The sequence below is a fragment of the Miscanthus floridulus genome, chromosome 3 (assembly GCF_019320115.1).
Source record: "Miscanthus floridulus cultivar M001 chromosome 3, ASM1932011v1, whole genome shotgun sequence".
Classification (NCBI taxonomy): Eukaryota; Viridiplantae; Streptophyta; class Magnoliopsida; order Poales; family Poaceae; genus Miscanthus; species Miscanthus floridulus.
Window position 1 is genome coordinate 138,094,212 of NC_089582.1, and position 142,405 is coordinate 138,236,616.

The 142,405-nt window shown below is 47.4% G+C and overlaps 8 protein-coding genes, 1 non-coding gene and 2 pseudogenes across 12 annotated transcripts; 7 read left to right on the forward strand and 4 right to left on the reverse strand.

Moving 5' to 3' along the window:
* Positions 1 to 17,843: 17,843 nt before the first annotated feature.
* Positions 17,844 to 21,949, forward strand: LOC136542584 (COBRA-like protein 1). The gene is made up of 6 exons (XM_066535091.1): positions 17,844 to 18,247; positions 19,276 to 19,355; positions 20,138 to 20,594; positions 20,759 to 20,918; positions 21,006 to 21,283; positions 21,385 to 21,949. Exons 1-6 carry the CDS (start codon positions 17,857 to 17,859, stop codon positions 21,678 to 21,680), a joined length of 1,662 nt encoding a protein of 553 aa, XP_066391188.1. The 5' UTR covers positions 17,844 to 17,856; the 3' UTR covers positions 21,681 to 21,949.
* Positions 21,950 to 24,792: 2,843 nt separating this feature from the next.
* Positions 24,793 to 27,315, reverse strand: LOC136542585 (COBRA-like protein 6). 2 transcript variants are annotated; one of them, XM_066535093.1, is made up of 6 exons: positions 27,020 to 27,315; positions 26,856 to 26,935; positions 26,236 to 26,692; positions 25,999 to 26,143; positions 25,568 to 25,878; positions 24,797 to 25,436 (listed from the first exon to the last, which is right to left on the reverse strand). In XM_066535093.1, the coding sequence occupies exons 1-6, from the start codon at positions 27,075 to 27,077 to the stop codon at positions 25,144 to 25,146; spliced, it is 1,344 nt and encodes a 447-aa protein (XP_066391190.1). In that variant the 5' UTR covers positions 27,078 to 27,315; the 3' UTR covers positions 24,797 to 25,143. The 2 variants fall into 2 exon arrangements, with proteins under 2 accessions (XP_066391189.1, XP_066391190.1); XM_066535092.1 differs by having other exon boundaries at positions 24,793 to 25,436; positions 25,568 to 26,143.
* A 1,221-nt stretch (positions 27,316 to 28,536) lies between these two features.
* LOC136542587 (mitochondrial import inner membrane translocase subunit TIM17-2-like) lies at positions 28,537 to 35,541 on the reverse strand. Of its 3 annotated transcripts, none has more exons than XM_066535096.1 (2): positions 34,695 to 35,541; positions 28,537 to 28,664 (listed from the first exon to the last, which is right to left on the reverse strand). In XM_066535096.1, the coding sequence occupies exon 1, from the start codon at positions 35,368 to 35,370 to the stop codon at positions 34,702 to 34,704; it is 669 nt and encodes a 222-aa protein (XP_066391193.1). In that variant the 5' UTR covers positions 35,371 to 35,541; the 3' UTR covers positions 28,537 to 28,664; positions 34,695 to 34,701. The 3 variants fall into 3 exon arrangements, with proteins under 3 accessions (XP_066391193.1, XP_066391191.1, XP_066391192.1); XM_066535094.1 differs by having other exon boundaries at positions 28,563 to 28,701; XM_066535095.1 differs by lacking the exon at positions 28,537 to 28,664 and adding an exon at positions 33,677 to 33,811.
* Positions 33,708 to 34,564, reverse strand: LOC136542588 (mitochondrial import inner membrane translocase subunit TIM17-3-like; annotated as a pseudogene).
* Positions 35,542 to 40,906: 5,365 nt separating the features above from the next.
* LOC136547149 (uncharacterized) lies at positions 40,907 to 41,648 on the forward strand. Its single transcript, XM_066539121.1, has 2 exons — positions 40,907 to 41,076; positions 41,189 to 41,648. Exons 1-2 carry the CDS (start codon positions 41,053 to 41,055, stop codon positions 41,435 to 41,437), a joined length of 273 nt encoding a protein of 90 aa, XP_066395218.1. The 5' UTR covers positions 40,907 to 41,052; the 3' UTR covers positions 41,438 to 41,648.
* A 7,197-nt stretch (positions 41,649 to 48,845) lies between these two features.
* LOC136547150 (UDP-arabinopyranose mutase 3-like) lies at positions 48,846 to 52,052 on the forward strand. Its single transcript, XM_066539122.1, has 4 exons — positions 48,846 to 49,234; positions 50,822 to 51,072; positions 51,152 to 51,320; positions 51,541 to 52,052. Exons 1-4 carry the CDS (start codon positions 48,911 to 48,913, stop codon positions 51,880 to 51,882), a joined length of 1,086 nt encoding a protein of 361 aa, XP_066395219.1. The 5' UTR covers positions 48,846 to 48,910; the 3' UTR covers positions 51,883 to 52,052.
* Positions 52,053 to 52,671: 619 nt separating this feature from the next.
* On the reverse strand, positions 52,672 to 52,743 carry TRNAD-GUC (transfer RNA aspartic acid (anticodon GUC)). The gene has a single exon. It is a non-coding gene; the product is annotated as a tRNA-Asp (tRNA).
* A 4,548-nt stretch (positions 52,744 to 57,291) lies between these two features.
* Positions 57,292 to 91,189, forward strand: LOC136542590 (MADS-box transcription factor 18-like). The gene is made up of 9 exons (XM_066535098.1): positions 57,292 to 57,693; positions 89,099 to 89,177; positions 89,265 to 89,329; positions 89,415 to 89,514; positions 89,619 to 89,660; positions 90,014 to 90,052; positions 90,146 to 90,282; positions 90,612 to 90,722; positions 90,800 to 91,189. Exons 1-9 carry the CDS (start codon positions 57,509 to 57,511, stop codon positions 90,849 to 90,851), a joined length of 810 nt encoding a protein of 269 aa, XP_066391195.1. The 5' UTR covers positions 57,292 to 57,508; the 3' UTR covers positions 90,852 to 91,189.
* On the forward strand, positions 84,183 to 85,571 carry LOC136542589 (uncharacterized; annotated as a pseudogene).
* Positions 91,190 to 113,052: 21,863 nt separating the features above from the next.
* On the forward strand, positions 113,053 to 115,789 carry LOC136544534 (uncharacterized). The gene is made up of 2 exons (XM_066536667.1): positions 113,053 to 114,199; positions 115,044 to 115,789. Exons 1-2 carry the CDS (start codon positions 113,102 to 113,104, stop codon positions 115,521 to 115,523), a joined length of 1,578 nt encoding a protein of 525 aa, XP_066392764.1. The 5' UTR covers positions 113,053 to 113,101; the 3' UTR covers positions 115,524 to 115,789.
* Positions 115,790 to 130,411: 14,622 nt separating this feature from the next.
* On the forward strand, positions 130,412 to 131,045 carry LOC136547151 (uncharacterized). The gene has a single exon (XM_066539123.1). The coding sequence runs from the start codon at positions 130,425 to 130,427 to the stop codon at positions 130,851 to 130,853; it is 429 nt and encodes a 142-aa protein (XP_066395220.1). The 5' UTR covers positions 130,412 to 130,424; the 3' UTR covers positions 130,854 to 131,045.
* The last annotated feature ends 11,360 nt before the right edge of the window (positions 131,046 to 142,405 follow it).

A 142,405-nucleotide genomic window follows, 5' to 3' on the forward strand; every position in this document is an offset into this window, starting at 1 on the left:
TCTGTGTCACTGACGCGTGGGCCCGACTAACGTAGGGGTCCCAGCTGTCAGCGGCTGTAGGATGAAAGCTAGTTCATTTATTTTAGATTCGAATGCAAACTTTGAAAAATCATAAGTGGAGTTCTAGATGTCCATTTTTGGTGAACTAAATTTTGTTGTGTTCCTCTTGAAGGTTAGTATTTTATAAAAATTTGAGATGTACGGTTTATAGTATTTTTATGGTGATTAAAAGGTATCTAAGTAAATGATTTTTTAATGTTTACAATCTTGTAAATTATATATCTTGAGCTAGAAAAGTGATAAAATTGTTATTCTAATTTTGCTAGTCTTGTATTGAAATGCTATAGCTAGGAAAAATATTAAGCTTGAAGTAAACTTGATTGAAATACGATCTTTCTATTTATCAATTAATAAATGGCATTTTCTGAGGAAAATTGTAAGGATAAAAATATGTAACATATTGATATGCAAATTCTTGTACAGTAGTATGTCACTAGTATGAAGCTAAAAAAATATATAATCTATTGTTTGACACTTTTCTATAGGGTTAACTATTTTTGCTAAAATAATCCTTGCTAGCTTGTCATTTTTGTAGAGAATGTTATACATGTGTAAATGGTATGAAATTTTTACAGTAGTCTAATGTGAGCACTAGAAAGCTACTGTAATTTTATGATAATTTATTGTGCATATTTAATGTATGTTTGTTATTTCCCCTAATTATCTAATTAAATTAATAAAGGCATTTAAGTAATTAAATTATGATTGACCATGATGTTTTCTATGGTTCTTGTGATGCATAGTAACTGTTAATGTTCATAGTAAGGCTTAGAAGCAATTGGTTGTATGCAACTAATTAATTGTTGATTTGTAATTCAAATAGATGGTTGCATGTATAGTTTCAGTTGTGTGGATGATTTCATGTTGATAATGGCATTTTCTGTAAAACTTGTTAATAACAAAGTTGTAGACAACTTACTAATATACATTGTGTTAAAGTTTCATGGTCATAGGCCTTAGGATTTAAGATTTTTGGCTGTTAGAAGTTGGCTGCCCTAATTGTTTGCTCTTAGGACAGATTTGATTGACTGAATTGTTTGAACTACGCGATATAGGTGGATACCGAAGCACGGTTGGCAATATTTGCTATCATGGAAAAAAACCATAGGGTAATGTAAACAGAGGCCGGGCGAAGCCTATGTGTAGGCCGACTCATGTGATCCTATCTATATCGATCAAGGACTGCACCATTGTTGGAACTTTTGACAAGATTGAGCGCTTGCCTATCACTTAGCTGGTCGGATAACTCATTCTGACCATGAAGCCTAGTAGCTCAACTCAAGTTGGGCCCTACTCTATTAGAATGCACATTATGTATGGTAGTAAGGATGTGTGGGGAGCCAGACATGAGCCCAAGGGCAGGCCGAGCCTGAATGTCCTGGCAGTTGGTTGTCCCTGATTGTGCGGCGCTAGGCGAACCCATGAAATATGGACTTGAGTTGTACCAAAGGTGACCTAAGGTGACCGTAGATCTGGTCTATCTGGGTTTATGTTAGGAATAAATTTCTAGCTGGCTGAAATCGATTCGAATCATCGTCTCTCCCGGATAGTGAGAAACTTGGCTAGCTCCAACTTCGTAGTAATTGTATTATGGAATATGATGGTTCAGATAAACATGGAATTACTACACCGGCTATGGTTACTATTGTATGCTCTTAAAGTGATATATCACATGTTTGGAAGAGATGAATAGCTATAATTAACTTGATGATGAAACTATAATTATATAACTGAGTTAATCGCTTTTTATGCAAAACTGTTGTTAAGCTACCTCCACTTATACAACCTTGTATATTCCTTAGAGTCATTTTATTTCTGGTTTATGACCGGTAAATCTAGCTGAGTACCTTCTCATATTCAGGGTTTTATTCCCATTATTGCAGATGGTACCGTCTATCACGGCTATTGCAAGAATTGCTTCTATCCCATCGTGGATGAGGAGTGAGCCTTGGGCAGGCATCTTTAATAATCTTTCTATATGCTTTTGTGGACTGTGATCATATGTTGGCACTGTATATGAACTATGTTGGCAAATGCTACTTTCAAACTTTAATTTGCTTCTGCTACTCTCTATCGAACTTGGTTTGTAATAACTCTATTTTGTACTCTGGTGAATAAACTGTATCTATGAACTTTATATAACATGTGTCATATATGTTGAATCATGTACGATCTTGGTTATATGTGGATCATTTATCAAGACCCGTTGTGGTACTTGACGGACTACCGGGTTTATATGGGCTCAAGTATGACAGTACGACCGCTTGTGGGCCACCATTGTACTTGTGCTCTTATAAATTTGTCGGTTCTATGACAAGATCGAGCTACAACACTTGAACCCCAATAGGATCTAGCACATCATGGCCTTCATCATGATGTGCGAGGGGTAATTGGGGATCGAGCCCCACTTTGAGTCGTGGAGATATTTCTTCTCCATCTCCTTGATCAAGAAGAAGGAGAGAGGCTGGGAGACCCTGGTGCCGATGGGATGCACGGGCATCCACCTCTGGGGGTAGCGGCGCCCGAGTACATGCCCTGCTAGCTCTCTAGATCCAACAAGGGGTGGCACTCGCATTGGTTCTACTTGAAGGACAACTCCACCGCTCCCATGCTGATCTTCTCCGGGTGCCTGGTCAAAGAGGTACTACCATCATGGCTGTGGGGGCCACCCATTAAGGAGAAGAAGAGGATGTGTGACCTCCTCGAAGTCATCATGTTCCTAAAGACCCATGGCCTTCGCAGGGCCAGCGTCATAGAGGGTATCACATGAGGAGGGTGGTAGCCCTGATGGCACATGTCCTCCCGCTGTATGGGATGACGCCCGACGCATAGCTTGTCGGGACGACGCTCACCCAGGGGCTGCTCCACGATAGCGAGGTTGCGTAGTGCATGAAGGAGGCCACAGGGAGGCTGACACCATGTTCCCAATCCCGTGGCATCTCGTGATGCGACCGAAAATGGGCTTAATTGAGCTAACAGTGGGGTTAGTCTTTCAGGACTCTATCATGCTACTGCCAGAGCACATGGTCATGAGGGCGGCGAACTATGCCATGGATGAACAAATGAAGAAGAAGAAGAAGAAGGACGACAAGGAGAAGAAACGGTGGTCAAAGCAGTGGGCGAAGCTGTAGCGAGGGAAGCGGCATCAAGGTTTGTTAGAAGAGGAGGAAGAAGAAGAGGAGGATGAGGAGGAGGATGATGATGGCTCCATGTCACCCATCCCATGGGATGATCTGGTCATTGGGGATGAGGACCCACCTTCGCTGCAAGCGGGGCCCTTCCTGTGGCATGCTATGGGGCAGGAGCGGGAGGACGCGCCTCTAAAGCCAACGAAATCAAAATGCCCCACCTTGTCCAGACCTTCGACGGTGGCCCTAGAGCAGGCGGCAATAGGTTACCCTGCTCCTTTTAAGCCCTTGGTGGTGCCTCCGGAGTCGACGGGAGGCGACCGTTCTGATTTTTCCGAGCCATTCGAGCCGAGGGAGGGCTTGAAGTGGCAATGTGCTGATGAGGAGCGTCTAGGGTTAGGCAAGCAAGCCCCAAAACATCCTTGCATGATGGCATCAAGGTGAGTCAAGGGGTTTTTCATCCTTTTGTCTTAATGAATTTTTGCCTTGAACTAACCGTCATATCCCTTGTAGCGTTGGAGGACGTGGGACTCTCCTGTGGCTCGCTCCAAAAAAGATCCTCCTCTAGCATGGGCACCAGGAACTAGTTGGCGCCGCGGTAGTGGTGAGCATAAGTGGTGTTGGGGCGGCCACGGCATCGATCGGGGAGGTGCAACCGATGGCTGTGTTCATGGGAGAGTAGGCGGAGGAGGGTGCATCTAGGGCACCCATGGCGGGCGTGGCGTGGTCAGTGCCATTGTCCATGTAGGTGGCCATGTCCATGGTGGGGCGGATGGAAGAGGGCACACCTAAGGCATCCTTCATGGATGTGGTGATAGGGTAGGCCTCTGTGTCCATGTCACCCACCCCCTCTATCGCTGGAGGAGCCGCTCTAGAGGAGCTGTCACCGCAAGAGGGGTCAGCGTCACTTGAGGTCGGTGTGGGGATGTTCTGGTCTCTGGTCCGGGTGGTTGCCCTCAATGAAGTAGTAGAGGAGAGAGAATGGGGGAGCATCCACACAGAGGTTGGGGACGTGATACACGTCCTGACCATGTTACCGAGCTCAATGCGTGACATTGTTGCCTCGGTTGGCCAGGTATGATATGACCATGCTTCCGACCCTCATGTTCTCTTTCCACGCTTCTAAGTCTTGCCTTCTTCATAGATCCTTATGGCCCATAGCCAGGAGAAGTTTTAGTCCCTAGCTAAGGAGACATGGCAGAGTGAGGGGCTGGCCGCACAGCTTGCTACCGCCCATCAGGAGGTGGTTGAGCTTGCCCCTACCACCTAGGAGGTGGCCAACCTCTGAGTTAGGGAGAAGGATGCTCGCAACATCACTCATGAGGCTAATAAGAAGCTCGCAACCCTGATCGAGAGGGCGCGCATGGATGCTATGGAGGTCGAGCTGCTATGGAAGGAGCAATATGATTTGCTTCGGGCCATAGAGGAGCTCTGCATGGGGATTGACCTTGCTCGCCAGGAGCACACCGATGCTCAGCAGCGGATTGACCACCTCAAGAATGAGCTCTGGTGGGAGAGGAACCTAAAGGTTGTAGCTAAGGGCATGTTCGTCGGGCTTGCCATGAAGGATGGGCAACGCCAAGAAGAGGTCTGGTACCTAGAAGCCATGGTGACCCAACAGCGCGATGAGGTGCACAAGCTTCGGGTGGATGTGAATGGTAAGTGTCTGATTCCCTTGTTGCCTTTCTCCTAGGAATCCATGGTAAGCCTTTTGACATGGTCGGTATGTGACTTGGGTAGGTCTCGATGACAAGCTTGGGGCGAAGGTGGTGAAGAGTCATGGCCTAGAGAAGGAGCTCAGTGAGGTGAAGGGCACCCTCTAGAAGCAGAGCGATGAACACGACAACCTGTACATCACCGTCCAGCTAGTCTACGACGAGCTTGAGCTGGCCCCAAAGTAGGAGACAAGCTCACTCATAGTTTGCGCCACCTGGATCATAGACCAGGCATGTGATATGGCAAGGGGCGTGCTTTGCTTTGGCATTCACCGATCGTTTACGATCGCCCATTCTCATTATGAGAACATCAATCTAGCAATGATGAGCCAAGGCTTTGCGTCCATCTATACTGACACCGAGCTAGACAACATCGAGGAGGAGGTGGCCCCCTAGCATATGACCTTTCTACCAAGATGGAAGATGAAATCATCCCTCTGAGGGGTTAGTTTAGTCAGATAGGTCAGGCGGTGCATTTGTAACAAACGGACAAGTTCCATCCCTTTTGTTTCATTTAAAGAAGTTTGTTCTTTTGTTTCGGTTTGAACAAATTTGTTCTTTCTCTCTTTTTATGTGTAAAAAGGGATTAATGCGTTCTGACCCTTCCTGCTGTTAAGACCATAGAGCTTGATGTGTGGGCAAGAAACTCTAATCATGCTAGTAAGCAAAAGTGTCGTAGCCACTGGGGCGTAGGTTTCTTGCAGTCCGATCAGTTTTACTCAGCGTTCATTTCCACAAACCTTGCCTCTAGGTTTTTAATGTGAGAAAGGGTCGGGCATGATGACTATTTCAGAAAGGATATATATATACCCTTATCAGCCCCTATGTGAGGCCCGACCCCTTGTCGTTGCCAGGGTTAGGTTTCACTAAAGATCGAGGAGACGATAGCGACACTGGTAAGAGGAAATGTTTTTTGTTTCAAAAATGTTATTCTTAGTTTTTGTATGTAACCCTCCCTCAGATCCATGCCATCATCCTGTGACCGCGCATTCAGTCTCCTTGCAAGTCCAACTTCCCTCGAGCCCCCACGCATTGTAGGGGTCCAGTCAAGGGTCGACTCGTCTTTGTGATCTCATCCCTCAAGCGTTTTTCTCAATAAAATGGAGGGGCTAAGCCGTGCCATGTTTTTCCTCGATGGATGAAACATGGTGCTCGAAGAGCTGTTAACGGGCTAGTCCGAGTGGGGCCTCGGCTTCCTATTTGTGGGGGTCAGGCATGGGTCAGCTGGTGACCGACTCCAGATTCTCAGTGGTCAATCCATATAGTTCTTAGGTCTGTTTGATAAGTCCTAAAGGCTCGTTGCCTTTCTTCGAGGAAAAACCATGGACTAGGAACCAACTAAGACTCGAACATGGGCTGGGATGCCCGCGGCACTCATACGCCTGGGTACGGCCGCTAGTGGGCCCATCCCTTTCCACCCCTCACTCTAGGGGTGCCCTGGAGCGGCTGTGAACCCATCGGAGGGCTAGCCTTGAAACTCCTAGGCCTTAATGGGTCGTTGGAGTGTTTTCAGCTCCATATCCCACCTTACCTATGATGGTTCTCACGTCGATGCCGAGCCGAGCCGGATGACATCGAGAAGGAGGTGGTCCCTCTAGCACAGGACTTACCTGCCAAGATAGAGGATGAGATCGCCCCCCAAGAAATTAGTTAGGTAGATAAGCCGGGCGGCGAACTTGTAATAAGTGGACAGGCTCTTAAATTTTGTTATGGCCAAACATATTTTTAGCTCTTCTCCCCTTTTTATATAAAAAGGTTAATGCGTTCTGATCCTTTCCATCGTTAAGCCTATAAAGCTTGGGGTGCAAGTGAAAAAAACTCTGATCACACTAGTGAGCAAAAACGTCATAGCTGCTCGGGCATAGGTTTCTTATAGTCCAACTAGTTTTACTCAGCGTTCATTTATGCAACCCTTGTTTCTCAGATCTTAACGTGAGAAATGGTCAGGCACAGAGAATGTTTGCCAGGTAGATATACTCTTTAATGCATTCTGACTCTTTCCATAGTTAAGGCTAAAAAGCATGGGGTGTGGGCAAAAAACTTTGATCACACTGGTGAGCAAAAACGCCGTAGCCATTGGGGTGTAGGTTTCATGCAGTCCAACTAGTTTTACTCACCGTTCGTTTCTGCAACTCTTGATTCTAGATCCTAACATGAGAAAGGGTCGGGCATAGAGAATGTCTACTAGATAGATATACTCTTATCAGCCCCTAAGTGAGGCCCGACCCCTTGCCATTGCTGGGGTCAGGTGTCACTAAACATCGAGGAGTCGATAACAAAACCGATAAGAGAAAGCGTGCATAAATTAAGGGTAAAAGCGACATAGTTGTTCGATGTTCTAGGTGTTGACGAATACTTCACCATCGATGGTCTTGGCCCCTTGCCGTAGTTGGGGTCGAGTGTCACTAAAGATCAAGGAGTTGATAGTGAAACTGATAAGAGAAAGCGTGCGTAGATTAAGGGTAAAAGTGACATAGTTGTTCGATGTTCCAGGCGTTGATGAAGACTTCATCGTCGATGGTCCTAAGCTTATAGTTGCCTAGCCGGAGCACCTCTATGATGACGTACGGTCCCTCCCATGGCAGAGAGAGCTTGTGGCGGTTCTTGTTGCTCTATATGAGGCGAAGCACCAGGTCCCCGATGTTGAAGGCCCGACCCCACACTCGGTGGCTATGGTACCGACGCAACACTTGTTGGTACTTGGCTGAGCAGAGGAGGGCAACGCCATGCGCTTCATCTAGCTAGTCCATGGCATCCTTGAGGGATGCCTTGGCTCCCTGTTCGTCATACACCCTGGCCCTCGACGCTCTAGAATCAAGGTCGGTCGGGAGGATAGCCTCGAAACCATAGACCATGAAGAATAGTGTGTAGCCAGTGGCCTGGCTAGGGGTCGTCCTTAGGCTCCAAAGCACCGTAGGAAGCTCCATGACCCATCATCTGCCAAACTTGTTCAATTGGTTGAAGATCCTAGGCTTGAGTCCTTGTAGGACCATGCCATTCACGCGCTCGACCTGCCCGTTCGTGCGGGGGTGCGCCACGGCGGCATAATTGATGCGGATGTGGTATTCACCACAGAATCAAAGGAACTTTGTCCCAGTGAACTGTGTGCCATTATCTGTGATAATGGAGTTTGGGACTCTAAAGCGATGGATGATGTCAAGGAAGAACAACATGACTTGCTTGGAGTTGATCGTGGAGATTGATCGAGCCTCTATCCACTTTGTAAACTTATCTACGGCGACAAGCAAGTGCATATAGCCCTCAGGCACCTTCTTGAGAGGTCCAACTAGATCAAGCCCCTAGATCATGAGTGGCTACATGATGGGGATCATTTAGAGTGCTTAGGCCGATAGGAGGGTCTGCCAAGGGTAGTATTGACACCTATCATAGGTGCACACAATTTGTTTAGCATCGGCTACTACGGTCGGCCAGTAGAAGCCTTGTAGGAATGCATTTCTGACTAGGGTCCTAGGTGCAGTATGGTGCCCGTAGCCCCCACCATGGATATCACTCAGCAACTGCTTCCCTTGTTCGATGGGGATGCAGCGCTGTAGGATCCTAGTGTGGCTTCACCTATAGAGCTCACCCTTAATAACGACAAAGGACTTAGCATGACACACGAGCTGCCAAGCCTCCATTTTGTTCATCGGCAGCGCCTCATGGAGGAGGTAGTCGAGGTAAGGCGTCCTCCTGTAGGCTAGAGGGTCGGGCTCTATCGCTGGATCCTCGTCAAGCTCCATGACTTCGGGGTCGGATGGAGCCGCCAGCTAGTTAGCCCCTGAGCCCGAGGTAGGTGGCCCATCACCAGCCTATTCTGGCTCCTCATAGCAGACCGAGGGCTTGTACTGATCGCTGGCAAAGATGTATGTCAGCACTAGCTCTCGACTAGATGCTGTTTTTGCCAGCGCATCGGCCGCCTCATTGAGACGCCTCGGGATATGATTAAGCTTGAGACCATCAAACTTGTCCTCCAACTGGTGGACTACGCAACCATCTTGGCATTGTGGCAGCTTGATTCCTTTATGACTTGCTCAATGATCAGCTAGGAGTCACCGCGTACGTCAAGCCATCAGATACCCAACTTGATGGTGATGCATAGGCCGTTGATGAGTGCCTCATACTCGGCCTCATTGTTGGAGAAGGGGAAAATGGATGCAAACCATGTACCTCATGCGTACCCTGAGGGGAGAAACGAAGACTAGCCCCATGGTGGCGCCTTTCTTCATTAGTGATCCATCGAAGTATATCGTCCAGTTTTCTTGGTCGATGACTATTGGTGGTATTTGGATCTCAGTCCACTCTACAACAAAATCAGCCAGCACTTGGGACTTAATGGTCGTCCGAGGGGCATATGAAATGCCTTGACCCATCTGCTCAAGTGCCCACTTCATGATTCTTCATGTGGCATCCCGATTTTGGATGACCTCACCAAGAGGAAAGGACGTCACGACCGTCATTAGATGTGACTCGAAGTAGTGACGCAATTTCCTCTTGGTGATGAAAGATGTTGTGAACTGGTCGGACTCTTTCATCATAATTTGATGGTACCCAGAGTACGTACCAAGAAAGTAAAGGGTTTCACACCCTGAGGTCGAGTCAACTACTTGGTCTATGCATGGCAAAGGAAACGGATCCTTTGCACATGCTTTGTTGAGACTCATATAGTCAACACACATTCTCTATTTCCCACTCTTTTTTATACAAGAACGGGATTGGCTAACCACTCAGGTTGGTATACTTCCTTGATGAACCTGTCCACCAAAAGCTTCGTAATCTCCTCGTTGATGGCCCTACGTTTCTCCTCGTCGAAGCTACGTAGGCGCTGCTTCATTGGCTTAGAGCCTGGCCTGATCTTCAAGGCATGCTCGATGACTTTGCTTGGAATGCCAGGCATGTCTGAGGGTCTCCACGCAAAGATGTCTCTATTGGCACGAAGGAAGTCGATGAGCGCACTTTCCTATTTGGAGGAAAGTGTGGTGCCGATGCGCACCACTTTGCCCTTGGAGCTGCTGATGTCTATGCAGACCTCCTTGGCGCCCTCTATAGGATCAAAATACCTAGCCAACCGCTTGGGGTCAGGCGCTTCTTCGATGACCTCCTCCCTAATGACCGCAAGCTCTTTGGAGGCGACAATTGTCATGGTGTGTTTGTAGCACTCGACCTCACACTCGTAGGCACCCAGGAAGGAGGTGTCGATGGTGATGACCCTGCATGAACCTGACATCTTCAACTTTAGATAGGTGTAGTTGAGGACGGCCATGAACTTTGCGTAGCATGGATGTCCTAGGATGGCGTAGTAGGTCCCATGGAACCTGACCACCTCGAAGGTAAGGGTCTCCATCCTATAATTGGTTAAATGCCTGAAGGTGATGGGCAGGTCGATCTACCCAAGTGGCATGGCCTACTTTCTAGACATGATGATGTGGAAAGGCACCCTGATCAGCTGGATGCACGATCAGTCGATGCCCATGGCATTGAGCATTTTAGCGTACATGATGTTGAGGCCGCTGTCTCCATCCATCAGCACCTTGGTGAGCCACTTCATGCTGATGATCGGGTCAACCATGAGTGGATATCTTCTTGGCTATGGGACGCTTTCTGAGTGGTTAGTCCGATTAAAGGTTATGGTGGACTCCGACCATCGGAGGAAGAAAGGCATGGCCAACTCGGCCATATAGACCTCATGGTGTGCAAGCTTTTGGTGGCACTTGGAGTCGTAGGCCACCAACCCTCCGAAGATCATGAGGCAGCCATCTAGCGTCGGAAATCCACCATCCTTCCCCTCGGCATCGTCTGCAGCTAGTTTGGGCTCCTTCCTATGCTCCCCCTTGATGGAGCCTTTAGACAAGAACCACTTCATGAGGATACAGTCCTTGTACAGGTGCTTGACGGGGAAAGCATGGTTCGGGCATGGCCCTTCAAGTAGTTTCTCGAAGTGATCCAAGGTACCCTCGGTGGGCTTCTGACCCCCCTTATGGTCGGCAGTGGCCACAAGCGAGCCCTCATGCTGCTGCTTGTTTTTCTTCTTATTGGGGCGGCTAGAGACGCCTTTGCCGGCGTCCTCATCTTGCTTTGCCTTGCCCTTGGGGTGGTCAAAAATTGCCCCGACCGCCTCCTCGCCTGAGGCATGGCTGGTGGCGATGTCGAGGAGCTCGTTGGTGGTTCACGGGCCCTTATGTCCCAGCTTGTGAACCAGTGACTCATAGGTGGTTCCGGACAGGAAAGCTCCTATGACGTCGGTGTCGGCAACGTCGGTCAGCTCATTGCACTACTGAGAGAAGCGCCGAATGTACCCACGAAGAGTTTCTCCAGACTTCTGTTGGTAGTTTTTGAGATCTCATGGGTTTCTAGGACGCGTGTATGTGCCCTAGAAGTTTTCCACAAAGATCTCTTTTGGGTCCACCCAACTTTGGATTCGGTTGGACAGAAGGTGTTCCAACCACGTTCACGTCGAATTGGCTAGGAACAATGAAAGGTTGCGGATAATGAAATTGTCACTATCCGCTCTACCGGTTTGGCAAGCAAGCTAATAATCCTTGAGCCACAGTCTGGGGTTTATTTTTCTAGAGTATTTTAGGATGTTGGTCAGCGATCGGTACCGTGGTGGGAAGACGACGTTGAGGAGGTGTCGGCCAAAGGCCTGAGGTCCTAGCAAGTTAGGACTCGGGCTTCAGGCTTTGGTCCTCACCGATGTTGTAGCATCTACCACAATGAGGGTATTAGCCGTGGCTAGACTCCTCCCTCTCATCGTCGTGGGCATGCCTACGGGCATCGAGGGTGTCGCGCGTGTCACGGTGGAGGTCGAGATGCTCATGCACTAGGACCTCAGCGCGTGGCCTGCCACCTCGCTGCACCTGGTGGACTGACACATCCTTGTCGGGTCACTCTGAGGGCGCGCGCTAGCTAGCGCTGAACTCACATCGTTGGGACAACGAGCTCTTGGCCTACTATGCCACCGCACGCTCGAGTAGCGTGCGAATCTCACGATGGGCCCGATGATCCTCGGGCATCGTGGGCCTTAGAAGCCCCCGGAGCAAGGCCACCGTGACAGCAATGTTCTGGCTTGCTAGGGTGAAGTGTGGGAGGGCTTTGTCGTCCTCGATGATCCTTCGGTTCACGTCATGGGCCACGGTGCGTGCACGCCCACCATCTCCATGGTGGTCGATCTCTCACTCGTGCTTCATGCGTTCCTGCTCGAGCTGAAGTCATGCTTCTTTGAGCTCTTGGTGTCACGCCCTCAGCTGCTCTACCCGTAGGCGAGGTGGGGCCCCTACATCCCCCTCGACCTCGTCATTGAGGTCATCTGTTGGGGTAGCCCCTGCCTCATAGATGCTTTCGATGTATCCCTTGGGGGTACCTGCCATGAAACATTCTCGCGAGGGGTGATGGCTCCCCCTACTAGAGTCAGAGTCGAAGGGCGACTCTGATTCCCCCATGAGAAGGTCATGGAAAGATTCCATGATGTATTCGGTCATCCTCACAAACTCATCATTCATAGGGGATGGGGGCATGTGTTGCGCTACAAGGTGGCCAACAGTCTCTACGACGTTGCGTAGACCAAACAGGAGCGTTGTCGGGGCTCTCCTCCGGTAAGCTATGTCATGACATTGACGAATGAGAAGGTGAGGCGGCGCAGGTCCTCCCGAGATGGTCAGGGTCCTAGGAAGGTGCTGAGCTGGCACTCTAGCCTCCCCTAATCGAAGCCGAGGAGCTAGTCACTCCCGAGGCGTCGGCCTTCGGTGCGTGCAGCTGCAACTCCTCAAGCGCCTCAACGATCACATCGAGGCCGGTGGAGTGGAGAGGCTAGACGACGGCAGGAACCTGTGTCAACTCTCCCTCCGTCGTAATGATAAAGTCCAAGTTCTCGAAGCACACGTGTGTGCCTGGGACCTAGCTGACGCCATGACTAGCCATCCGAGGCCTGATGTGGACGTCGAGACACTCAAAAAGCCCATACCTGGCGCGCCAACTGTTGGTATTTTCAGACTACCAACGAGTAAATTTATATTTGTGTGTTTGGCTCGGATGGTGTGCTCGGATGACACAAGGATTTATACTGGTTCGGACGAAACGTCTCTACGTCCAATTCGCTGCTGCTTATGTTACCGGCAATTGGTTTGTAGTAGGGGTTACAAACAGGTGAGGGAGGGAGAGGATCACAAGTCTCTGGTGGAAGGAGTGAATCGGGTGTTGAGAGCTCGTTGGCCGCTCAGCCATGTGTTCGTGTCATGCTATTGTGTTTAGTTGTCACATGTCGATTGTCCATCCTCTTGTTGGGGTGCCCTGCTTCCCCTTTTATAGGTGAATGGAAGGCGTGGGTTACAGAGGAGAAAAAAGAGAAGAATGAGAGAGAGAGAAGAAGGTTTCTAGGGTTGTTGGGTTCTTCATCTCCTTCATGCGGGTTCCGCCGATCCTATAGACGTCAATAGGGATGGCTCCATGTCGTGGGCCTGTTCATCACTGGCGCCATGCGCAGGTGTCACCTGTCGGTCATGGCGTTCCACTCCATCTCGGCAGACGTCGTGGTAAACTGACGTGCCTGCCAGCGTCCGTACGAGGATTAGCCAGAACAGTACTGGTACGCCCGACACTGTTCTTGATGTGAATCGCTAGGTATGGCCCGTCATGGCCACGGGTTACATCGAGACGTGCCAGCCTCTTCCCTAGCATCAGAGTTTTGACCCAGGCCCATACGCTTGGACCTGGAGTGGTTGGCGGTGATATGAGTTCTAGCCGGACGAGACAAAACCCGTGTCCTCAAGGTCGGGCGAGACGGAGCCTGCGACCTTGGGCGAGACAGAACCCGCGTCCCCAAGGGGTCGGACGAGGCAGACTCGCGGCCTTAAGATCACGCGAGACAGAGCCCGAGGCCTTGTGGTCGGGCAAGGTGGAGCTCGCATCCAAGGGGTCGGGCGAGGCGGAGCCCGCGGCCTTAAGATCGAGCGAGACGGAGCCCGCGACCTTGGAGTCAGGCGAGACGGAGCCCGCACCCAAGGGGTCGGACGAGGTGGACTCGCGGCCTTAAGGTCGCGCGAGATGGAGCCTGCGGCCTTGGGGTCGGGCGAGACGGGGCCCATGACCTTAGGGCCGGACGAGACCTTTTAAGACGTCTCGAGCCATCCGGGGGAGTCAGCGTGTGCGCTAACTTCCTTGCTTTTGGTATCCCTAATAACGATACCCGACAATATGCTTGCAACATGCATGTATATGCAACATCCAGATAAAACCTTTGCAACATTTGTCTGGAACAGATGAAATATTTAGAACATACACTTGAAACATATGTGTATAGCCATTACAATATGTGCAACATCCCAATCTACTTTTGCAACATCGTTATACAACATTTGCAACATACCTTTGAGCCATCTGAAATAATTTGAAATATACTATTACAACATGCGCTTTCAGCATAGCCTGCTTGAATGAATGGAGGCTCTTCGACACGGAGCTCAAAACCGCGGAGGTCGTCGGTGTGGAGCTCGCGGCGGCACGGACCTTAGCAGGGGCAGGGGCAAGGGTAGGCGGATAGAGCGCGGCCACGAGGGCCGAGAGGAGGCGCGAGTCCGAGAGCAAGCTAGCGAGTGCCTAGCGCGTTGGGCTCGCCACGTGCGGCACGGGCATGGGCAGGGTCCGGTCAGGGTCCATGAGGACGAATGGACGCCCTACGAGGAATGTTTCGGTTTATTTTTTGCTCAATAAATGTATCTTCTACAACCTCACAAAGCTGATAAAACGCACCAGCTTGTATACTAGCTTTGGCAACCCGGGGCCGGCAACGCGTGATTCGTCGGGGCGAGGGGCCGAACCTCATTTCCTCCCCGCGCAGCAAATAGCCTAGTTCTTACGCGCGCAAATGGCCCACTTGTCGCCCAACAAGCGACACGCTAGTTTGAAGCGGACCAGCCGCCTAGCCGAGCACCCCGCACCTGACATACAGCCTGTTCGTTTGGCTATAGCTTGTCGTAAACGATTGTAAATTTTTAGCCGAAATAATATTTTTCTCTCACACAAACCAACCAGCAGTACTTCTTCACGAACTAGTAACAATACGAACCAACCAATCGAACATGCTGATAGGCAGTAGCAGACGGCAGCCGTGGAATTTGACCAATGCTAGACTGACCCATTTGGTTGACCACGGTAGCAGACGCTAGCTGTGACCACTCACTGCAATGGAGACTGGGTGCGCAGGTCTTCTCGTGTGGTACGGTCGCCTCGCCGCGAAGAAATAGTGCGTGCAAATCTCTCACGTCTGTCCTGTTGCAGTTGCCGCCCTCCCGCTCGCCGCTCAGCTTGACCAAAGCCGCGCCGCGTCTGGGGTCAGGGGCAGGGGCAGGGGCAGCGGCACGCGCGCGCGCGAAACACGGCGAACGAGCGAGCTTTCGCTTGCAAGAGCAAGCCTAATAATACAACTGTAACTGACTGTAAGTTTTATTTAAATAACATTCTCTCAACCCATCTATATAATAGTTAGCACTATTAATATATGGTCCACCTACCTCTTTTCATGAATTTTCTTATTTCTCATATTTACACCGTCTGTAAGCACTTCTTCACTCTTCTCTGCCTCAGCATTTACCAAGCTTACATTCTCTCATTATACTTGCTCTGGGGGTGGCCCAATGCAGGCAAGACCGTGACGGCGTGACAGCAGGCTACCGTGAATAGGAGGAGGAGACCGAGACCGCGCGCGCGCCACCGGTTTGTTTGTTTGTTTGCACTGGCACACAGCCGAGGAACGGAGAGTTTGTGGCACACGGGACGGGCTGCTTTGCTTTGCGCGCCGCCTGGTGCCCCGGGTCACACCATCCGTTCCGTCGCGGCCACCGGCTGCAAGCTGTCGTCTCGTGTGTTCCTTCTCGAAGCCACGCTTGCCGTGCTCGTATTCTCGTCTCGCTCCGCGACCGCGACGCGGGATCTTGCCAAGGGCCGCTGCGTGGGTTGCGTTGCGTCGCCCCTCGCCTGGTCGCCGCCGGTTGAGTTGGATCTTAGCTGTCGCCTGTGTCCCGTCCTGCATTGCATTGCCTTGCCTGCGCACGCGTGAGGCGGCCGCGCCGGGTTTCGTCCGGAACGTTCCGGTCTCTTCCCGTTCGCGCCGTGAGCGATACGTGCGCCGGTCAACCCAGATCAACCTCGGCTGTTCCTGTTCCTGTTCCGGCAGTGGCACGGTCACAAAGCAAACTCGGAACATACTGTACGCCAGTTCATCCAGCAGATTTAGATGCATGACTTTATTTATATTTGCACAGAGATCGAATTCTTCAGCGCAATAAAAAAAAACAGACGGCGGCCTTGGTCTCGAATGTTCCTGGGGCTCTATCTGGTTATAGTAGTATCACGCCATAATCCCCTTTCGTCCGGCAAATAAAAAACGAGGAACAGATCATCGCGACACTTATCTGAACTTTTCTTATCGCAGTCGCAGTATTATTGTTTACTACTCCTATGTCAAAGTCTACGCAGTCGCGCTCCAGTACCACCATTCGTCCATAAGCCCTGTGCCTTCATTTGGTTTTCCATTATTTCGCAGCCACAGGCCGGCCTAGAAAATGCAGCTAGCTATAGCTAGTGCGTGCGTGGTATCCTGAGGTTCCACTTCCACACACAGGCCCGCCTAGCCTGACCGTCACGAGGAAAAGATCGATTATTACGCGCATCAGACTCGAGAGGCCGGTACTAACACCGTTTCAAGGAGCATCCAAACCTAAAATAGATATCATCTGGCTCAAAATTAGTTTTCAATAGAGTATTTATATAGAAGATCTATTTTGAGTTGTCTGAGAGACACAATCTAAATATAGACATCCTCTCTTCTGAGAACTCATTTGTAGAAATGATTTTTTTTTTAGGTTTTGTCGTTGGAGAAGATATCGAATAGTTATTGAACCTTTTGTCTGTAGCGCTACACAAAAAACGAATAGATCTTGTATTTTAAATATTGTTGTTGAAGATAGCTTAAAAGGAACTTTTGTCACATAAAAAGTGATGGGTACTTAAATTGGAGTCAGCTAGCGGAGCACTGTGATCGAGTGTGTGAGAACCTACCAACATGACAGGGATGGGTCCCTTTTGACACTCTATAAGGTCAGATGAATTACCTTAACCCGGAAGCAATCCATGGCCTGCACTGCAGGTCAAACGCAGGTTTAATTTCAGCAGTAATCTGCCTGAATTTATCGATTAGTAGTAGAGCTGCGTGCAAAAGGCAAAGAAGGAAGTAACACGAGTGAGGCTGGACGAAAAATTCGAATCTCGCTTGGTTCGTGGCTGGCTCGACTTGGCTCGGCTCGGCTCGAGCCGAGTTAAGATTTTAGCTCGTTAGCTATAACGAAAGTCGAGTCAGCTCGTGAGCCGCTTGCGAGCTAAACGAGCCCAAGTTTCCAGAAAAAAAGTATCAAAACTTATATTAGTTTTTGTATTACTTCATGTCTTGCACTTTACAATTGACTGGTAAGTGGTCTAGACCCTATAAATTGACTGGTAATTGATTTAAATGCATTTCTTTTATATTATTATTATTCTTAAATTTTAGATAAATACAAATATTATATTTTGTGTATTTTTTATACCTAGCTCGTGAGCTTAATAAGTCAGCTTGAGCTTTTAATAAGCTGAGCCAAGCTGTGGTTAGCTCATTAGGATAACGAGTCGAACCGAGCTAGCTCGTTATCTTAACGAGCGAGTCGAGCCAGCTCCTTGTCCGGCCTTAAACACGAGCACACGTTTTCGTGCGCATGTGGACGTGGTGTTTCACTCACGTCCGCTTTCTTAAAACCCAGGTCAGAAAGTACCGAAATGAACGAAAGGGTGACACAGCTGGCGCCCCGCACTTTGAGCTAGCTAGCTTTTGCGTTCCAGTTTGCACTCCCTAGAAGGAAAACAAAAAGGAAAGGAAAGCTCAAACCACGCCCACAAGAATAGCTCAAACCTCAAACCTGTCTCGCAGTCGCATGCATGTCTGCATCCCCGGCAGACACGGCGCGCCGGCCCGCCCGCCCGCCAGAAACCTCACGTCGCCATCTCCATCGCATGAACTAGGTGACCAGCCAGAAACCACAGGAGGAGAGAGAGAGAGGAAAGCTGCTTCTCTCTCTGACCCGCCCACTCATCCTCGGTCCGAGCTTTGGCTGTTGCATTCCATCCCATTCCTTTCGCGCATAGCGGACAAGACTGAAGAGAGTGATCGGGGGGCTGCGCCTGCGCGCTGGTTCCTTATCGACCTCTGCCGGCCCGATCGAGCCATGGCGACACCGCGACCGGCGGCGCCCCTGCCCGTGTGCTTCGCCTCCTCCGTCGCGCTGCTGCTCGTCGTCGCCTTCTCCTCTCTAATGCGTTCGTCAGGTCAGTGCGTACCGAACACCAGGCTCCCAGCTTTACCTCATTGAATTGATTGGTTCTGGCATGGCATGTTTTGGCATCGGGTTTCTTGGGTTTCTGAGATTCGACAGTTGTGCCCCTCGTAGTTTACCTCATTTATCATTTATATGCGTCCTATACTTTCTTTCAGAAGTAGCACTACTTTCTTTCAGATCAACGATACAACAGCACATGACATCAAACAACTTGTACATCCGTCGAACATTCCTGTTGTCGATAATGGCGCTGATTGCCTGATTCAGTTAGCCACTCTTCCACCCGCAGAAAGCATGTTAGCGGCCGAACCATCTCCTAACACCCATCGCTCAAAACTTTTCTGATTTTTTAACACGTCACTGCCTTCTCCTCATTGGATTACGATGTTCAGGCATTTCTCTCATATGATCCCAATCACACACAATACGAAGAGAATTTGGTTGTTTTTGCGCTTTTGGTAATTTCATAAATAAAACGGAGAGAATCTGGTTGTTTTTGCGCTTTTGGTAATTTATGTCAGATTTCCAGGAAAAAAAAAGGCTTATGGATAGTATCATGCTACATGTGTGATATCCTTTTTATATTGAATAAGAAACTGTGATCGTCACTTGATATGTAAATGAAACTTACTAAGTTACTAGTGTGAACTCAAAAAAAATTTCAGCACTAACGGTAACGGCTAATCTGACCACTGAAACATCTGATTGTACAGTTATTTCAGTTCAGTTTGCTACAAATATGTTACTCCTATGTTTCAAACTATCCATTTCCAACACCTCCAGTCCTGTTTTGTCTGAATCATAACCCTGACCAAGACCTCATGTTGTTTATGGCTAGTTGCAACCCTCTTGGCCGTTGGTTCCCATGCTGAAAGCTCTTCTGGATGTAAATTTTTGTGTTTTTGTTTTGTTACAGTTATGATTCTATCATGATTTCCTGTACGTGTGCTACCGTAAAATCTCCAATTTGGAGCTACTAGTACCATGTTTCATGAAACTTTCCTTGGTGATCTGCAGATGCATACGATCCACTCGATCCGAATGGGAACATAACAATCAAGTGGGATGTAATACAGTGGACTTCAGATGGATATGTGGTGAGTGAACATTAATGTGTGTTTGAAACTTCTTATATCATCATTGTAAAAATTCGAGTGCATTTCGCTGTTGTTACAAAAGTCTGTATATGCTCTCACTCTCATAGTTCTTTCAGAAGTGGACGAGGTTATTCTACAAGACTTTTCGTTTATTCCAGTTATCGCGTCTTAGTGTTGAGTCTTGTTGGCAGTATTCTACTTTCTCTGTCATTCTTTTGCGTCAGGATTATTCCTCTGCTATATTGCCATTCTGCCGGTCGTTGCCCGTTGCGCACTGCAGTACTTTCTTGATATATGCTTACAATGGGCGTAACTGAATATCAATCAAGGCTGCAGCCTGCAGGTGAAGGATATCATGACGAACATAGTGCCAGGACTTCTTTCTGCAAGCATAGAACTAGTAATTGGAAATATATGTCGTTAACAGATGTACAGTACTGAATTGTGCAGTTTGATTAGCTAATCAATACCCGATGCTTGTCCCTCTGTCGCATTCCAAATGAGACACGGCTAATCTTGTCTATTATTTACCATTTCTTTTTTTTTCTTAATGAGACACGGCTAATCTTGTCTATTATTTACCATTTCTTTTTTTTTTCTTAAGATGCATTTTATAAATTATGTTGACGATATGTATTCTGCAATTGTGACACTGACAGCTGAAAAGGTCATTTTAATTACCTAGAGTACCCTGGTATCACCATCATCATTTTGATTTCCCCAGTTCTCACTTCACAGGCGTTGCCACTATCTGACACCTTCTGAAATCCCCTTTCATCCAGGCTGTTGTTTCACTATACAATTACCAGCAGTACCGCCACATTCAGGCGCCGGGCTGGAAACTAGGTTGGGTATGGGCAAAGAAGGAGATAATATGGGCGATGACTGGTGGCCAGGCCACCGAACAAGGCGATTGCTCCAAATTCAAAGCCAACATCCCCCATTGCTGCAGAAAGGACCCTGAGGTTGTGGACTTGCTGCCTGGGACTCCCTACAACATGCAGATTGCCAACTGCTGCAAGGGAGGAGTCCTCACCTCATGGGCACAGGACCCTAACAATGCCGTGGCATCGTTCCAAGTCAGTGTTGGACAGGCTGGGACTACCAACAGAACCGTCAAAGTGCCCAAGAATTTCACTCTCAAGGCACCTGGTCCCGGGTACACCTGTGGAACTGCAAAACTAGTGAAACCTACCAAGTTCATATCTCAGGATGGGAGGAGATCAACTCAAGCGCACAGTAAGATCTTCTTCTTTTCATGGCCCAATTATATTGTGCACATATAAGAAAAAAAAACATGAATAAATCTCCAGTTAACTGTTTTCAGCAAATATATGATCCCTTTGCTGTAGCAACACTTGCTAGGTTTTAGCAGCAGTTGACGACTTGTTTTCTTTGTGCAGTGACATGGAATGTGACATGTACCTACTCACAGTTCCTTGCTCAAAGATCTCCAAGCTGCTGTGTGTCGCTCTCATCGTTTTACAACGACACCATTGTCAACTGCCCAACATGCTCCTGTGGCTGCCAGAACAACAGCACTGCACCAGGAAGCTGTGTAGAGTAAGTCACATCAAGAAAACTCTGCATTAACATACCATTTTCATTTTGTTCAGTTATGTGAAGGTTGGATGTGTTGTCCTTGGACAGGGGCAATTCACCTTACCTGGCTTCTGTCGTGAACGATCCTAATCAGAACAGCTTGGCGCCTCTAGTCCAATGCACTTCACACATGTGCCCAATAAGAGTGCATTGGCATGTCAAGGTTAACTACAAGGAGTACTGGAGGGTAAAGATCACGGTGACAAACTTCAATTACCTGATGAACTACTCGCAATGGAACCTTGTTGCGCAGCACCCCAATTTCGACAATCTGACCACCATTTTCAGCTTCAACTACAAACCTCTGAACCCCTATGGAGTGATAAGTGAGCACCTGCACTTCATTCACCCCTGAAGAAATTCAGTCTTGCATTGTCAATCCCCTCCTGTTTTTTGTCAGACATTGACGTTTACTACACTTTCGCAGACGACACGGCCATGTTATGGGGCATCAAGTACTACAACGATTTGCTGATGACGGCCGGGCCAGACGGGAATGTTCAGTCTGAGCTTCTGTTCCGGAAGGAGCCATCCACGTTCACCTTCCACAAAGGCTGGGCTTTCCCGAGACGAGTCTACTTCAACGGAGACAACTGCGTGATGCCGCCGCCGGACGCCTACCCGTGGCTGCCCAACGCCTCTCCGCGGCTGTCGGCTTCGCTTCTCCTCCCAGTCGTTGCAGCTTTGCCAGCATTTGCAATCCTCCTGATGACCCATGCGTAGCGAGGCATAGGTGGTGTGGATGTCTCGTAAGAAGTTTTGACCTGATTCGGTGTCGTTGCCTGCTGCTGATCATTGGATTGTTCCAAAGTTTTATATGGTGTCTTGAATCTTGATCGAGGAACAGATTCAGATGTGCAGTCACATACCAAGCATGTACATTCCCAATACTTGTAAATTTCGGCAAAGACTGACTGGCAAGTGACAATAGAAATAATCTGTTTCCTTCCACATCATGCAGAGTTTCATGCTCAAATACGACCGCCAGTGGCACAAATAAAAAGCCTGTGGATGCATATGAACAGTTTGAGTATGCATATATACCTTCGATAAGGACCCTTTTATGTTTAATAATTATTATTATTTATTTTACAATTACAACTGATAATACTAATAATAAAAAATGGGATATGAACTAAAGATGCATTCTACTACATATATCAGACTTCAGTTTAGGTTCTCTTTAGTGACAAATAAAATCTTGCATGACTTGAATTATCTGAGTTTAGATCCTCTTTAGTGAGAGATAAACTCTTTTATGACTTGAATTATCTGGTGTAAGCTGTATATAGATTTATCTTTCAAAATTATGCTCATTGCGCGTCGATTTAGTAATGGAAGAAAAAACAAAAACTTAGTGTGTTTTAGTAAGTTAAAAACACCCAAACCAATCCTAAAACCTAAAATGTTGTCTCCATTTAGAGCATCCCCAATAGTTCCAAAAAACAATCAGTAAAGCAATGGGTTTTCCAAGTGGCTAAAAAAATTGGGAGCATATTTGTTCCGTTCTTCCAACCGTTTTTTAAATCTCACCCCTAAATGATAGAAGACAATTTTGCATCAGAAATCCGAAATATTTCCAAATCACTTCAACCATTTTTACTTTCTTTCTCTCGTACATTTGTATTGGGAACCATGTCCTTACTCCTTAATCTTCCTCGTGTCCTTCCACCTCTAGATTGATTGATTGATATGCACACGTATATTTGCACACTATTAGATTGATTTTTCCAAGTGCAAAGAGATTGGGAGTTGAGATAAGGAGTTGTTGGGGAGTGGGTTTTTTCAATCTTACCAAAGAAGTCAAGATTGGAAACGGGTTTTGAAAACTCTTGGAGATGCTCTACACAACAAAACATCGTATTTTCCCATGGCCAACAGGAGGGGGTAAGGGTGCCTGCCCCCCCCCCCCCCCACCTCTCATCCCTATGTTTGATATAAACTAGTAGTGTCCTCGAATTTTGGCGTTATAATTGTTAAGAATTTTTCAATATGCTATATCTACCCCCACCCCTATGTTTGATATAAACTAGTAGTGTTCTCGAATTTTGGCCTTATAATTGTTAAGAATTTCTCAATATGCTACATCTATATCAAGGGACTATATGTATATCTACAATAACGAATGACGAGATAACCTCCCTCACATACTTGTCTCATTTGTGTTCATATGTGATTCAAGGTAAACGAGATCTATTTACAACTCCTACACGCTTCTTTTTCGGAACCAGGAACAGAAATACAAATCTGACAATTCGTGCATAGGTCAATTATCAACAATAATTATCCCAACAAAACTTGTAAGAACCTCAAGCTAAAACTTTGTGATTCGCTTGAAAAGATGATAGGGTTGAAAAAGACCGAAGTCTTGGTGGCTTCCTCAACAACAATGATTTTTTTTTGTGAACATCCTCAACAACAATGATGTATGAACTCTTTTGTGGATTGGCTAAACCTTGAGTTAAATCTCGTATCTCGTGTGTTCTTGAGCTAGTTCGTGTTAGCTTGTAAAAACTTCACCCGATCTATCTGTTTGTGCATACTTGAGTGAAGAAAAGTAGGGAGGATATATCCACACATCTACTAGAAGCCTTGGTACTAAGTAGAACAATATTTCGTTGGTCAAATTTTTAGATCTTGTAGGTTTTTTAACCTCCAGAGTCTAGTCAAACTAATCCCAGGTGAAACAAGATCTCTAGTCCAAACTAGGCCCCAGTACTGTATTTTTAATATTTTTGCAAATTCTATAAATTTTAGGAATGCCTATTCAGTATTCACACCCCAACCCTCTACGCAATATCGTGATCCTTACATGTACACAAGGATATTTGTGAAGATTAATGATATTTTAGTGTTCAAGTGCATAATTTGATATTGGAAGGTAATTGAACGTGGTGTTAGGTTATCTTTTATCATTGGCCATACTTTTAAGAGGGGTGTTGAAACCAGTAGCTTGATGAAAATTTGAGTTTACAGTATTTGAATGTAAGCATATGACATACTCCTACCAAGTCAGCTCACAAGTGGTTAGAGTGTAAGTCTAGGATCTCAAAAAAAAAAAGGAACGAGATCAGACTTAAAATGCATTAAGAAAACACATCGAAATGTGCATCAGAATAATAAATGATTGGGTCGCCCACGATAGATCACTTGGTAGCATTATTCAAGGGCAAATTTAACTTAGCTAGGTTATCGAGTGTCACTATGATTTGACGGTGCCTTTGTGGATCCTGGTGGATCACCGCGAACTCATTCTCAAGTTTATTGGAGACCTTTGATTGGCTCTACTTTTTGGCTTACTTGTTTTTTTTTCCGTTCCGGTGGATCATCGTGTGGCAATGTGCCCTATTGAGTTTTGAGTCTAGGTTAGTAGTGTCCACCATAGAAATATGTCATGCGTTGGCGTGCGGCTGCCTGCTGCCTCTTGTGGTCCCCGGTAAAACTGCATGCACGTGAGGTCCGTGCCAGTAACCAATCCCAGCTCGTGAAATAAGCTCCACCATCGTTGATACTGGTTTTTTCGTTCTGGTGGATCGCCGTGTGGCAACGTGTCCTACTGAGTTTTGAGTCTAGTTACTAGTGTCCACATAGAAATATGTCCAGGTGGGGGATTCTGCCTCCCCCCCGGCCAAGTAGAAATTATATGTAAAAACTAGTGTCCAGGTGGCGAAACGCTGGATCATCCGATGGTGCTATACGCAATTAAGTTTTAAATTGGCTAAATTACTGGGCTTTACAGTAGTGGTGTCTTAGTGGCAGGCGCTGATCATGCAATGAAAAATATTTTGGCATATTTTGTTGTAGCTGTTGTGAAACATGGTGTAATAGTATCTCCGTATGATTCAATAGAACCCCAGTGGTCGGTGGATCATCCATAAAAATTAAGTCGCGATTTATGGTTCGCTGACAACCTAACTTGCATCCCTAGTTGTAACAAGCATATAGAGAGGCATCGTGAAGGGTCGGCTGCACATGGTGTATGACCTGAGTTATCTGACGAGAGATGCACATATTAATTTCCCTTCCAAAATTATGCTCATGGCGTTGTCTATCTACTGGAAGAAAAGCATCCAAACCATTCCTGAAACCCAAACCGAGGTCTATCTACAAATCAAAGCAACGTCTTTCTCCATCTCTCTCTGCCGGTTCTAGCACTGTGCTGATCGATCGATCTCCCGTGTTTCTCTCAAGCCACGATCATCACCAAGAGCACCACGACGGCCGCTACCGCAGCGCCCAGCGACGACGCCGCGGCTGCCGGCAGGGCTGAGTTGGGCAAGTAGGGGTAGGCGTCCGGCGGCGGCATCTGGCACTCGTCGCCGTTGAAGTAGACCTTGCGCGGGAACGCCCAGCCCTGCCTGAAGGTGAAGGTGCTAGCGTCCTTGCGCATCAGCACCTCCGACTGCACGTTCCCGTACGGCCCCGCCTGCATCAGGTGGTCGTTGAAGTACTTGAGCCCGTAGAACATCGCCGTGTCATCTGCACGTACACGAGCGAGAACAATCGCATCAATGTCTTGTCTAGATTGAGCGCATTGCGTAGGTATCGATCGGCACATGTATGGTGAGCTGAGGAGACGATGATCGAGGACGGAGAGAGAAGAGAATTACTGATGGATCCGTAGGCGACGACAGGCTTGTAGTCGAAGCTGAAGACCTCGGTGATGTTGTCGAGGTTGGGGTGCTGCGCGACGAGCGTCCACTGCGTGTAGTTCATGTGGTAGTTGAAGTTGGTGATGGCGATCTTGGCGCGCCAGTACTCCTTGTAGTTGAGCTTGACGTGCCAGTGCACGCGAACGGGGCACATGTGCGTCGTGCACTGCAGCAGCGGCGCCTCCTTATCCCTGTGCCCGCGGGCCGCCGCCGCGTGCGCGTGCTCGTGCTCGTGCTTCCCCGTCACCGCCAGCCGCTTCGAGTCGCCCCTGCCCATGCACACGCACGCAACGCACGTCGTTAGAGCTAGAACCGATGATGGCGAGGCGGCCGTCACCGGCTGCTTGCGGCCGCGCAGGGCTGGAGATCGATGGGCGATCGAGACGTACTGGACGCAGGTCTTGTGCTCGCAGCCGCAGGCGCATTTGGCGCAGGGCACGATGGTGTCGTTGTAGAAGGAGGAGAAGGAGACGCAACAGGACGGGTACTTGGACGCAAGGTGCTGCGAGTAGGTGCACGTCACGTTCCACGTCACTGCATGCAAGCATCGATCGCCATATATGTCGTCAGCCCAAACCCAGCCACGCCATAGGAGAACGAGAAGGAGAAGGGGAACGCGAACGCACTGAGGGCTTGTGTCTTGCGCCGGCCGTCGGGCGTGAGGAAGACGGTGGAAGGGACGATCTTGGCGGGGCCGCAGGTGTACCCTGGCCCTGGCCCATGCAGCGTGAAGTTCTTGGGCACCTTGACGGTGCGGTTGGTGGTGCCGGCCTGGCCGACGCTGACCTGGAACACGGCGACGGCGGCGGCCGGGTCCTGGCCGTAGGCGCTGATGACGCCGCCGCGGCAGCAGTTGGCGATCTGCTGGTTGTAGGGCACGCCGGGGAGCAGGTCGACGATGGTCGGGGTGCGCTTGCAGCAGTGCGGGATGTTGGCCTTGAAGCGGGAGCAGTCGCCCTGCTCCGTGGCCTGCGCGCCCACCATGGACCAGATCACCTCCCGCTTCGCCCACGTCCACCCCACCGTCCACCCCGGCGCCATGATCTGCCGGTACATCTGGAAGTTGTTGATGGTCACCACCGCCTGCATTACATTTGCATGGAACGTTGCCCGTCATTCGTTAGTCAGTAACCGATCAATCAATGCGTCATCGATCATGCCTGATGATTTTAGCATGATGATACAGGAGGAAGCATGGGCACGAAGAGAACGAAGCAGAGGGCAAGTGATCGATGTGAGTACTCACGACATAGCCGTCAGGCGTCCATGACATGATGTCCCATTTGATGGTAATGTTCCCGTTCGGGTCCAACGGGTCGTAAGCCACTGAAAAGACGCTTGAGCTCGCTAGTTTCAGCAAACAACACGAATTGAATCATTGGGGGAGGATGACAATTACCAGGAACTGACCTGCGACGGAGAGCGCGGCGGCGAGGGCCAGGACCAGTACGGAGCAGCGGGGCGCCATGGCTGGCGGCGAGTGCGAAACGAATGCAACGGACGGGCGCGCAACGATAAAACCACAGCGCCTGCACTAGCACTAGCTAGCAGTATCGGGGCGTTGTGCATTGGGCTGAGTAGCGGTGCGGACACGCACGGGCCTTTAACGCAAAGAAAGCGCACGGGTTCCGGTTCCGCAGAGCAGCACGCTTGCTTGACAGCCAACGGCGGCGCCGGCCGCGATGGCAAGGCGCCACCAACCTCTCTGCCTCGTGCCACCGTTGGTTGGGTTCCTTCCCGGTAACTCATCGACGACCGAACCCCGGGCGCGGTGACGCACGACGCGTACGCGCGCGGCTAGACTACTGGTGGGCTGCCTCCGCGCCTCTCTAGTGTGTACCGGTGGCTCGCTCGTGCCCGTCGTGCGCGCAGCGGCCTGGGGTTGCTTGCGCCGTAGTTTATCCCTGCCGAAGCAACGTGGTTGGTGAACATACACAAAACACAATACATCCCGCGCCCGTGCCCCGTGTCCCTGAGTAGGGAGTTCAGTTGTAGTGGGAGCAGGAGGGAAAAGGAAAAGGCAGGGAGCGATGGCCATCGCAACGGCCGCGTTCAGGTCGCGGATCGCGACGCCCAAACACCTGGGCCTTCTTTGCTTGCCGGTGTCCGGTGCGCGTCCGCTGTCGCCGTTCGACTTCTCGTGATCGCCGTCACGTGTGCGAGTCAAAATGAAGTTGTTGTGACCTAGTGATCGAGTGCATATTTCCGGTTTTTGCCCAAATGGAAATTAGAGTGAACTGGTGATCATGTGCATATATCTTGATGGCATGTTTGGCTGATGAGATTGAGATATATGCGTCGCCAGAAGAAACCATGTCAAGCTGATGTTTCCGCTCAGCAGGTACAACGATCTATTACCAGCACCATTTGAGTTTCGTTGCCCAGTACCTTTGTGTTTACCTTGGAACGATCCTGAAGGCTGAAGCGCAGGTTGCTCTCAGCTTAACTGCCCACTTTTGGGGTGGTCAGTCGTTTGGCTTACACACAAAGATGGGCAGTTTACATACCAACCTAATTGCAGCACCAAACATTCCTGCCCTGACTGACAGTAGCAGCTCACAAGACCACGCATAACAGCAGGCCAGAAGCCACGCAGGTACGTCAGTACATCTCAGACGTTGAGACCTTAACAGCGCAGCAAATCGTGAGGACGCTTACGACTCGAAAATAGCACTGACAACAAAACAAAGACCGGCAAGACTTGGCGCAGTTGAACAACTCAATCAAACTAATAAGAACTCGAAAAAGTAGTCGTCCCTTCAGAGGCCAGGCCGAGGCACAACCGCACAAGGGTTCTCATGTGCATTACATCGCACACAACACGAATGCTATAATATAGGCAGTATACTACTGCTGTTTGCTTCTACAAAAACTACATCTCAAGAAGTAGCCAATCTGCCACGTTTTGAAAAAGGCTTATACATACACAAGCAGGCGCATAGATATGAGCCAGTCGAGGCAGAGCGGCGCAGGAATAAGTTACCGAACAATCATCTCTTGTCATGTCAGTTATTGTATTGCTGACATGCATCACCAATTCCAGACCACCACCACACTGCGAGAACAAGTAAGCAACAGCTGCATCAGCCAACCTGCAAATTTAAAACATCTTAGCACATGAAGAGCTCTGGATCACTGTTGGTTAACAATCCAAGTGTGCAAAAAAAAGATAATAGTATACAGGAACATCTATTAGTACCTAGCATGTCATCAGTGACGTAGAACGGATAATTAACCATGAAAATCGCAACACGAGTTTGATTCGAATAAAACAAGCAGAAACAAACCACATGATCAATCTTGTATCTAACAGAAATACCGCTAGTTTCAGAACATCAGCCTGAATCCAGGCAAATAATTGGTAACGCAAGGCCTGGAAATTCTGAACTTCCAGCTGAGCACTTTCAGATCTCTGACAAGCAATTGAGTTGGCTGTTGCAGTGGCAGATCTACTGAAAGAAAATCCCACTCTACCTCCACATACAGAATTCAATCTGTTCCAGTAACCTCCTTCAGCAGCATGTGATTAAAAGCATTTTTCATGGAGTTTCAAAGGCGGCAATGCCATACCAAGAAGTACAGTTCAAGAACGAGAACTTAGACCTGTTCCTAAATCCTAACAAGTAACTTTTCATCAAACTACTAAAAACCAAACCAAACTTACAATTAGTTATAAAGTGTTAATATTTCGAAATGCTGGCTCAACAATTGTAATAAATGGACCTATATATACAACAACAAAGCCTTTAAGTCCCAAACAAGTTGGGGTAGGCTAGAGTTGAAACCCATCAGAAGCTGTCTTTCAAGCACTCCTGTCTAAGACTAAGTCTTTGGGTATATTCTATCATTTCAAGTCTCCTTTTATTGCCTCTACCCAAGTCAACTTCGGTCTTCCTCTGCCTCTCTTCACGTTACTATCCTGACTTAGGATTCCACTACGCACCGGTGCCTCTGGAGGTCTCCGTTGCACATGTCCAAACCATCTCAGCCGGTGTTGGACAAGCTTTTCTTCAATTGGCGTTACCCCTAATCTATCACGTATATCATCGTTCCGAACTCGATCCCTTCTTGTATGACCGCAAATCCAACGCAACATACGCATTTCCGCGACACTTAGCTGTTGAATAGGTCGTCTTTTCGTAGGCCAACATTCTGCACCATACAACATAGCAGGTCTAATCGCCGTATAAATAAAACTTGCCTTTTAGCTTCTATGGTACCCTTTTGTCACATAGGACACCAGACGCTTGCCGCCACTTCATCCACCCTACTTTGATTCTATGGCTAACATCTTCATCAATATCCCCGTCCCTATGTAACATTGATCCTAAATATCGAAAGGTATCCTTCCTAAGCATTACTTGACTTTCCAAACTAACATCTTCCTCCTCCCGAGTAGTATTGCCGAAGTCACATCTCATATACTCAGTTTTAGTTCTACTGAGTCTAAAACCTTTGGACTCCAAAGTCTCCCGCCATAACTCCAGTTTCTGATTCACTCATGTCCGGCTTTCATCAACTAGCACTACATCGTCCGCGAAAAGCATACACCAAGGGATGTCTCCTTGTATGTCCCTTGTGACCTCATCCATCACTAAAAGCAAACAAATAAGGGCTCAAAGCTGACCCTTGATGTAGTCCTATCCTAATCGGGAAGTCATCTGTGTCTCCATCACTTGTTCGAACTCGAGTCACAACATTGTTGTACATGTCCTTAATGAGCCCGACGTACTTCGTTGGGACTTTATGTTTGTCCAAAGCCCACCACATAACATTCCTTGGTATTTTATCATAAGCCTTCTCCAAGTCAATAAAAACCATGTGTAGGTCCTTCTTCTCCTCCCTATACCGCTCCATAACTTGTCTTATTAAGAAAATAGCTTCCATGGTTGACCTTCCGGACATGAAACCAAATTGGTTCATAAAGACCCGCGTTATTGCTCTCAAGCGATGCTCGATAACTCTCTCCCATAGCTTCATAGTATGGCTCATCAACTTAATTCCCCAGTAATTAGTACAACTTTGAATATCCCCTTTATTCTTGTAGATCGGTACCAATATACTTCTCCTCCACTCATCAGGCATCTTGTTCGATCGAAAAATATGGTTGAACAGCTTGGTTAGCCATACTATAGCTATGTCCCCGAGGCATCTCCACACCTCGATTGGGATACCATCCGGTCACATCGCCTTACCTCCTTTCATCATTTTCAACGCCTCTCTGACTTCAGATTCTTGGATTCTCCGCACAAAGCGCCTATTGGTGTCATCAAAAGAGTCATCCAACTGAAAGGTTGTGTCCATATTCTCACCATTGAACAATTTGTCAAAATACTCTTGCCATCGATGTCGGATCTCATCCTCCTTCACCAAGAGATGCTCCCTTTCATCCTTAATGCACTTAACTTGGTTGAAGTCTCGTGTCTTTCTCTCACGAACCCTAGCCATCCTATAAATGTCCTTCTCTCCTTCCTTCGTACTCAAATGTTGGTAAAGATCCTCGTACGCTCTACCCTTTGCCACACTTACAGCTTGCTTTGCAGTCTTCTTTGCCACCTTGTACTTCTCTATGTTGCCCACACTCCTCTTATGGTACAAGCGTCTATAGCATTCTTTCTTCTCCTTGATAGTCATTTGGACTTCCTCGTTCCACCACCAAGTATCTTTAGCCTCGCCTCCACTTCCTTTGGTTACTCCACACACCTCTGAGGCCACCTTCCGAATGTTGGTTGCCATCTTCTTCCACATGTTGTTTATGTCGTCTTCTTCCTTCCAAGAGCCCTCTTTGATAACCCTTTCCCTGAATACCTCTGCCTCCCCTTTCAGTTTCCACCACTTTGTTCTTTCAATCTTAGCTTGTTTATCCCTACGGGCACGCACCTGAAAACGAAAATCTACCACCAAAAGCTTATGTTGAGAAACAACACACTCCCCTAGTATCACCTTGCAATCCAAGCATGCTCGTTTGTCCTTTCTTCTTGCGAGGACAAAGTCAATCTGGCTACTGTGTTGTCCGCTACTGAAGGTCACTAGATGAGATTCTCTTTTTCTAAAGAAAGTGTTGGCTATCATCAGGTCAAAAGCTACCGCGAAGTCCAGAACTTCCTCCCCCTCCTACTACCATACCCAAAACCTCCATGAACTGCCTCGAAACCTGCGCTTGTAGTACCTACATGCCCATTAAGATCTCCTCCTATAAAAAGCTTCTCACTACTAGGTATAGCGAACTGTCTCTTAGCACTCTCATCGAGGCCTACTTGGGGGGCATACGCACTAATTACGTTCAAGACCATATCACCAACAAGCTTGACTAAGATAATTCTATCTCCTTGCCTTCTCACTCCCACCACACCATTCTTAAGGCTCTTATCAATCAAAACTCCTACTCCATTTCTATTCGCGACTGTCCCTGTGTACCAAAGCTTGAAACCTGTATTGTCCACCTCCTTCGCCTTCTGACCCTTCCATTTAGTCTCTTGAACGCATAATATATTTATATGCCTCCTAGTCACGGTATCAACTAATTCTCTTAACTTACCCGTAAGTGACCCTACATTCCAACTAACTAAACGGATCCTAGTTGGTTCGACTAGCTTCCTTACCCTTCGCACCCGTCGACTCAGATGCGAAGACCCTTGCTCATTTTTCACTACATCCGGGCACCGATGTAACGCGCCACTAAGGAAGCGACGACCCGATCCTTGTTCACTTGACACCATGCCCAGATCACGACACGGCGCGTCACGGGGGTGACGACCCGGCCCTTGCCCATTTAACACCATACCCGGGTTTCGATATGGCGCGTCGCTAAGAGGGTTACGCCCCAACGATTTTCTTTCGGGTTATATAAAATGTTAATATTTCAAACCAAACTTACATCGCTTATTCAGTTGATCTTAATACAAATGGACCTCTATATAAATTATCGTTTAGTTACAAGCAAGGTAACCTTAACTTTTTCATTCTATTTCTTTTGGTAACCAGGCCAGCTATTCTTGCACAGCTACACTTATGAAATCAGAAGAAACTTCTCATTTTGCATTTGCATTCTGACTCAGAAGGGAGAAGTACAGGATCACACAAATGATTATAGGGCAAACTAATTGATCAGAAAATCATGCCTCACCTATCTTTGTAGCTTACACATAACTAATAGACTTGTTTGTGATCAATAACAGTCTAGCAAAAGTTGCAGATGTTAAGGATTCCCAGCAAGCGAGCGCTAGTCTAGTTGGCTAGCTGCTACCTCACACCAAAGCACAGGTCTCAGGCCAGCCTAGTCTCACGGAAGCTGCGGTGCCGCTGTGTATAGGTGGGGCAGGGGTTCAGGGGTTTTCTCGACCTGCGTGAGAAGGCCGCCTTCTTAAGCACAATGCACGGGGGCTGTCTTACCCCCCACGGGTCGAGTTTTTTTTACACTAGGATTCTCATGGAACTAACCAGATCCTCACAGCTGGTATGTACCGATTCATTCACCATGTGAGTCATCACATAAAAGAATTCCTAAAACATCAACATGGATGCAAGAAAGTAAAAGGTAAACAAGCTAGCAGCACCAGAACAGCATCCAACAGAGCACGCAGAAAGTGAAAAGAAACTACAAAGAAGTGAAATCTGGATCTTGGTCCTTCACGTCATGAAATGACCTGAATTGAATTGAATTCATATAACAAGAAACTATTATCATTCTACCTTCCCTGACACTGTCCTTGATTTCAAGGGCGGGCCTGGTGCAAGCGGTAGAGTCTTACCGCCTGTGACCGGAAGGTCCCGGGTTCGAGTTACAGTCTCCTCGCATTGCACAGGCGAGGGTAAGGCTTGACACTGACACCCTTCCCCAGACCCCGCACAGAGTGGGAGCTCTCTGCACTGGGTACGCCCTTTAGGTTAATAAATTAAAAAACGATAATCCAATACAAATCCAGGTACACACTTTAAAAAAAGGAACAGCGACAAAAGGGCAATGAGCCAATTAAATCCTGGCAGCTGAGAAAAATCCCATGTCCATCAATGGATCTACTTATACTCAAAGGATGGCACTGCCATGCTGGGCTAATTCTAATAAGTCTCTGAAGTACCAGTCTCGCTGCCGTTATTTCTATTTGTGACTCCCTCTTCCACCTTCCTTTTCAAATGTCTCCACAGGTGTGATTGCTTCATCATCAACTGGCATAGATGAATACATCTCCACAGGGGTGACAGCTGGAACATCAAGTGGCATAGATAGAGGATCAGGTTGAGAGCATTGCGCCATGATAATAGCTCCATTTACGAGAGCAAAGAAAATTGTGCCATGCATGGATGAACGAATGACTGAGCGAAATCCCTGACGCAAAGAAAGGATGCCACCAGTGGCTGCACCAGAAAGAATTTAGTTCCAGGGATCCTCCTTCTTACGCACATACACGAGGGTACAATCACATACTGAGTACAGACCTCCCCAAACAGCAAAGCTGCTACCAATACGTGGCGCATTCATGCGCACAGCCTCCAGGCCACCAGCAAATCGTGCACCAGTAGGTGCATTGCGGAGACCCTTGACAAAGTGGTAGAAAGAACCCCCAACAGCACCAACTGCAAACGCGGAACCTGTATCGGTGAGGATGCGGCCTGGACAAGGACAGTCCCTATCCGTGAGAGACCCCATGGTAGTTGCTGCTTGACGTCCTGAAGGTCTGCTCCTTGTCGATGGAGGAGCAAAACTAGAACTCAGGCAAAGGGTCGACAAAAAGGATATCTCTGGTGTCCCTTCTATTCTACTACAGATCCAAACTCACCGGAACAGAGAATATATAGGACAACCAGACCAATCACGTTCTTCTAATAGGAAGCGATATCAATCTCTAGTTGGATCCGGTGCGGATTTTTTGTAACAAAACGATCGCGACTCCTAGCACAAGAAACTAAACAATTGCCGAACCCAAGCAATTTCTAACTTCCACAGCAAGAACAAGAGTCCTAATCCCCAACGGGCCAAACAAAAATGGGGCAAACAGCAAACAGGAACCCAATATATATCGCACCTTTTCTAAATCCGAACAGAATAGTAATAATTAACTACTCGTACATCGAGTAAAAATCGCACCTTTTCCTCACTTGTACTCGAACGATGGTATCGGAGTGCTGGGCGTGTCGAAGCTCTCCAAGATCTCCGACTTGCCCCCGCCCGCGATGGGTTTCTTCTCCTCCTCCTTCCTGCCAAACAGTCCCCCGAACCACACACCCGGGACGCTGGAGCTCGCCGCTTCCGGAGGTGCCACGACCGGCGGCGCCTGCGGCAGGCCCGGGAAAGGGTTGCCGCCCATGGCCGCCGTAAGGTTGGGGTCGTCGGCGGGCAGCGGCGGGTTGGCGAGGACGCGGTTGAGCATGAGGCCGGCGCCCTCGATGAGGGCCAGGAGGATCCCGCCCATGAGCGCGGAGCGGCCCGCGGCGCCCATGCCCTGGCGCATGGAGAGGAACCCGCCCGTGGCGGCGCCAGCGACGATGGAGTTCCAGGGGTCCTCCTTCTGGCGCGCGTACACCATGGCGCAGTCGAAGGTGGAGAAGAGGCCGCCCCAGACGGCGAAGCTTCCCCCCACGCGCGGCGCGTTCATGCGCACGGCCTGCGCGCCCCCGGACAGGCGCATCCCGTTGGGGGAGTTGTAGATGCCCTTGATGAAGTGGAAGGCGGAGCCGCCGACGGCGCCCATCCCGAACGCGCCGCCGACGTCGTCCAGGATCCGGTCCGGGCACGGCTCCCGCGACGTCTCCGGCGTCCCCATGTTCTCTCTCCTGGCGCTACTAAGTCGGCTTCGCCTATTCCTCCTCCTCTCCCGGCGGCGGCGGCGGCGGCGGCGGCGGCGAGAGAGGAAACCCTAGCTCGGAGCTCGGGCCCTGGCGTGGGATGGAAGTTGGGCGAAATGGGGAAGAAGCGATGCGCAGCCAAAAGCCTGGAGAAATGGCCTTTTAGCACCGGGTGCTAAGCGCTCCTTGTCCTATATTTTGTGTTACAGGTGTGACAGCACTCTCTCACTGCGGGTGGGTCCCACGTAGCGTGGGGTCTAGTATCATTGACTGTTACCTCGTGTGGTTACCGACACCACGTCGTGGGGACAGCCGGACAGGGAAACAGGCGGTGGGAGATTTTTGTGGCGGCGCCGGCGAGGCGGAGGCGACCTTACCGTGCCATTGGGCCGAGGCAGGGGATCATCCACAATTAGCCCAATGAATTTTGGCCTGTTGAAGGCTCATGTTTTGGGCTGGACAAAGGCTAGTCAGGGCACGGATCTGGAGTTTTAGCCCAATATATATTCTAGTCCTAGTAGAAAATCATACCATAATCACTTCTAATTGGGGAGCTAAAAACTCTGTTCTTCATTCCTCCCTATTCGATTCCACAAAAAAAAACACTTTTTACCTGCTCCTCAATCTACTCTACCAAAATTACTCAACCAGAGAGCCAGTAAAGCTTGAGCTAAGAATCGGAACCCTTGTTTTCACAACAGTCCATCACGGTGCTCGTTTAAGAGAGAGAGAGTATTGACATCTCTGATTGTCTGTTTTAACATTGTTTAATACTCCAAACGTTGGCATCTATAAAATGACTCCACGAATTTGAGATGTCAATATGGCGATTTTCTTCAAAAAGGAAAAACATAAAGCTATCCAGATAGTTTTAATCCTGTTTGGTTCCCACTGCTAAAGTTTAGTTCCTATCACATCGGATGTTTGTACACTAATTTTGAGTATTAAATATACACCAGATTGCACATATTACGACTAATTTACGAGACGAATCTATTAAACCTAATTAGCGCATGATTTGACAATATGGTGCTACAGTTACGTGTGTTAATGATGGATTAATTAGGCTTAATAGATTTTCTCGCGAATTAGCCACGGCTTCTGTAATTAGTTTTATAATTAATTTATGTCTAGTTCTACTAATTAGTACCCGACATCCAACGTGACAAGGACTAAACTTTAGTCCCGGATTCAAACACCCCCTAGATGCCCACCACGGTGTATTGAATTATAGTACTCCCTCTATTCCAAATTATAAGTCATTCTAACTTTATTTGGAAGTCAAAACATTTAAAGTTTGACCAAATTTATATAATAAAATAATAATATTTATGATACATAATAAGTAATCATTAGATTCTTCATTAGTTATATTTTCATAGTATACATATTTGATGTCATAAATTTTTGTAATTCTCTCTATAATTTTTATCAAAGTTGAGATGCTTAGAAAGTAATTTGGAATGGAAGGGAGTACTACTTTTCGTGGGGGCATTCAGAAACCTAAGATAAGCCTAAGGCCTCGTTCACTGGTCTGAATCTTGACTGAAATCAGCTGAAAAACACTGTTCTTGCTGAATTGTTGTGAGAGAAAAACATTATTCCGGCTGAAAAAACAAACCGAACAAAGCTGAATATGGGGTAAGTCGAACGGGGCCTAACTGCGCACAACAACAACCTGCACAATGAGAAAACAGAAAGAGTTAAATGCACCAGAGATCCATTAACTTGTGACGAGGTTTCAGTTAGGTCCATCAACTTTCAAAGTAACTTTTTGGGTCCATAAACTTAGTATGGTGTATCACTTAGGTCCATAGATGTCCACGTTGGCTTCTCGCGCTGACATGGCATGATGCGGTGGCCATGCAGGCGCGAAAATAGGTCAGCCGCAGCCCTGCGGGCGCGCGAGCAGAAGACGATGCCATCACCGTGGGTGCGCGAGTAGGCGCGCTGCCGTCTTCCTTGTCGCGCTGCTCTGCCTCGGCGCTGCCAAGCTCATCTCCACACAGCGACGACAAGCAGCCGCTGCTGGACAGGGCCGTGGTTGTTCGGGTCGACGCCGGGTTTGTCGTCGTGCTGGCTGCGTCTGGTGTCCTCGCCGCGTTCTACGACGTGCTACTGGTCCTTTCCCTGGTCAATAGGGGCAGCGAGGCCCTGGAGGCGGTGTTCCTGGCGCTGTAGTGCGCGGCGCACCTGGCCGCCGCGGCGGTCGTCATGCACGAGAAGCGGTTCCGCGCGGCGGCGCACCCGCTGACCTTGCACCTCTACTGGCTGGCGACGCCTGCGTTGACGGCGCTCCTCGCTGGCACCTCCGTGGCGCGCCTCGTGCCGGGCGCCGCTAGGCTCCCGGACGACGCGCTCGTCGTCGCGGCACTGGTCCTGTGTCTTCCCCTCCCGCTCCTCTCCATCCTCGGTCCACGGGTGTCGTAGCCGTGGTGGCGGTCAACGACCACGCCACCGGGGCCACGGCGGCGGACGAGGAGACCACCACCACCACCACCGACAGCAACAGCAAGGCGAACGTGACCCCGTACGCGACGACGTCATGGGCATCGCGCGCGACGTGGCCATGGATGAACCCGCTGGTGCAGCGCTGGAGCTGTTGGACGTGCCGACGCTGGCGCCGTCCCACCGGCCCGAGCGCATGCACGAGCTCTTCACCCTGCACTAGCCGTCGTCGTGGGCGTCAAAAGGACAACCCGATCCGGCAACCGGCATCACGCACGGGCGCCGCCATCCTCCTTCTGGGCATCCCCGCACGCTCGAGTCCGTCTCTAGCGCGGCGTCCGTCGAGCCCCCATGCGCTCGAGCCCCTGCTCCGGGTTCGTACACGGCGTCCTTGCCTCCGCTCATGGTGAACACCATCACGCGCTCCTAGCCACAGCACGAGGAGTGCCCGTCCATGAAGCTGAGCACACGCGTAGTCCTCGCCGCCGCGCCTGGGAGGTGGACTTGAAATCCGTTGCGACCGCCACGCCGCCCAGTCCGTGGCATTCCTCGGGTCGCAGGGCTTCGACTTCGACGAAGTGCGCTAGCGGCTTCAACTTCGACGCATCGCGTGAGCGGCGTCGACTCGGCGGTGTTTGGGGCGAGGCTCACCGATGCCGAGGACGTCGAGCTGATGTGATTGGCGAGCGGCGCTGCGCGGGGCTGGGGACGTCGAGCTGACGCGCCTACGACATCGTTAGGACGCTCGACGATGGAGACGAGGCAGGGGTTCGTCGCGCGCGGACCTGTGTTGCATCGGCATGAGAAGCATCGCCGCCAACCTCGGCGTGGCAAGCCCCACCGTGGATCCGCTGTGGCTTGCCGGCCCCAAGAGCCACCAACCTCGGCGTGGTGAGCCCCGCCCTGGACGTACCATGGCTTGCCGTGCGCTACTGCTGCTACTCGTGTCCCCTGCTTGCCGATGTGCGTGCCATCGGGCATCGTGTCGTCCGAGGCGCACCTCTGCGAGTCGAGCGTCGTCAGCGGTACGCCGCCTGCGTGCTGTCGTCGGCGGCCAAGAGCAACGACTTCACGCTGCAGCTGGGGCCGGGCCACACCGCGCGGGACGCCTTCCTGGGGGCGCGCCTCGCGTGGACCAACGCCGGGGACGGCCTCCTTGTGCTGCGCTTGCGCCGCCACGAACGCACACGCGTGCTGCGGCCCTACCTGCAGCACCTCGAGTCCGTCGCCAACGAGATGGAGGCGCGCCGCCGCGAGCTGCGGCTCTACGCCAACGCCACCGACGATTGCGCGCCGACGTGGACGTCCGCGCCCTTCACCCACCCAGCCACGCTCGACACAGTGGCCATGGACCTGGACCTCAAGGCCCGCTGTTCCGCACCTTCTGGGCGCAGTTCCTGCTGAACGTGTCGCTGGAGCTGCTCCGCCTCACTGTCATGTACGTGGGGCCGACGCTGATCCAGAGCTTCGTGGACTTCACGTCGACGGGGGCCGGGCAGCGGCCGCTCGGGGAGGGCGCGCGGCTGGTGGCGACGCTGCTGGCGACCAAGTGCGCGAAGGCGCTGTGCAGCCACCAGTACAACTTCCACTGGGGATGCAGATCCGGGGCGCGCTCATCGTGGCGCTTTACCGCAAGGGGCTCGCGGACCAGTCAGCGGCGGAGGAGTTGGCGATGAGACGCGCGCCCTGGCACAGCGACTGCCCATTGAGGAGCACCAGGTTGCCGTCGCAGGCGACGACCATCGCGGCCATGGACCGCCCCGCGGTGCCCGCGGACCACACGACGACGCCTGCTCGCGCGCCCACAGGATGTTTAACGAAATGAAGCGTCAATAATTGCTTTAGAAGGACAAGTCAGCAGGCCACGTCAGCACGAGAAGCCAATGTGAACAGCTATGGACCTAAGTGATATACCATACTAAGTTTATGGACCCAAAAAACCACTTTAAAAGTTGATGGATCTAACTAAAACCTCCTCACAAGTTAATGAATCTCTGGTACATTTAACTCAAACAGAAACAACCTTGTCAAGAAATCGTCAAACTGGTGTGCCCAGATTTTAACACGAGACACTCGCTCTTTACGTAGTCACGTACCTCTGCGGGAAAACCAAAACACGAATTCGTGCCCGTGGAATTGCAGTTGGACATAACTCCTTGTGATATCAGAAGCGTCAACCTGATTGGTATGTACGTAGTAGAGTACTATTCTTGTAACGCCCATCCATTTTTATCGTGTCAGGCTGTCACTCCTTCGTCCTCATCCCATGTAACACGAGTCATCATATATATCCAGCTAATATGCATGTCGTTCAAGCATGGCCAGCGCCGTAGCGCATCATGCCAGCCGTGAGCCGTCATCGGAAGTTGGACGTGGACATGGACACCGTAACGAAGAGTTACTCGCAATCCAGCACAGCAGTTATGTGCTGCAAAACCAGACTTACTCCCACAGATTCTCTGAAAACCAAAGGTAAAGCCTCGGCTGTTTCTGGAACACGGACCGGACCGGCCGGTTTGCGAAGCTGAAAAGAGCAGTCTGTTCTGACGAGAGAGTACTTGTTGCTATGCTTGAGTGACGCAAACCCCTGTGACAGTAACGGGCTGACCTGGAACGATCTGGTGGACTTGACCGCCGGCTATGGAACGGTCGTGTGGCCGTGTGGGGCGGGAAACTGAAATGGCCGGGGTTGACCCGACTCGCCCCGCCCGGGAGCACGCACGCGACGAGAAGGAGACCTTGACAACCAAGACCGGGGAAGGGAAACAACGGGCAGCTCATGGTTTTTCCGGCTCCAGCACCAGCACTCCAGCGTGCAGCAGCCGAGCGGGAGCGGCCGGCCTACACACCACGCTCATCATCAAAGGCTGAAACCCACCTCGTCGCCCACAGGAAACCGTACCGTGCATCTCGTCTGACACCAATGCATTTCGAAGCAATTTGCTGTCCTTGTACATGGCTTCGCGCGCGGACCGGCCGGCTTGCCGGACGCTGTGCCGTGGCCCGTGGTAGTATATATACGCACGCGAACCACATTTGCATGCCATCCATCATCGGGTAGCCGAGCACAAGATCAAAAAAGCAACAGCTAGCCAGCCACAGCCAGAGACCTCCAGAGTTCCAGCACCAGCTGACCAGCAGCCGTGATCCCACGTCCCAGAGTCTGCAGCAGCGATCATCAGGCACTACACCAGCAAACTCGATCGATCGACATGGGCCGTTGGTTGAAGCCAGATGTACGTACGCGTCGGTCTCACTCTCATGCATCGTTCTTGTCGGTGTCGACGTCGTCGCGTGCAGTGAACCGGCCGCGCTCACATTTGCATACTGTCTGTGTTTATGCTTCAGGTGTACCCGCTGATCGCGGCCATGTCGTTCGTGACGGGGATGTGCGTGTTCCAGCTGACACGGAACGTGCTGATGAACCCGGACGTGCGGGTGAGCAAGCGCCACCGCCAGAGCGCCGTGCTGGACAACGCCGACGAGGGCCAGCGCTACAGCCAGCACGCCTTCCGCCGCTTCCTCAGCACGCAGCGCCCGGAGGTCTTCCCCGCTCTCAACCGCTTCTTCTCCGAGTCCAACTCCACCGACAAGTGATGGGTCTTTCTCGTCGATCTTACCCGGAGGTCTTCCCCGCTCTCAACCGCTTCTTCTCCGAGTCCAACTCCAGTACTCCACCGACAAGTGATGGGTCTTTCTCGTCGATCTTACGCCGCCGGCCGCCGGCGACGGTGCGCGCGCGTGAGAATATGGATGGTGTGCGTGTCTGTGATGATGCCATGGTGTGTGCCGATTGAATAAAAGTTGAGTCCGTTAGTTCGTGGTGTACGCACACGTCTGGAATCCATTTTCAGTGGCGTTTAATCCTTCCGTAGCTCCGTTCCATGGGCAACCATCTGAAAACATGCCGTTTCTGCTTATCCGCATAAGCTTCAGAAGCAATATGATAATTCCAACCTTAATTAAATTCCCTGAAAGCTCAGACCAGGGGTCAGGGGATATATATATATATATATTATATACGTAGTATGTTGTGCCGGCCTGGTGCTGAACATACCGGTATATCCTCTCCGCGGGACACCGCGAATGTCCCCTTTCGGCGGCAGAATCCGTTCGAGTGATCGATGAGGACGGGAGATGGTGCGCGTTCAAAAAAATTTACAATAATGAATCGATGTGGGGAGTGTTCAATATTTCTTTTGTGATGTCCTGAGTACGCTCCCAGGTTACGGTTTTGGGAATGCTGAATTGTATAGTCCCGAAAAATAATGAATCGATGACGATGGGAGTGGATAATGATCAAGTATGCCACAGAATGTTGGATACTTTTAGTAAAAAAAACATATAGGGAAATTCTTGATTATTTAATGCCCGATCCAATGGTGTTTGTTGGCGAAAAAGCAAAGAAATAGGTTGGATGACAAGAGATGCTACTTTTATTTTTCTACAATATCATAATGTCGAATTTATTGGCGAAAAAGCGAATGAATATATTCGACGATGAGAGATGGTACGCATTCCTTTTTTTTTCAACATGACAATGTCTTGTTGGTGAAAAGGCAAAGAAATAGGTTCGGTGATAATGTCTTGTTGGCGAAAAAGCGAAGAAGTAGGTTTGACGATGAAAGATGGTGCACATTCATTTTTGTGAACGTCATAACATCCGATTTGTTGGCAAAAAAAAAAAGATAACAAAAAAATTTGTTGGCGAAAAAAATGAAGATAAAGAAAAAACCATTTGACAATGACGTCTCATTAGTGAAAAAGTGAAGAAATAGGTTTAACGAGAGAGATAGTATGATTCATTTTTTAACACCGTAACTTCATATTGTTGGTGAAAAAGCGAAGCGAAGATAAAGAAAAAAAAATGAAGAAATAGGTTCAACGGCGAGAGATATGCAAGTGCAAGTTCATTATTTTGTAACGTCGTAAGTTGGATTTGTTGGCGAGAAAGCGAATATTTTTAAAGATGATAACATCGGATTTGTTGGCGAGAAAGCAAATCTTTTTTAAAATCAAAACATCGGATTTATTGGCGAAAAAAGAAAAATTGGGGTGTTGCGAACTCACGACCTCTCACACCCGAAGCGAGAATCATGCCACTAGACCAAACACCCAATGTGTTGGACCGCTCCCATTAGCTCTTCTTTGTGTTGACATAAGTTGACGTGTTCAATATTTGGTTTGCTGCCACGTCCTGATGCTGAAATGTTCTTGGGCATCAAAATCTACGAGATTCATATTTTATGTTAAGGTAGGAAGCGGAAGTGATCGAGGAAAAGTAAGAAGACAATGGGTGTGTTTGGTTCTCATTCAATTCCAAGTCTGGCTAGCTTTTTAAACCAAGCTAGACTTAACCAGATCGGCACAGGCCAATAGCCACTTATTTGGTTGAAGTGATTGTTTAAGCCTGAATAAGTTTTAGGGTGTTTGGTTACCTGGTTTTGCTGGAATAGAATCATCTCTTCTTTGAGCCGGTAAAGTTACCTCTTTCGAAACATTCCATCGAACATGTGGGGTGCATGGCCCTCTGCAGCTCTGGTAGATCGAACAGCACTGCACGCCGGCGGTGGTGGCGCAGCCCAGTGGCGGTGTGTTGGCGCAGCGCAACCCCAGTGTGGACGGCAACCTGGAACGGCGACCCGGCGCGGACGGTGACTTCAGCGTGGACGGCGCGTGGCCAGTGCTGCGCCCCCGGCCGTCGCAAGCGCGGACGGCTCGAGCTATGTCGTCGTTCTCGCGCGGCCTCGCCTTCCTCTTCCACTGCCGTCCCTGCAGCCTCACGCAGTTCTCCGGCACAGATTTGCACCCCTTCAAGCAGATCACGCAGCGTCCAGATGCAGTTTTCCGGCACAGATTAGCACGGCACAGATCACGCAGTTCACACAGCCTCAAGCAGAAACGCCCACACATGCTAATCTTCACCTCCTCTCTGTATGCGCAACGTCCTTCAGCCATCGAATCATGCACGGCGCACGCACCAAAGCCGTGACCGGTTGATGGACCTCCGGCGGCAAGTTCGAGCAGGGGACCTCCAGCGGGGGGAGGACGAGCACGGAACCTCCGGCGACGAGCACTGCGGGGCATGCGGAGCCACCGGGACGAGCAGCGTCGGGGGCATGCGGGGCCGCCGGGATGAGGAGCGCGGGGCAAGCAGCGGCAAGTACGGCGGCGGAAGAAGCCGAGCGGAGGAGAGAGCGACGGGTCCGTGCGGTTACCAGACTTCTGACGGGGCTTAGCCTAGCCGGCCACCGAAAAACGGATCCTATCTCGTTTTTCTGGAGCTAGGACCTCCCTAGGCGTGGCTCGGAGCTGTTTACATGAAACTAAACAGCTCAAAGTTTGCTTCCTAGAGTCTTATTAGGGATTAGCCACGTAACCAAACAAGGCTAAAGTGATCTACCAAACAAAGTACGTGCTTGGTTGACACTTTGACATGAGGCCAACGCCCACGCAAATCTATCCAATTCCATCGAAACGACTAAAATTGGATGTCTGGCGTCGCTGCCTGGGCAGCTGTCTCGTAGGAAGGAACCAAACAGACCCAAAATGCTGAAAGAAACATAATCAAACTCCTCGTGATGATGGCGGTGATACAGTGTTACCTTCAGCTTCCCGCCGCACCTCGGTTAAACTTGTAACTTTCTCGGTTCAGCCTTCAGGAAAATGGTGCCCGGCCGACCTCAAGAATCACGATCCTATCGCTCTGTATGATCTTTGGAGCAGCAGCGAGCTGCTTGTTCAAGTGGGACATGCGAGGTTTGTATTTCTGTGTCCCTCCCTTCTATCGACCGACCTTGTTACGGCTTGGACAAGCTGCAGGATCAGCTTGTGGTTCGATCTTATGCGCGAAAACTGAATCTGCCGGAGCCGACGATGGACACGGCGATTTGGTTGAGGCGTTCCTGCCGTTGAGCGCGTCGGAGACCCGTCTTATCCGAGCGCGGCCTGTCTGTTCAGCAGCTCTGGGGCTCGCCGTACACTTGTTCCCCCGCGGTGCCGCGGCTCGAGGAGTGCTGGCGCGCGCGTCCGCCACGTGGTGTCGCGGGACGGCACGACCTCCTACTGCGACGAGCTCGCGGGGACCATGTCGTAGATGGTGACGACGGGAACGAGATGCAGTCGAGCTCATGCCCCGACCGCCGTACACAGGTCGGAATAGGGGGCGCTCGACTCGACGGCTGGTGGCCTGGTGCTCATGAACTACAGGGTTCTGCTAAGGTGGTGTTCAGATCCAGCCGGTAAAGTTTAGTGTGTCATCTAGAAAGTTACATGGGTGTCGCATAGGGTGTTTGGAATCCGTCACTAAACCACAAGACAAATTTATTAAGCCTAATTAATCCATCATTAGCACATGTGTGTACTGTAACACTTTATTGTCAAATCATGGACTAATTAGGCTTAAAAAATTCGTCTCGCAAAGTAGTCGCAATATATGCAATTAGTTATTTTTTAGTCTATATTTAATATTCTATGCATATGTACAAACATTCGATGCGACAGGGTGTAAAGTTTTGGCGGAGGAACTAATAGTCTATTCGCTGGTTGGTTTCTGGGCTGATAAGCCCGGCTGGTGCTGATTTGTTGTGAGAGGAAAACACTGCATCATGGTTCGAGCTTGTTCGCTTGAACTTATCAGCCGGCTTATCAGCTAGAATCTATAGTACTTTTCTCTCACAACAAAACAGCTTCAACCATCTTATCAACTGGCTTTAATATTAGCTGAACAGATCTAAGTTTTGGCTGAAACCAACTAGCGAACGGGCCGTGAATAAGGATTATCAGTTTTTGCAGTGGTACATGCGTTGCGTAGCGCTAGGATTTACCGCTCAATCTGTCAGTTTTTGCAGTGGTACATGCGTTGCGTGCTTGCAGTTGCAGGGCGCTTATTCACAGCCTGGCCCTCGTTTAGTTACCCGGAATCGATAGCGGTAAATTCATTGTAGCGTACTATAGCGCACTGTAGCATTTCGTTTGTATTTGATAATAATTGTTCAATCGTTGAGTAATTAGGCTCAAAACGTTCGTCTCGTAAAGTACAACCAAACTGTGTAATTAATTTTTGATTTCGTCAATATTTAGTACTCTATGCATGTACCGCAAGTTTGATGTGACGGGAAATCTTCTTTTTGCATAGTGCCAAAGTTTGGATTTTAGAGTAACTGTGTTTGTTTAGTTCCCAAAATTTTGTAAAATTTTTCAAGATTCCCCGTCACATCGAATCTTTGGACGCATGCATGAAACACTAAATATAAATAAAAAATAAAACTAATTACACAGTTTAGACGAAATTCACGAGACGAATCTTTTAAGCCTAATTAGATTACGATGGAACACTAATTGCTAAATAACAACGAAAATGCTATAGTATCATTTAAATTCATCAACTAAACGAGGCCTAAACACCCCCCTGTTCGCTTTGGAACGGATGCACGGGCGCGGATCGGTCGGCTTGTCAGAGAATCTCAGAGGGCCATGGATTACAGCCTGACAGCCTCCGTGGCCGTGCAATTTGTGCACGTGCGTCGTGCCAGGGCCACGCACGCGCGCACATACTCGCGGCCCAGTCGAGTCGTGACACAGCCACCACTGGCAACCGCGCGCCAACAACGTGCAATGCGGGCAAAGACGAATGCAAGCGAGCTCACTTTCCGATCATTGGGCACTGATGACTAGCTCTCAGTCTCAGGGTGCACTACCCCATATAGTGTACTGTACGTCACGCGGCGACTTTTTGCTCGTGCACGCAACAAAAACATGCTCGGCGGAACTGAAAAATAGGTAAAAATACTGTTGCAGCTTATTATTGTAAGGAAAAATAATACTCTGTCTTACAACACTGTTCACGTGAACAGTAGTTTCGTGGGAGGGCTGGCCAACCAGCCGACCACCCTTAAAGTCGTCTCCAACGACGTACGTCTATGTACACGTACGTGTACGTAGTGTAATCTCTCAATGCAACCGTCCAAGTACGCGACGCACGGTGCTCTCTGCTCTGACAGTGCCGCCCACCAGCTGCTCCTCGGCACCTGCGACTGCGATGCGACGACCACGGACCCAGAAAAAAAGGGTAAAAGATGCCTTGCCCGCCTGACATACGATGTCGTCTTGAACTCTTTGACTCGGCACTCGGGTGTTATGCCATGCCGTGGCGTGCACCGCGCGCGGAAATGAAAAAGGCGCGTTCACTGACGTGATTATTCATCGTTCATATTCAAGTCACCCGGCGCTTTCACTCAAGGTGCATACAGGTCGGGTCGTGCCAATCGGTCGCGTTCTTTATGTTCATGGCCTATATTATATATGTGTCCAACGCTCCTACTCCAAGTGGCGAAGCTATCGACTCGGTGAGAACACCGTCCAGTCCGTGCTCGATCGTCAGCTTTTTTGTTATGTCCTTTTTGGCGGTGTTTTTATTTTATTTTATTTCAGTGCCCATACAAAAGTGTACTTTTAGTTTTACTAGTAAATATGTTGGTGTCTTGCAATAAAATTTACATCGTGCATCATTTATAATTTAGGCCCTCTTTGGCGTAGCTCCTGGGGCTCCGGCTTCTCATCTCGCGACACTGTAACAGAAGCCGTTTCGAAAATCGAGGCAGAAAATAAACTGGGGAGAGGAGGAGCTGAAGAAGCCACGATTTTCGAGCTTCTCCGACTCTGTGCTACAGCCACAGCAGTGCTACGGTAGTGGAGCCGGAGCCGACGAGAGCCATGCCAAACGGGCCCTTAAAATCATACTCTGTACCATGATTAGTCGTGCACTTTTCTCACTCATATAAGCATGGATCTTCAGTTTGGATCATGAACGGAACAAAAACAATTAGAACTAATTTTTTATTCATCACGTACTAGTACTCTTAATAAAAACAGGTAGCACTCCTATGCTCCGGAGAGTGAAGGGACACACGATTGAAGAGAGAGTGTGATGGATCAAAATTTGGAGGAAGATTTTTTTGCTTTTTATATTATTATTAGGTATAGGTATAGACATACATGTTGTGTCAAACTATCTTATATTGACCAAGTTTACATATAAAAAGCATATCGACATTTATGACACGAAATATGTATAAACTATATTCAATGAAGAATTTAATGCACTTATTTGGTACTCTCGTTGTCCCAAAATATTTGATGTTTTAGTTTTGGGGATGGGAATTAAGGATGAGTAAAAAACTAAAAAAGTGTGGTTAAGAAAACAAGAAAGAGAGAGATAGAGATGTATTGAGAAAAGAAATTGGATATATCCTTTTATATTTTTAAACTTAATTATTTACTAGCAAATGTGCCCGTATGTCGCAACAAAATCCAGTATATATTGGAATCAGACTATATATAATTGTTAGACGCAAGTTGTTATAACTAGTATGAGCACGACTCATGAGTCCGGGTCATATACAAGATATAGTACGTCTTATAATTGGAATTCGTATCCGTCATCATTAGATGCGAGTTGTTCGTCCAAATGTCCAATTGAGCTGATGATTTCTGCGGCTGCCGACTGATAAGCCGGCTGATGCTGTTTTATTGTGAAAAAAACACCGTACCATGACTGATAAGCAGTTCATGCGAACAGGATGGTTATAACAAAATTAAAGTATTGCTTTCTATTTTTTTGTTTAAAAAAATCTTTCGAAGTTAAAGTATTTATTTATAAGCAAAATGGACTTTTAAAACCACCCTTGGGCTTCAGGTCGGGCCGAACCGAGGCCTGCAACCTGCAATTCGTGCAGGACTAGACGGGCTCCTTTCAATGGCCGGACGTTTGAATGGGTCTAGGGCGTGTCTAGCCATGACAAAGCACCCCGGGCCCCGGCCAACCCACTGTTCCTTTTCCCCTTTCCTTCAGAAGCAAACAACAGCCGCGCCGGCTCCACCGCACCAGCCCACCCGCCGCGGCCGTTAGATCCCCGGGCCCCGGCCGCCCTCCCTCCATTTATACCCTCCGTTTCCCTCCCTTCCCTCCCCACTCCGGCAGTCCCCGCCCCACCACCACAGCCACCGCTGCCCGGCCGGCCGCTCCCCTCCCCTCCGCCCGCCGCCCGCCCGCCCGACCGCTCTCCAGCAATGGCGTCCGCCCCGCACGCGCCGACGCCGCTGCTCAAGGACGAGCTGGACATCGTCATCCCGACGATCCGCAACCTCGACTTCCTGGAGATGTGGCGGCCCTTCTTCCAGCCCTACCACCTCATCATCGTGCAGGACGGCGACCCCAGCAAGACCATCCGCGTCCCCGAGGGCTTCGACTACGAGCTCTACAACCGCAACGACATCAACCGCATGCTGGGGCCCAAGGCCTCCTGCATCTCCTTCAAGGACTCCGCCTGCCGCTGCTTCGGCTACTTGGTCTCCAAGAAGAAGTACATCTACACCATCGACGACGACTGCTTCGTGAGTGCCCTCCGCTCCGCTCCGCTCCTTTGCGATGATCCGAGAGTAGTTTCCATCTCATAGTCTCGCCGTAATTGGGCGCGTTTTGGTGGGGATGGGGCTCAGATCTGGTTATATAGGTGACGGAGAAAATACACTGGGGGTGTTTTCTTCGGTGGGGATGAATTGAGGTGTGAAATTTGGGATACAATACAATGCGTCCTGGATTGAAATTTTGGGATGCAAAGTTTTGACGTCTTTGCTGTTACCCGTCCTGTTAATTATGGCCGTAGCGCTGTGATCTGGGTAGGTAGAATGCAAATTTCACGTGTTTCAGGTGATTGATTGATATGACGAGTTGGATATTATTGTCTCCTTAATCCTTGGAGTTCAGACATGTGTCTGCTGGCAGTCTCAACTGTCAGATCCAATCATGTTACTTGGACTAGACTTTTGACTTGTTTCACTGCTATACAAAAAGTATCTAGCATTGGATCTAGCCTCACTGCTTTGGCCCTGTATTGCTTCCAGCTGTAGGGTATATGAACTGGAATATGCTTGATCTTTGGTGTCTGCTAGTTCACAATGTCTGTTCTCTGTTGGATAACTTGTATATGTCGCCTTGCAGACATATTGTGTCGGTTGTGTTGATGCATATGCATTTCTTTATGTTCCAGGTCATGATCAGTAGACTGAGTAACTAGGGGACAAATTGCTTATTTTACAATACAGATGACAGAAGGGCGGGCCTGGTGCAAGCGGTAGAGTTATCTGCATTGCACCATGCATGGTTTATTCCGAAGCCTGTACATACAATCTGGTTGGAATGAATGATAGCATCCATGTAGTTTTGGACCATCCTCTATTTTTTATTGCCATAATCTTTTCTTATATGACCATAAATTATTCCTTTGCACGAGAGATGTAACTTAATGCTAGCTTGGAGCTACCACTGCCCTGGAATCACCACCACCTGGTGGACCATGTCAACATCAAGCCTTGTGTTGATTTATACATACTGTTTTGTCCTTGCATTGTGTGGATTCTCTGACAAACTGGAGATCCTAGAGGCTGCATAAAAGCTTGTGAAAGATTATCTTGTAAAGAAATTGAAGAAACAGGAAGCTTAAGAAATCATGTCTCAAGAGCCATTGGAAAAAAATCTTTAGGGTATATAAAGATTCCTGGAGGGCTTAAACCTTGACAGCACTCCAGGTGCATTTACTCTGGGGTCCCACCCACTTGCCAAATATACTGGATCGTTGTTCTTGCTTATGATGCAGGGGCTCTACCAAGGAATCATATTTCCTTTTGCATTTATTTTAGAAGCAATCTTCTAACTCAAGAGCATGGCTTTTGTTTTAACTACTACTGTTAAAAAATAGTATGCTGATGTTCACTTTCGTGGCATTACTTGCATGTGAGGAGAACATGAAACATGATAGTTTTGTATGTTTGTTGGCAGCTGAAACTAACACTGCACATGCCCGTCCTTTTCAGTATAAAATTTATAGCCTTTGAGTATGATGGCATATTTTAGTCCAAGATATTCTGTATGTGTTTAGGCAAAATGCTAACTGCTAAGCTATGGCTTTTCAAAACTTTCAGGTTGCCAAGGATCCATCAGGGAAGGACATCAATGCACTTGAGCAGCACATCAAGAACCTCCTGAGCCCTTCTACTCCATTTTTCTTCAATACTTTGTATGACCCTTACCGTGTTGGCGCCGATTTTGTTCGTGGGTACCCCTTCAGCCTTCGTGAGGGTGTCCCAACTGCTGTTTCTCACGGGCTTTGGCTCAACATTCCAGACTATGATGCCCCTACCCAGCTTGTTAAGCCCCTTGAGAGAAACACCAGGTAAAAATGCTACATTTCCGTAGGTTCCATCATTCAGGTGGTCGCCTTTTACTAACTGGTCTTTCTTTCTTGAAATCAGGTATGTTGATGCTATTCTTACAATCCCGAAGGGCACCCTCTTCCCTATGTGTGGAATGAACCTTGCATTTGACCGTGAGCTCATTGGTCCTGCAATGTACTTTGGTCTTATGGGTGATGGCCAGCCTATTGGTCGCTACGATGATATGTGGGCAGGATGGTGCACAAAGGTATATTCCCTTACCACCTTCTAGTTCATGTTATGCCTACAAGTGCAACGAAAACATTTCCATTGCCCACAATTTGTTGTAAGAAGCTGCGTTGTGCAGGCTAGTGACTATTACCAGTGTATGCTTATTGAGTGTACATTGCTTGGTGATTTTGATTATGTCTTAGTTCAGTATCTTTGTACTGACAAAACCATGCCAATGTCTCTGCTGCAACACACAGGTGATTACGGATCATCTGGGCCTGGGTGTGAAGACTGGTCTACCCTACATCTGGCACAGCAAAGCAAGCAACCCGTTTGTGAACCTGAAGAAGGAATACAACGGCATCTTCTGGCAAGAAGAGCTGATCCCGTTCTTCCAGTCAGTCTCCCTTCCAAAGGACGCCACCACCGTCCAAAAGTGCTACCTCGAGTTGGCCAAGCAGGTGAGGGCGAAGCTCGGTAAGGTGGACGGCTACTTCAACAAGCTTGCCGACGCCATGGTCACGTGGATTGAGGCCTGGGACGAGCTGAACCCCCCAAAAGGCGGTGCCCCCACAGCAAATGGCCCTCCTAAGAAGTAAAACACGATATAGTATAAGCTTCACTTGTTCATGTGGACCGTCATACTGAAAGGAGCTCTGCTGTAACACAAGGGCGTTTACACGTTTTTCCCTTTTTCGTGTGATGCAACAGGTGTAATGTTGGATTGGATTACCTTCAAATTAAAATAAAGTTTACGGATTATAGTCTTGATCTTTCCCCCAGGAACCATAATTATGTGTGTTGCCGTGTTTATTTGCCTGTTTAATATGTTTGCAATGCAAAGTGGTGCTGCAAAAAAAACCACTCTCTCTCTTGTCTAATGGTTTGATCTTCCCCCCAGAAACCATAATTATGTGTGTTGTCGTGTTTATTTGTCTGTTTAATATATTTGCAATGCAAAATGGCGCTGTGAAAAAAAAATCACTGTATCCCTTGCCTAATGGTTTGATCTTTGAGAAGATTAGCTTAAAAGTGTCGTTACTTGCTTGTTTGCTTCCCGCCTTCCCGAGAGCACTGGTAGCAAGATCGATGTCAGCTGTAAACGCTGCAATGTCTGGTTTGGTACTCAATATGCGACTCACTTTTTTTTTCCTTTTCTCATGGTTTTAGTGGTTGTGGGGAGTAACTTTGCTTCCAGACAAAGAAACAGCAGGCAATTTGATGAAATTTTATAAATTTTATCAAGCATATGAAAGCTCTCGTTGACGTATTTTATGAAGTATATGAAAGCTCTCGTTGACGTTGTTGTGATTTCTAAAGCAAAGCCATGCGACAGAGATGCTGCATCTCGAAAAACTCAATAAAAAGTTGACATAAAAAATAAGCAGCGCCGTTGCCGGGGATCGAACCCGGGTCACCCGCGTGACAGGCGGGAATACTCACCACTATACTACAACGACTTTTATGCTATCCGTTTCTGAAAATTTTATTTCACAACTCTACCTTCCCATGATCCTATCAGCATAGAAACATCGTGCCTTATCTCGTCCATGATGCGACGGGCGAATCGGTGAAAACGAGCGCTCCGTCCTCCATATACACGCTGCAGAGCGCGCCGGTTGCTGCCACATGGTCGGTCGCTAGATCCGCAGATTTTCCTGAAAAGGCAGTCTGAGAAAGTGGCCGTTTGTGTCGGAGTACTCTCTACTCTCCGGCGAGCTCACCGCAGCGGCAGGGAGTGGCCCCCCTTCCTAGTACTTACTAGCCAGTAGCTGTAGAGCAGTAGAGGTCCTCGAGATGGGTGTCTGTGTTTGGCCGTCGCCGTTGTCGTTGTTGCTGCGGCCTTCCTCGACATCTTTCTCGCCGCCAACGATGTTTATAAATAAAATAAATCCGTTCTTCTGCTATGCGGATCTCCCCATCTCTACCTCTGCTCCTGCCTCCACTCACCATCACCGAGATCCGTTCTTCTCCGCTCCGCAACCCCCGTTGCACGCCTCCACCTCTTTCTTGCAGCCACTAGTCCTGCCGCCCTCTCCTTCAGCTAGGCAGCTCCTCCTCTGACGTTGGTTTGACAATTCCATCTCCACCTGAGATCCTGGCGATCCTGGCTTGAGCCTTTTCTATCTCCGGCGACGGCTTCAACAACGTCATTCGGTCGTCGGCATGAATCTCCTTCGACGGCTCTACACACCCACCCTTAACCGACGCTATGCACGGTCAGTCCCTCCGGGTGCGAGCGTCTTTGACGCCCCTGCGCCCCTCGCCGGTTGATTCGTCTTCCTCAACGCCACCGACGCTGCTGCCTTCTTATCCAGTTGCAGGACTTTGTTGTAATTTAGTCTTCCATGGAGGACCTCTTTGTAAACTGGCTGCTTTAATATATATAATATATGTTGTTGTAAAAAAAATGACGCTGGCCGTCCTCGTCCTGTCTCCTGTGTGCTCCCTACCGCGCTTTGTTCGGCCGCGGGCCGCCACTGCTGGCAGACCTGCTGCCGATTAGTTATTGCAGGTCTACAGTGCCGCTTCTTCTGGAGTCTCTGGATGGGCGGCGTAGCTGCCTGGCTGGTGTTTGGTCTAGGAAAGGCTGGCTACTGCCCGGTCAGCGGCCGTGTGGATGAGGATCATGGATCATCATTCATCATGGATTTGTGCGTGGTGCCATGGTGGAGCCGTGGAGGCGTAGCGGCTCTCTGAGTCTGAAGAGAAGAGGTGCGATCTGATTGGTTGCCTGATTGGCCCCGTTTGGCCGGGCTCCGGCGGCTCCAGCTCCAGCCTGTCGGCCGCTGGACGGCCGACACTAGGTTACTGTTCACAGGAGACATTTTTCTCTCTCCTCCTTTCCTCTCTCACTTGCACCAACTCCGCTCCTGTAGGCACCTGTCGGCCGCTGGGAGGCCGACACTCGGCTACAGTGCAGGAGCTGGAGCCCGCGGGAGGATGTCTGCCGTCTGCGTCCCGGGGTTACTATTCCTCGTCTCTTTCCTGGCATCCTGTGTGGCCGGCCGGACTGGCCGCTTGACGCCTTCCATGCGATGCCCGCATGCCCGCATGGGAGAGCGGCATGCCTCGCATGGGCTGGAGGCCAGCGGTGGGTCACAGGGAACCTGGCCTGTGGGGACACGACGCATTGACAGTTGACTACGGCCTTGTTTAGGGCCTCTTTGGCAGGGCTCCTGTGGCTCCGGCTCCGGCCTGTCGGCCGCTGGGCGGCCGACACCCGGTTGATGTTCACCCGAGCCGTTTTTCTCTCTCCTCCTTTCCTCTCTCGCTGACACAACCGGAGCCGGAGAAGCTCGTTTTTCTGGCTCCACGGCTCCGGCTCTTGTAGACACCTGTCGGTCGCTGGGCGGCCGACACCCTGCTACAGTGCAGGAGCCGGAGCCCGCGGGAGCCCGGCCAAACGGGGCCTTAGGGCCTCTTTGGCAGGGCTCCTGTAGCTCCGGCTTCGGCTCCGGCCTACGATTCAGCTGCTGGGCGGCCGACACCCAGTTACTTATCACCAGAGCCGTTTTTCTCTCTCCTCCTTTCCTCTCTCGCTGACACAGCCGGAGCCGGAGAAGCTCGTTTTTCTGGCTCCGCGGCTCCGGCTCCTGAAGGCACGTGTCGGCCGCTGGGCGGCCGACACCCTGCTACAGTGCAGGAGCCGGAGCCCGCGGGAGCCCGGCCAAACGGGGCCTTAGTTTCTTTTCATAAAATTGAGTCCCTATCACAAAGTATTAAATATATACTAAAAAATAACTAATTATACAGATTACGACTACTTTACTGGACGATTTTTTAACCTAATTAATCTATGATTTGACAATATGGTGATACAGTAAAGCTACAAGTACATGTGATGCGACGGATTAATTAAGCTTAATAAATTTGTCTCGCGGATTCCTGAGGACTTCTGTAATTTGTTTTATTATTATCATCCGAATACTCCCATATAACACCTCTATGACATCCGATATGACACATTTAAACTTTAGCCCTCTGAATTTAAATATCACCTACCTGTGTGAAACTGACTATGCGACGCATGCATTGACACATGCAGCTTGTTCGGCAGGCCGTAAACGATCGTATACGATCGTGGATTATAAGCTGGAACGGTATTTTTCTCTCACACCAAACCAGCCAAACCAGCCAGCAGTAAATAATCCATGATCCAGCCCAGCCAGCCGAACATGTTGATGATTATTGCCTGGGCGGTACAGATACAGACGAGTGAAAGCTTTTGCCGAGCACTTGTGGCTTAGTAAGACTTTTTTTAACGAAACACGGGTGTTTGTTGCCACGGACTAAACTTTGAGTCCCTGTTGCATCGGATATTTGATACTAATCATGAATATTAAATATAGTCTAATTATAAAACTAATTGCATAAATGGTGATTAACTCGCGAGACAAATTTATTAAACCTAATTAGTCTATGATTAGCAAATATAATGCTACAATAAACATATGTTAATCATGGATTAATTAGTCTTAGTAAATTCATTTCGTAAATTAGTCACGGTTTATGTAATTCGTTTTTTAATTATCTTATGTTTAGTCCTTTTAATTGATATCTAAACATTGATGTGATAGAAAATAAACTTTAGTTGCTCGATCAAACCCGCGTTGGAGAGGCATGGCAAAAGCAAAATTGGAGTATTGGACAGGCCTCTAGGTCAAAGTGGTTTGATCGAGCAACTAAAGCTCCATAGCAAAATTGGAGTATTGGACAGGCCTCTAGGTCAAACCCGCGTTGGAAACGCTGATCAAACCTGTCGCACCTATAGCAGCGCCACTAGGTCAATGATTGTGCACGATCTTCACCGACACAATGGCCTCCAGAATGGACTAGCTAGTGGCAATGCTCGCCAAGTGGAGGAACAGATAGAAGCTTGAGGAAGTGTTGGTGCGCGACAAGGAGCACAAATTGTCCATGAAAATTGTGTCGATCGTATTCTGCTGCTTGAATCAACATATTTTTATTTGCTCTCTGGAGTTAAAAGAAACTACTAGGTATAAGTTTTAGCTAATTTTGTTTGCTCTTGCTACAATGCTACTATCATTCTTCGTGAAAAAGCTCATTTAAGATATTTTGATTAGAATTTGTATTTGTATGCTTGATTTGTAATAGTGTAGTATGCTTGATATGTAAGCAAACAAAAAAAAAGTCAACTTCAGCAACCATGTTCGTTTCGCTGAAATTTGGCTTATGCTGCTGCTGAAATATTGTGAGAGAAAAATACAGTTCGTTCGCTGAAAAGTACTACTAAAGTAGATAGTGTTGTAGCGCAGTTTGTGCTGTTGTGGCTGGTTAGCTACAAGAGTGTGTGAGAGAAACATACAACAACAACTTAGCCCGTGTTTAGTTCCAAAAAAACTTCCCAAAAAGTTCTACAGTAGTCATCACATCGAATCTTGCGATACGTGCATGGAGCATTAAATGTAGACGAAAAAAAACTAATTGCACAGTTTGGTTGTAAATCGCGAGACGAACGTTTTAAGCCTAATTAGTCCATGATTGAACACTAATTATTAAATAAAAACGAAAGTACTGCAGTAACATAATTTCAACTTTCCCCCACTAATCACGCCCTTAGTAAACTCTAGGAGAAAGGCAGCCGGGCAGAGCCGAAAATGGAAGAAAAACGGGAGGGCACTCAGAGACATGCGGTCCCACATCCGTGTGGACCCATCAGCTAGTCGCCCTGCAGCTTCGCATCGTGTCACTTTCCACCTCGCTCCCTTGTGCCCCGACAGGCACAGGGTCAAGGAAAACCATTTCTCACCGCGGAGCCGGCCTACCCACAGCCTCACCCTTCCGGCCTACGACGGGCTCGAGCAATCCCTGCCCCGCGCGCCCTGACGAGCGCAGCACTCGCACGCCGGCCTCGCTGGGCCCATCCTTCTGGCCCGTAATAACGATCCCCCTCGTGATGCCACGGTCCATCTGCCTCCACGCCGCTCCTAAATCCCCTCATCCAATCAAAACACGACAGCTGACAGCGGGTCAGGCAAAACCACTCTCCTCCCCATCTGAAACCAAAACCACTCTCCTACCCATCTGAAACCGCCCACCTCCTCTTCCTCTTCTCCTAGCTCTTTCTTGCCTGCGCACCACTCGAGTCGAGAGACGAGAGCCACCTGATCCTTCCTTTCCCGTCTTCCTCTTCCCACACGTCCCCATCGCCATTGCTGCGCCGAGAGTGAGCGGGAGAGGGTAGGTGTCGAGGCGGCGGAGATGGGGCGCGGGCCGGTGCAGCTGCGCCGGATCGAGAACAAGATCAACCGCCAGGTCACCTTCTCCAAGCGCCGGAACGGGCTGCTGAAGAAGGCCCACGAGATCTCCGTGCTCTGCGATGCAGAGGTCGCGCTCATCGTCTTCTCCACTAAGGGGAAGCTCTACGAGTACTCTAGCCATTCCAGGTATACGTATTCGATCCCCTCTCTTGTTCCTGCCGGTGCCGGTTGCTATGATCGCCCGCTTGGGGTTTGGAGCGCTGGGTGTGCTTCAACGCATGGTTTTGGGATCATTTTTCATGTGCCAATCCGCCGCGTTCGTCGAACTTCGGATGGGGATTGAGTTGTGGGAGGTGTTTGTAGATGCAGGCATGTACGGTTGTTATTACATGTTGGTTCTGTGTGGATTAATTCTAGTTGCTTGCATGGATGAGCTGTGCTCGATCAACGATCGCTTTAGATGATTCGATCGTGGAATCGCTTGCTGATTATTTCGTACGTACGTACACAGTGGCCCATGCAGGACGGAAACAAATGGGCTAAATAACAAAGATTTAGGGTTAGGGCTACAGATTAATGGTGATTTGAGGCTAAGTAACCGTCCCTCTGGATCCGCAAACCCGACGGTCATAGCCCCCGCTTTGCAGAAAGAGGTCAGGATTATTTGATTCATAAATACTGTGAAAAGGAATGTCAGCCACAAAATCTAACTGGGATCAGTCGCTGGTAGGATTCTGATTATCATAGTATTTTTTTTTCATCATGCGATTAAACTCTTCAGTATCAAGTAGGTGTATTGTTCCAGCATGATTTCTGCCAAAGGAAGCTAACACTGCTATTGTCTAATGAATGCATGGTGAGGAATATTAGTATACTGTTTGGTCCTTCGATGTTCCTTGTATATGTGCATCTCGCTGATTTTCAGATGGTCTGTGATAACCTGAACAAATCTTACAAGAACGAAATCTGCACCAACGAATCCAACGCCTTATTTTGCCACGTGCACTACTACAGAAGACGCTTCCGCGGCGGGCGTTTTTAGTTTACCGCGGCGGGCAAAGCCATCCGCCACCGTGCAATGGTCACGGTAAATCGTGGCCTTCCCACGGCGGGCAGCTGCTCGCCGCGGTTAATGATTTCAAAAAAACAAAAAAAAAGAAAAGAAAACCCTGGACAGGCCCGACGAACCCATCCACGGGCCCACCGAGCCCATCTAGGGCTGCAGCGCCGCCGCCACCGGATCTGGATCGGGCCGCCATGGTGGAGGCCGCCGCCGCCAGATCCACGGATCCAGCCTCGCCGCGGACAGATCCAGCCTCCACGAGCTCGCCGCCGACGGATCCATCCGCCTCCGGGGATGGCCTCGATCCGCTGCATCCACGCGCGCCGCCACTCGATCATCCATGTGCCGATGGCGCCTGGTGTAGCACCACCGTGACGGGTGCCGCCGGGTGGAGCACCGTCGGGATCCGCCGCCGCCGCGGCTCGATCTGTCCCCCCCCCCCCCCCCCGCGAACGGATTCGCCGCCAAGGGGCCGCAGGGAAGAAGGTGGAGGGGCGCCGGATCCGGCCTTCCCCCACCGCTGGCGAGCCGGCCACGCCCGCGCCGCTCTCCGCCCCGGGCCTCCGCGCCTTCGGGCCACGCCGAGGCCGGCCATGCCCGCGAGGCTGCGCCTCCTCTCTGGAACACCGCGCCTCCGGCCAACGAGGTTGAGCCGCCGCACCTTCGCGCCGAGAGGCCACCACGGCGAGCTCCACCACCCTGCCAAGAGGAGTGAGGGAGGGAAGAGAGAGTGAGAGGTGAGGAGGAGGGGAGACAGGAGTGGAAGGAGAGGGGTGCGGTGAGATGGGAGGGAGAGGAGTGAGGGGAGGGCGAGCTCCACCACAGCGCGAGAGTCCTTCGGCTTCACGGCCATCTCGCGGCGAGTGGGAGGGAGAGGGGTGCGGTGGCTGAAGCTGGGTGAAACCCTAACACCTCCCTTTTATATGAAGCCCAATAGATCGGCTGATTTGGGCTCAAAATTGGGCCAGCATTTTACGTGACGGGCCTTATAGGATGCCCGGCACGGTAAATCGATTTACCGTGGCGAGCATCTTAAGACGTCCGCCACGATAAATGCCCTATTTACCGTAGCGGGCATCTTAAGACGTCCGCCACGGTAAATCGATTTACCGTGGCGGGCTAAAGTGCCCGCCACGGTAAATAAAAAATGCCCGCCGCGGTAAATCGGGGCATCTACCGTAGCGGGCAAAAATAGGTGACCGCCACGGAGTGCAAAAATACAACGCTGCGCACAATCGTTTGTGCAGTAGTGGTGTCGATTCCGGGTTGCCTCAGGTCTTGCCCATTAAGCCGCAAACCCGACGGTCGCGAATGTTCGCGAAACCACTCCCCTCATCCTCGGCCTGTCTCTACCAGCCGCGTCCGGACTCCGTCCTCCGATTGCCGCCGCGCGCGCCTCTTCCTCCTCCCGTTACCTCCGCCGTCCCCAGCTGCTCCGTAGTTGACGACGCGACACGGATACGATTCACTGGCAACAGGCGACAGCACTAGCGCGTGCGAGTCGAGTGGAAGCCCCTCCTCCCTCCTCATTCCCGTGCGCGGCCTCCCTCCGTTTCGCGTATTGCGCAGCAGCCGTTGCGGTTGCAGCGGCCAGCGCACGTCAATAATACGTGCACCTCTCCAGCACTACGATATGCTGCGGCGCTTAGCCATCTCAACTGCCGTCCTCCGCACTCGACATGCTCCGCCGCCCGCGCCGTTGCGGCCGCAAAGATGCACCCCTCACTGTTGCCTCGGCATCTTTTGCGTAGATACGGCCCGAGGAGAGGAGCATGGCGGCCGAGGCAGCGGTGCCGCGCGGCAGCACTGACGGGTGACGGAAGCCACGACATAGCAGGCTAACCGCTAGCAGGCTCGAGGGACAGCCCCATATTGTTCGATGAAATGGCCATCCGGAATACCATGATCTCTGCCGCTCGGCCTTTACCTGTAGCAGCTGCCACCGTTGCTGCCTGTGTTGTGCTCGAGGCCTCAGTTGCGAGAGTTGTTCACGCTCGGGATTCTAGCTGTCGAGGTTTGGTTAAACGACATGCCTCTGTTTCCCAAGAAGTGGAAATAGTGCCTGGTATTCCACTGTAACATCAGGCATCAGTGGGTGCTGCAGCAGTTCGAGAGCCTAGAGAAGGCCAGCAATGTGCTCATCAATTCGTCCCTGACCTCGAACATAACGTCGGGTAACCCGGAACATGCCCTGTGCCTATTTTTTGGTTTACTGAAGTGAACTTACAGTTTTCAATCCTGCAAAAAAATAAATGACTGATACATGTTCCTATTATAAAGAGCTGATCCTTTATTAATAGAATGCTCAGTTTCATTCAATAGATAAAAGCAAGTAGCAGACATTAGACAGTTTCCTACGCAGATGAAAGCGTCGCCTTTGAGTTTGGACAATATACAATGGACACATAATAGAAAGCTAGGTGAAACTATCAGCAAAGGCCTTTACCAGCCAACCTCGCAGCCCTGCAGTCCCGCTACTTTAGTTCTGCTGTAATCTTGTTCCCCTGTTCTTGGACAGTTTCTGCGGCTTATTTTAAGTGCAGCTGAATCATGTCCATTTTCTCTCTGTTAGTTCAATGAGATTGGATTGGATTAGATTAAGGCGGCACAATCAATACCTGGAGGAGTTGCTTGCACAAGTGAGAGAAACTCTTTATGCACTAAATCCTACGGGACCTGCGGCATGCCTATTGAATAAGGTGAGTTAGTTCCATTTTATGCACTAATAACTTCCTTTTCTCTCCACAATTGCAACCCCGTAGTTATTGTACAACCCACAGACGTGAGGTCGTCTCTAAGAGAGACTGGAATCTAACATGCAGACAACTAAAAAGACAGATCATACAACCCAGAAACGAGGAATCGTCTACAGGCACTTAATGTTTCGCATGTAGCCAAGATCAATCATAAATATCAATTTGTATACCATTGTGTTGCCGTTTGATTGAAAATGATTCAAAGCATGAATAAACTTAACTTGCTGCCATATGTACACAAGGATGCTGTCAGCAAGATGTACATAAGCTAGTTCGCACCGAGATGTACACAAGGATGCTGCTGTCACTTGAAGCCAAAATTGCAATCAACATACTTTTAACCCGTAATTTTCAGAACTTAAACAACATACTGGCAGCAACATATTCCCAATAGTCCATACCTCATCTAAATAAAACAGATGCATAATTAGAAGCTAACTGAAAGCCAAAGGGAACAACTGTACAGGCCATGGAAAAAGCTTCATCTACGAGAACTTTAGTACATCAGACACTGTTTTTTTTTTTTGAAACAATATCAGACACTCTGTTTCAGTGTTTTTGTATACTGATTGTTAGTAATAACTTCTGAATTTCAGCCTTATATGAAACCCATGATGTAGGTTTGTCAAGATTGATAAATCTGCAGGAATGCATCCTGTCACCTAGACAGAATCTGCCTGAGTTGATGGCTCAGATCACAGCAAAATTGAGAAGCCTGCATCCCACCAATTTGGAGATTCTTTCCTGTGAACACAATCACAACCAGCAAATTGAAAAACTGAACATGGTTCCCTGAATCACAACTAGCAAATTGAAAAACTGAACACGGTTCCCTGAATCCGCCAAACTGAATAAGGTTGCGAGCAGTGGGTTTGCTTATGAAGCAGCAGTTCCTCTTCTCCACGACACAAGGCACGACGGACGACATAGGTGCCATCTGCAGCCGGGGGCCTTCACTGGGAGCGGAGACGGGCCTGATCTGCGGCATGCTGCCCGCGTGGGCGCAAGAAGCTAGGCAGGCAACACGTAGACGCCGGGCAACGTACGGATCGCTGGGGCCTGACGAGGGCCGCGGCGGCGCAGGGCTCGGCGGCGGCCTACGACGGGAGCGGACACCGGCGCCGGCGTTGAAGGATGGAAGGCCACGACCGCTTGCGCGCACTGGATCCACGCCCTCGGGTTGGGGACGCCAGCTACCCATACAACGCTGCTGGAGACGGCGTCTTGGCCTCGGGCCACGGGACTTCTCCTGGCGTCGGCGGGGTGTTTTGCGCAAAATTCACATCGTGGAGACGGGCTCAAGAGACCCGTTACGAGCCTGTTCTGTCTGCACGAGTACGTCTACTGCACAACCACGTGTTTTATATAGTTTCAACGTATGAATTTTTTTATATCATAGGATTAAGATCCAACAGCCTTCATCTTTCTTCTATCTCCAGCCTCCAGTCTCCACAAATCACAGATCATATTTTTTTTCTATTGAAGGACAAATCATAGATTCGCCGCCGCCGCCACTGCCATGGCAGGTGCAGGTCGCCGAGGGCCGCCGTCGCCACTGCCATGGCAGGTGCAGGTCGTCGAGGGCCACGGGCGCTAGGGCGAGCTCGCCGGTCGCCGTCGCCGGTGATCACTGGTGAGAAAGAGAGAGGGAGAGAGATAAAAAAAATCAATGTGTTTTTTTACTAAAACACATGTACGTTGTATAGCATTTCTGTTTTTTTAGTATGATCGTCTAAGTGATCAATTCTGAACACAACCTTGATGCATGCATGGACTTGGTGCCAATATAGAAATGTGCCATGGAACCATGCCCCATGCAAGACCAAGAGCCAAGCAAGGGGCATCAAACTCACCTGCACTATCCAAAATTGTTTTATTCTCAGTTTGTTGGAATTGTTGTCATAAATAAAATTTTCTGCCCTAGAAATTGTTTGCACTCACCTTGATTTATTATTATAGATTATCTGCATTTACTTTCGATGTTAAACATATTACTAAATATTGTGTTACAAAAAATAATTTGTAAATCCCTTATGAATGCAACATATGCAGTCTTTAGAGATAATGAGTTCTTAGGAGCCATTTGGTATACATTCTCAGACAGCTCCGGGAGTTGTTTTTCGGTTCCCTCAACCAAACGACAAAAAATGGAGGCGCTCCTCGTGCGGAACCCCGGAAAAGGCGCTGAGAGGAGAGTGGAGAGAGGGAGGGAGCTAGAAAAACTAGCTTCCCCGGCTCCGTGACTTGCTGTGGGTCCATGTGCAGGTCGTCGAGGGCCGCCACCGAGCGAGTGCTGCTCGTCGGGGGCCGCCACCATGGGAGCGCGGGTCGCCGGGCGGACCCCAGGCGTGGGTGGCGGCATGGCGTGCGTCGTCCGGAGGTAGAAGAGGGGGAAGCGGGAGTGCGGGTCGCGGGGCGACCCCAAGTGTCGGGTATCGATATTAGTTATACCCAAAGCAAGAAAGTGAGCGCTCACGCTGACTTCCCCGGATGGCTCGAGATGTATTAAAAGGTCTCGCCCAACCTCAAGGCCACGGGCTCCGTCTCGCCCGACCTCGGGCTCCGTCTCGCCCGACCTCGATGACGCGGGCTTCGTCTCGCCTGACCTCGAGGCCGCGGACCCCGTCTCGCCCGACCCCTTAGGTGCGGGCTCCGTCTTGTCCAACCCCAAGGACACGGGTTCGGTCTCGCCCGATCTCGAGGACACGGGTTTCGTCTCGTCCGACGGGGACCCATACCGCTGCCAACCACTCTAGGTCCAAGCGTATGGGCTTGGGTCAAAACTCTGACGCCAGGAAAGAGGCTGGCACGCCTCGATGTAACCCATGGCCATGACAGGCCATACCTGGGGATTCACATCAAGAACAGTGCCGGACGTACCGACGCTGTTCTGCCTAATCCTCGTACGGACGCCGACAGGCGCGTCAGTTCACCACGACGTCCGCCGGGACAGAGTGGAACGCCATGACCGACAGATGACGCCTGCGCATGGCGTCAGTGACGAACAGGGCCATGACATGGAGCCGTCCCTGTTGACTTCTACAGGATCGACGGGACCCGCATGAAGGAGAAGAAGGACCCGACAACCTTGGAAGCCTTCTTCTTCACACTCTCGTTCTTCTCCTTTTCCTCCTCTGTAACCTACGTTTTTCCTTCGCCTATAAAAGAGGAAGCAGGGCGCTCTTACCGGGGATGGAGAAGAGAAGAGCGCAACACAAACACACGACTGAGTGGCAATCGAGCTCTCGGCACCTGTTCACTTCTTCCACCAGAGACTTGGGATCCTCTTCCTCTCTTGCCTGTTTGTAACCTCTACTGCAAACCAAGTGCTGGTAACACGAGCAGCCGTGAACTGGACATAGGGACGTTTCACCCGGACCAGTATAAACCCTTGTGTCCTCCGAGCACACCATCTAAGCCAGACGCGCAAATACAAATTTACTCATCGGTGGTCCAAAAATACCGACAGTTGGCATACCAGGTAGGGGCTTTTTGCTCGTCTCGACGTCCACATCAGGCCTCGGATGGCTAGTCACGGCGTCAGCTGGGTCCCAGGCGCGCACGTGCGCTTCGGGAACCTAGACTTCATCGTTACGACGGAGGGGGAGTTGGCGTAGGTTCCCATCGCCCTCCAACCTCTCCACTCCACCGGCCTCGACGCGATCGCCAAGGCATTTGAGGAGCTATAGCTACACGCACCGGAGGCCCGCACCCCCGAGAGCGACCAGCTCCTCGGCTTCGATTACGGGAGGCTAGAGCGCTAGCTCAGTGCCTTCTTGGGTCCCCGACCGTCCCGGGAGGACCTACGCTACCTCACCATCTCGTTCGCCAATGTCATAACGCAACTTGCTGGAGGAGAGCCACTCTCCCCGGAATACCTCATCCGGAGTGCCCTGACAATGCTCCTGTTCGGTCTGCACAACGCCGTAGAGACCGTTGGCCACCTTGTGGTGCAGCGCATGCCCCCATCTCCTACGAACGATGAGTTCGTGTGGATGACCGAATATGTCGTGGAATCTTTCCACGACCTTCTCATGGGAGAATCGGAGTCGTCCTCCGACTCTGACTCTAGTAGGGGGAGCCATCACCTGTCGCGAGAATATTTCATGGCAGGTACCCCTGAGGGATACATCGAAAGCATCCACGAGGGAGGGGCTACCCCAACAGACGACCTCAACGACAAGGTCGAGGGGGATGTAGGGGCCCCGCCTCGCCTGTGGGTAGAGCAGCTGAGGGCGCGGCACCAAGAGCTTGAAGAAGCACGACTTCAGCTCGAGCAGGAACGCGAGGAGCTCGAGCAAGAACACGAGGAGCTTGAGCGAGAGATCAAGCGCCATAGAGACAGTGGGCCTGCGCTCGCCGTGGCCCGCGACTTGAACCGGAGGATCATCGAGGACGATGAAGCCCTCCCACACTTCACCCGGGCAAGCCAGAACATCGCTGCCGTGGCGGCCTTGCTCTGGGGGCTTTTAGAGCTCGCCACACCCTTGGATCATCGGGCCCATCACGAGATTTGCACGCTACTCGAGCGTGCGACGGCGCAGCAGGCCGAGAGCTCGCTGTCTCGATGACGCGAGCTCGACACCAGCCAATGTGCGCCCTTAGAGTGACCTGATGGGGACGTGTTAGTCCACCAGGCGCAGCCAGGTGGCAGGCCATGCGCCATAGCCCCAGTGCATGAGCATCTTGTCCTCCACCGTGACACGCGCAACACACTAGATGCCCGCATGCGTGCCCACGGCGGTGAGAGGGAGGAGGCTAGCCGTGATTACCACCCTTGTTGTGGCGGACTCTACGACAGCGGCGAGGACTGAAGCCTAAGCCCCGACTTGCTGTGACCTCAGGCCTTTGGCCGACACATCCTCAACACCGTCTTCCCACCGCGGTATCGACCATCGACCAGTCCTGAAATACTCTAGGAAAACAAACCCTAAACTGTGGCTCGAGGATTATCGTCTTGCTTGCCAAGCCGGTGGAGCGGATAGTGACAATTTCATTATCCGCTACCTTGCATTGTTCCTGGCTAATTCGGCGCAAACGGGGTTGGAACACCTTCCGCCCAACCGAATCCAAAGTTGGGTGGACCTAAAAGGGATCTTTGTGGGAAACTTTCAGGGCACATACGCGCGTTCTGGGAACCCATGGGATCTAAAAAATTGTCGACAGAAGTCTAGGGAAACTCTTTATGGGTACATCCGATGCTTCTCCCGGTAGTGCAACGAGCGGCCCGACATCGCCGACGTCGACGTCATAGGAGCTTTCTTGTTCGGGACCACCTGCAAGTCCCTGGTTCATAAGCTGGGACGTAAGGGTCCACGAACCACCAAGGAGCTCCTCGACATCACCACCAGCCACACCTTGGGTGAGGAGGCGGTCGGGGTGATTTTCGACCTCCCCAAGGGCAAGGCAAAGCAGGACGAGGACGCCGCAAAGGCGCCTCCAACCGCCCCAACAAGAAGAACAAGCAGCGGCATGAGGGCTCGCTCGTGGCCACTGCTGATCGTAAGGGGGGTCAGAAGCTCGTCGAGGGTACCTCGAACCACTTCAAGAAGCTACTCGAAGGGCCATGCCCGAACTATGCTTTCCCCATGAAGCACCTATACAAGGACTATGTCCTCATGAAGCGGTTCTTGTCCGGAGGCTCTAATAAGAGGGAGCTTAGGAAGGTGCCCAAGCTGGCCGCAGACGACGTCGAGGGGAAGGATGGCAAAATTCCGATGCTGGATGGCTGCCTCATGATCTTCATAGTGTCGGCGGCCTATGACTCCAAGCGCCGTCAGAAACTTGCGCGCCGTGAGGTCTATACGGCTGGGCTGCCCATGCCTTCCTTCCTCCAATGGTCGGAGTCCACCATAACCTTTGATCGGACCGACCACCTAGAAAGCATCCCGTAGCCGGATTATTGGTCAACTTGATTGCACTCTCATTGTCACATAGCAATGGCACTTTCTTAAACTTGATTCTAAAGTCACTCAAAGTGGCCTTCATCCAAAGTACTTGTGCACAACTACCGGTTGATATGTATTTGACTTCGGCGGTTGATAATGCAATACTATTTTGCTTCTTTGATGATCATGAAACAAGTGATCTTCCCAACAATTGACATGTGCCCGAGGTGCTCTTTCTTTCAACCTTGCATCCGCATAATCCGAGTCGGGGTAACCAACTAGCTCAAACTTTCTTCCGTTGGGATACCACAAACCAACATTTTGTGTATGCTTCAAGTACCTCAATATTCTCTTTGTAGCCTTCAAATGACTTTCTCTTGGTGCGGCTTGAAATCTTGCACATATGCATACACTAAACATGACATCTGGTCTTAATGCGGTCACATAGAGTAGGCTTCTAATCATAGACCGATATAATTTTTGATCCACCATATTTCCACTTGCATCACTATACAAGTTGTCATTTGTTCCCATTGGTGTACTAATGACTTTGCTATCACTCATGCCAAACTTCTTGATCATGTCTTTGATATACTTGCCTTGACTCACAAATGTATCATTCTTCAATTGCTTGATTTGAAGACCAATGAAGTAACTTAACTCTCCAATCATGGACATCTCAAACTCATTAGCCATCATCTTTCCAAACTCATCACAAAAATCTTTGTTGATCCAAATATGATGTCATCAACATAGATTTGCAACACAAATAAATCTTTTCCAACCTTCTTGATGAAAAGAGTGGTGTCAACCTTGCCCATCATGAACCCTTTAGAGAGTAGGAAATCTCTCCATCTCTCATACCATGCTCTAGGTGCTTGCTTCAAGCCATACAATGTCTTCTTCAACTTATACACATGGTCGAGCTTCTTGTCATCTTCAAAACCGGGAGGTTGCTCAACATATACTTCTTTATTGATGTAACCATTGAGAAATGCACTCTTGACATCAATTTGATAGAGTTTGATGTTGTGAGCACAAGCATAGGCTAGCAAGATTCTAATTACTTCCAATCTAGCAACCGGGGCATATGTTTTTTCCAAAGTCAAGACCTTTAACTTGTGTATAGCCTTGAGCTACCAATCTTACTTTGTTCCTTACTACTATCCCATCTTGATCTTGCTTGTTTCTAAAGACTCATTTGGTTTCAATCACATTGTGCCCCTTTGGTCTCTCTACTAATTCCCACACTTGATTTCTTGTGAAGTTATTCAATTCTTCATGCATAGCATTCACCTAATCAACATCGTTCAATGCTTCATCTATCTTCTTTGGTTCAATTGATGACACAAATGAGAAATGCTCACAAAATAAAGCCAATCTTGATCTTGTTTGTACACCTTTAGAAATATCACTAATTATAGTGTCCAATGGATGATCCCTTGCAATATTGGTTGGTTGGGAGATTGGAACTTGATTGCTTGCACTTGCTTGATCAAAAGGTTGAGATGATGTACTAGCCACTTGATCTTGTTCATTGTTATAAGAGCCACTTGTACTAGCTTGATTTGTATTATCTTGCATATTTGAGTTAGAGATCACTTGCACTTGATCATCTTCATCATCATTCACTTGTTTAGGCCTCAATTCACCAATATCCATATTCTTCATGGCATTTGAAAGTTGAATGCCTCTAACATCTTTTAAGTTCTCATTCTCTACTTGTGAACCATTGGTTTCATCAAATTCAACATCATAAACTTACTCAAGAGTATCACTATCTAAATTCCAAACTATATATGCTTTGCTTGTAGTGGAATAACCAAGTAGGAATCCTTCATCACATTTCTTGTCAAACTTGCCCAATCTAGTGCCTTTCTTCAAGATATAGCATTTGCAACCAAAGACCCGAAAATATGTAATGTTGGGCTTTCTACCATTCAAGAGCTCATATGGTGTCTTCTCTTTCAATGGGTGACAATAGAGGCGGTTGCTACAATAGCAAGCCATGTTGATAGCTTCGGCCCAAAAAGATTGACTCACATTGTACTCATTAAGCATAGACCTTTCCACATCAATGAGTGTTCTATTCTTTATCTCAACAAGGCCATTTGATTGTGGAGTGTATTTAGCTGAGAATTGATGTCTAATTCTAAATTCATCACACAACTCATTAATTCTAGTGTTCTTAAACTCACTACAATTGTCACTTCTCATTAATTCTAGTGTTCTTAAACTCACTACAATTGTCACTTCTAACTCTCTTGATGGTTGTTTCAAACTCATTGTGAATGCCCTTAACAAATGATTTGAATATTGCAAACACATCACTTTTGTCCACTAGAAAGAATACCGAAGTGTATCTAGTATAATCATCTACTATCACAAAACCATATTTGTTACCACCAATGCTAGTGTATTGTGTTGGCCCAAACAAGTCCATGTGCAATAACTCAAATACTTTACTAGTGCTCATCATGCTTTTCTTAGGATGGGTGTTTCCAACTTATTTGCCGGCTTGACAAGAGCTACAAAGCTTATCCTTCTCAAACACAACATCTTTCAAGTCTCTAACCAAGTCATGCTTAACCAATCTATTCAATTGTTTCATTCTAACATGACCAAGCCTTCTATGCCATAACCAACCCATGCTAGACTTAGTGAACAAACATGTGGACAATTTAGCTTCACTAGCATTGAAATCAATGAAGTATAGATTCTCATATCTAAAGCCTTTGAAGATCAAGTTAGAGCCATCTACACTTATGATCTCTACATCATCTACCCCAAATATGTATTTGAATCCAAGATCACACAATTGAGCCACGGATAGCAAATTAAAGTTCAAGCTCTCTACTAGCAACACATTGGAAATGCTTATGTCATTGGATATAGCAATCTTACCAAGCCCTTTAACCACGCCTTTGCCATTGTCACTAAATGTGATACTATCATAACTATCATTGCCATTGGTGTTGATTGAGTTGAACATTCTTGCATCACCGGTCATGTGTTGAGTGCACCCACTATCAAGAACCCAATGCCTTTCTCTGGCTTTGTAATTGACCTACAAAAGAAGATCAATTCTTTTTAGGTATCCAAACTTGCTTGGTCCTTGAAGGTTAGTTACTAAGCTCTTTGGTACCCAAATGACTTTATTCTTTGAGCCCATCCATGGTTTACTAATGAATTAGCCTTTACACCATTTGCACCCTTGGTAAGCATATAGAAAGAATCAAGCTTAATGGAGGATACATTAGCATTTTTGCTCTTGTTTTTGCATTCATGCTCTTTATGACCAACTTGCTTGCAACTAGTGTAAAACCAACCATTTTTCTTCATAAAACTAGTCTTGTGAGGAGGAAAGGCCGACTTGCCTTTCTTGGGGACATAGCCCAATCCCTCTTTGTAGAGAGAAGCTCTTTGGCTATCCAAGCACATAAGCAAGCGGTCCTCACCACCATAGGCCTTAGCCAAGGTGTGAGTGAGCTTATTGACCTCTTTCTTGAGGTTCTCATTCTCAACCATTAGTGAGGTATCACAAGTGAGACCATCACTACTAGATGAGGTGGAAGTAGAAGTACTACAAGAAGGGTTAGTGGGAGCAACAATGATACGTATAGATAATGATTCATCAATTATATCACAAGCTAAACCTACATCACAAGTCTCAATATGCTTCTTTTTATCTTGCTCATTAAGCAAAGAGGAATGAGCCTTTTCAAGCTTTTTGTGAGCCTTGCCAAGCTTCTCATGGGCTTCCTCTAGCCTCTCATGAGTTGCTTTGAGCTCATCAAGGGCTTGTTTAAGGGCTTTTACCTTATTATTCAAGCTCTTGCATTCCCTTCTCTTAATGTCAAAGTGTTCTTTGGCATCTTCTAGCATGTCAAATAACTCATCTTTAGTAGGTTCATCATCATCATCACTATCACTGTCATTTTCTTTACCATGTTTATCATCACAAGTTTGTACCTTAGTGGCCTTAGCCATGAAGCATGATGGAGTATCGAAGAGAGAAGGCTTCTCATTGATAGCAATGTTTGCAAGTGCCTTCTTCTTGGTGGTCTTGTCATCATCACTATCATCATCATCATCACTTGAGGAAGCATCACTATCCCAAGTGACCACATATGAACCACCCTTCTTCTTCTTGAAGGTCATTTTGTCCTTCTCTTTCTTTTCTTTCTTGTTCTTCTTGTTGTCATCATCATTGTCGCTATTGTATGGCATTGAGCAACAAGATGATCATTGCTTCTACATTTGAAGCACCTTCTTGACTCTTCCTTGTTCTTGGATGAAGATTTCTTTCTTCTAGCACGGTACCCTTTCTTCATCATGAACTTACCAAATTTCTTGATAAAAAGAGCCATCTTCTCATCATCATCATCATCCCATGAGCCATCATCTTCACTTGATGTATCTTGCTTGGCCTTGCCCTTGGATGATGTGGCCTTGAATGCCACGCTCTTCTTCTTCTTATCCTTCTTCTCATCTTTCTTCTCCTTCTTTTCTTCCTTCTCATCATCATCTCTATATGTATCATCGGTCATTATATCTCCCAACACTTTGTTTGGTGTCATGGTGTTTAAACCGCTCCTCACTAGAATAGTGGCCAATGTGCCAAATCTTGAAGGCAAATATCTCAAAAACTTATGGGAGAAGTCCTTGTCCTTCACCTCTTCTCCAAGTGCTTTGAGATCATTGACAAGCACTTGAGAAGCCTATGAAACATCTCCGGCACACTCTTATCTCCTTCATCTTGAAGCTTGCAAACTTCTCTTTGAGAATGTATGCCTTTGCACCCTTTACGGCTTGAGTGCCCTCACATGATTCTTCCAACTTCTTCCAAGCCTCATGAGCCATCTCAATATTCTTAATTTGCTCAAATGTTCTCTCATCAATTGCATCATGAATGGCACTTAGAGCAATGTCATTGTTTTAAAGAAGCACTTCTTCGGCCGTGGTGGGATTCTCCGGATCACCAATCTTAATTTTGATTTCTACCACCTTCCACACCTTTCTATTGATTGACTTGATATGTGTGGTCATCTTTGATTTCCAATATGGATAATTTGTGCCATAAAATTGGGGTGGCTTCTTGGTGTTGTTGATTTGAGCTATTTTTACACCGAAGGTTGTTAAACCTCAAATCATGGCGACCTTGGCTTTGATACCACATAAAAGGTACTAATGGCTAGAGGGGGGTGAATAGCCTATTAAAAATTTCTACAACAACACTTAACAAACCGGTTAGATAATTATGAGGCGAAGCAAGTTTTGCGCTAGCCTACTAAAATAGCAAGCCACCTACCACAATTCTAGTTTATATAGTTTCTATCAACACAAAAGCTATGACACTACACTAAGTTAATGTGCTCTCAAAGGCTAACTAAAGAGCCACACTAACCAAACTAACAAGCTCTCACAACTAGCTACACTAAAGAGCTTGACAACTAGTTTGCGGTAAAGTAAAGAGAGTGAGCAATTTGTTTATACCGCAGTGTCGAGGAAGGAGCCAATCAATCACAAGAATAAATACCAATGAAGACCAATCACCTTGGAATCAAATGATGAACATAATGATTTTTACTGAGGTTCACTTGTTAGCCGACAAGCTACTCCTCGTTGTGGCGATTCACTCACTTGGAGGTTCACGCATTAATTGGCATCACACGCCAAACCCTCAATAGGGTGCCGCACAACCAACATAAGATGAGGATCACACAAGCCACGAGCAATCCACTAGAGTACATTTTGGCTCTCCGCCGGGGAAAGGTCAAGAACCCCTCACAATCACCACGATCGGAGTCGGAGACAATCACCAACCTCCACTCGACAATCCTCGCTGCTCCAAGCCATCTAGGTGGTGGCAACCACCAAGAGTAACAAGCGAATCCTGCAGCGAAACACGGACACCAAGTACCTCTAGATGCAATCACTCAAGCAATGCACTTGGATTCTCCCCCAATCTCACAAATATGATAAATCAATGATGGAGATGAGTGGGAGGGCTTTGGCTAAGCTCACAAAGTTGCTATGTCAATGCAAATGGCCAAGAGAGTGAGCTTAAACTAGCTATAGGGCTTAAATAGAAGTCCCCATGAAATAGAGCCGTTGTACCCCTTCACTAGGCACAACATGGGGTGACCGGACGCTCCAGTCATATCGACCGGACGCTGGACCTCAGCGTCCGGTCACGCGATGCGTGCCACGTGTCCCCTCTCTTCAAATGTTGATCGTCCAATCTCAACGGTCAAGTGACGACCGGACGCAACAGCTCAAAGTGACCGGATGCTGAACCCCAGTGTCCAGTCATTTCCATTAAGCATCCAGAGATGACTTTTCACGACCGGACGCGTCCGGTCACACGGTGACTCCTCTGTCCACTACCACGTCTGTAGGACCGGACGCAGCCCTCCAGTGTCCGGTCAGAGACCGATGCCAGTGTCTTCGCTGCTTCTACTGACTGAACGCGCCAGTCCTTCCGAGACCAGCGTCCGGTCACTTACAGTGACCTTCGTCTTTTCTGTATAGGGCGCCGGTGGCACCGTCGAACTATCCGTACTCTATGGGCGAACACTCCGCCGGTGAAGTTCCTAACCCTTGCTCAAATGTGCCAACCACCAAGTGTATCACCTTGTGCATATGTGTTAGCATATTTTCACAAACATTTTCAAGGGTGTTAGCACTCCACTAGATCCTAAATGCATATGCAATGAGTTAGAGCATCTAGTGGCACTTTGATAACCGCATTTCGATACAAGTTTCACTCCTCTTAATAGTACGACTATCGATCCTAAATGTGATCACACTCACTAAGTGTCTCGATCACCAAAACAAAATGGCTCCTACCATTTATACATTTGCCTTGAGCCTTTTGCTTTTCTCTTTCTTCTTTTCAAGTCCAAGCACTTGATCATCACCATGGCATCACCATCATCATGTCATGATCTTCATTTGCTTCAACACTTAGAGTAGTGCCACCTATCTTATGATTACTTTGATAAACTAGGTTAGCACTTAGGGTTTCATCAATTCACCAAAACCAAACTAGAGCTTTCAAAGGGTCAGAACACATTAACCCTTTTTACACATAAAAAGGGAGAAAGAACAAATTGGTTCAACCAAAACAAAAGAACAAGCTTGTTTAAATGAAACAGAAGGGTTGGAACTTGTTCGCTTATTACAAACGCGCCGCCTGACCTATCTGACTAAACTAACCCCTCGGGGGATGATTTCATCTTCTATCTTGGCAGAAAGGTCATGTGCCAGGGGGCACCTCCTTCTCGATGTTGTCTAGCTCGGCGTCGGTATAGACGGGTGCAAAGCCTTGGCTCATCATCGCCAGATCGATGTTCTCGTAATGAGAACGAGCGATCACGAACGATCGGTGAACGCCAAAGCGAAGCGCGCCCCTTGCCATATCACGTGCCTGGTCCATGATCTGGGTGGCGCGAACCGCGAGCGAGCTTGCCTCCTGCTCCGAGGCCAGCTCGAGCTCATCGCAGACCAGCTAGACGGCGACGCACAGGTTGTCGTGTTCATCACTCTCCTTCTGGAGGGTGTCCTTCACCTCGTAGAGCTCCTTCTCCAGGCCGCGGCTCTTTAGCACCTCCACCCGGAGCTTGTCGTCGAGACCTACCCAAGTCACATACCAACCACGTCAACGCTTACCATGGATTCCAGGGAGAAAGACAATAAGTGAGATCGGAGACTTACCGTTCATGTCTGCCCGAAGCTTATGCACCTCATCACGCTACTGGGTCACCTCGGCACCCAGGCGCTGAACCTCTTCTTGGCGCTGATAGACCTCCACGACGAGCCTAGTAGCCACGCCTCGGCTGCAACCTTCAGGTCCCTCTCCCCTTAAAGCTCATCCTCGAGGTGGTCGATCCGCTACTGAGTGTCGGCGCGCTCCTGGCGAGCCAGGTCAATCCCTGTGCGAAGCTCCTCTACGGCCCGGAGCAAATCGTTCCGCTCCTTCCATAGCCGCTCGGCCTCCACTATGTCCGTGCACACCCTCTCGACCAGAGCCGCGAGCTTCTCCTTGGCTTGCGGGCGTCGTCGTGAGCGTCCTTCTCCCTAACTCAGAGGTCGGCCACCTCCTAGGCGGCAGGGGCAAGCTCAGCCACCTCCTGACGGGCGATAGCGAGCTGTGCGGCCAGCCCATCACTCTATCGCGTCTTCTCAGCAAGGAACTAGGACTTCTCCTAGCTATGGGACATAAGGATCTATGAAGAAGACAAGACTTAGAGGTGCGGAAAGAGAACATGAGGGTCAGAAGCACGGCCATATCATATCTAGCCAACCGGGGCGACAATGTCGCGCATCGAGCTCAGCATGGTGGTCAAGGTGCGAACCGCGTCCCCAACCTCCGTGTGGATGCTCCCCCATTCCCTTTCCTCTACTGCTTCAACAAGGGCAGCCACCCGGACCAGAGACCAGGACGTTCCCACACCAACCTCAAGCGGCGCCGACCTCTCTTGCGGCGATAGCTCTTCCAAAGAGGCTCCTCTTGCGATAGAGGGGGCGGGTGACGCGGACACGGAGGCCTGCCCTATCGCCACATCTACAAAGGATGCCTTGGGTGCGCCCCATTTTGTCCGCCCCGTAGCGGACACGGCCACCTGCATGGACGACGGCTTCGGTCATGCCGCCTCTGCCTGCGACGTCGAGGACATGACCAGCCATGCCGCGCCCTCCTCTGCCTGCTCTCTCGTGGACACAGCTATCGGCTGCGCCCCCCAGTTGACGCCGTGGCCACCCCAACTCCACTCACGCTCACCATCGACACACCACCAGCCGACTCCTGACATGTTTGTCGAAGGAGGATCTTTTTTTGGAGCGAGCCGTAGGAAAGTCCCACGTCCTCCAACGCTACAAGGGACATGGCGGTCAGTTCATGGCAAAAATTAGGTAAGACAAAAGGACAAAAAAACTCTTGACTCACCCTGACGCCATCATGTGAGGACATTTTGGGGCCGGCTTGCTCAACCCCGGCTGCTCCTTGTCGGCACGTTGCCGCTTCGAGCCCTCCCTCGTCTCGGAGGGCTCGGACGAATCAGAACGGCCACCTCCTACCGACTCCGGAGGCACCGCTGAGGACTCGGATGGAGCGGGGAGACCTATTTCTGCCGGCCCCGGGGCCACCGTCGAAGGCCCAGATGAGGCGAGGGGCCTGATTCTGTCGGTTCTGAGGCCACCATCGAAGGTCTGGATGGGGCAGGGCATTTTGATTCTGTTGGGTCTGGGGGCGCGTCCTCCCCCTCCTACCCTGTCGCATGCCGCATGGGAGGGCCCCGCTACGACAAAGGAGGGTCCTCATCCCCGGCGGCAAAATCATCCCACGAGATGGGCGACATGGAGCCATCATCCTCCTCCTCCTCTTCTTCCGACGAACCTTGACGCCACTTCCCTCGTTGTAGCTTCGCTCGCTGCTTCGACCGCCGTTTCTTATCCTTGTCGTCCTTCTTCTTCCTTTGTTCATCCGCGGCATGGTTCGCCGCCCTCACGGCCGTGTGCTCTGGCAACGGCACGATAGAGTCCTACAAGAGTAACCCCGTCGATAGCTTAATGAAGCATGCGTTCGACCGCATCATAGGATGCCCCATGATCAGGAACACTGCGTCGGCCTCATCCGTGGCCTCCTTGATGCGCTGCGCGACCTCGCTGTCGTGGAGCAGCCCCTAGGCGAGCGTCGTCCCGACGAGCTACGCGCCGGGCATCATCCCGTACAACGGGAGGACGTGCGCCATCCGGGACACCACCCTCCTCGTGTGATACCTCCCGATGATGCTGGCCTCACGGAGGCCATGGGTCTTCAGGAACGCGATGGCCTCGAGGAGGTCGCGCATCCTCTTCTTCTCCTTGATGGGTGGCCCCCACAGCCAAGATGGCGGTACCTCTTCGACCAGGCGCCTGGAGAAGACCAGCAAGGGAGCGGTGGGGTCGTCCTTCAGGTAGAACCAATGTGAGTGCCACCCCTTGTTGGATCTGGAGAGCTGGAAGGGCATGTACTCAGCCACCCACTGCCCCCAGAGGTGGATGCCCGCACATCCCATTGGCACTGGGGTCTCCCGGCCTCTCTCCTTCTTCTTGATCAAGGAGATGGAGAAGAAATATCTCCGCAGCTTGAAGTGGGGTTCGATCCCCAGGTACCCCTCGCACATCGCAATGAAGGCCACGATGTGCTGGATCCCATTAGGGTTCAAGTGCTGCAGCTCAATCTGATAGTGGTGCAGCAGACCCCGAAAGCACGGGTGGGGAGGAACCACTAGTCCGTGCTCGTGGAAGGCACGAAGGAGACGACATAGCCACCGGGCGGCGCCGGCGCATCCTCACAGCTGGGCACAAGCCACTCCGCCGCATCGGTCCTCCTGCGAAGAAGACCACGCTTGACGAGGCACTCCTTGCGCGCATGGGTAACATCGGAGCGGTACCACGAATCCATGGAGGATGTAGACAGCTGTGGAGAAGCAAAGGCGGCGGCAGAGAAGCGGAAGCTACATATCTAGGGCTTCGACGGTGGATTAGCAAGCATGGCAGATCCGAACGGTGGCGGTGGAGAAATGGAGAAGGTAAGGCTATGGTTTTGGTACGTAGAAACATGAAGGGGGAGGCCACTATTTATAGGACAGTGCAGGGCGAGGAGGCGAACCGTCTGCCTAGATTCACGCGCTCACTGCGCCGCATCACGTCACCTCCCTCTGAAGATCATGCGCATGCCATCTCTGGCCGCGCCCTCGAAGGACACGCTGGATGACGGTTTACCCAGTAGATGGGCCAAGAACCATCATAGATAAGGAGGGATATAGAGCTGAAAACGCTCCTATGGCCCATTCAGGACTAGGAGTTCGAAGGCTGGCCCGCCGACGGGTTCACAGCCGCTCCGAGGCACCCTTAGAGCGAGGGGTAGAATAGGATGAGCCCACTAGCGGCCAGTACCTGGGGGCACGAGCGCCACGGGCATCCCGGCTCATGTTCGAGTCTTGGTCGGTTCCTAGTCCATGGTTTTTCCTTAAAGAAAGGCAATGAGCCCTCAGGACCGGTCGAACAGACCCGAGAACTATATAGATTGGCCACTAAGAATCTAGAGTCAGTCACCAGCTGACCCATGCCGGACCCCCACAAACAGGAAGCCAAGGCCCCACTCGGACTAGCCCGTTAATAGCTTATCGAGCACCACGTTTCGTCCATTGAGGAAAAACGTGGCATGGCTCGGCCCCTCCGTTTTATCGAAAAAACGCTTGAGGGATGGTGATCACAAAGATGAGCCGACCCTCGACTAGACCCCTGCTACGCGTGGGGCCTCAAGGGAAGGGTGACTCGCAAGGAGACCGAACGCGCGGTTGTAGTACGACGGCGGACCGATCGGATCCTGGGGGGGGGGCGAAATCAAGAAAAATCTTTCTGACCTCCCGAATTCTACGGTTACATACCCCCAAGAAGACCGATCGCGACAAAAGGGAATCGTCGTCCTACCAGGACACGCCGCGGGCTATAAAAAGAAGGCCAAGGCCCTCAGAGTCCTCCCGTCTGAAAAAGCCTCCAAAGGAGTATTCTACTCCTCCACAGGCTCAGAGGCTATTGTCGGGTATCGTTATTAGGGATACCCAAAGCAAGGAAGTTAGCGCCCATGCTGACTCCCCCGGATGGCTCGAGACGTATTAAAACGTCTCGCCTGGCCCCAAGGCCGCGGGCTCCGTCTCGCCCGACCTTAAGGCCACAAGTCCGCCTCGTCCGACCCCTTGGCTGCGGGCTCCATCTCGCCCGACCCCAAGGTCGCGGGCTTCGTCTCGTCTAACCTTAAGGCCGTGAGTCCGCCTCGTCCGACCGCTTGGGTGCGGGCTCCGTCTCGCCTAACCCCAAAGTCGCGGGCTCCGTCTCGCCCAACCCCTTGGGTGCGGGCTCCATCTCGCCCGGCCTGAAGGACGCAGTTTCTGTCTTGCCCGACCTCAGGCTTCGTCTTGCCCTACCTCGAGGATGCAGGCTCCGTCTCACCCGACCTCGAGGCCACGGGCTCCGTCTCGTTCGACCCCTTGGGTGCGGGCTCTGTCTCGTCTGACCCAAGGACGTGGGTTTCGTCTCGCCCGACCTCGAGGACGCTGGTTTCGTCACGTCCAACAGGGACCAATAACGCTGTCAACCACTCCAGGTCCAAGCGTATGGGCCTAGGTCAAAACTCTGACGCTAGGGAAGAGGCTGGCACACCTTTATGTAACCCATGGCCATGACGGGCCATACCTGTGGATTCACATCAAGAATAGTGCCGGACGTACCAGTATTGTTCTGCCTAATCCTCGTACGGACGCTGACAGGCGCGTCAGTTCACCACGACGTCCGTCGGGACGGAGTGGAACGCCATGACCGGCAGATGATGCCTACATATGGCGCCAGTGACGAACAGGGCCACGACATGAAGCCGTCCCTGTTGACATCTACAGGATCGGCGGGACCCGCATGAAGGAGAAGAAGGACCCGACAATCCTAGAAGCCTTCTTCTCTCTCGTTCTTCTCATTTTTCTCCTCTATAACTCGCGCTTTCCCTTCGCCTATAAAAGGGGAAGTAGGGCGCCTCTACCGGGGATGGGGAAGAGAGGAGCGCGACACGAACACACGGTTGAGCGGCAAGCGAGCTCTCAGCACTTGTTCACTTCTTCCACCAGAGACTTGAGATCCTCTCCATCTCTTGTCTGTTTGTAACCCCTACTGTAAACCAAGTGCTGGTAACACGAGCAACAGCAAACTGGATGTAGGGACGTTCTGCCCGAACCAGTATAAACCCTTATGTCCTCCGAGCACACCATCCGAACCAGACGTGCAAATACAAATTTACTCGTCGGTGGTCCGAAAACACCGACACCAGGGACGAGCATCGGCGAGATGGCGTGCAACGACCGGAGGTAGAAGAGGAGGTCACGGGAGTGCAGGTCACCGGGCGACCCTTGGCGCGAGCCTCGGCAAGATGGCGTGCGACGACCGAGGAGGTAGAAGAGGATCCGAGGTCGCGTCTCGCGCTGCGTGTCGGTTGGACCACGAGCGACGGATATGGTAGGGAAAAAAAGAAAGAAAGGAAAGAAAATGAAAAAAGAAAAAAGGGGTAGTTTGGATATTTTACCTTTTTTGCCTATTTGGAGAAGTTGTTTTGCCAAACAGTCTAAAAAACGGTTTCAGCTCTCCAAGTGAATCTGCTCCACAGGTGGAGCCACAACTGAAGCTGTTTTAGCTAGACTCGGAGCTCTACCAAATGAGCCCTTACATACTGCATAGGATTCTGCTCTTATCTTTGGAATATCTTATTTATTTGCCACCAGGGTTTGCTTAGGATACTCTACACTTCTCAACCTCATCCATATTTATTGGGCCAGGTTAACGCGTGACCGTCGCGCTTTTAGGAGAGAGCGCGACCACCCTCCGCGCGACTCCACTACTCTCCTCGGCGACCCGACCAATCCCGTTTTAGGAAAGTATCCATTTGCAGCCAGCCAGCTGTCAGCTGAAACAAAAAAAAAGCACAACGTTTTTTCCTTGAACGTCTATAATTTTTTAATGTTGTACCTGTTTTCAATTCTGTCTTCACTAGTGTGTTCTACGTGACGAGACGAACAAAACTAGACCCCACTTGCCTATGTTTCAAAGAATTTTATTTCAATAACAATTTATGTGTAAAAAAGGTGCTAGGAGATTTATGAAAGGAGTTGCTACCTTGTAATATTAAACTTCTACTAAAAAATATACTAAAGCTTTTACATGGTATGTACAAGCTCAGGGGCAAAAAAAAATCAAAAGAAGTTACTACCATGTAAAACTAAAGTTGCTACTCAAAAATATACTTATGTTATTCCACGGTATGCACAAGCTGGTGGACAAAAAAAATATCAAAAGAAGTTACTACCATGTAATACTATAGTTGTACAACTTGGGGGCAAATTATTGCAACGAACCTAAACATGGAAGCTGTTGCACAAGCTGAGAGACAAATTCTTTTGTGGCAACTTATGTGTGCAATGGCTACCATTTTCTGACAACTTATACATTGTAGGTGAGGCAATTAATATGCAGTATTTAGGAAAACATTCGAACCTAAAAGGGAGACTGAAAACTAAAACTAAAAAAATAAAAAAACCTTGACTGAAAACTAAAACTAAAAAAACACTGAAAAAAGACTGAAAACTAGAATATAGAAACTGAAAATACAACACACTCAAAATAATAAGTGAAATACTGAAGTTGACAACCATGAAATTAAACTGAAATTGAAAAAATACAAATGAAAAAAAGACTGAAACTGAAGTTGACAGCCAAGAAATTTAACTCAAATTGAAAAATAGAAAATGAAAACTAAAGAAAACAAAAAGTTAAAAAAAAAAAACGGCGTCGCAATACTGCCGCCCTACGCTCCGTAGCGCATGCAAGCAGCCGAGTCACGCATGCAAGCAGGCCATGCCGTATGTACGCGAGACGCACGTGCAAGCAGACCATGACGCGAGACGCACGTGCAAGCGTCCAGGCCGCGTACTTATGCAAGCAGGCCAGGCGGTCACGCAGGAGCGCGACTGATCACGAAATAGCTTTTGCCATATTTATTCTGATACTGTTTGTGGTGCCATAGATGGTATTAACCCTTGAGCGCTGGCTTGAACTACCTTTGCCAGCTTTGATACCACGATTTCATGTACCTCCATCTTTGGAGTGCCTCTTCACTATAGTTATGACCCTTCTACTCTTTTCAGGTTAGTAATGATACCATGATCTTTCTTAAACAGTTGTTGGTATAGGTGAATAAAGTATAAAGCAAGCTCATTCTTCCTGTATTCCATCCTATAAGCAATATATGGTAAATTATTCTCCGACAAAATTGCTTAGGCACATTGCCTTTACATGGTGTATAAAGCATTGATCATTGCATACATGGGACAAGGTAAGCTAGGCACATTATTGCCTTTACATGGTATACGTATAAAGTATTGATCACTCCATCCTTGGAATGATATTTTGAGGAAATATTTGAACTCCTGATTATGATTCTGCTGTAAATATTAACCATGACACTTAGCTCAACATCAGAATCCTCGTATACCAGTAGTGGTTTAATGTATGATCTCGTAGACCAACCTTTCGCTCTAAGTACTGGCCCTTTGTTACTAAACTGCTGTGACCTTTTGACATAAATGTTAATAATGTTAATTCACGCTATAAAACATACATGTTTAAATCAAGTAACAATACCAGGGTAACACCAAAATGCTAGATTGCCTCACTCCAAGAAGGGCGCGGCAAAGCCGCGCCGACTTTTCTAGTTTCTATAGAAACAGCTGTTGCTGCCATGCTGTAGAAGAGTTATGGACAACTGTTATGACTTATCCGAATATTTTCAGAAATTCCAGAAGAACAATTCTGCTCTTGCGTGGTGTGTCTCTGATACATGCATGTGTGTCATATATTAAGAGACTGTCCGTGTTCCACATTTTAGTATTATATAAGTGGTGTGCAAGTGATCGTAATATTTAAACATTAGTTTGATTCTTTGGCCCATATTCAAGTACAGTTTCAAGTTTAGTTCCTTTATTTAGTAAGTAAACAACACGGCTATGATAGAAAATGGATGCTTGATTATAGCACAATTTGACCTTATGCTGCTACAAGTTAGATTCTAGGAGAATAAATTGGCATCAGTACATATTCTGTCCTTGCAGCATATTCATATATAACTGATTGATTCAGGGAAAATTTCACTGAAAGATAACTTACTCTGGATTATCTCTCTAATGCTGGAGAGAAAATATGTATGTTAACAAAACAATAAGCACGTTTTAGCTTTTGCACACGAGCGATATGTGCTGGTGATAAGATCCAAACTTGATAGAGATTGTGGCTTGAGTCATGGCAAAACTTGATGCATTTTTCTTTAGCTGAAACTACAGGTCATACCTAAGCCGGTAATGAATTTTATTTTAGAAAAAATAATATGATGTGGTTTAAGGTAGAGCCATTTTTATATGTTGTGGATTATAGAAAACTGTGCTAATTACAGTTACGAGTCTGAATTGAGAATATCAACCGATTCCTAAAAAATGCATATATCACTATACTTTTGCTAATTTACTGAAGATGTTACAAACTTTACTGCTCAGTCCCAACAAAGAAGGTAGATACCAAATCTGTCTAAAATATTATATTAGATCGATCCACCTGATTATAGTGTCAAAGTGATGTAAATTTTTGGTTGCGCAAGCAACTGAGTAGCTCGCTACATTTTAGAGTTATTTTTACATCATTATGTAGTCTTGACTTGTTTCTGTTAGATGTATAGGAGGTGTATGTGTTTTCTGTGTTTTCCCTCTACTTGGAGGGCTTCTTTGCATATGTACACTGTGTATATTTGCCCTCTTGGGCCTTGCAATACGGACAGTTGGCCTCATTCTACTCCTTCTAACATGGTATCGAGCTAGGGTTCGCATCCTTACCTTCTGCTGCTGAGCGACGCCGGTGATTTCTGCCCAACCCCGCAGGCCTCCGCATCCCACCCTCGCGCTGCTCCGCCCCGACCATCCGCCTGCACGCGCGGCTCCTGCGCCTCGCGCCCATGCTGGCTCGCCGCCCGCTCGCGCGGCTCTGCGCGCCACCGCGACGCCTCCTCCGCGCCACCGCGCCGCCCGCTCGCGTGCCATCGCGCGCTCGCCCGCCGCCGCTCGCGCGGCCCTGCGCGCCACCGCGCCGCCCTCCCGCGCGCCCCTTGCGGCCTCGCTGCTCCCTTCGCCGCGGACACCGGCTCTGCTCCGCCCCAGCACCTGCGGCTCCGTCCTCGCCTCCCCGCGGGCGCACGTAGCGGGCGCGCCGGTGTGTCGGTCTGGTGTGAGTGAGCCGGCCGGTCCTGTCCTCCTCTCTTAAATAAATAAAAAAAGAGAAAGAAAAAGAAAAAAAAGAAAAAAAAACAGCAGCAGCAGAGAAAAAAAAACGTTCTCTCCTCCATGGCGTCCCCCGGACGCCCTGGCGCTGTTCTGGTCCCTCGGTGCCCCGTCATTTTCAATGGCACCAATTGGAGCGATTTTGTTTTCCATATGGAGGTCCACATGGATGGGCAGCTGCTGTGGGGCTATCTCACGGGTGAGCGGATCTGTCCTCCCCGTCCTCTTCTTCCCACGCCGCCCACATACCCGCCAGATGCTGATGATGATGCCAAGAATGATTTACTTGAGGCATTTGAGGCTGAGATGGAGAGCTATCAGTCTGATCTTGGTGTCTATGAGACTTGGCTGCGCGAGGAAAAATCTGCTAAGGCCATCTTACTTGCGAGCATGGAGGTTGATCTCTCGTTATCCCTTAGAGGTCTTGCCACTTCACACCTTATGTGGGATCACCTCCGTCGCAGTTACGAGATTCGTAACGAAGCGATGTACCTTGCTGTTGTTGAGGAGGCTCAGTCGCTTCGTCAGCTTGACTCCACAGTTGAGGACTTCCACCGTCAGATGACAGCTGTCTGGCATCGCCTGGACAGTTTGGGCGCTGAGTTCTGCAGTGGTGGTACTTGCCGGTGCTGTGACCGTCACCGGGACCAGAGAGACATTCTTCGCCTTCACGAGTTTCTCTCTCGCCTTCGTCCCGAGTTCGAGACTGTTCGAGCACAGTTGCTGACTCGTCGTCCACGCCCATCGCTCTCAGAGGCGATGCCTGAGTTACGAGCTGAGGAGACACGTCTTCAGGCTGGGGGTGTGACTCGTGTTCCGCCGCAGCCCTCCGTCCTAGCAGCCACACCTCCCCAGGTCTCTCCGCCTCCGTCTCAGCCCGCTCCTGTGGTGACGGGGGCACCTTCTGGTATTCAGTGTGGCTACTGCAAGATCTATGGTCATGAGGAGAAGGATTGTCGCAAGAAGCAGCGCGACCGATCAGGGCGTCGTGGCAGACGCTCTTTTCAGGGCTCTGGTGGTTCCTCTACTACACAGAGCACTCGTTCCGTGTCTGCAGCGGAGCAGGAGGTTCTTGCCCTGTTTCGTCGCCTCACTACTGCAGCTCAGGCCTCCGGTCACGGGACTACAGCTCAGGCTTCTAGTTCCGCTCCTCCTCCGTCAGGTATATCATCCCCATGGTTCCTAGACTCTGGTGCCTCTTTTCATATGACACCTCATGCAACACACTTGTCCTCTCTATCTTCCCCCGATCCACCTATTTATGTTCGCACCGCAGATGGCACTTCTCTTCCTGTTGCTGGGAGAGGTGTTCTTTCGACCTCTTCGTTTAATATTCCTACTGTTTCGCATGTTCCCAAACTAACTATGCAACTCTTGTCTGCGGGTCAAATCACTGATCATGGCTGTCGCATAATCCTTGAGTCTGATTCTTGTTGTGTTCAGGATCTCCGTACGGGCCTTTTGGTGGGAACTGGGCCTAGGTGTCGGGACTCCCAACGCCTCTGGGAGCTTGATTGGTTGCGTCTTCCTTCACCCGTTTTGGCTCCCACATCACCCAGTTCTCCAGCATCCGTGTCAGCTGCTTCGTCTACCACTTCTTTTGCGCAGTGGCATCGTCGTCTTGGTCACCTCTCTGGTTCTAGATTGTCCACCCTTGTTGGTAGTGGTGTGTTAGGTCCTGTTTCTGGTGACACTACTCTTCATTGTATGGGTTGTAAACTTGGCAAACAGTTGCAACTCCCTTACCCTTCTAGTGAGTCTAAGTCCCAGAAACCTTTTGATCTTGTTCACTCTGATGTATGGGGTCCAGCACCTTTTGTTTCAAAGGGAGGTCAATCATATTATGTTATTTTCATTGATGACTATTCGAGATTTACCTGGATTTATTTGATGTCTTCTCGTGGTCAATTTCTTTCTATTTACCAGCAATTTGCTACCATGATCCGTACCCAGTTCAACTCTCTCATTCGAGTTTTTCGTGCGGATTCTGCTGGTGAGTACATCTCCACTGCTCATCGTTCCTACCTTGCTGAGCAGGGTACTCTTGCCCAATTTTCATGTCCTGGTGCTCATGCTCAAAATGGTGTTGCTGAGCGCAAGCATCGCCACACTCTTGAGACTGCTCGTGCTCTCTTGATCTCTTCTATGCTTGCTCCTCATTTTTGGGCTGAGGCGGTTTCTACAGCTGTTTTTCTTATAAATCGTCAACCCTCTACTTGTCTTCGGGGTTGCACTCCTTTTGAGCGTCTTTTCGGCACCCCTCCTTCCTATAGCCATCTTCGTTGTTTTGGGTGTGTCTGTTACGTCCTACTTCCACCTCGTGAGCGCACCAAACTCACTGCTCAGTCTGTTGAGTGTGTTTTTCTTGGGTACAGTACGGAACATAAGGGTTATCGCTGCTATGACCCTGTTGCTCGTCGGATGAGGATTTCTCGGGATGTCACCTTCGATGAGTCCCGGCCTTACTATCCTCGTTCCCCTTTCGGGTCTTCTGCTACCACTGAGTCCCTCTCATTCCTCACTTTACCTGAGTGGTATCTTCCGCTGTCGTCTCCATCCTCTTCACCCCCTCAGGTATCTTTTACTCCGCCTCCACCACCACCACCTACTTCTCCACCTTCACCACCTCCTCCTACCTCTCCACCACCAGTCTCTCCTCCACCATCATCGTTGCGTCCTTCCCGTGAGATTACTCACCTACTACACTCGTCGTCCGCGCCCTGCGCCACCACTTGACTCTTCTCCGTCCGTCCTTGGACCTCATCCCGAGTCTCCTCCTCGTTATTCTCTTCGTGATCGCAGCACCCTTCGTCCTCCCGATCGCCTTGGCTTCACTGGTGCCGTCTTGGCTGAGCCCGCGACCTATCGGGAAGCTGCCGTTCACCAGGAGTGGCAACATGCTATGGCTGAGGAGATTGCTGCCCTAGAACGTACTGGCACCTGGGATCTTGTTCCTTTGCCACCTCACGTCACTCCTATCACTTGCAAGTGGGTGTACAAGGTAAAGACCCGCTCGGATGGCTCTCTTGAGCGATACAAGGCTCGTCTTGTGGCACGCGGCTTCCAACAGGAGCAAGGTCGTGACTATGAGGAGACCTTCGCTCCTGTCGCGCACATGACTACTGTTCGCACTCTTCTTGCAGTTGCTTCTGTTCGTCAGTGGTCGATATCCCAGTTGGATGTCAAGAATGCCTTCCTCAATGGCGAGCTGCGAGAGGAAGTCTATATGCAGCCACCTCCAGGATACTCTGTTCCTGATGGCCTGGTTTGTCGGTTGCGCCGTTCTCTCTACGGCCTCAAGCAAGCTCCTCGGGCCTGGTTTGAGCGTTTCTCCTCTGTTGTCATCGATGCTGGTTTTACGCCAAGTGATCACGACCCTGCTCTTTTTGTTCACACTTCCCCTCGTGGTCGCACCCTTCTTCTTCTCTATGTCGATGACATGATCATCACGGGCGATGATTCCCAGTACATTGATTTTGTGAAGCAGCGTCTCAGTGAGACATTCCTTATGTCTGATTTGGGTCCCCTTCGTTACTTCCTTGGTCTTGAGGTCACCTCCACATCTGATGGTATTTTTCTCTCTCAGGAAAAGTACACTCAGGACATTCTTTCCCGTGCTGCTCTCACTGATCACCGCACTGTTGATACTCCTATGGAGCTTGGTGTTCACCTACGACCCACTGATGGTGTACCACTTGCTGATCCTACTCGCTATCGTCAGCTTGTTGGGAGTCTTGTCTACCTTGGGATCACTCGTCCTGACATTTCTCACTCTGTGCATATCTTGAGTCAATTTGTCTCAGCTCCTACCCAGCTCCACTATGCTCACCTCCTTCGTGTTCTACGATACCTTCGTGGAACTATCTCTCGGCGCCTTTTCTTCCCTCGTTCTAGTTCTCTTCAGCTTCAGGCGTATTCTGATGCGACCTGGGCGAGTGATCATTATGATCGCTACTCTCTCTCTGCCTATTGTGTTTTCCTTGGCTCCTCTTTGATTGCCTGGAAAACCAAGAAGCAGACTGCAGTTTCCCGCTCGAGTGCTGAGGCTGAGCTGCGTGCTATGGCGACTGTAACTGCGGAGGTGACATGGCTACGATGGCTTCTTGAGGATTTTGGTGTGCCTGCCACTGCACCCACTCCTCTCTCTTCTGACAGCACCGGTGCGATCAGTATTGCTCGAGACCCAGTCAAGCATGAGCTCACCAAACACATTGGCGTTGATGCTTCCTACATGAGATCGCAGGTGCATGATCTGGTTGTGACGCTCCACCATGTGCCTTCAGAGGTTCAGTTAGCTGATTTCTTCACCAAGGCACAGACCCGGGCTCATCATAGGTTTCTACTCTCCAAACTCAGTGTTGTAGATTTCTACTCTCCACCATGAGTTTGAGGGGGGGTGTTAGATGTATAGGAGGTGTATGTGTTTTCTGTGTTTTCCCTCTACTTGGAGGGCTTCTTTGCATATGTACACTGTGTATATTTGCCCTCTTGGGCCTTGCAATACGGACAGTTGGCCTCATTCTACTCCTTCTAACAGTTTCATTGTTCTAAAACAGCCTTTCTGAGTTCATGCAACTATATATGAAGCACCATTTGTTCATTGAGTAATAACCCACTTATGTGCATGTGATGACACACGTTTTTCCACAACCATGCTTGCATCTAGTTATGCATGTGATTCATCCAATGTCTTCTGCAATTCTGGTTCTGGAATCGGGAGAATATACTTGTATACATCTTGGCATCTTGCATTTCTTAAATAGGGAGAAATTAAATCTTGATGTATTGAATGCCGTGCATCGTGAATTTTGTTGTTTTGTACTTGTATGCAAGACTAATATACTTAATATAGTAATATAAAAGTACAAGAAAAAGAAAATTGTACCTGGCTATTTGTCTTAGTATTTTATGTACTAAAATGAGACCACAATATTTTTTGCTGGAACATGACATTGCTATATGATACTTATTTTGCAGCATGGAAGGCATTCTTGAGCGTTACCAGCGGTACTCATTTGAAGAAAGAGCAGTACTTGACCCAAGTATTGAAGACCAGGTATAGTTATGGGAATATCTACTATAACTATCAGAGAACTATTGTTACAGCAAAATGAGCATTGATATGTGGTCCATTTTATACCAGGCAAATTGGGGAGATGAATATGTCCGGTTAAAATCCAAACTTGATGCACTTCAGAAGAGTCAAAGGTACAGCAGACTTGCTCAAGATGACCCTTGTTATGATAATGTTTACTGACTCTGACTCATTGTATCTGTCTATTCCCAATGGAAGGCATATGTTAGGAGAACAATTGGATTCACTGACCATAAAAGAACTCCAGCAACTGGAGCAACAATTGGACAGTTCTTTGAAGCATATTAGGTCAAGAAAGGTGAATAAATTGGGGTTAAATTTGTTGTTCGGTGCACAGCTAATTTGGTTATTCACTAACGTCTTAGTCAATTATTATATTATAGCTTTGTTTTTTTGGTACAGAATCAGCTCATCTTCGATTCAATTTCCAAGCTTCAGAAAAAGGTCAGTTACACTCTAGATTCCCTTGTACCTCGCATTCTGCATGTGTTACATGAGTCACTAGTGAAAATTATTGTTACGAGCACACCTCCAGAATTTGGGGAATGAGAGCAAATGTTTCATTGAGATTAATGTATTTTCAATGTAGTTTAACATTGGCAATCTGCTGCCACTATTCATCATGCAACTGCTACAGAAATATATTTTGAACGTAACTGTTACTGGTCGAAGTGCTTGAGCAGACTAGTTGTTGTAACTATTGCTGGTCTGGCAACAAACCTGTAAGAATCCCAGAATATTGATTGCTGATAAGATTTGTGGTGCATCTTTACAATCAATTGTCTTCATGTGTGCAGGAGAAAGCACTTACAGATCAAAATGGTGTCCTGCAAAAGGTAAAGTTTCCTTTCTCGTTTATGTCCTATAAAAAAAAGACAATGTTGGTCTAGGAGGTCAGACCCTGATGGTAATTGTATTTTTGAAAACAGCTCATGGAGGCAGAGAAGGAGAAAAACAATGCTTTAATGAACGCACACCTCCGGGAGCAGCAAAATGGAGCATCAACAAGCTCCCCATCACTGTCACCACCAATGGTTCCAGATTCCATGCCAACTCTAAATATTGGGTATCATGCTTCCACTGAATTCATTACTGCACACAACTAAACTGAAATGTTGCGCTTCATTTCTAGCAAAAAATATTGATAATAAGTAGTAGTTTCACTGATGATTAACTATGCCAAGATTTGTTAATAAATGAAGAATTTATGAAGGGTATTGGTTAAAGGTAGAAATACACATGCCTGAGTAGCTTTGCTGAATGCTAAGCATACCTGAAAACAGAATAAGGTTTCACCTTGCTGGCTAAATCTGTCAAAGGTATTTCCATTGTGCACTGCACTTTACAATAGTGGTCCAGCATAATTACTTAATGTACTCATCGTCACAATTGTAGGCCATGTCAACCTAGAGGGGCAGGAGAATCTGAGGCTGAACCGTCTCCTGCTCCTGTACAAGCAAACAGCGGCAACCTGCCACCATGGATGCACCGCACTGTCAGTAACAGGTGAGCTCTTCCCAATGCAGTTTTGCGGCTGGACTCGACAGTAACACATCTGCCATCGACACGCTTTGGTGACCCAGGCATCAACCGATGCATGATCCCTCTCGATCCTGTGATCGAATACTGGCGTAGGTACTACTAATAAAGTCAGGCCCCGTCAAATGCTTTACATGGTTATTGAAGTCTGGAGCTTCTCAGCACCACTATATTGTGTTTCGTTCTTGTGTTTACTGCCAGAGCCACCTTTTTTTTCTCCGTTCTACGATCTAGGTGTAACTTTGTGCTCGGAGATTCTACTACTATGTTTCCTCTGTCCTGTGTATGCTTTAACGGAGATGTATGTTGTACCCGTGGTGATGTTTTTCTTCTTCTTTTTTTTGTGTTGTAAAAAAACAGAAGGCTCTTTTCTCCGAAATGTTATAAAGAGTCTCAAAAGTGTCAACATGCGTGACTTTTAACTCTGAACTCTACGTTTCAGAATTCAGTGTCTTGACAATTTAGCTTCTCGTCATGGATCATGGTTATGAGACACATACCCTGGTGATTCTGAGCCCTACATGATAAGAATGGTAACTGATATCGCCAAATAAAGACGAGCGTCACGCTCATTCGTATTGTAAAGTGCACACAAAATGGTCTTGTGAAGTACACACCAAATGGTCGGCTTATATGCACTCGGACATAATTTTTCTTTAAATTACAACACTACTAAAGGATTTACAGATTTTTTAGGGTCAATAGACCTTGATAAATCCCTAGATCTGTCCCTACTCTTAGCGTGAACATCATGTGCCTGCGTCATATCCGTTGCATCACTTCCCATTCACTCGTGATCTTTATTCTGTTTGCTTTGGCCTATGGAGATGTAGTTGTTTTTCTGTATTCCTCTCTTTTTTTCCTAGCCAGCTTACTTTGCTTTGGAGCTACTTGTTTAACCAATAATTGGTTTGGGTCTACCCGCTCTAACTGATCAGGATCTCTATCAAATTACCTGAAAATATAACATTTTTTACCATAGTAATTAATTGCCTTTTGGATGTTAAAGTATGATACTATGCATTGTACTCCCTGTGTCCAATAAACCCTTGGTTTAGGGCTCAAAATTGTCCCAAAAAATTTGATGTTTTAGTTCTTGGGATCCACACCAGCTTGAGATTGTAGCCTGCATGTCTCCATGTATTTCTTTTAATTAGTAGCTTATTCCTTGAGTAGTATGGATCATCATACCTTCAATAAATAGGGTTACATGAATAATTTCAATTGAGTACTAATTTGTCCTAAAAAATCTAAAACATCACTTCCTTTTTTGAGAGGGAGTAGATGGTATATGTCTCTAAGGCATGCAATCCTAACGGGATAACTATAATGGTTTCTATAGCATTAATGGTGCTATGTAAGCAAAATGATGATGCAACATTAGAGTTGAGGAGAGAAAGAAGAAATCCTTAGTGTCAAGTTGCATTGTATGGTTTCCAAGACTGTCGTATCAACTACAAAGGGGTTAGAACTAGTGAATAAAATAGATTCTTTTAGTGCTCAATTTCATTTCACGGTTTCATAACTCATAGCATTGGATTACGACGAACATGATTGAGCACAGTCAGATAGATGAAATGAAACTCTCTAGCCCTCAATGTCAGTTTCAACACGTTCCATTGCCTTGGAAATTGTACACTCAGCTTCATCCTAGTGAAAACTCATCTCCTCTCCCTTCATAAAATTCTTGCCATGTCATCCTTTTGTCTTATGTCGCATCTTATTTAGTGCGGGCTGCGGGTTTAGTTTTGCCACTTAAGCCGGTTGACGACAGGAGTTTCAGAAGTTTCTGCTAGTGATGACGGTAGTTTCTTCCATGAGTGTCTCTTCCTCTTCTGCCTTCTGGTTTTCTTCCATGAGCGCCTCTTCCGCTTGTGCCTTCTAGTCTTCCGCACGGCTAGCGTCTCTTTCGCTTTTGCCTTATGGTCTTCCGCACGGCTGGCCCCAACGCCAGGAGTTTCTTTCGTGAGCACTTTTCCACTGTGCCGAGAGTTTGTTCTGTGAGCATCTCTTTTGCTCTTCTGCCTTTGGTCTTCCGCACAGCTGGCTCGATTGTTCCACTTTCGTGAGCCCTTTGGACTTCTGTGGGAGTGGGCGAGATAATAGACTCATCCCGTCATTCAGTTTTTTCTTCTTGTGCAAACACATGTATTGCTTCTGTTGCAACTAGTATTCTCCCCTGTCTGCGTGAATAGAGAGAGCAGACCTCCAAAACCCCTCCGAAACCAATCCGTCTCTACGTTCATTTGCTCGGGTGAAGGGCGACTATCAGGTTTTTGGGGAGCGTCCACAAGTGACACGACTCTCTCTACTTCCTGTGCAACTCTTTTGCACTGCACCAAGGGGGACAACAACAACAACAACGCTATGTCAACTAGCGTAACCGGCTTTGGTGCCACTGGGTATGTGTCGGTGTTTGATGATCGGCAACTCATCACGGGGGTACCTGGGACGGTGTTCAAAGGTCTTTGGCGTACGTAGAACACGACAGTAAACGCAAAGAGACGAACGATTTATACTAGTTCGGACCCTCTTGTCGAGTAACAGCCTTTACGTCCAGTCGGCGTGTAGCCTTTTGCGTTGGATTGATTGTATGATTGTTAGGGTTACAAGGGGGTGCATCGTACCTCTCTTTATATAGGGGAAATGGTAAGGGCACGTATCTAGTCCTAGTTGGTTACAAGAGAAGAGTTCTAAACCTATTACAGAATCTAGCTTTCATAATAAGCTGACTAAGTCGATCTGAATAGCTTGAAATCCACGCCACCATGTCTCGCGTCCTTCAATAGATCGTGGGCCATCCCAGGGCCCATCCAAGTAGTACCCCGTGGGGAACCCCTAGGACCCTGGTCCATCAAGCCCCCGAGCGTGTCATGGTTGAACTCGAAAGCCTTCTTGTTCCTCCTGGTCTTGTCGAGTAGAAACAAGCGTAGTCCGAGTGCTTTCATGGGTGAAGCCATGAGGTGCTCTGTAAAGCCTCCAGGCGATGTGCACTTTTCAGAAAAGTGCAGTCACTGAGTGTAGCCCCTGAGCCTCTTGCTATTTGCAAAACTAAGAGTTAGAGGGTCTAAAAGAAAAAACATCCATAGAGGATATGTACCCTGCAGCCCCCGAGCCTATGTCCGAGTATTTGTACTCGAGACAAGGATCTGAAAAGAATGTACTCGAGGATGAGAGTGTCAGCGAAAATTATTGCCATGTCTGCTTGTACAGAAGCAGGTAAGACATGTCGATGTCACATACAAAGCTTTAGTACAGTTGGTCCAAAGATGCTCAGGATATTCATGGGAATATACCATCAAAGGTGGTACCGGTTGTACTGTGACTTCACATGTGTTGGAAAAAGGATGTCTATACACTAAAAAGGTGTAGTGGAATGCACTATACCCTTGTAGTGTAGCACATGAACCTTTGTAGGAGTTAGTAGCTTGTCCTTGTATTCCGCGTGAACCTAGTCCATAGACAACAATGAGACGCCAATAAAAACCCTCCTGGCGAGCACTTGAACCTCAGTTGTAGAAGAAGCGAAGTGGCTTAGAGGTTGAAGCTTGCAAATATGGTGGCTCAGATGTTGTAGAAGAAGCGAAGTGCCAGAGCAGACGGAGGGAGCGCCGCCTCCGCCGTCCCTGTGGACAAGGAAGCCGGGAACGAATCTGAAGGGAGCCTAGATGTCATCATAGTCCAGGCAAACCCAAGTGCTAGGCAGGGAGCCGCTGGCGGGAAATGGTCGTTGGAGGCCGATGTTGCCATCGGGAGCAGGGCAGTGCTCAAGAGGCCCCGTCGAGCCTGCACACTGGGACTAAGTAAAAGATGTCTGAACTATATCCATGTAGTCTGAATTTTACCTTGTGTTAAATCCAATTCTTGAACAACTACTACACATGACGCTATGGAGGAAAAGCCAGAAGAGGAGGAAGACACCTCGTTTTCTGTCAAACAGTAAGTATTCTTTCTAAGTAAAATTCTATTACTGAATTCTAACATAGGTATACTTGGTGATGTTTATTTGCTCTTGGCAGGATGCTAGCACTATGAGTCATCAGGAGGACTCAGTGCTGCCAGCATCAGTATCAAGCCTGGAGCTGGGTCGATCATTTAGTGGAATATTACTAGGAAAGCCCACCGTCAAGAAGAGATCCAGTGCCAAGTAAGTGTCGAAGTTTCCTCTGTATGTTACTTCATTCCTAGGACATCACTTGACTGCTACTTATACTAGGGTAAAAAAGACACTGAGTACCCGAGCGTAGAGTGAAGAGCCCCGAGTTGAAGAGAACCCGTATACTGATGGTGACCGGGTGGAAAAAGGCCAGGCAAGCGGGCCTGTGTCTCCACCTAGGTCTACTAAAATGCCATGGTCATAGGGTCCGACGTCCGATGATGGTGAAGCAGAGCAACCTAGACAACCAGTAATGCAGAGGGTGTGGAGGTGCCATAACCATAGGTGGTGGTGCCTGTTGATGGTGAAGCGCACCAGCCGCTAGGGCCGAAGCCCGCGGAGGCTACTACTGATGAAGATGTGCGGAGCGTGAGGGTTGACCCAAGCGCCGCTGCGCCAAGTGCTCTAGCCCTAGATATGCCGATGACAATTGCCTAGCATGCAGAGGAGGATGACGTCATCCCAGTTACTAGACCTGGTACCTAGCTCTAGACATATAGTCCAGAGTTTGTCGGGTTGATGAGGTCATGGTCCAGGCTGCTGAACCAAGCTTCTGTCTTCGACGGCCAGCTAAGGGTAAGTCTTGTACTTTGTTGCTTCTTATGTGTTGATATTTTCCTGGTTCTCATCTCTGGAACGGTCATATACCCAGGATGTGGAGCTGAAAGCCTCTATCAAGGTCCAGAAAGCCCAAGCGGAGCTCACTAGGTTGAAGAAGGAGTAGGCCAAGAAGGAGGCTGAGTGGATGTCTGCGCAAAAACAACATGAAGAGACTCTTTGCATCCTTCGAGCTCAAATTGGTGAGGCTAAGCGCCAAAAGGCAGCCGCTAAAACTAGAAAGAATGACGCCTTTGATTCTTTGTTGAAGATGATAGAGAAGGCCGAGCTCTTTGATACCAAGATGAAAGGTAAGAGAACTATATGACTTCTCTGTGGTTTCTCTTTATAGAAGAGAAGATCAGGACCCAACGGTTGGAAGGCGAGGTGAAGGAGCTGAATGAAGCCCTAAGAACCAAGCATAATCAAATCGAAGAGGTAACTGAGTGAGCAAGTGAAGAACTCACTCGGGCTAAGCTGATAAAGCGAGGAGCTGATCATGATCTGATGTAGGCTCTAGAATTGGTGACCGACATGAAGGTCTAGCTGGAGAGGGCATAGTTGGAGTGGAACACGCTCTAGGAAGCTATGAAGCCACTCGCCCTCCTCTTCCGTAGGCCAAAAGATGGTGAAAAAAGGTGGGTGAATATAGTGAAAGACATTCCCAACCACTACGAGAGCTATGTACATGGAGCCACCAAGGTCGGCGTCTAGAATGTACTCGGTACGCTCTGAGTGCTATACCCTGCTGTGGATCTCCATCAGGTAGCCACAGACTATGATGATGAAGGCCATCTTGTTGTCGTGGAAAGAGCTGAGGACAAACTCGACGGACTTGCAACCACCATAACAGATGAATTAGACCTTAGGATGGAGAAGCCTGACGAATCGGCTGTGTAAGTTTGAAAAAACTTGTTAAGCATGTGTGCCGGGTAGGCACGTTGTAAGAAACAATGTTCTTTTGATTGCATAGGCTGTTAGTTGAATGAAAAACATAGCCTATAAGTAATGCATCTTGTTGGGGTACTTAAATGCCAAAGACGGTTTATTCCAGCTAACTTGTCCGTGCAAAGTTAGCATCTTTTAGGCTTGGTAATCTTTTAAGTAAGATTGTAGTCTACTTAGGCTGTAAGTTTGTCTTGTGGAGTCCTTTAGAAAGGCGTGTAAGACTGAGTAGCTGAGTAAAAGTGATCAACGTAGTTGCTATGATTAGAATCATGTTAGACCCTTCCGTCGATGTTAAGTGCTTGAAGTCACTTATTCAAGGAACCCTTATAACGATTGTTTGCTATTAGGATCCTGTCCCATAGCCAAGGAATTAGGTTACTTGCTTCTGAGAATCACCCTACCTAGGACAACATGCAATAGTTAAACTAAATGTCAGTAATTAGCTCCTGGCTAAGGAGATGTAAGCCATCCGAGTAGGAGGCGTATCTCGTATAATATAGCCTAGTACTCGGTATATAGAATAAGAACTATGTGTCGAGTAATTTTATCATATTGAGAGATGTGTATCCACACAATTAGTCAGCTGTATATCTCATATATGATGTAACAAAGGCTGCAACAAAGAGAGACAACTGGGATAATTGTGTATCTTGCACAAAAGTAAAAAGACAGATTCATCTAGCGAAGAACATTGACTCTATATTATTAACAAAGAATCTTAAGTACAGAAGCTAGAACACTAAATTTACTTAAACAGGAGAACTACTTAATAATATTAAGCATAAAATCTCCTTAGCTGATCGATGCTCCAGGAGTTAGGCATGGAATCACCGTCCTCTATGATTAACTCGAAAGAGCTTGGCCGAGTAACTTTGGAGACGATAAAGGGGCCTTCCCAGAGGTTGAGTAGCTTGTGTCGTCTCGAGGTATTCTGGATACGCTTGAGGACTAAATCTTCAACTTGAAAGGTACAGGGGCGCATGTTCATGTTGTAGTGATGTCGTGGGCCTTGCAGGTACCTGGCAGACTAGAAGAGTGCATTAAGCTTGATTTCTTTGTCACTATCAATTTGTAGCCACCGGATTATGTCTGCTTCACCTTCATTGTACTGTTCAACCATGGGAGAGTTCTATATCAAATTCGCTGGCAAGATGGCTTCTGAGCCATAAACCAGGAAAAAGGGAGAGTACCCTGTTGCTCTGCTTTGCTAAGTGCGTAGTCCTCAAACTACTTTGGGTAACTCTTATATCCATTTGCAGTCATAGTCTTTAAGCTCATCGAATAGCCTGGGCTTTAGTCCTTCTAGAAGTAGCCCGTTAGCCCGCTCTACTTGGCCATTCGCTTGAGGATGAGCTGCGGAAGCATAGTTGATGCTGATGCCACAATCTTGAGCCCAACTTCTGAACTCGATAGCTGTAAAGGGTGAGCCGAAATGGTACATAATGTCTTGCATAAACTCAATTGTCTTTGTAGCGTTAAACTTGACGAGTGGTTTGTACTCTATTCACTTAGTGAACTTGTCAATAGCCACGTAGATATACTCGAAACCACTCGGTGCTCGTTTGAGAGGTCCAACCATATCAAGCCCCTAGCATAAAAATGGCCATGATGGAGGGTTGTAGATAAGATTGTGGGCTGGGACATGGGCTTGCTTGGCGAAGAACTAACAGCCCTTGCAGTGTCTCACTAACTCTTCTACGTCTTTTAGTGTTGTAGGCCAATAGTACCCAGATCTGAAAGCCTTACTGACTAAGGTCCTAGAGACGGTGTGGTTACCACAGCACCAGGAGTGAATTTCCTCCAAGATCTTCTGCCCTTCTTTAGGTGTAATGCATTTGAGGAGAACACCAGATGATGCGCCCCGTCGGTAGAACCTGTCTTCGACTAAGACATAATTCTTGCTTCTGTGCGTGATCTGCTCTATTTCTACCTTATCGTTAGGCAACTTATGGTCTCGGATATAATCAATAAATACTTGCGTCCATGCCGGGTTGACCACTAGTACCTGAACATTAGGAGTCGAAGTATCGATGGATGTGGAGGTTTCTTGTTTGATTGAAGGGACTTGGAGTTCCTGAACAAACACATCAGGGGATACCCAAGCTCTATCTGATCCTAATTTGGCCAAAACATCAGTCGCAACGTTGAGATCTCGCATAACATGGATGATTTCTAGACCTTGGAAGTGTTTCTCAAGTTTGCGGACTTCTACACAGTAAGCATCCATGGTCTCCTTGGTGCAGTCCCAATCCTTATTGACCTAGTTGATGACCACTGAGGAGTCACCATAGACGAGCAAATGCTTGATGCCGAGTAAGACTGCTACTCAAAGGCCATGAAGGAGGGCCTCGTACTCAGCTTCATTATTGGTAGCAGACCAAAGTATTTGTAGGACATATTTAAACTATTTTTGATCTAGAGATATGAAGAGAACACCAGCGCCTATGCCTCCTAGCTCGAGGGAACCATCAAAATACATCTTCCAATGGTCGAGGATAACTATCAAAGTAGGTTGCTGGGCATCGGTCCACTCGGCTATGAAATCAGCCAAGACTTGAGATTTGATGGCCTTGTGGGAGACGAACTCGATGTTCTGAGCTCTGAGTTTGACTGACCACTTGGATATGCATCCTATTGCATCTCGATTGCGTAGGACATCGCCAAGTAGGAAGTCAGATACCACTGTTACCTTGTGTTCGTCAAAGTAGTGGCGTAGCTTGCGTGAAGTGATCAAGAGGGCATAGAGGAGCTTTTGCACATGTGGGTACTTGGCCTTGGATTCTGATAGCACCTCGCTAATATAATAGATAGGTCGTTGTACCTTATATGCGTGCCCTTCTTCAGCCCGCTCCATGACTATTGCCATACTGACTACCATAGTAGTAGTTGTAATGTAGAGTAGGAGTGGTTCGTGTCTCTTGATTGGAGTAAATATTGCAGAGGTGGACAGGTACTCTTTGAGCTTCTGGAAGGCTTCGTCAACTTCAACTGTCCACTTGAATTTGCCTGACTTTTTCAACAACTTGAAGAAAGGTAAACCTTTCTCCCTGAGTTGCGAGATGAAATGATTGAGGGAAGCCATGCACCCTATTAGTTTCTAAACATCTTTGATGCAGTGAAGTCGAGTCATCTGAGTGATTGCTTGAATCTATTTTGTGCTAGCTTTGATACCTCAATGGCTCATGAGGAAACCCAATAGTTGTCTAGAAGGAACTCCAAACATGCACTTTGTTAGGTTAAGCTTCCACTTGTACTGACAAAGACCGTCAAATGTTTGCTTCAAGTTTGCGATTAGAGTAGAAGCATCCTTAGTCTTGATGACGACATCATCCACGTAGGCTTCTACATTGTGATCGATCTGTTCACTTAGGCATGCCTGTATAGCCTACTGATAGGTTGCATCAGCGTTTTTTAACCCGAAGGACATGGTCGTGTAACAGTAGGCACCAAATGGAGTGATGAAGGTGTTTTGCTTTGATCTTCTTTACGGAGGGCAATCTGATGGTATCCCAAGTAGCAATCAAGGAAAGATAAAAGAGCCAACCCAGCCGTAGAGTCTACGATGTGATCAATGCGAGGTAAGCTGAAGGGATCCTTTGGATAGTGTTTGTTGAGATCCATGTAGTCGACGCACATGCGCCACTCTTTCAAGTTCTTCTTCTAGACGAGTATAGGATTGGCTAACCAGTCAAGGTGAAGGATTTCCCTAATGAACCCGACTGCTAATAGGTTGGTGATTTCCTTCTTGATTGTTGTTTTCTTATCTGGTGAGAACTGTCGTAGACGTTGCTTTACTAGCTTTGAGCCAAGGTTTAAATCCAATTTGTGCTCAACCAACTCTCTTGGAACACCCGGTATATCAGTCGGCTTTCATATGAAGATATCCTTATTGTCCCTAAGAAAGTTGGTGAGCGTGAGTTCCTATTCTTTAGAAAGGTGGGCGTTGATGATAGCCATCTTAGAGGGATCACCAGCACCCAGATCAATCTCGATGGTATCCATCTTAGAGGGTGGTGCAATGATTCCTACCTTCTTAGTTGGAATCTCCATGTCTTTTGGCTTAGTCTATTGTGCAATGTTGGCAATCTCCTGTGCTTCATAGGCTTGCTGTGTTCTGGCTACAATCTGGATGGCTTCCGTGTCACAGTCATATGAGCGCTTGAGGTCGCCTCGAAAGGAGAGTACGCCATTGGGACCCAACATCTTGAGCAAGAGGTACGGGTAATGTGGTATGGCCATGAACTTAGCCAAGGCAGGTCGACCGAAGATAGCATGGTATGATGATTCGAAGTCAGCCACCTCAAACTTGATAAACTCCGTTTGGAAATTGTTTGGGTTGCCAAACGTTACCAGGAGCGTGATCTATCCGAGTGGCATGGTAACCTTGCCGGGTACTATCCTATAGAAAGGGACATCAGTGGGGGTGAGTAGGCTGGTAAAGTCTAGGCCTATCTTCTTTAGCATATCTGTAAATATTATATTCAATCCTGTGCCGCCATCGATCAGGACCTTGGGGACTGTCATGCCAGCTATTGTTGGACCCAAGACAAGTGGATAGTGGCTGGTGTTAGTCACGCTAGTCCATTGATCTTTTCTAGAAAACTGGATTGGGTACTCAGACCAATTAAGATACTTTGGTGTTGAGGGCTCTCCTGCCATGATGTCCCAAAGAGAACTTCCCTAAGCGCTTGTTTGATGAAGTCGGTAGCCTTGCAAAGATTACTGCAATTTGGCCCTTAGACCGTTGAAAGCCAAGGTTAGGGTTGTCGCCTCCATCTTTGTTGTTATCAACTCTACCCTTGTCCTTGTTGCTTTTGTCATAGAAACCCAGTTCTTGGAGTTGTTTGCACTCGCCCGCCGTGTGCTTGGTGTTCTTGTGAAAAGGGTAGGGTAAATGCTTAAGATCTTTGAACTTCTTGTTATTTTGGTTAGACTTCTTGGACCTGTCCATGGAAGCAAGGGTGTTGTTGGGTCATCTTTTTCTATCGGACTATCCACCCTGATTGCTTTTGGGGTCATAACCTTTGTCTTGTTGGCCGTGTGGGAATCGTTTGCGAGTACGCTCTTTAGATGCAATCATCTTCTGTACTGTACGCTTAAATTACTTGGCAGTCTCTGGATTATCGTCGTAGAATTTTTCAAACTGCCACTTGTATTTGATCCCATTGGCGAAGTGATCTATCACCTCCCTATCTGTGATATCATAGACTTGGGCTCGTAACTCAGCAAAGCGGCGATAATATTGCTGGAAGGTTTCATCTGGTTTCTGTTTGCAAGTTCTAAGCTCATTTTGAGTACTTGGGTGGCTGAGGACGCCACAAAAAAATTCATAGAATTTACGCTGAAGTTGTCCCCAAGTATCGATGGAGTTGGCTCGTAGTTTATCAAACCAGGCGATAGGCACGGTGTCGAGTGCCATGGGAAAATATAATACTTTGATGTCGTCATCGTCGCTTGCCAACTCAATAGACTGAGAGTAGATGCAGAACCATTGGTTGGGTTCTGTCTTTCCATCGTACTTGGTATAGTTGGACGGCTTGAATTTGTAGGAAAACCGGACAAAGAGTAGTCTGTTAGAGAAACATGGGAACCTATCCGGTGAGATGCTGTTCTCTCTATACTTGGACTCACCTCTGCCTTCCCTATTACTGTACTAGTGTGCATGATAGGCCGACTGTGCGGCACCCTGATTCCTGTTCTGGTTACCCTATGGCCCTAGACGGGAGTGGGTTGGTACTTGCTGTTCTCCTCCTTGGTTACCCTGTGGTCCCAGATGAGAGTGGGCTGGTGCCTGCGCCTTTGGTCCTCGGGAAGGGTTAGGTTGGGATGTCACTTTTGCAGCCTACATCTGAAGGGCTGTGGATTCTAGAATGACTTTGAGTCATTGCTGATCTGGAGTAGGGTTTTCTATGCCAGCCATCCCTTCTACCAGGGTGTAGACGTTGGCGTAGGGCATAGTTGTTTACACCAAAATTTGGAGAAGAACGCAGGAAACTCAAAGCTTCCAGAATTGTGTCGATCAAGGACTCGATGGCATAAAGGATCGATATCAGCTGATTCAGAGGAGGCACTAGAATTGGCTCTCTTTGAATGACATCAGCAAATAACGATGATGGGCTACGGTTGGCGTAGGGAGATACATATCGGACTCTACAAAAAGGAAAAGATTAGGGTCCAAGTTATCTTAAGTTAGAAATGTTCTCTTTTATACCAAAGATTGTAATGAGTCGTACCTGAGTAGGATTCATGTTTAAGCTCCGGGTATAAATATTGGACCTCGGCTATTATAAAGGACACAATCAATCAAATACAAGTTACTTACTTTTTCGGCTCCGGCCACCCCTTAGGAGTATGAGTAGGAGTAGAGTAGATCTCGACGAGTTCTTCAGCGAGCAGGGCTGCATCGGTCCGGTCGACCTTCGGCTTGTCTATAAGTACCGTCATGGCTTATACTTCTATTCGTATGGCTACCTCGATCCGGTCGACCTCCACTACGACTCTGGTATAAACTAGTTATCAACTCTTGTCTAGTTCAAGTACGGCTGCATCGATCCGGTCGACCTCCATTGCTCGAACTAGATTAAGGTCAAGTTATCGGCTCTATCTAAGGGTGGCGTCCTTTGGGTAGATTTATTAAGTTACCGATCTTGCTGATGTTTTTTGTTATTATTAGTTTACAGCAACATCAATCCGCCCGGTCGAGATCAAAATAGATCGGCCTTATATCCTTTCAGTCCATCGTTCACTTTACCACAACACAATGTTTCCTTACTCTGAGCGACGGATCATGCTTCATCGGCTATTTTTACTTCGATCTTTATCGTGCATAGTATGCAGTTAAGGCATGGATAATCTTGAAGAGGTCTATTGGCTAGTTGAATCTGATTTATAGTTCACCATTATGGATGTAACGATTCGATCGATCCCCACTGATGGCACTGTAGATTGGAGTATGCTAGCTAGTAGATTTGTTCCTGGTTAGGCATGACCTTAGCTGTTTGCTATGCTTGCATCGGCTAAATAGTCTATCACCTATGCGTTAACGCCTACGGTGTGTGTCCATGATTCTATTAATCGTAAATAGATCTGTGTACTTTAAGGATTTGATTCATTGTCTTTTTTACGGCTGCATCGATCCGATCGAACCCCACTGTTAGAGATAGCAGGTTGAGTCTGAGGGGTCCATATGTTTGTTCATGTGAAATAGTCAATTGTTCACATGCTGTAGTCCTTTTCACCTGAATCGGCTATTTTAGCCGATTCGTCCGAGCCTTCATGTATAGCATGTCTTTCGAAAAGCCTGTCGAAGTACGGATGTGTTTGTGGAATCTTTGGTTTTAGTTTGTTACTATCATCATAGCTGCCATCAATCTGGTCGAACCTCACTATTGGTGGTAACAGATTAGATTCAGAGCGCTTATAGATCCATTCGTATCCGATAGTCGATTCATTCGTGTGCTATGATTCATCGGCTTTAATGCTTTACACTGGTAACATCTATCTAAGTTGATGATCTTATTTACATCTACGAGTACTGTACGTGTCAACATGAAATTAATCTTTACACATGAGCTTTACAGTCCGTAACAGCCGATTTCTATGTGGATAGGCTATTCAGTCGCTCTTCCCGTATGGCTGCTCCTGAGGCGGCACACTTGTAACTGTCTGGGCACAGACCAGCACGTTCCACCTAAAATTACTGATAAACTTTCTCTCCTTATTAATTGCAGGGTCAAATTGACTAGCACGTCTTAGGAGGAGTACGCAGGATTGATCATCCTTGCGTTGAAGCCAGGCGGATCTCCAGCTCCATCGAGCAGACCCTTCCGGTTTGCTCATGTGCTCGGCATGATTGACACATTTTCGCGCTGACAGTAGTGAAGACCTTGTGGCCAGCTACTTCCATGAACTCAGGCTCAAGGTTGCATGAAGCAAAGGCTCTGGCGGCATCATGGTCTTGGCACTGTCGTTCCGCTTCTTCATCCCATAGACGCTGTTCATATGCTGCCTCTCTATCTTGGATATCTGGTGGGTTAGGCATAGGGATCTGAGGTGGTTGCCCAGCCATAAATACCTCTCTGGATTGCCTTGTGGCTGAGTGGGTTCTAGATTCTGTAGTCGTCGCAATGTCCAAGATCTTTGTAGAACCGTGATCGTTGTTGTCCGCTGGAAGAGTTCTGCCATCCTGATAAGGCAAGAGTTCCAGCATGCCAACTAGACGAGATGGATCTATTAAAGAAGTGTCGGGTAGAGCACCTGGCCAATGGACGATGCCTCCTTCGGGTGTGATGGATAGAACTAAACCTGTCTGGGCACCCGTAAGAGGGATCTTTTGCTCAGACTGCACGAGGTAGCTTATTATATCTTGATAGATTAAAGCTAAATTCTTGAGTCTAGATGGAAAACGAACTGGATCTTCATGCTGGACTTTAGATGGGATCAAAGGTGACATGTCCGAGCAGGAGTCGTGGTTGATGGTGACCTTCTCAGTTCGAGTTGAATCAGAGATTAAGAGGTACGAAAACTTCTCGGCGAGTTGATCCAGTGTGGTCGTCAAGACGTCTGGTGAAGCCTGAGGCGCTGGGATCTCCATGAGACAACTTTGGAGCTTGCCGTTGTCGTCTACCTTACAGATCCAGGAGTCGAAGATGAAGGTGATGCCCGTCGAGAAAATCATGTCGTCGAGGTCCGTCGAGCTCTCGATCGCGAAGTTGCCAAAAGGCCCTACCTGGCGCACCAGCTGTCGATGTTTGATGACCGGCAACTCGTCACGGGGGTAGTCGGGACGGTGTTCGAAGGGCGTCGGCGTATGCAGAACTCGACAGTAAACGTAAAGAGACAAATGATTTATAGTGGTTTGGTCCCTCTTGTCGAGTAACACCTTTACGTCCAGTCGGCGTATAGCCTTTTGCGTTGGATTGATTGTATGATTGTTAGGGTTAAAGGGGGTGCACCGTATCTCTCTTTATAATAGGGAGAGGGTAAGGGCACGTATCTAGTCCTAGTCGGTTACAAGAGAAGAGTCCTAGTCCTATTACAGAATCTAGCTTTCATAGTTAGCCGACTAAGTCGATCTGAATAGCTTGAAGTCCACGCCACCTTGTCTCGCGTTCTTCAATAGATCGTGGGCCATCCCAGGGCCCATCTAAGTAGTACCCCGTGGGGAACCCCTAGAACCCTGGTTCGTTTGTATGCTAATGTTACAAGAGCCTTCTCTTTTCTATGGTTAAAATCATGATTAGTATGATGCTCATTGTCTTCCTAGCGATTAGATCACACGTGCACATGTCTAATATCACAAACATACTGTTAATCTATTTCTGCATTAAATTGGTTCTAAAATTGCCTAATTTTCTAACCGTGGAAGTCAAGCATACTGTTATGATTGAAACTACAGTGGAACATATTGTTATCACAAACATACTGTTATGATTGAAACTACAGTGGAAGTCAAGCAGCAAGTTCCACAGATACTGGAAAGCTGGAAAGAGATGCTAAGCAAGTTCCACGAATGGAAGTCAAGCGATATCTACTGTATCTAAACAGGAGAACCCCACTAGCCTATTTTCGTGTGATTTCGTGAAGCCACGTCATCCACAGAACCCAGCACCACAGATCAGCAGCAGCCGAAGCCCTCAGGACCGTGAGCGCAGCTCTGCCTGTTCACCTTGATGCTGTTGCATGTTGGCTTTACTGCCGACTCACAATGGCCATAAATGCCCCTAATTGAAGCATCTAAATAACAAAACAGTCCTTTCTGCGTTTCTGCCCATCCGTCTCCCTCTGTCTGCCCATCTTCTCCACGTACAGAGGTGCCCTCCCTTTATATATGAACCTTGACAATTCAGCAAGACATGTTCATTAGTCATTTGTTCTGTCTTTTACGTAGCCAGCCTGAAACCTGCAGAAGGCTAGATCGCTAGCTGCACCAAGCTAGCACACAGGTGATATCCACGACCTACTCAGTGATATCCAGCTAGCAGGTTTAGATCGAGTTCGTTGTCAGTCATTAGTAATTAAGGGGTGTTTAGTTCCTACAAGAAAATTTTAGTCCCTGTCCCATCGAATGTTTGGACACATGCATGAAGTATTAAATATAGACGAAAAAAATAATTAATTGCACAGATTGTGGCTAATTTGCGAGACGAATTTTTTAAGCCTAATTAGTCCATGATTTGACAATGTTGTGCTACAGTAAATATGTGCTAATAACGGATTAATTAGGCTTAATAAATTCGTCTCGGAAATTAGTCTCCATCTGTGTAATTAGTTTTATAATTAACTCATAATTATTTCTCCCAAATAGCATCCGAACGTCCGATGTGACATGAACTAAAATTTAGTCCAGGAAACCAAACACCCTCTAAGATTTCTATACTTCTTGCTTTCAAATTTAGGTAGTATAATTTTTGTTCTCATTTGTGCAATTTACAGTCATCAGGTCAGTCCGTGAATGATTTTTCTGACCCTGACCTTGACCCTGATAAACTTCACCAGGTGATGCCGATGGTTCTACACTTCTTGCACTAGATAAGCTCTAGCAGGTGACGCCGATAGTTCTACTTCTTGCACTAGAAAATCTTTCATACACTACTTTTTCCTCATCTCCTACAAGAGTTATAGCTTCCGCGGGGATATTTGGATGTTTTTGTCTTATGTCACATACATCTTCTTTTTAATCAAGAGATAACTAACCATTTTCAATTGAAGGTGTTTTGCTCAGTTAGTGAAGATGTCTTCCATGACTGGAGATTTTATGCCAAAATCAGGAAGAAGCCCAGGATTATTTCACAATGGGGTATTTCCCTCTGCATATAGAGAAGAACATGTTAGGTTGATCTCCACTAAGTTGGTCCAACGGTCAATTTTGGCATTTGATTCGCACCCTGATCGGGAACACCCAACCCAATCATGGTTGGTGGTCCCCATCACGCAGCGCTATAAAGAGGAAGGTGGGGGCCGGGGCACTGGTACGAGGTTCACCGCAGCCGCCAACTCCCCACCTACATCCTAACCCTAATCCGATCTAAGAGGGCAGCGCTGACAGCGACAGGAAGCTTCACCACCACGCCGCCTCTGCGTCACCACTGCACTGCCACCGACTTCGACTTCGCCGCCGGACTCCACTGCTACCACTTCACCGTCATTCACATCATCAACACCGGCCATGGCTTCCTCCTCCGCTAAGCCAACTGATGGCCGGTAACTTATCCCCTCTTTCCCTCTCTCTCTCTCCCTTTAGTTCTCTTTCTAGTCGATCTAGGTTGTTTTATCCCGAATAGAAGAGGTTCCACCTGCTAGATCTATGACTAGTTGATCCTGTTGTTCTAACAATGGTATCAATCGCCTCACTAGTGTGTAGATCTAGTCTTTGGGGGTAGAAATACAAGAGACATTAGAAGGAGATGATTCGAATTTCGTTTCTGTCAAACTCTAACCCCAGATTGAAACACTAACCCCAGCAAAGAAAAGGAAAGGCGGGGCTTACCTTGTGTTCGTCAAGCCACCACCGCCGCCTTGCAGGCGCGCGGGAAGACGAGATGAGCCGCCGCTCGCCGATGTCTCGCCGCGACGCGTGCGTGCTCAAGGCACCATCGCAAGGCCCCGCTCGACGGCGGCGTGCTCACCCTCCGGTGGGCGCACCGGCCGGTGAAGGGGCCCACGGTGGCACTGCCATCCTCCTCTCTGGCCACCGAAGGCGGCCGCCGCTTGTTGATAGATGAAAGCGAAAGGGAGGGGAGAAAATGAGCTAGGGTTAGGACATCCCCGTCGCGGATGACATTTTTGTTACATCGAGATGTGCAAACAACCATCGGATCACATCCGACGGCCGGCGTTGATCCGACATCTTTTGGCCCAGGAGAAAAAGAGGATTCCTGGCATAGGCCCAGGTTGCGGCCTGGGCGCGGGGAGTGGCGCTCGCGGCTTGGCCAGGCCGTTTTTTCGCGGCTAGGCCGCAAGTCGAGCGCGGCGCATGCGAGGCTGGGCCGTGGGACGATTTTGATGCTGGACCAAAATGAAAAGTTTGAGTCAGTTTAGTTTTATTATTTTTCAAAAACATTTTTGATGAATTTTGTAAAGTTTTCATGTTCTATCTTTGCACAAATTTGAACCAACGAAAAAATTTGTTCAGAGAGTAGATAAGTAATTTAAAATGCTTCTGAATAATATTATTTTAAGATTATTTTCATGTTTTCGCTGCAAAGATGATGTTTATGATCCTCTAAATAAATTGGAACCAGCGGAAAAAATTTAGTTGGAGGAGTAGTCATTTTTAGTTTAAGTTAAATTATGGTATTGTTTTTTTCTGACGATGATAACAATATTATAAGTTTATTCATGAGTAATTTTACATGCATTAATTCCATTTCTGCCCAACGATGATATAGAATTAATGTAGAAGAACGTTGTATTTATGATATTGCTATTTTCTGACCAAAGTTGTTGATAGCAATATTATAAATTTTTAATTTATGAGTTTTATGTATTAGTTCTATTTCTGCCCAACGGTGATATAGAGTTAATGTAGAAGCATATTGTATGTTTTAAATTTGACCAACGTTGAATTATGGCATGCAATTATTATGTCAAATGTTTCTCACTTTCTCTGACGTTGTTTTCAGGATACAACCCAATGACGTTTATCTCGTCCATTCCGCCTCTCAATGAGAGCAATTATAACACATGGCGAGAGAAGCTTGAAATAGCACTTGCGCTCTTTGACAATGATCTAGCACTTATCTCATCGTATCCCACTGTGGACCCGGTGTGGGCAGAAAATGAGACAGATGCAGTTTTTGCTACTCAGCAGCGTGACCAATAGTTAGTATCTCAAAAGCTCTTACAATTTATTGTCCTGTCTATCAGTACACATAATTGTGATGTCAATGTCACATGTGCTGAATTTCTGAACATAACACCTTTTGTTTTGTAATTAAACGGGGATGAACTTTGTACAATGATTTTAAAAAACAGTGAACCAATAAGATGATATTATTTTCTCATTTTATTTCACATTACTATCCATTGTTTATATGAAATTTCCCCTCAATCTTGCCTCTACTCTCTGTGTTATCATGGTGGATGCTACATATAAAGTCTCAAGCTCCATAAATCCTCTTTCCCCTTTATAACACTATGATTCCCCCGCAACAACGTGCGGGGTATCATGTAGTTTTACACAATTCAAAAGTTGTACAGTGAGGAACTATAAAAGAAGTTTGTTTACACGAAAAGATAAGAAATGGATGGCTTACAAGTTAAGCAATGCAATGATGTAAATAAAGGCGGAGGGCCATTTGATAGCTTTTAGAGCATCTCCAGGAGACTCTTTATATCTTTCTAAAATTACAGGAATAGAGTTTTTGTTGAAAAAACACCCTCCAACACTCTTCAATTGGATATCCAAATATATATATCCTCTATTCCGGATTTCTCGCTAGACAAAGATGGAGAGTGAGGATGGCTCTCTACACTGCGAATAAGATATAGAAAAGTTGTTGGAGAGCATAGAGATATAGAAAACGACTTTTACTGAAATGACTCTCCAAATGATAATTTAGAGAATAGATTTTAGAAAGGCTCTCAGAGATGCTCTTATGTCTTTTAGAAAATATACTACGGTAGAAAACAGTTATCTTATATACAATACTCCCTCCATACTAAAAAATGAAGTTGTTTTGGACAAGGCTTGAGTCAAACATTGGGAATATACATCATGAATAACTTTTAAGTTGTTGAGTTTGAAAATGTGAAAGTCATATGTATAGATTTGTCTTGAAAACTACTTTCACAAAAATTTACATATATCACTTTTTGATAAATATCTTTATAAAAATAAGTAGTCAAAGTTATGCTTTGAAGACCGTGTCACTGTTCAAAACGACTTCATTTTTTTTTAGTAAGGAGGAAGTATTTATGCTTGGTGGGGTGGTTACGAGTTATGACACTTTTCCCCGCAGCCCTAGTGCGTGAATCATGATTGCCCCTTTTCACTTGAGGAAAACCTTATTGTTACGCAACTTGGTCCTTTGTGGAGCCACTTACAAGTCACAAAGTCATTTAGCCAAACACCTCTATACGTGAAGTCGCTAGGGATGTGGTGCTTTCCTGGGGCTGACGAGGAAGCTTTTAAGCTACCTGATGCTCCGCCATCCCCATGGCCTATGGAGAAGAGATACGTTGTGATAGTGCAGTCTCTTTTGCATAGCCATGAGCCAATATCTGAATTTGGAGTTTTGCTCAAAGAATAATTGCTTGCAAGTCTACCTGCACTAACTAATAATTATGAGTACACCATCTAATTCTAAATTGTCAGCAAACTGCTTTTTAAAAAGTGACCAACGAAGGATAAATTTCATTAAGGCCCCGTTCGTTTCTTTGGGAACGAGGCCCAGGAAGAATTCCGGCCGGAATCATTACTTTAATTAATTTATATAAGCACCGCTGGCTGGATTGATTCCTGGCGTCAAAACGACTTAACCGAACAAGCCCTAAAAGTTAAGAACAAAATAGGAACAAATTGAAGAGAACTCATAAACCTCGGCCGTAGCTAGGTGTATGATCACACCTCCCACCAAAGCAACAAGTTAAGTTTGGCTCATTTCCTTTTACTACTCCTTAAACAATTGGATGAATATCATCGTCCCGAATTTTCTTCTCAACATATATATTCTCAATCATCTATCCACACTCTAGCTTCCATTTCCTTTCACGGCTAGCACAGGTGGTAACTAGTGGCTACCTCTCAAGCTATAAATGGACGTGTCGATAAGAGTCGCGTCGACGTGACCCTGTTAGCTAATCGTGTCGTGCCATGCCTGCCCATAGGCTGAGCCATCGGCCCAGGCATGACCCTACTAGGGTTTAGCTGGGCCGACGACACGCTTGGCCCATCGTGACTGAGATGCGTAGTCACTATGTTGCTATGCCTATGATTCACCGAGCTATCGTCACACCCATGGTTGACCACGCCGTAGTTGCTCACGCAAACACGTGTCAGCATTGATGTGTCTCCTCCGTGGACATTGGTCGAGGACGCCCTAGCGCAGCCACGTCACGAAGACGAGGTGGGGCCAAGGTCATCGCCTCCTCTGCGCGCGTCAGCTCCTCCTGTTGGTTGTGGATTGTGGTTGATGGTTGGAACAGTAGAGAAGGTGAAGGGCTAAATAAAGGGAGAGGGATTGAAGGTAGAGTTAGATAGAGTTTTATCAGAGTTTTATTTGTATTTAATAAGTTGTCACATAGGCATTTTCGATGACATGACAATATTTTTAAGAATAAAAGAAATGGCTTTCATAGTTGGCACGATTACCAACTTTCTTTGAGTCATGAAATTAATGTCTATAAAACCAAAGAATGAAATTTCCATTGAGAATGGATGTTTGGTCTATGTTTTAGTTTATTTTATATAATATGACAGTCTTATAAAACAATACTCTAGTGAGAGACTGGCCTTACTTGAGCTAACAATGTTCTGAAACTCACTTACCTTATACTGTCTTCAACAGCTAATCCATTAGAGGGGATCCAAACGCAAAATGGGTCTTCGACAGTACTGTATCGGCCTCCAACAGAGTACCAATAGAGGAGATTAATTTTCGGTGCCAGGAGAGGCATAACCTAAATTTGAATACCTTGTCTCCTATGGAGACCAATTTGTAGAAAGGATTCTCTTTTGGGTCTTATTGCTGAAAAAGACAAAAAAAAATATATTAAAACCTTTGCCTATAGCGCTATACCCAAACGTGAAATGGGTCTACTATTTTAGGTTCGTTGGAGATAGTCTTACTTGAGCTAGCGAGGCATCCCACGAAAGTACGTTGGGGAGTGAACCCATCCCACGAAACCCGCTCCGGGCCTGGGAGTGACTTTTTTTAAGAAACAACCGGATGCTCTATAGCAATTCTGTTTTTTTAAAAATAAATTTAATTCAAAATTGCTATAAGTCAGTCGGTTGATTTAGCCCTCTGCGACATGCGATTTTGTGGCCGCCAGATCAGGAATCGCACGGTCGCGGTGCTCCGTCAGTTGGTCGCGCGAGACAGGTTGCCGGTCCCCACCACATGCTCGTGCTCAAGCGTTCCAGGTCCTGGTCATCCAGAATACACGCACGTACGTCCGTGGTTGGTCCATGTACGCCCACGTCTACGCCCGTATATAGCTCCAGCGGAATACACGTAGTATGTACCGTGTACGCCCAACCCACATGTATATTTGTATTTTTTCTGAAAATTGTGAATAATTTGTGAACAATTTGATGATATTTGTGAACAATTTGATATATATTTCTCTGATATCTGAAATTCATAGAAATAATTTGTAATTTTTTTTCTAAAAATTTTAGCATATATTTGTGTTATTCTCAAATTACACCACTATGTCCAATAAATTACACCGAACAAGTCATCGTAAATATAGTAATAATTTAATGTAAATAGGGGTAGAAGACAGTGTAAGTGTATGAAATTTTAAAATTCAGTTGATAGCAGAGCCAAAAACAACTGAACGTTACGTAGACAGATCAATTTAATTAATAGGCATATACTCCTACATCACTGCACATTGAAGGGTCCTGTGGTAGCACCATTTCACACACTTCAGTAATCGTCAGTTGTGACTTGAGAGACGAAGCGCTTCATCTGGCATGGCCATCACTGAGACGGCAGCACGGAAGCTCCTGCATGGCGGCGCCGCTGGCACCATCGCCCAAGGCGTCGCCGACGTGGGCGGCATCAGCTTCGGCCTGTGGGAGATGATGACCAGCTTCTTCGCCGATATCCTCGCCTACCTCTTCGCCGCTCTCGCGGGCGCAGCCCACCTGCTCGTCCTGCCACTGGAGGTGCTCTGGCAGTCACTCGTCACTGTCGTCACCGCCACCGCGGGCGCCGTCGCCTCCGGCCTCGACGGCCTGTGGCAGAACGTCACGGGCTTCTTCGCCCACATCTTCGCGGCCATCGCCGGCGCGGCGCACCTCTTGGTCCTGCCGCTAGAGACGCTCTGGCAGTGGCTCGCTACCAGCATGGCCGACGCCGCGGGCGCCATCGCTTGCGGCCTCGACGGCCTGTGGCAGCACGTCGCTGGCTTCTTCGCCCACATCTTCGCGGCCATCGCCGGCTCCGCCCAAATGTTGGTCCTGCCGCTAGAGACGCTCTGGCAGTGGCTCGATACCAGCATGACCGACGCCGCGGGCGCCGTCAGCTCCGGCGTCGACGGCCTGTGGCAGCTCGTCGCGGGCTTCCTCCCCGCAGCCTGGGCCGCCGTGGCGAGCGCAGCCCACCAGATCCCGCAGAAGCTGGCGGATCTGTGGCGGTGGCTACAGGCCGCGGCCCCCGTCGCGCTCCCGTACGTGCTCGGCGTAGCTGCGGTCATGCTCGTCGCGGCGCTCGTCTGGTTCTGCTCGCCGACCCTCTTGGGAGCTAGCGTGGGGGTCGGCCAGGCACTCGTGACCGCCGCCTGCCACTTCGTGCAGAGGCTGTTGCACGTTGGCGGCGCCGTTCAGTCGGTGTTCGTCTTCCTCCTGCCTCGCTGCACGCAGTGCCTGGCCGTGGTCACCATGAAGGCCCCCGGCGGCACCGGCAGGCTGATATCGCGCGCGGCCTTCGAGGCAGCCCCGGAGCTCTATTTCGCGATCCTGCATGCCGCTTCACCCATCGTGGCCGCCACCGTCTTCTGCACGAAAATAGTGGCCTTGCTCGTCGCTGCCCCGGTCGCTGCTCTTTTCGGTGCTTCAGTCGGCGCGCGGTGAACTGGTGAAGCATGCAAGTAAAAGTGAGGGAAACAGATCCTACGGTACGAGACATTCTCTCATGCATGTTACTGTTCTAGACCTATGAATGTGTCACTGTTTTTTTAACCATTGTTAAGTGACTAATAAAACTCGAGGAATTCTCTCTTGCATTATTTGTTGTGTGCTAATGTAATGGTTCATTTCTCATTCGGGAAGGCTTACTGTTGCTTCAGTGCTCTTGAGCCGGTGAAGTAAAAATACTTTATCTATTGGCTCGGTTTACTTTACAATAAGAGAGATTGAGAGAACTAGGTCCTGTTGTGAACGAGTCCGCTTCTGCAATTGATCTGGCTGGCTCTTAGCTATCGGAAACGTGGAACATGGCGAGAACGTTGTTCCCGGAACATCTACGTCCCTAATTCAGGAACATTTACGTTCCCACGTTATAAAATAACACCTCAAGTTTCTGTTTCGGTTTCATATTTTTGTTCTCTCGTGAGAACGTTCATGGCGGTTAAGGACCGGCTACCGTTCAGATTGAGAGAACTAGCTCTTGTGAACTAGTCGGCTTCTGCATTTGATCTGGCCGGCTACCGTTCTCTTGTCTTTTCATTGTGCACTCATCAGCTCATTAACTTTGCCATTATCTTTGCGTAGTTGGAGCAGTAGCTGCAGCACTCGCCTCGGGACCGTACGTGCCTATGCTAAGCACCGTTGAATACTTGCATTGAATCTTCCGTATAGTGATTCATCAGTCAAAGAAAATTGTCGGGTGCTATTGTCACGCAAGTGGTTGCCTCGGTGTAGCCACAAAGGCATAGACACACACACACACACACTAGTTCCCATCTCTCGATAGCCCACCATGGCTTTCCCCGGGACTGCGGCGAGGAAGCTCCTACCAGGCGGCTTCACCGCAGCGCGAACCACCGTCGCCGGCGGGGCTCTCAGCTTCGACCTCGACGGCGGCGCCGGCGACTACTTCTCGGGTCTGTGGCAGCTCGTCAAGGCGAAGGCCGCCGAGGTCGTGGCCTACCTCGCCGCCCTCTTCGCGGCGCTGGCGGAGAAGGCGGACGAGGTCTTCCCGCCGGAGACCCGCTCGGAGACGCTCCGGCAGTGGCTGCACGTGGTCGTCACCGTGGTGGTCCCGGCCGTGCTGTGCTTCCTCGTGCTCCGCTGCTGCTGGCGCTGCTGCTGCGCCGGCCGCGGGGCGCGCGGTGGACGCCGCTTTATGGCTGCGCCGGGCCGCGGCGGCGCGCGCATGCCGCGGGGCGTGTTCGAGAACAACCCCCGGGTTTACTTCCGCGACCTCCGCGCCGGGAAGCCCCTCGTGTACTAGCGTACGTGCATCCGAGGATGAATACGCCTGTGTACGTACGGCTGTACGAGTACGTACGAGATCGAGAGTGTCTGTGTGTGTGATGTCATGAATGGTTTTTTTTTTCTGCGAGCAATGCATGGTTGTATGTGATGTGAAACGAACCGTATCTATGATCAATTGTGTACGTACGTGACTGCTGTAATGATGTCGTAGTAGTTTTATCCCTTTATGTATTGTATGCGTGCATTTGGTCCTACTACTACATTGTATTGTACGTGCACGGTGTACCGGCCTCGTGGGCAGATCTATATACACTGAACAGTAATTATAATCAAATTTTCACCGTATACATATCTATACGATAAAATCCTATGTACCCTTGAGGTAAGCGCACCCTCTATGGCTCCGCCCCTGACCGGCCTTTTGTGCTTCTTTTCCCTTGACGATGCAACACTGTACGTACAAGTTGGATCAGACTACTACGCGTGGTGCTCACTTGCTTTGGTGTGGATTCGTAACTAAAGCGAGCGTCCGTACGCTAAAGCAGAGCTGTTCGATCAATTGTGCTTTTGCCGATATGGGTTCCCAAAGGCCAGAGGAAGCTAGATGGCAAGATGGGGCCATCACCCATCAGGATGAGCCAATTGGGGCGAGTTGCTTCGTCGACCTCGCGGCCGGCCCCAGCCACCGGCTCGGCGACATCGATCAGTGTCCCCGTGAAAGAAGATGCTGTCACCTTCTTTCCGCATCTTTTTCCTCTGGTGTCCCGTGAAAGAAGGTGCTTTTCTTTTCTTGTTGCCGTTGCTAGTCAAGTTGTCTCCCCCAGTCGTCACAGGTCTAGCTGATAGTCTACGCACTGCCTTAGATTTGAACATCACTGTCGGTTCAAAAACCCACTTCACTACCAGATTTTGAACCGACAGTGGCATACCGATAGTGATGAGGGGTTGACATCACTGTCGGTCCTTAAAAACCGACACTGATTTACAGAAAACAGTGTCGATTTCTGGCTCCGCCCGGCAGTGTCCAGTTGAACAACACTGCCGGTTTGTAGTGCCAACCGACAGTGACGGTTGCTTTAAAAGTGTCGGTTCTTGGCTCAAGCCAGCAGTATTGAGCAAGCCTACACTATCAGTTCATGGATCAAACCGACAGTGTTGTAGTAAATATCAGTGTCGGTTCATGGATCAAACCGGCAGTGTTATTGTAACTATCAGTGTCGGTTCATGGTTCAAGCCGGCAGTATTGAGCAAGACAACACTATCGATTTGCTTCTAACCGGCAGTGATGGTTACGACAACACTGCCTGTTTGTTGCTAACCGGCGGTGATGGTCCGTTCGTATTTTATTGTTTTATAATTTATTTTAATTTATATTTTTTTCGTGAAATCGGGTTTCGCTTTATATACGCTACGTAGACGACAGATCCATCAATATTAAACATTACAAATGTTCTTATCCACATCTCGAACCCTCAAAATAAAAAAGAAATGTTCTTGGACTTCACACATGCTTCTCGAACTTCTTATAATAATCTGGCGAGCCGCTCTAGGCCATACTGGTCCTTGTACTTCACGAATTGTGCAATAGAAAATACTTCATCTTTTTCCAATACCTCGGCTAAGATGAATTTTGCCAGCTTCGATTGTAGTGCGACGATCTCCATGTCTAGCAGCATTTCGTGCTTATATTTCTTGCGTTGTCGTTCAAAAAAGATGATATCCAAAGAAGAACAGTAAATTATTTTATTGAATTATTAACAGACATAAATAAAATGGGGATTATGCACACCAATTTATCGGCTTCTTCCAATTTCCCGTCGATGTAGCGAAGCATTGCCCACATTACATAAAATCCGCATTCATTGTTTCCCGCCGGCTGTGATAGGTACTTCCCCTCCATTTTGACAACCTTGAATGGGACCGGCGTCCCACCGATATGTCTTCTTCGGACACTGAGCAACATTAAAAGAAGAAACATTAAAAATCGGTATGTGTGATTAGAAAATAATAGTTATTAGGATCGCTTATTAATTCAGCACTGCCACCAGTGCATCGAGATGATGAAATGTTTTTTTCTTTGAGTCCCACACCTCGAGTAGATTTTTAGCAAGATTAACATAAATGAAGACGAAATGGTTGCTGCAATCACATAATCCTAATTATCGAATAATCTTAACAAAAAAAGAAGCATAAAATTAAAAGCCGAGAACACATACTCGTAGTTGTAGGCTAGAAGTACGTGGGTTTTCTTCTTCATCGTAAATTCGTCGAAAACAGCAATCAATCTCTGTTTTAGGTCTTCCACATCACATCTATAGAGGCCTAGACATGTCCTCTCATTGACTCGTATAGGGTCCAAGAAGCCTATGTAATCCTATTTGCTTTTTAAAATACAAAATTTTGCTATACACCTATATAAAATCATGGGAAGTGCTCAAAAGTTAATAATTTGTGTCTTGAGACAGTAGTTAATTGTAATATCATGCTGTAGGGTACTTACATAGTCCACAACATCAACATTTGAACATCGAGAGAGCATTTCTGGTATAGCTGGAACAAGCACTCCCACTCAACATCAAACTTCTCTTCTTCAGGATATTGGAAAACATGTGGCGAACGGATAATAACCTCAAAACCAAAGTCGTCCGTCTCTGTTGCTTGAGCCAAGTAATATTCATGTAACTGGCGCATATATGTTGTCAGATTTTTATACTCATGATCGGGAACCAAAAGATTGCCCCTTTCATACTTCATTGTCGGTGTTCCCGTCCCTTGTATATCATAATAGATGTTCGCAGCCTCTTCCATGGTTAAATTAGGGTTGTCTTCGACTAACTTCATAATATTCCTTAAATCTTTATTGTGTATTTCTTCGTCTCTTGTTGTAGTGTATTTATTCTGTGTTTGCCTTTCGAATTCAGACTTCAACAAAAACGGAGGCAGTGAGGCACATAGATTGAAAAAACTAACACAATCTTCCTTCGAGATGTGTGCTATAAATTTTTCTTTCATCAAGGTGGTAACGCTGCCACTGAATGACCTTTTTCTTTTTTATTGGTCCACTTTGGGAGCATTAGCGACCGAATCCAAGGACCTTTTCTGCGACTGTGAGGATGTCCTTGATCTTGTTTTGGGCTGAGGTGGAGGAGGAGGATGACGACGAGAATTCTGTTTTCTCAGCGTTGATGAAGATGGAGGAGGAGGAGGAAAAGGAGGAGTCTCTTTTCTCGGGGTTGATGAAGATGGAGTCGGATGAGGAGGAATAGAAGGTGACCTCTGTCTTCTCGGGGGTGATGGCTCTGAATGAGGAGGGGAGTGATCTCTATTGGGAGATGGTGAGTGATCATCGCGGGTGGGCGAGGACTCGCAGTCGTCCTCATCATCAAAGGACAATTGATGGTCAAGCTTAATGAAGCGCTTTCGCCAGGCCACTTGAGAGCCCTTGTTTTGACCAAGTTTTGGCCTATCTTCCGCTACAGGGTACTCAATGGGTATCTTGTTATACTTCTTATCAAGTATTTTATCAATGGTGACGCGAGCGTACCCCAGTGGAATTGGGCAACCATTAATTGTCCCATCTCCCGTAGGCTAGGCCTGGCCGAGCGCCACCTTGTCCTTTGTCTATTCCTAACGGATGTACAACTTGACATTGACGGGTTCAGTGATGTCGTCCATCGGATGAGGCACATTCGCCTCTTCTTCATCGAGCGGGGTCGATCTACAGCTGCTGTGACCCCTAAACAGTGGGCTAAAGGCACTAGAAGTAGGGTTTTATGGTACTACTGACCCCTTGGACAGTAAAATTTGCTTGACTTGCGCTTCAACGGCCGCCTCAATCCATGCTTCCATTATGTCTTCCATCTCTTTTAGTCTCCTCAAATACACTGCCTCATGTTTCGCTCTACCCCTCGAGCGGCTCCGGTAAGTGTTAGATTCTTGGGGGAATGCTAGTTTCCAAGGAACAACACCGGTTCCTCTAGTACGACCAGGGTGCTCCTTGGTTCCGAGTGCTTGGGTGAGCACGTCTTTCTCCCTATTAGAAGTGCGAGTCCCGTGCCTCACCTTCTCAGTTACCTAGAAGATTCTTTGGATGAGTTTGCTCATGGGTTGATTTGAGGAGCTAAAGCTCCCATCCTCGGCGTGCCATACATTTCTTCCCATATAGTATAATACCGATCTAAGCTCTCAATCGGCGGTCTCAACCTGAACGCCTTCCTCAGTAAGGCGATCCATCTTTTGAAGTTTTGCTTCAAATTCTGGCATCTTTTTGGTGTAGCCACGAGAGCTGAGATGATTAGGATTCATCGCTTTCTGCGAATTCTCCTTATTCTTCCTGCTTAGTTCTAAGTACTCCTCGGATAACCTATATTCCTTGAAAGCCTGCCAGAAGTCCTTCTGCTTGCTAAACTATCCACTATCGAAATCTGGCTCTTTATTTTGAAGGACAAAATTCTTGTACAATGTCCCCTTGAAATTCTTGAAGCATGTCCCCATGATTTCTTTTGTTTTTTTCTTGACTAACTCCCTGTCATACTCAGCTAGGAAAGTGAAATACTTTGGGATCTTGACATCCCATATGTAATCCTTCTCGCTTTCGGGAACCCTCCACCGGTCATCATCTTTCCCAATCCACTTCCTGTACTTAATCGGGATGAAGTCCCTAACAAGTAACTCGAGGATAGTCTTGTATTTGGTCAAAACTATAGGCGGTGAGAGTGGATCCCCGAATTCATCAAACTCAGTAATGTGCCAGTGTGCATTCCTACCAGCAGGAATCTTTGACACGCCTCACTTGGATCTGGCCTTCCTACTACCCGAACCCTCTGGCTCCTCGACCGATGGAGGCTCCTGCTAGAGACACCAAGTAAGCTATGACCCTCTCAATTGATTAGCGTGTGTGGCTACATAGTGACATGATACCAAAGTTACCTAGCCATCTTGGTCATTTTGACCTAGATCGAGTAGGTCGGACGAGGTCCATGGCTGCTTGTTCTCACCGACCTGATTGACACCATCACCGTTTGTCGGATCATGCGGCTCTCCCATCCCAGCGATATCAGCCGCTTCTTGTTGCCGATCAGTTCTTCGGTGATGGGGTAACAGGCGACGATGAGTCATGGCTGTGACACGATCGTGGTTAGTTTTGGCCGCGGACAACTACTAATAGCATATGTTCATGTATATATAATATGTTTAATGCAAAGTCTAATAATAAGTCCATATACAACAAAGTCAAATAATAGCATATGTTCACCTAGAACAAATTCATTATTTGATTGACCACATACAACAAAGTCCACCAACTGTTCTACGAAACTAAGCCTACATCAACATTCAAATAAGAAAAGCTATGACCATAGCCATAAATAAAAGCATGACATCTTTCCAAGACCAAGGAGCAATTCTCCTAATCTTCACATCTCCGACGGGTGGCTTCTCTTTGATCTCCAGTGCCAATGGATGGCCATAGTTTACATTCATTGGACCATAGTAGGCTAGTTGCCCATGGTTTGCAAGGTAAGCCGGATGATTATAGTAGGCCCTCAAAGCTTCAGCTTCTGTGTTGTATTATAGCAATCTTCCCAGGTTCGATAAATCCCAGGCATGTGACCAACATGCATTACATACCATACCATGGTTGCCTATACATTTAAGTAAATTAGGCATGTGGTAAGTGGTAATAGTAACTCACTGAACAAGAGTTATTATTCAAGTTATATGGTCAAACTAAATCTATTTAATGTTCTTTATCCTTGACATGATAAAAAAATAACCTCAATAATTGGACTGTCTATTATTTGAAGATCAATGTGGTTTAGTAATTATACTTGTTGCTGCTGCCAAGCCAATTTTAAAAGTTGTTTTTAACTTTTTTTCCTGGAACAAACATCTATAGATGCCTTTTTTAAGCATGCTATACATTCCATCAAAATCAATTGACACTCTACCTATAGCGATTATACCTATACACATTTGACAAGAATCCATCAATTGACACTCTACCTATAGCTAAACCAAGGAGTAACAATATGTAACTCAATCAAATAGGAATCGACAGCTATTGGGAAGACAACAACTATGGGGTATTTCATCGAACACTTAGCGGGCAGTGAGCCACGCACTCACCATGGGGTGGGAAAGCAGTTGTCCACGCGCGCTCCTGAAGGCCTCGGCGATGCTCTGGCATCTAGCTGTGGACGGCGTGGGGAGTGCTCCGGCGTGGGGCGGTGCACAGGCGTCGGCGTCGAAGAAGAGGAGCATGGGGCTAGGAACGGTGGCACGAGGGGCGGTGGATGGTTGCTCCAGCGTGGGGCGGTGCACGGGCCTCGGTGTCGAAGAAGAGGAGCGTGGGGGCTAGGAACAGCGGTGCGGGGGGCGGTGGATGGGTGCTCCGGCTTGGGGCGGTGCACGGGCGTCGGCGTCGAAGAAGAGGAGCGTGGGACTGGGAACGGTTGGCGTGGGGTTAAAATTTTTCAACCCGCGACGGACTTTTATACCAGACCTCATCACTGCCGGTTCTAATTAGAAACCGACAGTGATGGGGGTACATCAATGCCGGTTGTAAGTAGAACCCGACAGTGACGTGGGTACATCACTGCTGGGTCATTCTTTAAACCGGCAGTGATTGCCGTGTAGCGGTTACAGCATAAGTAACTTATCTTTTCTACACATTTCGAATACCTCCTACTGGCTCAACGGTTAAGACCCTGCAACTCAGCCCTCGATACCCGTGTTCGAATCCTGGGCGGCCCAATTTTTTGGTTTAATTTTATAATTTATTAAGCATATGTATTCCTATGTCGAAATGGCTTCAAATTTTTTTGGTTAAGTGTCTAAACTCTGTAGCCCAAGACCCGAGCTCAAACCCGAGGGCTGGCATAATTTTTTTTAATTTTTTATATATCACTGTCGATTTTTAAAATAAACCGACAGTGATAACAAGCATCACTGTCGGTTTCTTCTCATCACTGCCGGTTTTTTGAAACCGACAGTGATGTTTATATATATTAAAAAAATTCTTTTATATACTGAATAAATAGAAGCATATGTATTTCTATATTGAAATGGCTTAATACACAGGATCTTAGATTTTTCTAATCATTTTTTTATTAATTATATTTTTTTGTGTGCTGAATGAGACAAAAGAGGGTGAATTTCATCCTGGACCCAATAGATTTTTTCATCCACCTCCACAAAATTCTTATCCCTAGGGCATATTAGAGCCTGCGTAAAAGTTTAGCACCATTCTAGATCTTTGCATGGATAGACTCAGTTCAACCTATAATTAAACTGTCTCGTCGTGCGGAAATTCAATTAAACCTCAGAAAGTAGCAAACCATCTCCGGAAAATCCCAAACTTGATGTTTCATTCACATATGGCACGTGCAATCTTAAAAAAAATTTGAGACCAATACGACACCGGAATGCCTATGAACCACAGAAACCTTGATAACCTATGTGTATAGTCATGGTTCGATGAAAGAGCACATGTACCTCTGTGAAGCATATATACTCCGCCTATGTTGAAATGGCTTAAAAATTTTTTAGCAAGCATGTACACCCAAATTAAGACCCCACACAGCATCTTAGGTTTTTCTGATCATTTTTTATTTATTATATTTTTCTCTGTGCCAAATGAGACAAAAGAGGGTGAATTTCATCTTGGACCCAATAGATTTTTTCATCCACCTCCACAAAATTCTTATCCATAGGGCACATTAGAGCCTGTGTAAAAGTTTGACACCATTCCAGATCTTTTCGTGGGTAGACTCAGTTCAACCTATAATTAAACGGTCTCGTCGCGTAGAAATTCAATTAAACCTCAGAAAGTAGCAAACCATCTCCGGAAAATCCAAAACTTGGTGTTTCCTTCACACGTGGCATGTGGAAGTCTGAGAATATTTTTGAGACCAATACGACGCCGGAATGTATATTTCTAATTGCCCAACAAATGTTACACGAATTACATGCATGATAATAATTAAACACACAAAGCTGTACATATTAAAATTAGAACTCAATTAAACTATAACCATGAAAACCTAGCTAAATAAACATTAATTACTATTGGAATCACTGTCGGGATCGATCGGGCCATGCACACTAACATACCTCTGTAGCCATATATAGTAGTTGATGTCACGGATTATGTATTCGCTTGTATCGATGAAGTCCAATGCCTGTATAAGTGCACTCTCTCGTGCCTCACAATACCGAAAGAATGGTCGGCCATAGATGTAACCTACTGAACGACCACTGCCCCTGTTAGTAATCCTTATGCAGTACTAGTGTCCTTCTATAGTGAGCTGGCCGAGGTTTTCATTGTAGAAGTCTCAATCGTACCCGAGTTGCTCCATAGCTTGGTCTAGAATGGCCCACATGCCATATGCAGCATAGGTAAGGTCCTGTAGCGTAATCTGCATGCGGAGAAAAAGAAAAAAATTAGAGAATGTTATTACAATAATAAATAACAAATAACCACGACTTAGGTATAAGTGACCATTTTACCACATCCGCATGGTTGTAGCTTGCAAACCATTCGCTTGCTTGTAGGACGGAGATATCACCAGCATTCAAAGCAAGTGCCTTAAAGTGCGAGAAATCAGGCACATCATAGCAAATACGTCAAAGTGCCTCTAAACATACGCGCACGACAAATAATTGGGCGCTTATCACGTCCGGACTCTGTATTCCCGTCCCGTGGATATGGTTCTGATGATTTGAACCCCTCACAGGGATGAAAAACTGAGTTCACACGTCCATAGCCGACCAATTGCATTAGATGCCGTGTTCTCGACGATGTCCAAGATAAAGAACCAGCTAAGTGTTGTTCGCAGCCAATCTATTGGGGATATAGTCTGCGACAAATATGCATGCAACAATGATATTAAACTAATTACACTTATTTGTTAGTATAAAAAAATAAAAGATGTTGAAAAATATTTCATACAATAGCTGGAACAGGGAACCATGAAATGGCCACATTAGGAGTGAATGGCTCATCACCAGGGTGGAAACCTGGTTCTTATGGTGGGGGAGGTCTGTTGTTCATACCACCTGATCGATAAAATGCAAAAAAAATATGAACATAAAATATATGCACAAAAAATTCTTCCAAGTAAAATATGACAACATAATTAAATATAGATCGAATGCAAGGAATAAGAATATATATAAATGTAGAATGCAAAGAAACATGAATATAAATATAGATCAAATGAATATAGATACAATATTGGAGAAGACAACATATTAATACTATTGAAAAATACAGGAGCCATGACCAAATCACATAGAGAGAGAGTGGATATCTTGAGAAGTGAGAGTAAAACATGAGAAATAAAACTGAGAGAGTTCGTGGGTGGGTGGGATCGATGTATGTGGCCGGTAGTTTGTTTTATATAGGGGGCATTGACATCACTGCCGGTTTTTAAATAGAACCGATAGTGAAGGTGGTAATCACTGTCGGTTTCTAAATAGAACCGACAGTGAAGGTGCATATATGTAAATGATATATTTATTTAGATACTATAGTTGGAAAGTTTTAACAAGAACGATATATTTATTTAGATAGTAATGAAATACATCAAAAATTACAAAAAATTATAAATAAGTTACATATACGATAACAAAGACCTTACACTAAAATTCCATATACGATAACAAATACATATTTGCGTACATGTCAATGTGTATCAACACATTATAATTTAACCACCTCATGTGTACCTCAGTAACATTCTTCTAGTACCTCATGTGTGCACTATTTTAGTAGACTACGATGCATAACGATATCTGTGGTTTGCTGTGAGAGGAAAACATTGTATCATGGTGGATAAGGCTTGGCTGAAACCAACATGCATGGAGAGGCTAGCTCCTGGCCGAGGGCCATTTTATAGGGGCTAACAGTCGTGGTTCATTTTTATTTCTGAACTAAAGTTATCGGGGTAGGTGGGAGCAGTGTTTCAACTGTTGTGGTCATGGGAGTACTGTTGGCATGTGAGGAGCATCTACACATCACTATCGGTTTTAGTTTAAAAACCATAAATGAATTGGGCCTTCTGTGTCGGTTTGAGCAAACGACTGTGATAGAAGCTATTACTGCCGGTTTTAAAACTAAAACCGGCAGTGAAGGGCCCTGCCGCCTTCTTTTAGTAAAAAAATATTAAAAAACACTGTCGGTTTGGAGCCTGCCATCGCAGCCTTTTTGCAAAAAATATAAAAAAGTTTGGCCCGTCTGAGATTCAAGCGCGGGTCACAGGGCCAAGAGTGCGCGGCCTTAACCACTAAGTTAGGATGGGGAGTTTGGTTAGAATTGTTTTATTTTTTTCTTTTATCCCATCGTAATGCACTACTAAATAATAAATGCAAAATCAAAAAAGTTTGGCCCGCCTGGGATTCAAGCGCGGGTCTCAGAGTACAGAGTGTGTGGCCTTCACCGCTGAGCTAGGATAGGGAGTTCGGTTAGTTTGCTTTTCTTTATATATTTATTAATAGAAATAACACGGTACAATATGCAATCATTGGAACACGCGTGGATTTTTTCAACCTCGAGGCCGATGCAGCAGATCATTTGCTTGGTCAAGTATGTCTTTTTTGGCAACTCATTTTTTTCTAGGAGCATTTTCCTTATTATACCTAACAACTGATCGAAGCCTTTATCGCTCAATCCATTTATCGATTTGAACTCTAACAGCATGATGTCGGCTTCCAGTTTGCTCATCGGACAATTCCTATACAATGGTGTTTTGCCATCTTGTCTTATTTTCTCTAGCTTTCTCAGATGTCTTTCACTAAGATATTCGGTCTCTACAATACGTAGCAGCTGAGAAATGTCATCGTTATCCTCGGTGTCGTCAGCTATCGTGTTCCTAAACACATTATTAACTGTGGCCATAGGTTCCGTGTTGACACCGGGTTCCTCGTCAGCATCGTGGATGGCTACGTCAGGCATGTTCATATCATCATCGTTTTCCTGCAGAACATTCACACCAACCTCACCATACATAGTCTATATCGTATAGTTTGGCATGAACCCCCTAGTAATCAAGTGCGATCGTATAGACTCAATTTGATGAAAGTTCCTATGATTCTTGCAATCTTTGCATGGGTAGAAGACAGGGTTCCCATTCCCAGCATGGGCTTTGGCATCAGTGATAAACTGGCTAACGCCATGCATGTACCGCTTGTCCATTCGGGACAGATGCATCCACTCTCGATCCATCTCCGCACAAAAAAATACTGAGACAGTAATTACAAAGAATTAATAAGAAATCGAGCTTCATGAACAACAATTGTAGCTCGAAAGTACCATTTTTTAGAAAACATTATTGTACACTAATTATTGGAAAATTGAAATTGGTAGCCCTGGCCCTATAAATTGAAAATCATAGTAAAAAATAATTATTGCACAATATTGAAGAACAACTATTCTACTCTACTTCTAAGAACTAATTATAGAATCACATACTAACAATGATGATCTTGACCACCATGGAATAATTAGCTAGGAATTTAAATGTGTTTATAGACATCAACCTTTTGGATGATAGATTCACCATAATTTGAGCTTGGCATAAATGTCCAATTGGAAAAGTGCTCTCTAGAATGGAGAAAGAACTAGAATAAGAATCAAGCAATGTAGCCATCAAAACGAAGCTAATTAAGCAACAAAATCAAAGGAGTTGATGTTTGTTACTAACCTTAAAGCAAAAAGATCAAGCCATTCTTCAAAATCCAAGCACTAGCTTCATGGTGAAGAGCAGCCGCAACAATGGAGGGAAAGGTCCAAACGCACGCCTCTGTTCTCGGGATGGAAGAGAGGAGGAAGGAGAGAACGGCTGCAGCCTTTTTGTGTTGTAGGCTTATCACCGTCGGTTCTTGGCTAGAACCGACAGTGATAGAGCCCAATCACTGTCGGCTCTTGGCTTAAACCGGCAGTGATGAGTGCCCGCCAAAACACTGCCGGTTCAAGCCACAAATCGGCAGTGATGTGGTCCTTCACTGCCGGTTTTAGCCCAGCCCCAATTATTTTTTCATTTTCAAGCTCATAACCAGCAGTGAAGGTGCATCACTGCTGGTTCTCACAAATCCGACAGTGATGATGCCGGCAGTGATGTGCAAATCTGCCATAGTGACGCATAGGTTAGGAATTGCTATGGAGTCCTTATTTTAGTTGTTGATAAGATGTTTTGCCCGGAGGTGGACACAAAATTTGGAATAAAGTGGAGGACTAGGCACACCATGATGTATCCTTGTAAAACAATATCAATTAATTCCTTGGCCTCACCTTACTGCTACAAACATTATTCCTGGTAAGCTAGCAACTTCATCTCTGTCCCTACAACTTTACATACCAGATACTTCTCCGTCCTTAAAATAAAAACTAAAAACTTCGTTTCTCGAGGAGTCAAATAATCTTAAGTGCTTACCGGAAATAATATCAACAGTAATATTTTAAATAGACTTATAATGAAAATATATTCCATAATTAATATAGTTATACTTATTACGCGTTGTCTTGTGTAGTGATCCGAGATTTCATTTGATTCTTAGTATATCTTTCTTTAAAAAATGTCTCTATAGAAATGATTCATCCTTTTGATTCTTTGTATTTTATATGCGCTAGTGGATCCCTCCTGCCACTTGATGCTTCTTAAAGAAAAAAAATGTTTTGGGGCCAACCAGTCCCTTGGTCACAAATGCATGTTATTTTCGTCCATGGTATGGTCTTCAAAATAGATTCATGTAAGTTTCAGAATTCCTAATCTAATTTAACTTTTAGACCTAGTAACATTATGTTTTTCAAACAAAAAAAAGATGATAACAATGATAAAAGCTCTACTATCTACAATATCTAAATGAAGAGAATGCATTCTATTTTTCTGTAAGAGGATATAAGGAAAACATGACAAGATGTCCAAGTGTACTTTTTCATATAGCAAGTGGTTTTTGTGTAGTGGTACAAGTTAAATACAAATGATGGAATATATGCAAAAGTTCATGGCTTCACTAAAGACAACAATGACCCGAGTGCCCGTCTCCACCACTTATCATGCTAGTTTACTTGCGGTGAAACATACCCACCTAGGTTCGAGTCTAAGACTTGGCATGCATGCTTATATTTTCTGAGTTATTCTAGGATTTAACAGCTCTATTTTCAGTGGTATGGTATGTCAATCTTGAGATCCATCGGCTCAGCCTTTTGGAAGTGTAATATCATACTTACTTTTGAAGAAACAATAGTGGAGACTGGTGGAGAGATATAACTTGGTCTTGTTGGAGATCTAACCCATAATAGAAAACGAGTAAATTGGATGTATTTGTAACATACACACAAGCATTTGTTACCCATTAAGAAATTAATTTTAATTTAGTCTATAAGTGATATGTATACTCTTTTAACTAGAACTAGGTGTAACCATTTGCATACGCCCTAAATAAGAAAATAAACCACGGATTCAACCAAGCCTACACTCCAACCTAGACCGTGAAAGTGTAATCGTTGCTTCTCCATGAGTCCTCACTTTATTCTTTGCATACATTTCTTCCAAATCCACCATTCAATCTTTGCACTTATTACCTCTAAGATGCTCTCTTCTTTCTTTCTTATATTTATACGTGTCTCCGCTAGATTTGATGCATTCTTTTGATTCCTTGTATTTTCTATGCGTTAGTTGCATGAGTTTCCCCTCTTTTAAGTATGCATTCTTCTATAGTTAAAATAATTGTTCAAGAATACTTCCTCCGGTCACAAAAAAAATTAATGCTTTTTAACACAAATCTAGTAAAAGTTTATTTTCAAAATTTGAACGCCAATAGTTAATGAAATATTTTGTTTTTGGAAAACATAAGTTATGTGAAGATTTATCTTGAAAAGTAGATTTATAATCTTATACTTATTATATTGGTTAATTTTAAAACTTGATTTGATAGTCATAGAAGTTCAACCCGACCAATATTTATAACTTGACGGAGTATTTTTCTAGGAGGCACAACCCACCGACCACAAATGAACATTGTGTCCGTTCACAAACCAATTCTTAGAACTTTCAAATTAAATATATTTTTGGTCTCACTAGACATCAAACATTCAAAAACATTGTGACTAACCTTTCAAAAAGGGAATTTCCTTATATGCCATTAAATAACTCATAATAATCTTTCATATGGCATCGATGTGTCAATAACATAAGAGACGACCCTCAACAATCATTGACAGACATCACACATATTAAACATATGAGGGGTTTAGGTTTTTAGGGCCTATTTGGTTCCCACCCTGGGAAACGTGCCTGGGCCAGGCATCATTGTGAGGCATTTGATTTCTAATGTCCGGGGTTGGATGATGCAGCTGCCTGGCGTCGCTCCCCAGGCAAGAGTGGCAACCAAACAACTCCTTAATCTAGTGGCATACGATTTTTTTTCCTTAACAACTGATATATGGTCAAAGTTTCAGAAAATCAGAGAGTAATTTTTTTTTGTGGTAGAAAAGGAAGTAAACATAGTTCAACTTATTGAATTAAGGGTGTGGTCTTGCATCCAATCACTTTAAACAGGTTCGAGTTATCCTTAACTCATATTTGTGTATATTTTATTCTTTAAATGAAAACAAATGATTAATAATGGAATAAAAATTGAAAACAAACTAATTCCTCCTAAGTTGGTCATTTTAATTTGTATTAAAAAAATCAGTGGTAGGAGTAATAACTAATAAAGAAGAATAATGGCCAATGTTTTCTTGCAAAATTTCTTCTCTGTTAATACTCCTATATTCCAGGCAAAGCTCTTGCCACCTGTTTTAAATAAAAAAAAAGCCCAAAAGAAAAAGAAATGGGGGTAGCTTCTCTATATAAATACCTCGCCCACCTCGCTGAGGCTCTACCCCTCTTCGGCTCTTCCCAACCCAAGAACAAAAATGGTCACCACCACCACTGCTGCTGCTGCTGAAGCCGAAGACCGTGAGTCCCTCGGCACCAAGTTCGATCGCACCTTGCTGAGGCTCTACCCCTCTTCGGCTCTTCCCAACCCAACAACAAAAATGGTCACCACCACCACTGAAGCCGAAGCCCGTGAGTCCCTCGGCACGAAGCTCGATCGCCTGAAGGAACACGCGAAAGACATGGCCTCCAGGCACCCCGTCGCTGGAGCCGCGGCTGTCCTAGCCGTCAGCGCCGTGGGCGCCTACTTCCTGTGGCCCGTGGCGGCCCCGGCCGTCGCCATGATGAAGGCGCCCGGAGCCGGCGGCGTGCTTGTCTCCCGCGCGGCGTTTCTCGCGAACAAGAAGCTGTACTTCAAGCTCTTGCACACCGCGGGCGCTGCGGCGGCGGTCGCCGCTTTGGCGTAGGTGCGCATGCAGTGGGTAGTACATGCTGCTCGTGCAGGGGCGGCGGGCGTGTTTCTAGTTGTGTGTTTGACGAAGTGATTGCTAGTACTTTCCATCGTTAGTATGTCTCGAGTTTGGATTATCTGTCAGAAAAATCTATGTATGCGTGCATGATGCACTTTTATGAAAGAGAGAACTCTTTTAATTAAGAAATATAGCAATCAAGCAAATAATATAAGGTCCAAATAAACATCCACACAGATTACAAAAGGAGCACAAACAGCCAGAACAGACGGAAGAGAATCGAAAGCTTATTATTTCTGCAGCTCCCCAAAGGATCACATGGGTTGGCGTGAAATCAGTTAACCACGATAGCATCACTTGTAGAAGCACTATGCAAACCTTGTCCCGGGCCTCCATCTTTAGCAGCAATATTCATCCGTTTATCTAGGAGACTAGGACTAGTTGTTTAAACTGAAAAAGTTTGTGCTATCTTTGTAGGCATCCAAGTTCCCCAAAAATCATCAACCCAAGTTGGAATACTATCCGAAACAAAGATCTCCGCTATGCAGCTCCATGCAAACCCGACGATTGAGCATGCCATTTTTTTTATGTATATCTTCTGCAACTAAAAAGAATAAAGTATGGATATTTTTTTGTACGACATTTGTTTTGGTTCGTCCGTCTACCCACGCCTGCGATCCCACGACATCTCCTGCATGCTGCGTCCTTTGGTGTGATTCTCCTTGATTGAATATTACATGTCATGTGATAGAGGAATCACGGTAAAATAGGAAGTAGAAAATTATTGTGCTATCCATATACACATTGCATGTTTGCATGCACCAGCATACATGGCAACAAGCAAAAGGAAAGAAAATTAACATAGAAGGAAAGAGAATTAAGACAAAAGGAACATCTTTACATTTCTGAGAACCTTGTCAAATCTGTCTACATTTAATTACTTCCTCTCTTTGTATTTGCAAAAGGGACATCTTTTTTTCTTCTTTCATTTGGTTTCACGCTCACGTGTTCCATCGCCCTCGCTTGCTGTTTCTTGCTGAAATTGCCCTTGGGTCTGTTCATTTTGAATTCTTTCCCCATATTCTAATTAAACTACAAAATTTTGAATTAGGATACGAGATAAGACATGCAAACAGATATTTCAAAACTACTTGTAGAGTCCAAAGAACTTAATAAATAAATCTTTCTAGAGGCAATGTAAATTCTCTCTAATCTTTCATTTGGTGTAGTTAGTGTTATCATAGTACCCGCATGTATTCATGGAAAATAAATCTTGGACAAAATGTGGACACTTTTTGGTGCGATATTCCAACATGGGTCCATCGTCCTGCCAATATCCTTGAGGCAGATCACATAAAGGATGAGAGTCTGAAAGGTCCTTGTGTGGTTTTGGTAATTGAGTGACAACCTAGGTGGACTAATTGTGTTTATGTGAGATACACAGGTGATTAGTCCACAGGTACATGTGTGTGAGCAACATATGCCATGAAGGTGAAAATGGCTTGGAGATGTTGCAAAGCTCACACATGTGATGATGAAGGAGCTTAAATGCACATGAGACATGACATTGAGTCATGTGATCAAGGTGGAGAAGATCAAGACAAGACTTGGCTTGATAGACTGGTTGCAAGCGTGAAGGGTAAGTTGAAGGCTTTGGAGTGATGGACCGCGAGGCGGTGAAGCTTGAGCAAGACTTGGCGCCGATGGACAATGGCAACGGTGAAGAGCAAGTAAAGTTAAGATTGATGAACCAATAGGATCACGTGATGATATGAAGTGGATCATATCATTGTTGATCGTGTTGGTGCATGTGTTGCATCGACATTGGAAGAGATGGAATGGAATGCGCAAGGCAAAGGTATAACCTAGGGCATTTTATTTCACCGGTCATAGGTGTGTAGAGAAGTTTATGACCGGGTTTAGGATAGATGGCCGTACTATCAAGAGGGGCAAACTTGTTTGTATATCGGTCATCTAGTGCCACTCGAGTAATCTAACTTTGCATCGTCGCTAGGATCGAGTGGCGTGGCAAGTTGAGTGGCTAACACCCTTGAAAATGTTTGTGAAAATATGCTAACACATGTGCACAAGGTGATACACTTGGTGGTTGGCACATTTGAGCAAGGGTAAAGGAGATAGAGTTGAAAAGGAGTTAGTCACGCTGGTTACAGAGTGACCGGACGCATCCGGTATGGTGACCGGACACGTTCAGTATTTGGCGGCGTACTCAGCGATCGGACGCGTCCGGTCGCCACACCGGACGCGTCTGGTGTGAATCAGAAAAGGCAGTGTTCGGCAGTGCGGTCGATCAAACGCTGGCAGCGTCTAGTCCGGTGTGACCGGACGCTGAGGCTCAGCATCCGGTCAGTTTCTAACTGACGTGTCCGGTCGGCCTTGGAGGCTTACTAGACTCGACCAGACTCAGCGGCTGAGCGTCCGGTCGTTTCATACTGAGCGTCCGGTCGTCTTGTCAGAGAGCCGTTGGAGGCTACGGTAGGACACGTGGCAGTCAGACAGCTACCAGACACGTTCGATATAGCGAACGGACATGTCCGGTATTCGTGTCCGGTGCGTCTGGTGCAGTGTCTGGTGTTGCGTCCGGTCGACCCAAAAAATGCCCAGTGAAGGGGTAACGGCTAGTTTAGCCCTTGGGGCTATAAATAGAAGTGACCTTTGGCCATGGCTGGTACTGAGCACCTTGGGGGACTTTGTGTCCATGCTTGAGAGTGCTTAGGAGCCCTCCATATCACAGATACTTGATAGTGATCATCCGATTGTGTGAGTGAGCGATTCTAGTGCGATTACATCATGAGGTTGCATCAAGTAGCACTAGGTGATTGAGTTGCAAGCCGATGGTGCTTGTTACTCTTGGAGGTTGCCACCTCCTAGACGGCTTGGTGGTGGTCTCCGTCGAAGCCCGCAAGAAGCTTGTGCGGCGCTCTGGAGAAGTGCTTTGTGAGGGGCATTGTGCTCGCCCCGCGGGAGCCGTGAAGAGCAACTTTAGTAAAGCGTGTCATTGAGCTACCCTCACTTTCGGGGTAGGTTCTTGCGGTGCCCGACGTGCGGGCTTTGTGGGTGATGCCAATTAGCCGCCGAACCACCAAGTGAGCGGTCAACACAACGGGGACTAGCATGTTGGCAAACACGTGAACCTCGAGAGAAAAATCAGCGTGTCAACCTTGTTCTTCCCGTTGGTTTGCATCCCCATTACACAAGCTTGTGATTATTTTCATATACATTGTGCTTGCGTAGTTGCTCTTGTAATTAGTTAGCTTGTGTAGCTTGCTAGTTACCTTCTTGCTTGTGTAGCATAGAAGTAGCTCCCTTGTGTGGCTAATTTGGTTTGTGTAACCTTGTTAGTCACATTGCTTAGTTTGTGTAGCTAAGTAATTGTGCTCTCTAATTTGGCATTGATTGCCTTGTTATTGAGCATTGCTAGTGAGCTTGGTTTGCTTTGTGTTTCTGCTTACTAGCATGTGTAGGATTTCCCTTGTTGCTTAAAGTACTAGTGGCATAGGTTTGTGTGACCTTACTCTTAGAATTGGTTAGGAGAGCTCTAGCTAGCCTTTGCTTACTAGCATGTGTAGGAGCTCCCTTGTTGCTTAAAGTACTAGTAGCATAGGTTTGTATGACCTTGCTCCTAGAATTGGTTAGGTGAGTTCTAGCTAGCCCGGCACCTTTGTTGCTTAATTAGTATCTTTGCAAGATGCTAGTGAATATAGATAGAGGGGTGTAGTCTTGGCTAAACCGATAGTTCTTAATTCCGCACTTGTTTCGGTTAGCCGACGTGATTAATTTTAAAAAGGATTATTCACCCCCCCTCTAGTCGCCATCTCGACCCTTTCAGAGTCCCTCTATGAGATTGCTCACAAGAGACTCAAACTTATATCTGATCATGGTAATGTTGAATTGCTTTGCATCAAAAGCATCAGCAATGATAAACGGGGACATAGGTTTTAGTATGCATAGTGGAGAAAAACTCAATCTTGGCCTTCTCAGCAGCTTTTCTGAGCCTTTGCAGTGCTAATTTGTCCTTACTCAGATAGTCAAGAGGTGCACCATAAAATTATGCACCACTAAAAAAAGTGTCACAATTGGTTGCCTTGACCTGAATCTTCTACAACTAAAAAGAACAAAGTGTGGATATTTTCTTTGTGCGACATTTGTTTTGGTTTGTCCGTCTACTCACACCTGCGATCCCATGACATCTCCCGCATGCTGCGTTCTTTGGTGTGATTCTCCTTGATTGAATATTGCATGTCATGTGATAGAGGAATTACGGCAAAATAGAAAGTAGAAAATTATTATGCTATCCATATACACATTGCATATTTGCATGCACCAGCATACATGGCAACGAGCAAAAGGAAAGAGAATTAACATACAAGAAAAGAGAATTAAGACAAAAGGAACATCTTTGCATTTCTGAGAATCTTGCCAAATCTGTCTACATTTAATTACTTCCCATCTTTGCATTTGCAAAAGGGACAACTTTTTTCTTCTTTCATTTGGTTTCACGCTTACGTGTTCCATCGCCCTCGCTTACTGTTTTTTGCTGAAATTGTCCTTGGGTCTGTTCATTTTGAATCCTTTCCCCATATTCTAATTAAACTATAAAATTTTGAATTAGGATATGAGGTAAGACTTGCAAACAGATATTTCAAAACTACCTATAGGGTCCAAAGAACTTAATAAATAAATTCTTCTGGAGGCAATGCAAATTCTCTCTAATCTTTCATTTGGTGTAGTTAGTGTTATCATAGTACCCGCATGTATTCATGGGAAATAAATCGTGGACAAAAAGTGGACACTTTTTTGGTGCGACATTCTAACATGGGTCTATCGTCCTGTCAATAGGCAATATCCTTGAGGTAGATCACATAAAGGATGAGAGTCCCTCTATGAGATTACTCATAAGAGACTTAAACTTATATCTGATCATGGTAATGTTGAATTGCTTTGCATCAAAAGCATCGGCAATGATAAACGGGGACATAGGTTTTAGTATGCATAGTGAAGGAAAACTTAACCTTGGTCTTCTCAGCAGCTTTTCTGAGCCTTTGTAGTGCTAACTTGTCCTTACTCAGATAGTCAAGAGGTGCACCATAAAATTATGCACCACTAAGAAAAGTGTCGCCATTGGTTGCCTTGACCTAAAAAATATGTCGAAATTAAAAATTACAACACCTAATTCAACATCTTAGAACAGACACTCAAGTGGATACCTTATTCTATAATATATGTTTGTGTAGAATAGTCCTAAAGCCACACATATTTATACGGTGAGTATAACATAATTTATTTTAAAATTTTATGAGAGATTTTTTAAGACACACAATATTATCCATTTGACAGACACTAATATTTATATATATACTCGAACCTGTGTGTACAGGATTATATGGAGATGCAACGGAACTTATTCATGGATTTATTGGCGCATGAAAAAAATGATATCGGAGAATTCTTTCTGCCAATATAAAATATTATCTTAGCCGTATCACGAAAAAGACTATACAGTAGAGTTTGTGAGCCTGCAACGCCGCGCTCTCCGTGACTGTGTTAATTTCACGAACTTTGCTTTTTAAATTAAATGTCACTTTAACGTCGGTATTTAATTTAACAGTATTGTTATCTTATTGTGCGATCCGTGTGTTTTTAGTATAAAAGATTTAGTTGTCCTGTAGCAACGCATAGACACGCTACCTAGTGTATATATATAGTTTAATTTCCACGTAATCGTTGAATTAGGTTTCACAAATTATCGAAACTGTTTATTTCTGTACAGGATGATGATTAACCAAAGGGATAAGAAGAAAAATCAAATAAAGAAAGGTATAAAAAAATATTTGGCTAGAAACTGAACCACCACACCAGTTGGTTTTCTGTTGCTGTTGGGCCTAGTTGGGCTGTGCATTTCCCCTAGACCCGGAATCTGGGAAATTGCTCGTTCTGGCAAGCGACGACGATCGACGCATGCAGCTTCTGCATTTTGATCCGGCTACCGTTCTCTTGTCTTTTTCAATGCGTTCTCAATTATTTTCACCTTGGGAAAAAATGCATGGACGTCGCATGCAGTGCACGCGGGGGCTCTTCGATTTCCCATGCAGGACGGTTAATTGCTCGTTCTGACTTCTGAGTCAGTGCCAAAGTGGCAAGCGACGACGCATGCAGCTTCTGCATTTACCGTTCTCTTGTCTTTTTCAATGCGCTCTCAATGTTTTCACCTTGGGAAATTGCATGGACGCCGCATGCATGCAGTCGAGTTCCCATGCAGAACGATTCGTTTCCCAACGCGCGCTCTTCGTCTCTTCGAGTTCCCAGGAGGGGGCAGCAAATGCGCACGCAGCGAAGGCAAGCGGCCGCCTGCGGACCTCCACCCTGGCGCTGCATCCTACAAATACAAGCGTCCGGCCGGGTCCTGTATCACACTGCGCGCCGTCCGTCATCTCGATCCCGCGCTCTCTCCAAGTCCTAGCTAGCTCCCGTGTCTCCGGCCGTCGTCGCGCGATGAGTTCGAAGAACGACAAGGGCGTCGGCGGAGCTGTTGCCGTTGCGGCGCTCGCCGTGGGCGCCGTGATCTCGTACTTCCTTTGGCCCTTGGCGGCCCCGGCTGCTGCCGTCGTGATGATGAAGGCGCCCGGCGCCGGTGGGCTGCTCATCTCCCGCGCGGCGTTCGTTGCGAACCCACAGCTGTACTACAGCCTCCTCCGCACGGCCGGCGCTGCCGTTGCCGCCGCCGCATTTGCTGCCTAGCGCTGCCGGGCGTTTATGATCTTATTGTATGCTAAATAAAAGATGGCGCGACATTGCTTGCATGTGCACGCAGCAGTATCATACGAAATATTCACCTATCAGTTACGGATGTTATGCCGATTCTATGTTTATGTGTGCTTCTTATTGCTGCTTGCTCGTCTTGTTGGTCGATCTTTACACGCACATGCGCCCGTTACCGTCATCTTCCCTGTGATGATCGTCTCAGTTTTTTTTTTTTTTTGACAGCTTGAGAATGTTTCCATGCTCACTGAACCGACTGAAAATTTAGTGTAAGGGCTTGTTTAGTTGGCGAAATTTTTGACGAAATGGTACTGTAGCACTTTCGTTATTATTTAACAGTTAGTGTCCAATCATAGTCTAATTAGGCTTAAAAGATTTGTCTCGTGAATTTCGTCTAAACTGTGTAATTAGTTTTATTTTTTATTAATATTTAATGCTTCATGCATTTGTCCAAAGATTCGATGTGACGAGGAATCTTGAAAATTTTTGGGAACTAAACACTACCTAAAGCACGATTGTTTCGTGTTTTCTTTCAATCTTTCTGACCAAGAATGTGGGCCGAAATGCTACACAGGGAGCGAGACCTGTTTTGCCGATGCCTTAGCCCCTCGGGCCGCCGGCTAAAACTGTTTTGTTGTAAGAGAAAAATATTATTGATTCTACGTTTAAGCGAACAGGCCCGCACCGGAACTTTTTCAGTTTGGCCGGAAATCGGAAGCATTTACGTTGGGGAGATTCGGTATTACGTTGTGGAGCAAAAATCAAAGTACGAAACTGTAGGACTTTATATACGGATAAAGCCCGGCTGATGAAAATTTTTTTTTATTTGGAGGACTTTACTATGACGGTTCACACGATTTGGAATCGCGTGACTCTTCCCTCCTCACGTCGCCCCCCTCCATCACCGCTCTAGCCCTTGTGCTTCTACCGCCGGCGGCAGGCCGCTCTCGTCGTCTCGCTTTACCACCCACCTCCTCCCGCTGCCCCCTTGACCCCGCCCTCCACTAAACCAGGGAAGCTGCCAGCGAGCTCCGTCGCGACGCTCCAACCAGCCTCGGCCTCGGCTTCGCCACACCCACCTCTCGCCCCTGCCCCCTGCCGCCAAACCGCCGTCTCCTGCCACCCCGCCTCGTCACTGCCTCGCATCCCACCATCGCCGCTAAGCCCGTCGGAGATGGAGAAGGAGAGAGAGCGTGCCAGTGGGACAGGGAGCACCACAGTCCCGTGTTTGAGTTTGCATTATGATTTCTCCTAGTTTCTGTTCAGTGGTTCATTTTGTTGCTACAGTGCACAAAGAAAAAATGTTCTTTTAGAAGGCGTTCTACCAAATATAGCCTCATTTGAAATTTATTTTTTTCCCTTGAATCATGTAAGGCTGTGTTTTTTAATCCGTTCGCACCACCAATTCAGACAAATACAAGAATGAGACCTAGTCCGTTTGCATCACTGTGCTGTTTAGAACAAATGCAAGAATTAGATTTAATAATATTTTCTAGATGACAATTAGACCCGCGGACGTGGGTGCCACGCCCAGCAGGGTATGGGCGGACTGCCAATTAAGTTGGGTGTTATCCATGTTATAAATTTTTAGTCCATTTTATAAACATGTACTCCCTCTTTTATCAGAGTCGTTTTAGCTTCTGACAAGGTCCGGCAGAGATTAAATGAATGTGGACAGAGGAATGGTCTAGGTACACGGCACAAGCTGTGAACATGGACAGAAGTACCGGCTGCCACAGCGACAGTCAATGCGGGACAGAGGGAGTACATGATTAGTTGACACTTATGTGCAGGGGCAGATCTAGTACCAGGGTGCGATGAGCTTAAGCCCCACTACCGCTACTCCAAGCATGAAAACCCTCCTACTATAGTTTAGTATCCATGGAAACTTAAAAGGAGTGGCAAGAGATGGAGGATAATGGAAGGAGCCTCTCCTAACCTGTTTTGCTACATCCGTCATTGCTTACGCGTTAAATGGCTAGAGGTCTGTTATACTTAGTAGAGATGAGGATTAATTATTCATCTTTTATCTTTCTATACTTATTAGTGCAATCATGACGATGTATTGTACCGTTAAGACACGAGACATTACGGGAGAGGCAAAATTCTCCGAGTGTCGCTGGCTTCCCCGAGTGCTAAAAATCGGGCACTCGGGAAAGAGAATCTTCCCCGAGTGTTGCACTCGGGGAAGAATTGCACTCGGGGAAGAATTGCTTTTCCGAGTGCCGCGGAGATCCTGGCACTCGGTAAAGAGCAGCACTCGGCAAAGGCCCTCTTCCCCGAGTGTAACACTCGGGAAAGATCGGCACTCGGCAAAGAAACATGTTACTTGACGGTCCAACCCGCCCACGCCGTTAAAACTTTAAAAAAAATTCTTCTCCCGAGTGCCAGGACAGGGCACTCGGGGAGGAGGCAGCCTTCTCCGAGTGCCCTGTCCTGGCACTCGGGAAAGGGCCTCTTCCCCGAGTGCTAGGGAAGGCACTCGGGAAAGAATTTTTGTTTTTTTTTGTTTTTTTTGCCTCATTTTTTTGTGAGGCCTTCCCACATTATTTAAAACTCCCTGTTCAAATTTGGGACAATTTTGACTTTTTTTGTTATATTTCGTTAGTTTTTTTCGTTTCGTTGAATTTTTTTGCATACTTCAAATTTGATGCATGAAATAATGGAATTTGGTGATTCAAAAAATTATATTAATGATATTTGGTGTATGTTGAGGCCTTATCCAAGAACTCGCATGAAATGTCGAGCATCTTGTTGACGTAACATGACGAATAACTTGCGGGAAAAGTGTTTTTAAATTATATAAAATCCGAATGAAGTCCGAAAATCATGAAACTTGTCTGGGCGTCTTGTTATCGCATGTAGAGGCTATGATAAAAAATTGAGATGGTTTCGAGCAAGTTCCGACGTCGGATGCCTAAAACTCAGACATCTCCGCATGCCTCTACAAGTGATCACATGCGGAGATGTCTGGGTTTTAGGCATCCGACGTCGCAACTTGCTCGAAACCTTCTTAATTTTTTATCATAGCCTCTACATGCGATAACACGACGCCCATACAAGTTTTGTGATTTTCGGACTTCATTCGGATTTTATATAATTTAAATATACTTTTCCCGCAAGTTGTTCGTCATGTTACGTCAACAAGATGCTCGAAATTTCATGCGAGTTTCTGCATAAGGCCTCAACATACACCAAATATCATTAATATAATTTTTTGAATCACCAAATTCCATTATTTCATGCACCTGCAGTTCAAATTCGAAGTATGCAAAAAAATTCAACGAAACGAAAAAAACTAACGAAATATAACAAAAAAAAGTCAAAATTATCCCAAATTTGAACAGGGAGTTTTAAATAATGTGGGAAGGCCTCACAAAAAAATTAGGCAGAAAAAACAAAATAACAAAATTTCTTCCCCGAGTGCCTTCCCTGGCACTCGGGGAAGAGGCCCTTTCCCGAGTGCCAGCACAGGGCACTCGGGGAAGACTTAAAAAAAAGGCCCAGCGGGCCTTATCTAAACTTGACCGGCCACCCCCACACCCGCACGCCGCCCGCCCGCCCGTACGCGCTACCCCGCCGCCGCCAGCCTCTCCGCCGCTGCCGCTCGCCGCGCCCGCGCCACCGCCACGCCGCTCACCGGCCCAGCGCCACCGCGCCCCCGCAGCTCGCCCCCCGCGCGCGCGCGCCCCCGTAGCCCCCGCGCCGCGCGCCCCCGCAGGCCCCGCCGGCGCGCCCCTGTCCCTGCGCGTCGGGGCCCGGCCGGCCGGCGCGCCCCCTCCCCGGCCCCTGCGGCCGGCCCCGACGGCGCTCCCTCTCCCCGTCATCCTCCCCCTGTCCCCGTCGTCCTCGGCCCCTGGCTCGCGCGCTGGGCATCCGGGTCGCCGCGAGGGTTGTTCGCCCCGAGTGCTCCGTCGAGTCGCGCCCGCGGCGGTGCGGCTGGAGGCTCTCTCGGCGCTCCCCCCAGCTGCCTGGCGCGATAGCTACGCCCCTGCCTCCGGCCTGCTGGACAGCCAACATGGAAGAGGCAAGGTATTTCACCAGTTCCTGATATTTGTGTTTCAATGCAATGGAAAATAGCAGAGATTAGTTGTGTGTTGACTTGTTTATTCCCTGCTGTGATTTGTAGACTAAATCATAGAGAATTGAAACTTGTTGTTAGAGTGCGGTCGTTTTTCAGTTTGCCGGACAGAGCAGATTTTGTGGCCATGAATAGTGTTGCACAAATATGTGTTCTGCAAACAGACTCCTTCCTTCCAAAAAAACGCCACTTTCTGTTTTCTTTGTTTATTTACATTTACCTCCTTTTCATCTATCCAATAGTTACATATATGAGCTTACCCTACTATAACAAAGCACCTCTTTTGATTTCCAACTATATTGTTGACTGCAGCGATCTGTGAGCTGCAGTTTCATAGTTTTGCCAACTTTGCTTTGTACGAACTCTCTTTCCAATCTTTTCGTATACATATGCAAAATCTGAGCTCATATATCATCTATCTAGCATTATTCCCAGATATTTCATTAGAAAAGTCCCTTTATTATAGTTAAACAGGTCTGCTACCCTTTCTTTTGTTCTTCAATAGTAGTCTCTAGAACAAAAACTTCACTTTTTCTGATAATTTATTTTCAGTCCTGACATAGCCTTAAAACAGTGTAACATAAATTTTGTCCTACTTAAGATATCCTCGTCGATCTAAATCCAGTAAAATGATTGTATCCGGGAAAACTTCGGGCTCAGCAAAAGAGTTTGCTAGCTGAGTGGGAGGCTG

Bases quoted from the DNA above. Each gene is read 5' to 3' on its own strand.
- LOC136542584 (XM_066535091.1), top strand. From the start codon at position 17,857: ATGCATGTCTGCATCCCCGGCAGACACGGCGCGCCGGCCCGCCCGCCC. The intron at 19,356-20,137 runs GTGAGTGAACAT...CCTTTCATCCAG, and splicing joins GGACTTCAGATGGATATGTG to GCTGTTGTTTCACTATACAA. The intron at 20,919-21,005 runs GTAAGTCACATC...GTCCTTGGACAG, and splicing joins GCACCAGGAAGCTGTGTAGA to GGGCAATTCACCTTACCTGG.
- LOC136542585 (XM_066535092.1), bottom strand. From the start codon at position 27,077: ATGGCGCCCCGCTGCTCCGTACTGGTCCTGGCCCTCGCCGCCGCGCTC. The intron at 26,936-27,019 runs GTCAGTTCCTGG...GCGTCTTTTCAG, and splicing joins CGCCGCGCTCTCCGTCGCAG to TGGCTTACGACCCGTTGGAC. The intron at 26,693-26,855 runs GTGAGTACTCAC...AATGTAATGCAG, and splicing joins GGACGCCTGACGGCTATGTC to GCGGTGGTGACCATCAACAA.
- LOC136542587 (XM_066535096.1), bottom strand. From the start codon at position 35,370: ATGGGGACGCCGGAGACGTCGCGGGAGCCGTGCCCGGACCGGATCCTG.
- LOC136547149 (XM_066539121.1), top strand. From the start codon at position 41,053: ATGGGCCGTTGGTTGAAGCCAGAT. The intron at 41,077-41,188 runs GTACGTACGCGT...TTTATGCTTCAG, and splicing joins GCCGTTGGTTGAAGCCAGAT to GTGTACCCGCTGATCGCGGC.
- LOC136547150 (XM_066539122.1), top strand. From the start codon at position 48,911: ATGGCGTCCGCCCCGCACGCGCCGACGCCGCTGCTCAAGGACGAGCTG. The intron at 49,235-50,821 runs GTGAGTGCCCTC...CAAAACTTTCAG, and splicing joins CCATCGACGACGACTGCTTC to GTTGCCAAGGATCCATCAGG. The intron at 51,073-51,151 runs GTAAAAATGCTA...TCTTGAAATCAG, and splicing joins CCCCTTGAGAGAAACACCAG to GTATGTTGATGCTATTCTTA.
- LOC136542590 (XM_066535098.1), top strand. From the start codon at position 57,509: ATGGGGCGCGGGCCGGTGCAGCTGCGCCGGATCGAGAACAAGATCAAC. The intron at 89,330-89,414 runs GTACAGCAGACT...TCCCAATGGAAG, and splicing joins GCACTTCAGAAGAGTCAAAG to GCATATGTTAGGAGAACAAT. The intron at 89,661-90,013 runs GTCAGTTACACT...TCATGTGTGCAG, and splicing joins TTTCCAAGCTTCAGAAAAAG to GAGAAAGCACTTACAGATCA.
- LOC136544534 (XM_066536667.1), top strand. From the start codon at position 113,102: ATGGCCATCACTGAGACGGCAGCACGGAAGCTCCTGCATGGCGGCGCC. The intron at 114,200-115,043 runs TGAACTGGTGAA...ATCTCTCGATAG, and splicing joins GTGCTTCAGTCGGCGCGCGG to CCCACCATGGCTTTCCCCGG.
- LOC136547151 (XM_066539123.1), top strand. From the start codon at position 130,425: ATGGTCACCACCACCACTGCTGCTGCTGCTGAAGCCGAAGACCGTGAG.